A 143,862-nucleotide genomic window follows, 5' to 3' on the forward strand; every position below is an offset into this window, starting at 1 on the left:
TTCTAATAGTATCAAAGATTAATTCAAAATTAGTAAAGCTACATATATTCTTCTCTAGCTTTAGATGAGCTGTACAATATGAAATATTTCCCATTTAATACTCTGGGTACATTTTACCTCAAAAAACTTCCACATCAAATAGAAATGTTGTCAATTTGCAGCCTACAAAATCAGATTCATAGCATAGATATTTTAAAATCTTTTATATGTCAAAAAAGAATTTCCACTAGGTATGAAAAAATTTCTATTGTAATTAACCAGATATGCCAAGTTAAAAATGTGAATTCCATAAATCTTAAAGAGCTTGATGTCTCCCTAATTGATTTGCTCCACAGTATGAAAAGTATGATGGTTTAGTAGTACATACATGTAAATATTTTGAATCATTTTCACTTTATGGAACTATTGAAAGAAACAGAAAACAATGAATTTATTTATCTTATGTTCTTTGCCAGTGCTCATTAGTTGAAATGGTTGAAGAGTTTTACAGATCTTTTGCAAAGATTTACTGTATTTTGAACCCCAAGGCATGCTTAAAAAAAAAAAAAACTTGGCAAATATTTCATAATCAAAACTCCCAAAATGACAGTGTGATTTGTTTTCTCACCAGTATCACACTACATATAAACAAACGAAATCTGGAATGCCAAGGAAAGGAAAAGCTGTTGTTGTGACCTAGCCAAAAGGGTAGGAATATTTCTTGAAACTGATACTTTTCGTAAGTTAAAAATAATTTACTTATTTTCCTATCATGAATCAATATATGAAAGATTTTCACTGGAATCAAAAGCACTGTCAAAATATACAATGAAGAAAAGGAAATCTTAATAAAGAAATAGAAACTATAAAAAAAAGCACTACATGAAGATAGTAGAACTGAAACATGCAATATCTCAAATCAAACATTTGATAAGCTTAACAGAGTAATTGAAATGACAAGGAAAAGAGTCAGTAAATTTGAAGACAGAACAATAGAAATTATCCAATCTGAAAAAGAGAAAAAAGGTTGGAGATAACAGAGCCGGTGACTGTGGGACAATATCAAAAGATTTAACATGAGTACTTGGAATCCAGAAGGAGAAGCAAGGGCAGAAAAAAAATACCTGAATATGGACAAATTTGGGGAAAGGCATAAGTGCACAGATTTCAGAGGCTCAGAGAACCTCAAACAGGAGTAACATAAAACTACACTTACACCAGCATACTCAAATAGATGAAAACCAAAGGTAATGAAAAATCTTGAAAGCATGCAGAGAGAAATGACACATACAGAGGAAAAATAATTCAAATGACTTCTCATAACCTATGGAGGACAGAAGTCAGTGTCTATCTTTTGAAAAATACACACAAACCCCAGAATTCTATAGCAAGAAAAGCAATCCTTCAAGAACAAAGGCATTTGGTTAAAAAAACTGAAAATTCACCACCAGCAGATGTGCACTCCAAGAAATGCTAAATTAAGTTCTTCAAGCTGAAGGAAAATGATACCAGTTGGAAATTCAGACAATTGGGAATTGGGAATTGGGAAATAAGGAAGAGCATAAGAAAGGGTAAACATATGGGTAATTATAAGATATGAGGGTTTGGGGAGGTCTTAATTTCTTTAAAATAATAGCCTGCTTAAATTTCTGAGTGGAGTGCCAATATGACTTTACATGGATTACTAGTTGCAAAGAAAAAAAATGTACCAATACAATGGAGAGAACTGGTGGTCAATACATGAATCAAGAGATCAAACATAGGGGTGCCTGGGTGGCACAGCGGTTAAGCATCTGCCTTCAGCTCAGGGCGTGATCCCGGCGTTATGGGATTGAGCCCCACATCAGGCTCTTCCGCTATGAGCCTGCTTCTTCCTCTCCCACTCCCCTTGCTTGTGTTCCCTCTCTCACTGGCTGTCTCTATCTCTGTCAAATAAATAAATAAAATCTTTAAAAAAAAAAGATCAAACATAGTTTCACTTGTATGCCACCTGATATTTTACATTAAATACACTATTATCTATGAAGTAGTCTTATAAAAAATGTTTAATCTGAAACTTAAGCCTCTAGACATAAACTTCAGTTCACAGTAAATACAAAGGATAGAAGAACAAGTTAAGCCCACCTTGAGAAAAAGCAGGACAAGTATGGAATTACATTATATAGGTTACTTCCTCTGAGTCTTCAAAAAATGAAAGGAAGTGGAGGGTAAATTCTAGACCAATTCTTATTAGACCCAATAAGCTGAAGTCATATAAAATATATGAGCTTAGTTTGGTTTTTGGATTTTAAAGAAGCCAGCACTTTTAGAAGATATTCTTTAACCAATCAGAGAAATTTGTAAATGGGCTGAATATCGTAGAACAATATAGGGTTCTTATTAGTGTTTTTTAGGTAATAGTGGTTTAATAGTCATCTAGAAGATTATCCTTAATTCTAAGAGTTGTATGTTGACTTTTTAGAGGTGAAGTGATATCTAAAACATTCACTGAAAAACTCAGCAAAATGATATATGTAAAATATATTCAATATGTAATAAGAATGATATATGGTATATATGCATCTGTATATATACATGTTCATATTTATGAGAGAGAAATATTAGATATATTGAATCTAGGTGAAGGGCAAACAAACTTCATTGTAACACTGTTACCTGTAACAATTTACCTTTCATGTAAATTTGAAAATTTTCAAAAACTCAAGGAAAACCTTTCTAAGTCAACCAAGGTCTTTGGCTACCAAATTGTTAATTTATTTCAATTGTAGGGCATGTGGATTGTATGTTATCAGTATAACAGAATTTATTGTAAGAAAGTTTCTTCAAACGACTCTCCACAACAGCTGAACTCTCAATATTTAATAAAGGCACAGGGTTTCTTAATATTATTATTAATCTTCAGGGGGTTGAGCTTTGAATAAAAGCTCAATAAATGGTCTTGTTTAGTATATTCTATGGGATTTTGTCCAGAATTAATTATCTGAAGAAAATATGAATGAGCACTGATCATTTTAAAAATATGCTTATAGGGTCTTCCTTCCACATGAATTTATGTATAGTAATAATAGTGATTATCATTAAAAAACCACAATATTTAGTAAGCAAATACTATGTGCCAGATGCCCCTTTAAGCATTTAAATTTTACATTAAATAATTTAATCTTGACCATAACATCATTAGGTGGTAGAATAGTGATAATGGTAAAGGATGTGCCAAAGCTAAATGCTTTCTGACTCTCATTACATCAGGAGTTTCTCACCACTATGAAATCTTTGATGTTGAGTAAGTTGATAGCAACGAGTAAAGGCCTTTCCACATTCCTTACATTTGTGTGGTTTCACACCAGTATGAATTCTCTGATGTTGAGTAAGTCTATCACTACGATTAAAGGCCTTACCACATTCTTTACATTCATAGGGTTTTTCACCAGTATGAATTCTCTTATGTTGAGAAAGACCTGAGATAGAACGAAAGGCCTTCTTACATTCTTTACATATATATGGTTTCAAACCAGTATGAATTGTCTGATGATAAATTAGTTGAGAATTAAGTCTAAAGGTTTTTCCACATTCCTTACATTCAAAGGGTTTCTCCCCTGCATGAATTGACTGATGTGTTTTAAGGTCTCCAACACGACTGAAGGCTTTCCCACATTGTTTACATTCATATGGTTTCAAATCAGTATGAATTATCTGATGTTGAATAAGGTATGAATGAAGCTTAAATGTCTTCCCACATTCTTTGCATTCATGTGGCTTCTCACCAGTATGAATTCTTTGATGTTGTGTCAGTTGAGAGCCTCTACAGAAGGCCTTCCCGCAGTCCTTACAGTCATAGAGTTTCTCACTACTATGAATTCTCTTATGTTTAAGAAGGCTTGAGCCCCTACTAAAGGCCTTCCCACATTCCTTACATTCATGAGGCTTCTCACCAGTATGACTTCTCTGATGTTCAATAAGTAGATAGCTGCGAACAAAGGCCTTTCCACATTGTTTACATTTATATGGTTTCTCACCAGAATGAATTTTCTTGTGTTGATAAAGACTTGAACGATGACCAAAGGCCTTCCCACATTCCTTGCATATATAGGGTTTCACACCATGATGAATTTTCTGATGTAGGCACATATGTCGGTACAATCTAAAAGTTTCCCCACATTCCTTACATTCATAGGGTTTCAAACCAATATGAATTTTTTGATGTTCGGTGAGGTGAGAATAACGTCTGAAAGACTTCCCACATTGCTTACATTCGTAGGGTTTTACACCAGTATGAATGATCTGATGTTGAATAAGCTGTGAATAAAATCTAAAGGCCTTTTCACATCCATTACATTCATAGGGTTTCAAATCAGTGTGAATTTTTTTATGTCTAATAAAATGCTGGAGAACTATAAAGGCTTTTCCACATTCCATACATTCATAGGGTCTCACACCATTATGGTCTCTCAAATGTTCAGTAAGGTGTGAATATTTTCTAAAGCCCCTCCTACATTCCTTACATTCATAGGATTTCTCTCTAGTGTGAATTCTCTGGTGTAGAGGAAGAGATATATGTTTTATAAATGTCATTTGATTAAAACACCCCATGTTAGGACCCTGTTCTCTCCCAAATTCAATTCTGCATTGTGGGTCATTTCTGAAAATAAACCTCGTAGGGTTGAAGATTTTACTTCTTTTCATTGTCTCCTGATGGTATGAATTTACTTCATAACTGCTTTTTTCTGAAGATAACTTGTTGGTCTCAGTTGTAAAATCAAAGTCTGAAAGAAAACAAGAAAAGAAAAAAAATGCTATTTTCCTGTACTGGGGATGAGGAGGGGCCTCCTAGAGTAAAAACAGTGATAAATTGAGAAGTATATTCACTAGAAGTAAAAGGGTCATAAAATCCTAAAATACTGTCATGAAATTTCTAAAAGACAAAAAGGCCTCAGAAAATTATGAAAGTTCATATTGAAAACTGTAAAGTTTGTGAGTAGGCAAAGAGAAAAAGTCAGTATTTCTCATATTTAGTGTGGACCAAAATTATAGCGGGAACTTCTTATATACACTACCTTTTAGATTTCCACTGAGACTGAGTGAATCAGAATCTAGAGAAGTAGATCTACATTTCTAATATTATCTATCAGATGGCTCTATGTAATTTTTTCAATGGTTTGTCTTTATTTTAGAGTAAAACCCTAAACACATAATCATGAATAAAAAGGATCTGTCTTATTTACACAAATTCATCCCAACCCCTTGGCATCTTTTGTTCCCTATATACTATCCCCATGCATCCCTTCAGCTACTAAAACATACCATAACCTTTCCCATTTCCTGGGGCTTCACACAGGTGCTCCACCTTTCAGAAATCCTTTTACCTAGCACCTTTAAATTACTATCTTCGGGTGTTGCAGATTAGAAATCACTTCTTCAGAAAGGCTGCCTCTGCTAACTCTAAGTAAATTCATATCCTTTATACTCCAACACCTAATTTTTGTCTTCAAAATCCTTTTCTCTATTACATATTTATTTTCTCACTTGTTTTACTACTTATTTTCTTACTCTAAACCTCAAAACTCCTAACTATTACTGCAAAGCAAGTCCTTACCACAAGGTAAATATTAACTGTAGGATAAAATACTGAATTTTAAAAATTAACTTGGATGAAAGTAAAGGTAAATAAGAATGAAAATTAAGGTTACTGGGGAAGGCAGCTGAGTAAAATATCCATTTAGTTTCTGAAAATTATGCAACAGTTATCAACCATCTCTTCCTGGCTAATCTCTCATACCTTATTACAGTAAAATATGTTTTCCTCTATCATTTACCTTACAGGTGAGAAATATACACATCCAAACTAGCTCAGTCAAAAATATAAATGGAAACAGGTGACACCTGATCATTTTCCAATTGCTTATCACCTTAAATTGTTATACATGTCTCTACCACCATTGTTCCATCTTCCCTGTGCCTACTCATGATTGCTTTATCTCAATTAAGACAATCAGATGGTGTATTACCTTCATCAGCAGAGTTTTAATATTATTCATCCATCCTACTGATGCTATGTTTTGTTTCTCTAATGACATTCCCAAATTCTCCCTTCCATTCTTTTAAGCCAAGGCCAATCATTCTTGAATTTCACAGAAATGTATTTCAGGAATTGCATAGTTAATATTATTTTAAAAGGCTTATGAAAATCTAAGAAACTTGAGTATGTTGGGAAAAAATAAATAACTAAGTGCTATGGGAACAGACTTTGGGAAACCAAATGCCTGGGACTCTACAACAAAGGATAATGTTGAATATAGATTAAAAATTGGCTATCTGGACAGTGGATCAGCCTTAAGAACTCTAATTTGCTAAATGGGTTAAGTATGAGTTGAAGGCAAGTGGGATTCTCCTATGAATGAAGTACAGTATGTTCAAAAAGTTGAAGTAAAGCAAACAATATTCTCTGAACTAATGAGAAATGAGTAGCAATCTCAAAAAGCCAAAACACTTTCTACTGATAGATAAAAATCAACAACTACTGTTAGAGAATGATAAATACAAACTGAAACCACAGAACTTCTTGAAAACAATGATAATAAAAATACAATACATCAAAATCTATGGCCTTTAACTATAGTGCTGCAAACTCATAGACTAAAAGGCTTACATCTAATGAAAAATTAAAGAATTAAGATGAATGAATTAAATACTAAATCCAAAATTAGGAAAAGAAAAAAATTAGAAAGAGAATGATAAAGTCTACTGAAGGAATACGGAAAAGGGAAATCAATATAATAAAAACAAATTTTTAAATAAAATTTTACAATTAACACATGCAAACAAACCGCTAGCCTCCCTATTTAAGGAACAAAAGCTAGGAGGAACATCCATTAAAGGCAACTATGCAAATAAATTTGAGATGTACATGAAATGATGATTTTTTAAAAAAATATAATTTATAAAAACTGACCCCAGTTAAATTTACTGACTTGCTTCTAACAAGATATGAAAATAAAAAAAATAATAACCTTTCAATGAAGAAAACTGGCAGACACCAATTTATATAAGTTTTTAAGGTTAGCACCCCAGTGATAAATCATGTTGATATCATGTACCCCTAACATACAATGAAAAAGGTATTCTCTGGTATTCTTCCCCCAAATCCATAATCTCAGTTTAATCATAAGAAAACACCAAACACACCAACATTTGGAGGTGCTCTACTAAGTACCTGACCAAACAGTATCTTCAAAAGTATCAATGTCAAGAAAGAGAAGGAAAAACATAAACTGTCACATTTGGAGGAAACTAAGGACACAGGCTGACTAAAAGTAATGTGGTATCCTGAACTGGATCCTGAAACAGAAAAAAGACATTAGTGCAAAAACTGGTGAAATCTAAATTAAATATTTAGCTTATAGTATTATAAAATGTTAATTTGATAGCTTTCACAAATCTACCATTGTTATGTAAGATGTTATCATTATGGGAATGATATATGGAACTCTTTGTACCACATTTATAACTCTTCTGTGAATCTAAAATTATTTCAAAATAAAAGTAAGGCCATAACAGAAACAGATTCCAGAAGAGATGGAAAATCTAAACAAACCAATTTCCACAGAATAATTTAAAAATTGTATATATTTTTTCCTTTTTATTATTTTTTAATAAAATTTTTTTATTATGTTAGTCACCATACAGTACATCCCAAGTTTTTGATGTAAAGTTCCATGATTCATTACTTGCATATAACACCCAGTGCTCCATGCAATACGTGCCCTCCTTGTATATTTATCCCACAAAAATGTGATTACAATTAGCTTCCTTGTTGTCCAGGTTTCAGTCTCTCTAAAATATTTCCCACTGATGTTAATGAGGGTGCCTTGGAGAAATATCTAATTCCTAGTCCAGGTCAGGGAAGATACAAGGTGAATCTAAGACCTCTTGTACTAAAGTGCAAAGAAGCTTTCAAAGACAGAGTTAATAATTTGTGCTTTTGGTCATGTAACATTAGGAGGGATCAAAGTTGCCCTCCTAACTTAAATAACTAGAAAACCAAACAAAATATATGCAACAACATCTTTCAAATATTGGAAAATCGATAGTACAGGATAGAACTCTCCCAAGGGAAGGGAAACAAATGAAGTGGGCCCCACAAGTACCACAGCTGACTGTCTAAAGAGAATTTCCAGAACAAAGCACACAGAGGGGAAACTAAAATAGTGCAGCTGTATCCCTGAGTTGAGAAGACAGAGTAGAGAATTAAGGGAAAGAAAGAAGTGCAGAACTTGCAAGGCAGAGTACTAGAAAGGAGGGAACTGCACAGAGAGATCTCTAGAGATCTGTAGAGGAATCCCCTTGAAACTGTGGCTGAACGTGAATCTGGACACCCGTGTGAGAAAACCAATGAGAACAAATAATGTACTACTAGATAGGAGTAGGCAGAACATCCCCTGGAAGTCCCAAAGGGCAGGGGATAGTTCTTGTTTCCCCCAACCAGAGTGGAAAGGCCCCATAGCACTCAAGGCATCAAACATAGTCCCCAGAAGAATATTGCCTCAGTAGTGAGGCCAAGTTAGCCCTAGACTAAAAGCTGTTCTGGACCCACTCTAACAAAGCTTCAAAGCAAATATGAAAGGATCAACAGATTCCAAATTACATAACTACATCCCAGAACAAAGTCCCAAAATATGTATAAGAATATTAGAAATCCAGCATCCTAACACAGTAAATGTCACAATGTCTGGCACCTAATAAAAAATTATCAGACATGTAAAAGAGCAGGAAAATATGACCCTTACTAGGAGAAAATTAATCAAAAGAAACACATCAAGGAACGATACAGATAATATAATTAGTAGATAAGGATACTGAAAGAGCTATCATAAATATATTTCATGTTTTTATTTTTATTTTTTAAAGATTTTATATATTTGAGAGGGAGAGGGAGACAGAGCATGGGGGGAGCGAGACAGTTGGAGAGGGAGAGGCAGACTTCCCCACTGAGCAGGAAGCCCAGTGTGGGGCTCAATCCCAGGACCCTGGGATCATGACCTGAGCTGAAGACAAACGCTTAACCAACTGAGCCACCCAGGTGCCCTGTTTTTTTGTTTTTTTAGTTTTCTTGAGTGGAATTTTTTTGTAGATTAAAAATTTCTAATATTTTATTTCATTTGATTTCTCAAAGTTTTTGGCAAAATGTTTTTCAAAATATCATATTTTCAAGGCTTCATGGTTTGTAATGTGGTGCCTTTTTTCCTTACATAGATTTTTTTCTTGATTCATGTTGATAGAGTTGCACTACTTTTATTCATTCTTTGAGATAACCAAATTTATAGTTGTGACTTGCTCTTTTGTATGTTTGGTTTTTATTTCATTAATTTCTGTTCTTTCCTTTATTATTTCCTTTCCTCTACTTCCTTTAAGTGTGTTGTGCTCTTCTTTTCCTGGCATATTAAATGGATGATCAGCTTATTAATTTCAACATTTCTTCTGGAATCAAAAGACCCTTTGGGAGAGGAAGCTTGAAATCAAAACAAATAAACAGTAAGAGCCACGAAGAAGTGTTGAATTGGCCCTGAGGATCTACCACTTTTCCCCTGCAGAAACTTACTAATTCTGAGTAAAGCTAGCAGTAAAGGCAAAGTGATTTAAAAAAAAAAGTAGCTGAGAATTACCAAAACTGAAAACCAGCACTGACCTAGTTCAATCCCTGATTATATTATAGTGATCAGCCTGCCATGCTATCAATTAATAGAGGAAAATGTAAATATTCTGGTGGAAGACACCATCATCTGGAAACCATTCAATTCTTTTTTTTTAAGATTTAATTTATTTATTTGAGAGAGAGAGAAAGCAGGGGGAGGAAAAGGGGGAGAGGGCCAAGCACAGAGCCCAATTGAGCAGTGCTCAATCCCACAACCCTGAGATCATGACCTGAGCTGAAACTAAGAGTCGGATGCCCAACGGACTGGGCCACCCAAGTGCTTCTGTTCAGTTCTTCTGTATTCAATATCCAGCATACAATCACAATTACTAGTAACTTGAAGAGGTATTACCATATGATGAATAACAAGAGAAAAGAAGAAATATAAGCATGCCCATAGATGAAAAACAGATGAAAAAACAGTAATGAAAAGAAGTAAATAAAGAATGAAGAATTTTAAAAGATAGATGTTATAAGGCAAATTGAATTTCTAGAACTGAAAAAGACAACATATGATATGAAAAACCCATTTTTAGGAGCAGACTCATGATAGCAGAATACAGGATAAGTGAGCTGAAATACAGGTCAACAGAAAATAATAGAGATAAAAGGAGATATATACATGATAGAACTGTGAGATACACACAAAAGATCTAACATAGGTATAATTGGAGTCCCAGAAGAAAGGAAAGAATGGTCAAATATTTTCCAAAAACTGAACAAAGACTTTAATTTCTCAGTAGAAACTAAGATACCACTGCAAGCCAACATTTCCACTGCTATAAGTATAAAAATAATACTAAAAAGATAATGTTCTTGATTCATTCTACACTAAAAATTACCAAGGTTCTTTGTAGAAAAGAGAAAACCAGGACCCCATGTTACCTGTTTTCCATATAGCTGGACCAGCAATTAAAATGGAATATTTGTAGATATTCCGAACATACACATAATATAAAATTTGTGGGGTTTTTTTTTTTTTTTTGCCATTGGTTATGCAGAAAAAGTCCTAGAATTCAAACCTTTATTTTAGAAAAAGAAGGAATTGCAGGATAGGGCAGAGGGAAGTAGGAAGAAGGTAAATGAAAGAAGAGATCCAGGTGCTGAATGGAGATGCCCATTTCCATCTAACAAAGGTCAAATTAGGCCTTTGAGAATAAGGAGAATATGAATATGAAGAAATTTATCTGGTTTCTCGGCTTACAGCATAAAATATACAGTGGAGAAAGTAGCTATTCCAGATGGCAGATTCTATATCCCTTCAGGCAGATGTCCTTACCCAGTGAGACTAAGTTAGTATAATTCTCCAACATCACATCTCTGTACAAATCCTTCTGATCGGAATTTAGGCATTCCCACTCCTCCTGAGAGAAGTCTATGGCAACATCACTGAATGTCAATGGCACCTGAAAAGACAAACCCAGGTATTATTCATAACAGTAAAGAAAAAATGTTCAAGATGGAATGACTCAATTGCAATAAGGGGGCAATATAGAAAAACAAATAAGCTGAAGTTACAAGATCATGACGAGAATAAATACAGTAGCTTCTGAAGTAGGGTGCCAACACAGTCTTGAAGAATCCTGTTGGAGTGCACAAAATTTCTTTAAAAATAAAGGAAAACTTAAATACCTAAATGTATGAAAATGAATAAAGTAAACAGACTTTCCCAATTAAATGAAACAGTATATATAAGAATATTACCTACTATGTACCTGAATCACATACTATTAGTAAATACAAGTCCCTATATCTTTTCTCTTCAAGGAATCTGTAAAAATAATTGTTCATTTTTTTCCCCAAAATGGATTATAAAATCTCTTATAGCTAAGATGGAGTAACATGGGTTGGATTTACCCTCCCATGTGAAATAACAAAAAACATGGACAAATTGTATGAAACGATGGTTTTTAAGACAGAAAATATTGGGCAGTGATCCCTGAGAGACAAGTAATGTATGAAGTGAGCCTTATGATTGCCATGGCTTACTGCAAGGATACAGTATCACTACACAATTATTAGAATGGCTAAAATTTAACAGACTGACCATTTTAAGTGTTGCTGGGGATGTGAAAAAAAATGGCACTCTCACATACCGACGGTGGGAATGTAAAACAGTAAATCCTTTGAAAAATAGTTTATTGATCTCTTAAAAAGTTAAACATCCATATTCCTCAGCCATTCCACTCCTAGTGTTTACCCAAGAGACATGAAAGCATATGTCCACCCAAAGATTTGTGCATGAAGCAGCTTCACTTTTAACAGCCAAAAAGTGGAAAGAACTAAAAAATCCATCAACAGAGGAGTGGATAGACAAATTTTTGTATATACTGAGAATAGAATACTAATCAGCAATTAAATGGAATGCACTACTAATATATGCAACAATATGGATGAATCTCAAAATAAATATGCTGAGTGAAATAAGATTTAAAAAGAATACATGATGTATGATTCCATTTATATAAAATCTAGAAAGTGGGAATTAACCTATAGCAGTAGAAAGCAAACAGCAGTTGCCTGGGCATGAAGGGCAAGTTTGGGGGCAGGTAGGAAGGGGCAATTATAAAGGGGCATGAGAAAAATTTTGGAATGACGGATATGTTCATTATCTTGGCTGTGGTAATAGTTTCACAGGTATATACATAAGTCAAAATTTACCAAATTCTACACTTTAAATATGAGCAATTTATTGTCAATTATATTTCAATAAATCTGCTTTAAAAAGACAAAATACATACACTTAATTATTTGTCAATTATACTTCAAAAAGCTGATAAAGTTTCTATCTCAGGAAATGGAGTTTGTGTAAAATTAAGTAATTTTATCAAGATGTTAATATGTGTCAGATAATGCATCATAAGCACTTCCTTTATTCTCACAAGTTAATGTTTTTATTTATTCCCTGTTAAAGACATCAGATTTAATCTTCCTTAAAGTATTAAGGTATCATTAATAATATTATTAAAATAATATTAAATTTAAAGTATTATACTATTATGATATGTAGGTTGGACACAAATCCTAACCTCTTCTCCACTGCTCGGTATCATCTACCATTTGCTGTTCTAGATGATCTTTCTTACTACAATCCCTTACTGAACTCATGCTCCTAGTTAGAACACACTAATGTAGGATGATCAGAACAACACTGATTTATTCAAGACCAGCAATTTCTCTTTCAATACAAAAGTCTCAGTGATTTCCATAGCCAGGGCCCTGTTGTCTGTCTGTCTGTCTGTCTCTCTCTCTCTCAGCATACACCAATACGATTTCTACCCAAACTTAAAAGCTTTTCAAAGCTGAGTTCTCATCTCACACCTGAGTCTGAGACCATTCGTAACCCAATTCTCCCTTATCTCCCTGGAAAACTAAGGAGAAAGTTTTCTCTCCTGTGATCAAATAAGGCCATCATTTATTTTTCTTTCTTTCTTTTTTGAGGGGGGAGGCAGAGGGAGAGGGAGAGAAAGAATCTTAAGCAGGCTTCATGCCCAGCATGGAGCCCAACATGGGGCTCGATCTCATGACCCTGAGATCATTACCTGAGTCAAAATCAAGAGTTAGATGCTTAACCAACTGAGCCACCCAGGTGCCCCAGGACCATCATTTCTATATCATAAAACCACAAACCTGACAAGGGAAGCTCAAATATTTCCTTCAAGATACTTCACTCTTGCACTGCTCCAACACTGCTCTTGAGAAAAGACTAAACACATAGAAGATAAATAATTGAAAATCAGTTAGAAAAAAAGGGAACAAATGAGGAGGACACCATCCTTCTCTGTAAGGGGAGAAATCATGAAATAGGGTCAGAGATACATCCTTCCTAGGTAGGAGATGTGGGGATAAAGAATGAAAGTTTTACGAGAGTTAAAAATCATAGTATTCCAGGTAGGAGATAGATATCCACTTACCTGGGCCATGGTTTTCAAACTGCTGATCTTCCTTGGGTTTCCTTTGTTAGAGAAGCCAATTGCAGAGAAGCCAGAGCTGGGAGAGGAAAAAGAGGCCTTGAGATCTGGTGTATCTTAGAACTCCAAAAGTTATTTAAGGTAATATAGCCTTTCTTCTTTCCTCTTTATTCCTGCTTCCCACTGTCCTTGCCCACTCTCCATCTTCCCAAATACATGAACACGTGTCAGGGGATATGGGAAGTCCAGACAAACCCAAGCCCTTCCCCATACCTATAGATACAAGCCACACACAAGAGTAGATACAGAACAGAGGCACTCTTGCACCAAAGCTGGGTCCAGACACCCACATTGCCTTATTTCTCATACTTATCAAGCCAACTGAACCCAGCCTTGGTTGTTCAGTGATACTGAATAGATCCTCATCCAGACCTATCTTCCAGAGTAAAGACCAAGCCACACAACACAAACTGCAACAACCTTCATGTCTTTGGGATGGACCTGGGCATGAAGTCTTTGCACCAGATAGAAGACAGAAAGCAGTAGAGACCAACCTGGAAATCTTGACCACTGTAAAACCACCTACCCATGTGAAGCCTTTCCCCTAAGCCAGAACTATGACTCTTGAGATCCTCTGGGATAACTAACCTGGGTTTCCCTAACAGGATCTACTTTGCTGCCATGAGCCATTCCCTGTGCCTCAGCAACCAACCCACCCAGTACCCACTAGAGAGGAGTGAATTCCTTCTTACTGAAGCCATACAGCAACACATAGATTTTTTTGCAACCTTCTATGTGATAGGAAGTCTAGACACATTGACATTTAATTCCACAATGTAGTTATTATCTCAGTTCAACAGATGAAAAAATGAAAGTTCAAAGAATTAAAGACATTTCCCCATAACACAAACAATAAGTAGAAGTGATGTGTTTTGAATCACATTTCTGTAGTTATAAGGCCAACTTATTTTTTACATATACTGCCTTTAAAACCCAGATTTTTTTGTTCCCTTGTGTGAAACCTAAGAACAGGTAATTAAGACATTATCTATCAAAAGATTTACTAAAGAGATGTTTTTAAGCAACAAGGTACTATCATTTATAGGTATCCAATTTTCAGACTTTAAAGGTTGATGATGCACCACATATAATAAGGTTGTAGAAAGGAGCACTGTTATGGTGTCCTGTAGACTTGTGAAAACTTAGGGCAGTCGAGACATGTAAGCAGAATTATGCATAAGAATTTAACCATGAAAGGTCATTTCTTTTTTTTTTTTTTAAAGATTTTATTTATTTATTCAACAGAGATGGAGACAGCCAGCGAGAGAGGGAACACAAGCAGGGGGAGTGGGAGAGGAAGAAGCAGGCTCATAGCAGAAGAGCCTGATGTGGGGCTCGATCCCAGATCGCCGGGATCACGCCCTGAGCCGAAGGCAGACGCTTAACCGCTGTGCCACCCAGGCGCCCCGAAAGGTCATTTCTGAATCTCCATCCAAAGGAAGTAACTGTAAAATGTGCCTAGAGATGTAGAAAGGAGTATGATAGAAGCTAGTTAAAATTTTTAAAAAACTGGAGAGAAATCTAAAGGTACTAAATCTAAAGGTACTTAGATGGGTGGCTAATTAAATAAACTATAGTGCATTCACACAATGGAAAATGAAGTAGACTTTGAAAATGATTCTATAGACCACTGGTTCTCAATAGGGGAACATTCAGCAATGTCTGAAGACATATTTCATTGTCAAAATGTGGGAAGGGGTGCCATTGTTTCTATTACATAGAGAACCAGGGATGCTGCTAAATACCCTAAAATGCACAGGAAAGCCCCCCACAACAAAGAATTACCTAGCCAAAAACATCAACAGCACTAAGGTTGAAAAAACCCTGAAGTAAATTCTTAAAGAAAGATAACATAATCCAGAGTCTGTATAATAAATTATCCACCATGCCACCTAACAATAACAATTATTAAACATGCAGAGAAACAGGAAAAAGTTTACTGATAATCAAGAGAAAAAATCTCAGTAGAAACAGACCCAGAAATGACCTACATAGTTGAGTTAGCAGACAAGGACTTGAAAACATTACGATTAAGATGCTAAAAAAAACTAGAGGAAAATATGGGCAAAATGGAATGCAGAATGGGCTCAGTTGATAGAGCATGGTACTACTGATCTCAGGGTTGTACGTTAAAGCCCCATGTTGGGTATAGAGCTTACTTAAAAAGCAGGGGGGCACACCTGGCTGGCTCAGTCAGAATACAAAATGAAGCATATCAATAGAGATTTAGAATCTTAAAGATTCACATGAACACTTTATAATTTAAAAATATAATATTGAAAATTAAGAATGCATCAGGTAGTGTAAAACCAAATTAACAATAATCTTATGCAGAGAGAAAAAAAATGAAAGAACAGAGCAAAACATAAAAGAAGTACAGGAGACAGCCAAACCATGAAATTGAACACCTAAAAAAATAGGACAGAAAATTTACTTGAAGAAATAATGGACAAAAACATCACAAATCTCATGAAATGTTTTGATACATAAATTAAAAAACTCATCAAACCAACCAGATAAAATAAGGAGATCCATACCTAGGCACAGCATGGCCAAACTGTTGAAAAACAAAGTTTACAGATATATCATAATAGTATGTAGTTTTAAAAAAGGATATCAGTTATAAGAAAACAACAATAAGAAAAAGTTCATTTCTCAGTAGAACCTATGGTGGCCGGAAGAATGGAATTCTATCTTCGAAGTATTGAAAGAAAAAAAAATGACAACTGTGAATTTTATACCTGGAGAAAATATCTTTCCTAAATGAAAGTGAAAGAAAGATCTTTTCTAACAAAAGCTTAGAGAATTTCTTATTAACAGACCTACAATACTAGAAATACTAAAGGAGAGCAGGCAGGCTAAAGGCAAATAATCCCAGGTGGAAGCATGTGCGAAAAGCTATGACATAGTAAATATATGACTAATATGACTAAACAAATGGACTGTTTAAAGCAACAAAAATAATAATGCTTGTGGGGCTTGTAATATAGGAGGAAGAAATGACAATACTAGCATAAATGGAATTAAACTATTAAAATGTTCTTACATTATTTGATATGTAGTAAAAGTCCTAATTTAAGGGAGACTGTCTTAAAGATGCATTCTATAATAGCTCAGTTAACCACTAAAAGAACTATACAAAGATGTACAACCAGAAAAACCTAATAGAAGAGATAAAATGAAATAATAAAAATACCTGACTAACACAAAAGAAGACAGGGAAAGAGGAATAAAGAATTAAAGAATGAACAGTACAAACAAAATATATTGCAAGATGACAGATTTAAATCAAATTGTATTAGTAATTGTAGTAAAATGTAAATATACTAAATATTGCAAATAAATCTAAGATTGTCAGATTAGATTAAAAAGAAAAACAGGATCAGTTATGATGCTTATAAGAAATATAGTTTAAACACAAAGACAAATATATTAGACAGTAATACGAAAAATGCTAGTATTAGTGTATTAATAACAGATACAATAGGCTTCAGTGCAAGAAGTATTAAAAGTAATAGAGACATGTCATACAATTCAAGAAGAATATAATGGTAGTCCTACATTTCTTATGTATCTAATAACATAGCTTTAAAATATATAAAGCAAAAGTCAACAGAATCAAAGGACAAAGTTATAATTGAAATTTGAGAGTTCAGTACCCTCCATTGGTAACCAATAATAGGAAGAGGAGGGGCGCCTGGGTGGCACAGCGGTTAAGCGTCTGCCTTCGGCTCAGGGCGTGATCCCGGCGTTATGGGATTGAGCCCCACATCAGGCTCCTCCGCTATGAGCCTGCTTCTTCCTCTCCCACTCCCCCTGCTTGTGTTCCCTCTCTCGCTGGCTGTCTCTATCTCTGTCAAATAAATAAATAAAATATTAAAAAAAAAAGCTTTAAAAAAAATAATAGGAAGAGGAAAAAAAAATCAGCAGGGCCATAGAAGTTTGAACACGATTAATCAAATTGACCTAATTGAACATTATACTCCCAAACTATAGACTATACATTATTTTCAAATGTTCACAATATATTTATCAGAATATTCTGGGCCCTAAAACGAGCATCTATAAATTTCAAATGATTAATATAAAAAAGAATGCATATATTCTGAAGCCCTTGGAACTTAGAACTTAAAAACAGGTATTTCTCAAATGTTTCCAAAAATAAAAAGTTCACTTCTGAATAAGTATAGGTCAAAAACCAAATCATAATATGGAAACCAGAAAATATTTTGAGCTGAATGATCATGAAAGTATGACATAACAAATCTTGTGAGATGCCATCCAACCAATGCTTACAAAGACATTTTTAGCTTTAAATATGTTTTTGTTTTGTTTTTTATAAATGCTGCAGATAAATGCCACTCATTGTTTAATCTCCATCACAGTTGTTAGGTGTACTATAGATATATTGACATAGCAAGTAAATCAGTAGTGAAATTATGATAGAAATCCTTTGTCAAATTATGTCCCTGCTAAGTAAATCTGGAATTTATTTTCTCCCAGTGGATAGCATGAGCATTTGTAATAATTGTCCTCTTATTTCCTTCTTTCTTTTAAATATTTTTTTACCTACTTCATCCAAACATAAATGTATGTATTATCAAAGTAGAAAGGTTAAAAATCAATGATCCACCTTTGAAAGCTAGAAAAAGAAAAGCAAGTTTAACCTGTAGAAAGCAGAGCATACTAAAAGAAGTGACATTAAAAACCCAGATATACAACAAAGAAAAATCAATAAATCCAAAAACTATTTCATTGAAGAGATAAAATTGATAAATCTCTAGCTATAATAATCAAGAAAATAAATGCAAATATCAGGAATATGAAAGGAGCTATCACTACATATATTACAGACATTAAATTGGTAACAGAATTTCATGAGCTTTATGACAATGAACTTGAAAATATAGATGAAATTTAAAAATTCCTTGAAAACACAATTTAACTAAACTGATAGGAGAAATGGAAAATCTGAATACTGTTATTTTTAACTAAAGAAATAAAATCTTTATTAAGGACTTTCTCATAAAATGTCAGGCCTAGAGGCTTCAGTGGAAAATTCTCCCAAACATTTAAGGAATTAAAAATACAAGTCAAATTCAGTATCTTCTAGAAAACAGAAATAAATGGACCATGTCATGAAGCGTAACTGTGGTATCAAAACCTGACAGGGACATTAATTACAAGAAAAGAAAATTACAGTACATCTCTCATGAACATAGATGTAAGCACATTAAACCAAATACTAGCAAGGATATTAAACCATATGCTACAGGTGATATATAGAGGGCAAGAGAAATTTAGTCTAGAAATATAAAGGTCATTTAATTTTCAAAAAAATCAATCAACATAATCTTCCAACCTTAAATAAAAAAGGAGAAAGCCATTCATACATTTCATTAGATGCAGAAATTTTGATAATATTCAACCACAGTTCATGACAAAAATTCTCAGCAAACTAGGAAGAGAAGGAATTTCTTTAATTTGATAAAGGGGATCTCCAGAATAAAACTACAGCTATGATTACATGAGAGGTGAAATATGGATCACTGTCCTTCTGCATTCAGGAACAAGGCAAGGTTGTCCATTCTCACCACTTCTACTAAATTTTGTACTGTAAGATCTATCCAATACCATAAGGGAAAAACGTGAAATGAAAGGTACAAAGGTTGGAAAAAAAGAAGTAAAACGATCTTTATTTGCAGATAACATGATTTTGTACATTGAAAGAAATATCAGTTCTACAAACTATTAGAAAAAATGAATTTATTAGCAAGATTGTTGAATAAGAGGTCAAAGTATAAAACAACTACTTGTATTAAAGCAAAGTTATTAGAAAATTAAATTTTAAAATCCCAACAGTTTATTAAGAAATCTAAAAAGTATAACACTTTGGGATAAATCTAACAAAAGAGGCACAAGACTTTTAGACTGAAAACATCGAAACATTAAGGGACTAAAGAAGGATTAAATAAATGGAAACATAGTCTATGTTCATGAATTGGAAGACTCAGTTTTAACTATCAATTCTCTCTAAATTGATTTATTGATTTGATGCATCTCCAACAACATCAGCGGAGCTTTTTTGGGGGGGGATAATTAAAAATAACTTGCTCTGTAATTATATGGAAATGCAAGGAACCCAGAAAAGTCAGGGCAATTCTGAAGAACAAAGTTGTCAAAATCACATTAGATATTGAGACATGATATAAAACTACTGTAATTAAAACAGTGATACTGACACAGGATTAACAAATAGACCAATAGAATAGAGAGTCCAGAAAGAGACTTGCACATATATAGCCAGTTTTCACCAAAAAAAGTCTGACTGCAATTTAGAGCAGAAAGGATAGTCAGTCTTTTTCAACAAAAGGTACCCGAGCAATTGGGTATCTGTGTGCAAAAACTGAGTTTGACTCTGATCCCACTACATACACAGATATAAATCCAAGATGGATCATACACCTACATTTGAAAACTGAAACAATAAACCTGGAAGAAGAAATAGGAAAACATCTTCATGATCATGGATATATAAAATTTTCCTTTTTTTTTTTGGTTTCATTTTTATTTTCACTTATTTTAGACTTAGAGAAAAGTTACAAGAGGAGTACAGACAGTTCTTTTTACCCGTCACCCTAATGTTAATATCTTACCTAGGACAATGATCAAAACCAGGAAATTAACATTGGTACAATACTATGGATGGCATATCTTATTCAAATATCACCAGTTTTTCACGCTAATGTCCTTTTCTTTTCCAGGATCCTATACATGATCCCACACTGCATTTAGCTGTTATTTCTCCTTAGTCTCTTCCAATCTCCGCAGTCTTCTTATGGTAATAGTTTTCAACTGCTGCCATAACAAACTACCACAAATTTAGCTTAAACCACACATATTTATCATCTCACAATTTCTGTGGACCCAGAATCTGCACACAGTTTAGCTGGATGCTCTCCTTAGGCTGATCTCATAAACTCTCAAACAAGGTGTTGGCTGGGCTGTGTTTTCACTCAGAGGTTCAACTGGGGAAGAATCCACTTCAGAGTTCATTCAGATTGTTGGCAGAATTCATTTCTTTGCAGCTATGGGACTGAGGGCCCCTTTTTGCTGGCTGTCCACTGGTGGACACCCTCAGGTCCTAGAGGCCACTTGCAGTTCCTGGCAACATGGGCTTGTCCAGCATTGCCTCTTACTTCCTCAAGCCCCCAAAGAGAGCCTCTAGCTCTAGTCTACTATAATGGGGTCCTACATGACATAACATAACCACAGCAGTGACATACCATTTCATTAACCGTATCAAGTAACCTGATCATGGGAGTGACATCCCCCTCATCTTTGCCATTTTCTATTGGCTAAAAGCAAGTAACAGGTTCTGCTTGCACTCCAGGGGTGGGGATTATACAATGGCACAGACAACAGCAGGCAGCAATCAGGTGGTCACCATAAAGTCTGTCCACCACACCTACCTTCATGACCTTTTCACTTTGGAGGAGTACCAATCATTTATTTTGTCAATTATCCTCCCGCTTGGTTTTTCTAATATTTTTGTAACTGGAATGTGGTTGTACAATTTTGGCAGTACCGCAGCGGTGTTGTGTCCTTCTCTTTGCATGATAAGAAAGGGCTCATGACACTGATGTCTTATTATGGTGATGTTAACCTTGATGGCTTGATTAAACTTCTTTCTGCTGGGTTTCTCTACTGTAAAGTTACTGCCTTTCCCTTTGTAGTTAATAAGCATCTTGGGTAGTTGGAAATATTTGACACTATGCAAATCCTTTTTCTTCTCAAATTTTCACCCACTACTTTTAGCATCTATCAGTTGATTGTGTTTGAAACCACTATTACTGTGGTGTTTGCCTAAATGGCCACTTTCTATGTTCCTCTTTCCTTCTACCTTTTACAATTGGAATTCTACCATAAGGAAGAGCTGTCCCTTCTTGCCCAGGAAAAGATGTTTTAAACAGAACGAATATGCAATAACCATAAAAGAAAAAGTTTGGTAAATAGCTCCATTAAAATTAAGAACTTCTCTTCATTATACCATTAAGAAAGTAAGAAGCTGTAGGCTAGTAAAAAAATATTCTTTCTCTGTTTCTCTCTTTACACACACACGCACACACAGAGGCATATATATGTTTATATACACTCACAAAGGACTTGTCTTCAAAATATACATAAAATGCCTACAAATCAATATGAAAATGACAAAAAAACAGACTAAAAAATGGACCAAAGATTTGAATAGACACTTTGTAAGAGTATATCAAAATGGGCAGTATCATATGAAGAGATGCTTATATCATTACTTAACAGAAAAATGCAAATTAAAATCACATTAAAATCAGATACTACTACACACACATCAGAATGACTAAAATTAAAATGATTAACAATAGCAAGTGATGGCCAGTTTGAGAAGTAACCATACTTGCAGGGGAGTGCAAATTAAGTCAACCACTTCCACCCCTAAGTATATATCCAGGAAAAACAAGAACATATGTCCACCAAAAAAAAACTTGTACAGGAGTGTTCATAGAAGGTTTATTCATAATAGTCAAATACGGGAAACAACCCATCATCATGGGAATGAATAAACAAAGTGTGGTATGGTCACACAAGGGAGTTTTCACAGTGTGACAATATTCTGGCAGGACTGTTAGAGACAGAATGATGTCTCTTCCTATGAACTCCCAAAGCAGGTCACCTGGATTTCTCTAGGACATCTCACATCTTCCATCTTACTTATTCCTATTCTGATTTCATTTCCTTAGTGGATAACAAGTCGTCTGAGGAGAGCAACTATGTCTTTTAGTCATTGTATTCCAATGAGTATAAGCATATTGATATATTATAAATATCTGGTCTCTGACTTAAATTTCAAAACTAGAAATTTATCCTTAGGGAATGACTGTAAAAGGACATAAAGATCTATGCATAATGATGTTCATTATAGACTAATTTAGTTGGTAGTCAAAAATTAGAAACATAATAGCTAACAGTAGGCAACAGGTTAAATAAATTATGGAGAAAACGGCTTGGGGACCCTGAGAAGGGTGATCCATCTGGATGGCCTCACACACAGTTCACAGATACGTCACTATTAGGCAAGACATTTCAGCAGAAGGAAAAGAAAGAGTCTCATATCTTTAAAATTCAAGTGCATTTAATGAATAACGAGGAAACACAAACTCACCTGAACTTTAACTTTTAGATGTGTAACAAAAAGTCTTTTTTTCTCTCAGTATCTTTTTTTTTTTTTAAGAGACAGGCAGCACTGGGAAAAGAGAAGGCAATCATGAAACATCAGGATTTTCTTGGATAGCACAGTAACTTGGAAAACACCCTCCATGACCACACGCTCTCACCCAGTGCCCCACACACAACCAGAATAGGAGTAGAAAGGATACTGGAATAGTGTTGTCCTTCCCAGTATGAGAGGCCAGGATCACTGATGTCCAAGGAGAAATCGGTCTCTAATTCACAGCAGGGTCCTGGGGCCAGAGTTCTGGAAATGCTGTGGTTATGAAACATGTAGCGGACCTTTAGGAGCTTCCAAGGGGGAACCTCCCAGGAGGGAATCCTACTCCTGGAAGCTAATCAGGTCTTCCCAGAAAGCATGCCTTGGGGCTGATTGCAGCTTCAAAATATCTCATCTCAAGATCAAGTCTGTGTCATCATGCTGTGATTCTCCATTCTTCCATTCTAAGGCTCACAATCTGACTTCCCTCTTTTATCCGCGGCAGACCCCAAGTGGCTGTGAAGGGACAGGGTGGAGGATCCGCGGAGCCTAGAGCCATGAGTTCCAATGACAACCCACATGGCCACACAACTGTCGCTCACCCATAAGCCACGAAGTTAAATAAGCACAATCAAGTATCTGACACACAAGCGCAGACGCCGTCACGAAGACACGCTGTCACAGTGTCACACACACACACACACACACACACACACACACACACACACACACACACACACACGTCTCTCATAGACAGACACATCTCTGCTGTTCACGCAGACACAGGCCTGAGACTCCGGGCTCCACACGCCCTGTCAGTTCCCAGATTGTCCTCGCCGGGAGAGCCTCTCACCCCCTCCAAGGATTCCCGTCCGGCTCTGGTTGGAAACTGTGGATGCCGCCGCTGATTTTTATCTTTGGGTAGGTCCTACTCACCGTGTAGGGACCACAGCTGCTCAGACACCGGAAAAGGACCCAGGAATCGAGGGTGATGCGAGCCCGGTGTCTTCTGGGAAATGCAGTCCGGCCCGCTGGGAGCCGGAGGTGCGGTCGCCTGTGCTCGGAGTGCGCAGGCGTAAGCGTTTGCCGGCGCGCGGCTGATGAGCGGACCTGTGGAAGAGCTTAACCTCAGGTAGTCCTGCGCCAGTGAGGGAGGCGAGCGGAATGTGAGTCCAGGCTGTAGAAAACCGAGCAAGGGCAGCGGACTCCAGAGCCTCGACCCGGCTTGCGGGAAGTGGAGGCAGCGGACTCCTGGGTACGGTGGTTCCGTAGGTCTGCGAGATCTGTGAGGTGACCAGGATTTTTGCACCCCGGGGTAGTACCAGCGGCTGGGGTAGAGCCAGGAGCACAGCAGGTGTTAGGTATGCATTTGTTTATTTCTTAAAATATTTTATTTATTTATTTGAGAGTGAGAGAGAGAGAGTGTGAGCATGAGCAGGGGGAGGGGCAGAGGGAGAGAGAGAGAAGCAGACTCCTCGCTGAGCAGGAAGCCTCATGCGGGGCTAGATCCCAGGTCCCTAGGATCAAGACCTGACCCGAGGGCAGACGCTCCACCGACTGAGCCACCCACGTGCCCCTTATGCATTTGTTTTAAAGAAACAATGGGCAGGTGTAGGTGTGTTTGGGTTTTCATTCTGTGACACTGGAATCCATTGTGTGTCTGTAACTGTGTGTGTGTGGTTGTGTCTCTGGTCGTGATTTGTTTCAGAGTTCTTTGGATGTCATAATGGCTTGTATTTCAGATTTTGAGGTTATATAAAATTTATTAAGCCCCGTTCCTCCTCACACCTACATTCCCACCCCGAAATTCCTCGTGCCCGGGAGGTTCTTTTCCATTAACACTGAGTCTCGGTGACTTTTGTCCAAGACACATCCTAGAAGGGCTGACTCATTCATGAGGCACAGTGGCAAAATGCCTAGGGCCCACAGTACTTTTGGAGGCACACAAAAAGTCTTGTATTTATTTATTTATTTATTTATTTATTTATTTATTTATTTATTTATTGTTATTTTTTATTTTAGTCTTTTAAAGACCGAATTAAAAATGAACTTTTATCAAAATCATTAGCCATCAAGGAAATTCAAATCAAAACCACACTGAGATACCACCTTACGCCAGTTAGAATGGCAAAAATAGACAAGGCAAGAAACAACAATTGTTGGAGAGGATGTGGAGAAAGGGGATCCCTCCTACATTGTTGGTGGGAATGCAAGTTGGTACAGCCACTCTGGAAAACCGTGTGGAGGTCCCTTAAAAAGTTAAAAATTGAGCTACCCTATGATCCAGCCATTGCGCTACTGGGTGTTTACCCCAAAGATACAGACGTAGTGAAGAGAAGGGCCATATGCACCCCAATGTTCATAGCAGCAATGTCCACAATAGCTAAATCGTGGAAGGAGCCGAGATGCCCTGCAACAGATGACTGGATTAAGAAGTTGTGGTCCATATATACAATGGAATATTACTCAGCAATCAGAAAGAATGAGTTCTCAACATTTGCTACAACATGGACGGCACTGGAGGAGATAATGCTTAGTGAAATAAGTCAAGCAGAGAAAGACAACTATCATATGATTTCTCTCATCTATGGAACATAAGAACTAGAATGATCAGTAGGGGAAGAAAGGGATAAAGGAAGGGGGGGTAATCAGAAGGGGGAATGAAACATGAAAGACTATGGACTATGAGAAACAAACTGAGGGCTACAGAGGGGAGGGGGGTGGGGGAATGGGATAGACCGGTGATGGGTAGTAAGGAGGGCACATATTGCATGGTGCACTGGGTGTTATACACAACTAATGAATCATCGAGCCTTACATCGAAAACCGGGGATGTACTGTATGGTGACTAACATAATATAATAAAAAATCATTATTAATTAAAAAAAAAAAAATAAAAAAATAAAAATGAACTTTTAGGTCAAAGCAAATGTTTGTCAAAGAAACGTAATGTATTTATTATTACTATACCTAAACAGTCATAAAATATAATTTTTATTCTTTTTTAATGGACGAAGGGGCCCATGAAAGTCATAATGCAGCCCAGCATCTTAGCCAAATCATACCAGATTTCCATCCATCGTAGTACGTCTTCCAGCTACCCACTGGGTCTTGGGAATACAGCACCGTGCCCTCCGACTTAGGAACAACAGCCTGTGAACTCTGAGCTTCTCTCATGAGAGGCCCCCATGGCCCCAGTGCAACATTTCCTTACCCAGCTGTCTGAGGGGTATAAATTTATAGTTTGAACATGTGTTTCAGTCTCCTAAAATTTTTTTCTTTCCCAGACTCTTTGAGAATATGCAATAAAAAGTTTGAGTGCCCTTGTGACTGTGTATGGAATTATAGAATATGATGTATTTTTTATGCCTATGAGATTGTGACTTTAGCTATGAGGTTGTATGTTTTTATCTGTATGACTTAAAATTTATGTGGTATTTTGAAAGATGCTTTTCTTATGTGTGCATTCTGTAGATACTGTGAATGTGAATCCCTGTGTGAACAGACTTGTGTGAGAAGCTGCATGACTTTGAGCCGGATATGTGTGATTTTGATTATATGAATATAAAATCCTGTGATATTAAGATTGTGTATATTTGTGAATGACCATAAACATTCTTACTCTTCTCAACAATGAAATAAAGAGAGGAATATTACATCTTTTTGGAACAATAACTTTAAGATTTGGGTAAAAGAGGATTTGTCATTTTTCTGTCAAATCATTTAGATATTTTATGTTCAGATAGATTTTTTTCAAGGGGAAGAATGAAAATCAGCATATCCATCACAAAAGAAGGAATTCATAGTCACATGCTCTGTATGCAAAAGGTTGCAGCTTTTGTGTCTGTCTCCTGTCCCAGAGGTAAGCTTCCATTCTCTTAGGGTGTGAAGGAATTTTTATAGATGTTTAGAAGTTTGAAAAGCCCTGGACTAAAGACATAATTTAAACATAGAGAGGCAGTTTGGCTTAGAGTAGATAACTAGGAGTAGGACTAGGACTAGAACTAGGGAGACATGTCCTGGATTCTGTGTCAAGCATCATAGTTATTTCTATTTGCTGAAGAGAAAACTGATTGAGAGAAGACGACCTGTTTAAGAGCATTCAATTTGTCAACAGAGAACAACTTGCCATACTTTGAATTATAGGTAGTTAATACATTGTTACCAGTAATCCAGTGAAATGCAAAATTTTTAGTTCCTATGTAAGGCCTTATCACAATTAAAATATGGTAACTTTGAATGGTTAAGTGGTCATTGTCAATGATAATAGTTTTATTTTGGTGTTCTCATTCTTTTTTTTTTTTAAGATTTTATTTATTTATTCAACAGAGATAGAGACAGCCAGCGAGAGAGGGAACACAAGCAGGGGGAGTGGGAGAGGAAGAAGCAGGCTCATAGCGGAGGAGTCTGATGTGGGGCTCGATCCCATAACACCGGGATCACACCCTGAGCTGAAGGCAGACGCTTAACCGCTATGCCACCCAGGCGCCCCCGGTGTTCTCATTCTTTACATTGACTTTTGAAGTTATATTTCCTTCCATTTTTAATAAAATACTAAATACTTCAGTATGCATTTCCTGTAGGCTGTAGTTCCTATAGTGCCTATAACTGTCTGCTGTGAGTTGGGTTCTCTCAGACCCACTAAGTCATAATCGCCCATTGTAGATAAAAGTGGTACATCTGGAATCAAGCATTATCAGGACCAGAGTGCACAAGCAGGTCACATGAATATATAACTCAGGCTCCATTTCATTCACCATGGTTGCATCAGCACCTCTCCCTCAGCTTATATATGTATGTATGGCTTCGTGGGGGATCATTTATGACCAGCTGATAGAGGAGGAAAAATCCTGAGTTTGACTTACGTATGTATCCATTCAGTATACAAGCCAGAAATGGATGTACAGTACACTATAGCTGCATTCAGGAGTGGCCCTGAAAATTCTCCCAGCGGAGTAAGAATTTTATCAGTATATCTGGTAATCTACTTTATGTGAAAGGAAAAGTTACCTAAAGTTAGAATATATGTGGCCTCATGTGCAGTGGAGCATGGATTGTCAATTAGTAAGATATCTGAGAAGAACAAGATTGGAAGATCAAGGAAAAGGAGGTCTGGGGTGGAGGGATGTGGAGAGACATGGTGGTAGGCATGAAGTGCATGTAAGCAACTTTGTATTTTACATTAATACCCACAGAGAGCATTACTGTGAATGAGACAGTACATCAGGTAGACAAAATGATGTGGTCAGTTAATATCATCCAGTCTTTGTCATTGTTTTCCTAATTGTGGCACGATGGTGGCAGGGAGAGAAGTGACCTATGGACCAAACAGCACAGGCTTTCATTTACCAAAGGTGATGTAGCTATCAGTGCCACAACATATTCAGCTTGCTAGCAATAGAGACAAATTCAGAGTCCTAGATATGGCACAGTCCCTCAAGGAGACCAACCAATCATTTAATGGCAAGGCAGAACTACTTCCACACTGGACAGGAATTAACACATATTCTGATTATGGATTTACCTTTGCTGTCCACAGGGCTTCAGCTAGTACTAGCATATGAAGGCTTACGGAGCTTTTGACCATTGTCATGGATCCCAATAACATTCCATCCAACCAGGAACCTACTTTGCTGCAAAGGAGATGCAGGAGTTGGCCCAGGACCATAGGTTCCATTGGGTTACATATTGTACCAACAAAAAGCTGCCAACCTAATAAAGCATCAGAAGGCCTTTTGAGGACACAGCTAAAATGCCAGGTTGGAGGATATACTTTACAAGAATGGAGCGCCATCCTCCAGGATATAGTACATCCTTGGAATAAACATTTGGTGAAGAGTATAAATTTATAGATTCAAGAAGTTCAGTGAACTCTAAGAAGGATAAATAACAATGCAAACTACAGGGAGATACAACATAATAAAACTGTCTTAAAGCAAATATAAAGAGAATTCTGAAAGAAGCTATATAAATTGGACACATTATATAAGGGGGGAATGATACAAATGATTGCTGACTTGTCATTAAGAATTTGAAAGATGAAGACAATGGAGTAACATAATTAAAGGGCCCAAAGCAAGAAATAAGAAAGAATAACCCCAATAACCTCTTCATCTGGTAAAAATATCCTTCAACAATGAAAGCAAAATGAAGATACTTATAGATTTAAAAAAAAAGGTTAAGAGAATTTATCATCAGAAGACCTTAACTACAGAGAATGCTAAAGGAATTTCTGCAGACTGAAGGGAAGATATCAAATGAAAACATAGATTGTCGTGATGAGCACTGGGTGTTATATGCAACTAATGAATCATTGAACACTACATCACAAACTAATGGTGTACTATATGCTGGCCAACTGAATATAATAATAAAAAAAAAACCTAGATTGTTAGGAAGAAAAGAAGTGTGCACAAAATAGTAAATATGTGGGCTACCTTTTTTTTCCTCAGTGTCTTTAAAACACATGACTTAAAACTATAACTTTTTTTTGTGTGATTTAAAGCATATATAAATGTAACATATGTAATAAGTTCAATATAAAGCATAACAGTAAATGGAACATTACAGGCACAGCTGAGATGGACTAAACCCACTACAGCTGATCTCCCCCATGGATTACAACCAAAACTCTGGATGAAATACAAAGAGCAACTACCCGAGGACTTTGAAAAGCAAATAATAGCAGGCAGATTAAGGAGAGAAATCAAAACTTGAAGATCAATTCGTATGGCATGGTGATTTCCTTTTATTTACTTACTTATTTTACCCCTTCTTTTATCTCCTGGCTTTGAACAGTTGGCCAAACTGGGAAACAGTCTGGGAACAGAGAGGCAAAAATCCTGAGAGAAACTTATCTTCTGACCAGAGCACTAGAAAAGAGGGCCCCTGTGACCCTGAGAGTATTGGGGGGGGAATCCTCCTCTTCTTCTATTCCACCCCACCCCCATTCTTGGTGCCTGCCCAAGGCTAGCACCAGTGATGGAACCACTGATGTCAGTACACATGAAATCCTGAGTTAAAACCCATTTCTCTAGATACAGGAACTGAGAAAAGAGCTTTAGTTATGTAGAGTGTAGGGAGGAATGGTCATTATATATCTAACTTTCTTTCACCACTGTAACCCAAGGGTGGCCCGGTAGTACAGAAGTATGTGCTAAGGTGGGAGGCTAAAACTCTGAGAGAATCTCATCTTTTGGGTCAAAGAAACTTGGAAGGAGGGCCCTTAGGATCAAAAGTGTGAGAGGAGATTCAGAAGAGGACATTGCTAAAGAAGGAGATACTCTCGTTCTGTGGATGAACTGATACAATTTTCAGGCTCACCCCTAAGCTGCACATTCACAGCATACTCAAAGAAGTGTAGAAAAGACATTGCTCAGAACTCAACTAATTTCTGGGGTGCATGGGTAGCTTAGTCAGTTAAGCATCTGATTACAGCTCATAGTCATAATCTCAGGGTCCTGGGATGGAGCCTGGCATTGGGCTCCAGGTTCAGCAGGGAGTCTGCTTATTCCTCTCCCGGTCCCTCAGCCCCTCCCCCTGCTTGTGCTCTCTCTCAAATAAATAAATAAATAAATAAATAAATAAATAAATAAATAAAATCTTAAAAAAAAAGAAGAACTCTAATTTCTGAATGGCTCAATGGATGACAGACCCAAACAATATATCCAAGGTTTTGGAACCAACACATACAGAAAGTGAGGCATAATTTATGATTTGAACCTAACCCAGTTGATTGCCCACTAAAACAAAAAATCAATATGCTCCAGAGATTTTAATAGGAGCCACAGTCTCAAAATGTTATATTAAAAATGTCCAGGATACAGTCCACAATTACTTGATACACAGGACCCAGAAATAACTAACCAACTTCAAGGGAAAAGACAACCCTGGGATGTCAACCCCTAAATATTTCAGAAGTTTGAATTACAAGGCAAAAATTATTTTGTTACAATATAAAGCAGATATTGTAACCATTCTCCATGAAGTATAGGTAAACACTCTTGAAATGAATGGAAATATAAAAGTTCTCTGGAGGGAAATAGAAACTATAAAAACAACCAAATTGAAATTTTAGAACTTTAAAATACAATAACTAAAATTTAAAAATTCAACAAAGGGGCATAAAAGCAGAGTAGAGATGGTAAAGGCAGCTCAGTAAACTTTAAAAGTGATCAGTAGAGGGGCGCCTGGGTGGCACAGTGGTTGGGCGTCTGCCTTCGGCTCAGGGCGTGATCCTGGCGATCTGGGATCGAGCCCCACATCAGGCTCTTCTGCTATGAGCCTGCTTCTTCCTCTCCCACTCCCCCTGCTTGTGTTCCCTCTCTCGCTGGCTGTCTCTATCTCTGTCGAATAAATAAATAAAATCTTTGAAAAAAAAAGTGATCAGTAGAAAGTATCCAGTCTGAAGTAGGGAAAGAAAAATTAGAAAAACTCTGCTGAGCCTCAGTGACCTCTGAGCCAATATCAAAAAGCCTAATATTTATGTCATGTCATTGGAATTCCAGAAAGAGAGTAGAAAGAGGAATAAGAAATTCTGGAGAAATAATAGTTGAAAACTCCAATTTGGTAAAAGACATTTTTCAGATTCAAAAAGCTCAATAAAACCCAAACATGTTAAAATCAAAATTATCAGACTTATCATAGTTAAACTATAAAAGGACAAAGGTTAATTTTTAAAATGCTTTAAAGCATGTAGAAAAAATTATACATTGTAAATAGGAGAACAATGTTTCACATCACTGCATATTTCGGATTAGAAACCATGTATGTGAGAAGACAGTGGAACAACATCTTAAATGTGCTGAAAGAAATGAATTGTCAATCCAGGAAAAAAACTCAAAAGTGAAGACAAAATAGACATTTTCAGATGAAGGAAAACTAAGAGAATTCATCACCAGCAGACCTACTCTTAAGGAAATGTTGAGAAATGATACCAAATGAAAAATCTCAGGAAGCAACAGAAATGGTAAATATTTAAGTAAATATAATACAGTATTTCCCCCTTTAAGTTCTTTAACATATGCATGATGGTTGAATAAAAAAATCATAATGTTGTCTGTTGTGGTTTTTCAATGTATGTACATATAATATATATGACCACTATAACATAAAGGGGGATGACAAAAGGACTTGGATAGTTGTAAGGCTTCCAGGTTTTTGTTCTTGTTGTTTGTTTTTGTATTGTTTTAGTGCCAGGAATTTAAGCAGAGACCTGAAGTGGAACCAATTGACTCACACGGTAGTAAATACAAAGTAAAGCAGTGATCATGGCTTGAGCTATCTGGTTCAGTGGTCTGGCAGAATGTCATACACAAGCTTGGTTACTGCAAACAATCATTTTCTGGCTGTCACTTGTAGCATGCTAGAATCATGTTAGGGGAAATGGAAAAAGTGAGCACCATTTCTTACCATATTCTCTCTTATCCTTCTGGTCTCCCTTGGCCCCTGTGATTTAAACTGCAGAGATCACTCACCAGTCAGCCCAGAGCAGACCCAACAGGGAGGGGACAATCACTCTGTCCTCCAACTACAGCCAGACTTACCTCCACAGCAGTACCTGTGGCTATAGCCTGGACTCCTGTGCAGGGATCTGGCTCTGCCAGTGGCAGCTGGAGAGGGTAATAGGACCTCCTGCTGAATGAAGGCAATTGAGTGAATGAATGGGTGAGCTGCAGGGGTCACTTGCAAAGGGACCAGAAATGATAAGTTAACAAAAACTCATTCAGGCAGACGCTTTTGACTTCTGACTCCCATAACTGCCTGCTGCATGAGGGGAAGACATCTCCCATGGGCAAGAAGTCAGTGGGGGTGGGAGCCAGGGCTTCAAGGTACAAGGCTCCTGGTTCTTCCTTCTCTCAACCACCCCCTCTACTCTCACTCCCACTCCTTGTGTACCTCCTCCCCCTCCCACTCCCCTCCTCCTCCTCTTTCCCTCCTCCTCCTTCTCCGATGCCTTGCTGTCTTTTGATGTGTATCTTTCCCTCTTGCCTGTGTCAATCTCATAGTCTGAGCTGTCAGGGTCAGATGACTTCCTGTCTCCGTGTTTCTTTTTCTTCTTTTCCTTCTTTTTTTTAGAGGAGTTCCTCATGGGGTCAGACTTCTCAAACTCTGTTGACTTTGCCTCTTCCTTCTCCTCTTCCTCATAAGGTATCAGAGAATATTTGGTGTCTCCCTGTTGCATAAAGTAATCCTTTGCAAAGTGGCCTTTACAGCCACACTTCTTGCAGGTAGTGTTCAGGACAGCCTCGAGGGTGATCTTATGTCCAGTGTAATCCTGGAAGGACTGCCTCCACGTCTCTTCTTCTTCTTCTTTTTAAAGATATTGTGTATGTATGTATGTATGTATGTATGTATTTGTCAGAGAGAGAGAGCACAAGCAGGATGAGTAGCAGGCAGAGTGAGAAGCAGGCTCCCTGCTGAGCAAGGAACCTGATGTGGGACTCGATCCTAGGACTCTGGGATCATGAGCTGAGCTGAAGGCAGACATTTAACTGACTGAGCCATCCAAGCATCCCTCCACCTCTCTTCTTGCTCAGTGATAACATTGTTGGAGTCAAGGTCTTTCCTAGCCCCTATAACATTGTTGGGGTGAGGTCTTTCCTAGTCCCTTGGTTGATGACTTTCACAGAGAGGGATACTTTTATCCTATCATTTTTCATTGCTCAGCCAATAAGCTTCACCCACACTTTGTCTCTGACATCTATTTCAGAGGGCTTTTCCATGTGACAGGATGACATGTGAGTTTAATGGCCCAGAGCTTGCTTCTGGCAGCACGGGATTTTGATAAAACCTCCATAGTCTGTCACCATAGCAACCTCTCCTTGGAAAATAGTGTCGAGAGCAGGCAAGTTCTCAATGGTCTTGGGTCTTCCTGAATTCATCCTTAATGTTCTATGGCTCCTCCATTTCTCTTCTGCTAAAGCTAATTCAAGTGCCTCTGTGGCAACTCTGGGTCTCCCAAGGCTTTTGTGTTTTATGTTAAGTCATAAAGTATTAACTCAAAATGGTCCACAAAAAGTTACATATATGTATATATATATATATAAATATATACATATAAAGTTTCCCAGATCAACACTAAAACAAGCAAACAGAGAACAAAAAGACCAAACCAAAATAATAAAGCTTAAAAGACAATATATAAATTTATAAGGAATACTCAAAAACATACAAACAATCCAAAAGAAGGCAGAAAATGTGAAACATAGGAACAGAAAAAGACAAACAGAAAGTGACAAAATGGTAACCTAAATCAAACCATATCAGTAATTAAATATAAAGTCTAAACACACTGAGTAAAGACAATGTCATATTGTTTATAAAAACATGATCCAACTATATGCTGTCTTCAGGAAAATCACTTTAAAGATAATGATATAGAGAAACTGAAAATAAAATGATAAAAAATGTGCACATGGTGACATGAATCAGAAGATAGCTGATAAAAGTGTTGGCATGAGTGTGGAAAATTGGAACTCTTGTGCATGTTGGAATGTAAAATGGTACTGCTTCTGTGGAAAACAGTATGGCAATTCCTCAAAAAATTAAACATAGATTAATGAATTCCACTTCTAGGTATATAAATAAAAGACTTGAAAGCAGAGACTCAAACAGATATTTGTACACCAATGTTCATAGCAGCATTATTCACAGTAGCCCATAAAGGTGGAAATAACCCAAATGTCCATCAGTGGATGAATGGATAAACAAATTGTGATAAATACATACAATAGAATATTATTCAGCCTTAAAAAGGAATGAAATTCTGACATATGCTAAAATATGGATGAATCTTGAAGTCATTATGCTAAATGAAATAAGCCAGACACAAAAGGGCAAATGTTGCATGAGTCCACTTATATGAGGTACTTAAAATAGTCAAAGAGGTACAGAATGTACAGTGCTTACCACAGCCTGGGGGGAGGAAGGATGGGAAGTTATTGTTTAATGGGTACAGATTTTAGTATGAGAAGATGAAAAATTTGAAGATCAATAGTAGTGCTGATTGCACAACAGCATGAATATACTTAATGCTACTGAATTTTGCACTTAAAAATGGGTAAATAGTAGGGACGCCTGGGTGGTTCAGTTGGTTAAGTGTCCCACTCTTGATTTAGGTTCAGGTCATGATCTCAGGGTCATGAGATTGAGCCCCGCATTGGGTTCTGGACTGAGTGTGGAGTCTGTTTAACATTCTCTTTCTCCCTCTCCTTCTGCCCCTACCCCCTGCTCTCTCTCTCTCTCAAAAATTAAAAAATGGGTAAATAGTAAATTTTATGTTACATATATCTTACCACAATAAAAAATATAAATGATATGCTTACAATCTAGAATGAGGAAAATTAGTAGGGATAAAGTTGAATATTACACACTTATAGAGGATCAATTCACTAAGAAGACCTAATGATGCCAAATGTGTTTTATTTAACAACATAGCTACAAGATATATGAAACAAAACAGATCAAAATTGAAAGGAGAAATAGATAAGTACAAAATTAGAAACTGAAAGTAAAAAACAAGACTAAACTAGCACTAAAAAAATGAAGTATTCCTAAAAGTCTCTTCAACAAATGGTGTTGGGAAAATTGGACAGCCACATTCAAAAGGATGAAACTGGACCACTTTCTTACACCATCACAAAAATAAATTCAAAATGGTTGAAAGACCTAAATGTGAGACAAGAATCTATCAAAATCCTAGAGGAGATCACAGGCAGCAGCCTCTTTGTGGCTGCAGCAATTTCTTGCTAGACATGTCTCCAGAGGCAAGAGAAACAAAGCAAAAATGAACTACTGGGACTTTATCAGGATAAAAAGCTTTTGCACAACAAACCTAAACTAAAAGGTAAACCACAGAATGGGAGAAGATATTTGCAAATGACATATCAGATAAAGGGTTAGTATCTATAAAGAACTTACCAAACTCAACACCCAAAATACAAATAATCGACTCATGAAATGGGCAGAAGACACGAACAGACATTTCTTCAAAGAAGACATACAAATTGCTAACAGACACATGAAAAAATGCTCAACATCACTCATCATCAGGGAAATACAAATCAAAACTACAGTGAGATGCCACCTCACACATGTCAGAATGGCTAAAATTAACAACACAGGAAACAATAGCCGTTGGAGAGGATGCAGAGAAAGGGGAACCCTCTTACACTGTTGGTGGGAATGCAAACTGCTGCAGCCACTCTGGGAAAAAGTATGGAGCATCCTCAGAAAGTGAAAAATAGAACTACTGTATGACCCAGCAATTGTGCTACTATTTATCCAAAGCATAAAAAAATAGTGATTTGAAGGGGCACATGCACCCCAATGTTTATAGCAGCAATGTCCACAATAGCCAAAATATGGAAAGAGTTGAGATGTCCATCGACAGATGAATGGATAAAGAAGATGTGGTATACATATACAATGGAATATTACTCAGCTATCAAAAAGAATGAACTCTTGCCATTTGCCATTATGTGGATGGAACTAGAGGGTATTATGCTAAGCGAAATAAGTCAGTCAGAGAAAAAAAATACCACATGATTTTACTCATGTGGAATTTAAGAAACAAAACAGATGAACATAAGGGAAGGGAAGGAAAAAATAAGATAAAAACAGAGAGGCAAACCATAAGAGACTCTTAACTATAGGAAACAAACTGAGGGTTGCTGGAGGGGAGGTCGATGGGGGATGGAATAAGTGGGTGATGGACATCAAGGAGGGCACTTGATGTAATGAGCAGTGGGTGTTATATGCAACTGATGAATCCTAAATTCTACCCCTGAAACTAATAATACACTCTATGTTAACTAAGTTGAATTTAAATAATCAATTTTTAAAAACTGAAATATTCACAAAAAAATTATGTAGCTACTCTGCCCACAGGGGGTGAGCATAACTCCCCCTTTTCTCAGTTTGGGGTGCACAGTGACTTCCCTTCCAAAGAGTACAATATGGAAAGGGGAAAGAAGAGAAACTTAAAATGGAGAAACCTGACAAACCCTACCTCATCTGGATGATCAAGGTCAACATTAATAATCATAAATCGTGTTTATTGTGCATCCTTGCTATGAAGGGATAAAGAAGCATTTTACTTCTGTGATAGGCTGAAAGAAAAACCCTGCCAACCAAGAATACTTTATCTGACAAGGATATCCTTCAGAATGAAAGTGAAATAAAGACTTTTCCAGACAAACAGACTGAAGGAATTCATCACCACTAGACCTGCCTTACAAAATGCTAAAAAGAGTTCTTCAAGCTGAAATAAAATGATGCTACTAGTAACATATGAAAATATACAACATACTGGCAAAAGTAAATGTATAGTCAAATTCAGAATCCTCTAATATCTTAGCATGGTGGTGCGTTAACCCCTTAACTATAGTATAAAGGTTAAAGGACAAGAGCATAAAACAACTGTAGCTACTATAATTTGTTAATGAATACAAAATATAAGAGGTAAATTGTGACATTAAAATGTCAAAGTTAAGTTGTTATCAGCTTAAGATAAACTGTTCTAAGATGTTTTATGTAAGCCTAATAGTAACCACAAAGCAAAAGTCTATAGCTGATTGGCAAAAGATAATGAGAAAGGAATCAGAACATAGCACTACAGAAGATCACCAATTCTTGAAAGAAGGTAGCAAGAGAGGAAGAAAGGAATAGCCTACTACAAAATAGCCAGAAAAAATAAAATGGCGTAAGTCCTTATCCTATCAACAATTACTCTAAATGTAAATGGATTGAATTATCCAATCAGAAGGCCTAGCGAGGCCAGACGGATTTTTTTTTTTAAATCACCAAACAACATGCTGTGTAGGAGACTCACTTCAGCTTTAAGGATACACATAGGATCAAAATGAATGGCTGGAAAAAGGTATTCCATGCAAGTGGAAACCGAAAGAGCAGGGGTAGCTATACTTATATCAGACGAAATGGACTTTAAGCCAAAATGGGAACAAGAGATAAATACAGTCATTATATAATGAAAAGGGAGTCAATTCATCAAGAAGACATCATAATCATAAATATACACACACCAAATATTGGAGCACCTAACTGTATTAGGCAAATACAAATCTGGAGAGAGATATAGGTAACAATGCAATAATAGTAGGGGATATCCATATTCCACTTTCAACAATGGATAGATTATCCCGACAAAATATCAACAAGGAAATGTTGGATTTGAATCATATTTTAGACCAAATGGACTTAGCAGTTATAAATAGAACATTCCATCCAACTTTAGCAGAATACACATTCTTCTTAGGCACATGCAGAACATCCTCCAAAATAGTTCATATGATAGACCACAAAATAAGTCTTAGTAAGTTTAATAAAAGTGAAATCATATCAAGTATCTCTTCTGACCACAATAGTATGAAACTAGAAAACAGTAAAAGGTGGAAAGCTGGAAGACCTACAAATATGCGGAAATTAAACATACTCTTGAACAACCAGTGGGTCAAAGAAGAAATCAAAAGGGAAATCAAAATATATCTTGAAACAAGTGAAAATAGAAACACAACATACCAAAACCTATGGGATGCTACAAAAGCAGTGTAAAGAGAGAAGCTTATAGCAACAAACCTCTAGATTAAGAAAATAAAAAGATCTCACACAACCTAACTTCACACCTGAAGGACCTAGAAAAGGAAGAACAAATTAAGTCCAAAGTTGAAAAAAGGAGAAAACAAAGATTAGCAACATGGGGGGAGCATCAGAGGGGGAGGGAGAATCAGACGCCCGGCTGAGTAGGGAACCTGAGGTGGGGCTTGATCCTAGGATCCTGAGAGCATGGCCTAAGCTGAAGGCAGATGCTTAACTGACTGAGCCACCCAGGTGCCCCTCACGATTTTTAAAAAAGATATTGTATAGGGTGGACCCTATTCTATACTACATTTTCTCCAATTCCCTGCCAATGCAAAAAAAAAAAAAAAAATCCTAAAGTGAAGGAAAAGCAGAGAATTTTTCTCCTTCTGTTTTATATCCTGCTGGATGGTTGCATCTCCTCCCTTTTGTTAATATTTTTAAAATTTTTTTAGAGAGAGTGCGTGAGCAGGGGAAGAGGGAGAGGGAGAGGAAGAGAGCCTTAAGCATACTCCACGCTGAGCTCAAGGCCTGATACCAAGACCCTGAGACCATGACCTGAGTCCTAACCAAGAGTCGGTCGCTCAGCCGACTGAGCCACCCAGGCGTCCCTGGTTGCATCTCCTTTTGAATGGGTTCTTGGTCACAGGTGAATCCAGGCCCATGTAATAGAGGCAGCTTGTTCAGTGCAGCTCAGCGTGGTCCTCTTATGATCTCTATTGTTACCTAACACATAACAGCCTTTCTAATTTTTCCTTTTGTTTTTCCTACTTCCAACTATGTCATGTGTGAAAGGGAGCGAGAAAAAAAGGTAAGCCCAGTTCCACAGCACCCGAGGGCTTATTTGGACTCCACCTGCTAATTCAAAAGAGAAATTTCAGGTAGGCGGGAAGCTCAGTCCTTCAGAGGATTCTGGGATGTGTAGTCCAGACGCTTTCTGGGATTGGGACACTTCCGCTCCCGGAAAGCGCAAAACTATTTGCTCCGCTGGAGAAATGGGAGAGTATAATACAGTGCTCTGCGTGTTCGGAGGCATTTCGGCTACCGGAGGGCCAGAATGCGAAGCCCTCTCCTTTCGTGGACTCCGAGAAATTGGATTCAGGCCGTAGGTGTCCGAGCCGGCTTTCCGCCTCACGCGGGGGCGGGATAGTGGCTCGGATTCCTCTCGGGAATGCTGGGAAATGTAGTCCAGGAGCTCCGCGTAGTGGGAGGTATTTCCGCTGCGGGAGGTGAAGATCGCGGCCTTCGTTTCTCTCCGGGAGGTGAGTGATCTCCGGGACCTCGCGACCTCTTTTAAGTTTTTGGCCTGGTCGTGGGATCAGCCGGGCTCTGGGTCACAGGGAGGAAAAGGCTCGGCCAGTGGCAGAGAGCGACGTTAAGGGACGGGGGTGGCTGCTTGCCTTCCCCTCGCCCGAGCCTCTGCGTTTGGAGCGGTTCGCGGGTCTCTGGCTTGGAGGCGGACCAGGCTCCGCAGGGTTCGAGGGTCTCCGGGCTCCCCGCTGCCCAGCTCGCTTTCCCCTGACTTTCCACACGCTCTGTCACTTCCTAGAACTTAGTCTTTCTATGCGTCCGTTTCCTTTTCTGGAAACGGGGATATTACCTACCTTACACATTTCTCTTGAGAATTCATGGTATATAGTACAAGTGAAATGTTGGGAGCAGTTCGGACGTGTGGCAGGGTGTTAGCTGTGACTATGAACACCATAATAATAATCAGAAAAGTTACCTTCCTGGAAGCTTCCAAGTGCCACTGGCTCCTCTTATCCAGGAAGGAAAGGAGGCTGTGCCCGGACTACTTCTGACTCGTTTTTTAGAAAGGGAGCGCCATCCACAAATATCTTCTGGGGTTTTTCCAGGGCCACAGACCAGACTGTAGTATCTCAGCCGCCTTTCTTGCCTTTCTTTCCGCTGTCCTAACTTCTGAAAGAGGGCTCCTCGCAGCAGAGCCCCACTGTGACCGTACTTAGCTTTCCTCTTCCTTTTCTGCCGTGGTAGAAGGTATTTCATTCATTAGCAACTGTTAAATAATTGGGAGAATACGTAGAACACGTACAGGACATGAGTGATAGTCATAGTGGTTACACCTTGAGTGCTAAGCGTCGTCCTGAGGGCTTAATAAAAATTAACATATGTAGTCTTCACAAAGCCCTATGAGGTGAATACTGTTACTGTCTCTATTTCACAGAGGAGCCTAAGTTAACTTATCCTGTGTCACACTGCTAGTGGGTGAAGTGGATTTGAATCCAGGGTGTGTGTTCCTTATGTATGTGGATATCCTTGGTCCCAAAGTTTGAAGTCCCAAATTGGAATTAGGAAACAAAATAGAAAAATAAGCTATATAAATATTTAACCATAGGAAACTGGCTGCCGGGGAGTCATTTGGGATCAAGTTATGGAGGTAGGCTGGAATTTTATTGTACCGTATTTTGAAAGCAGAATTCGTGAGTCTGGACTTCTTTATAAAATTTTGGAAGCATTCTCATTTAATTTTATTTCAGGCAATATTTATAATGCATGTTCTCATTATGGAAGATATGCACACTCATTGTAGAGAATTCAGAAAATATAAAAATATATAAAGAAAAGCATTAAGAATAACTCCTAATATGAGTGTAGACAATTTTTTCAATGTTTTAGTGCATTTCTGCTTAGCGGTTTTTAAATGTGTGTTTATTTATTTTATGAAATTGTTATCCCAGTATTCGTAATTACTCCCTTAACTCTGCTATGGAAGTTTCCAAGCATACCCAAAGTATAATGTAATGAACTCCTATGTAACAATCACCTTGAGTCAATCCTTGCTAATTTTGTTGCTTCTCTGCTCTCCACACACATATTTTTTTCCTCCTTGAGTATTTTTAAATATTTTATTTATTTATTTTAGAGAGAGAAAGAGAGAGAACAAGGGGAGGAGCAGAGGGAGAGAGAGAATCTCCAGCAGACACTGGCTAAGTGCAGAGTCTGACACGGGAATCGATCCCAGGACCCTGAGATCATGACCTGAGCAGAAACCAAGAGTCGGACACTTAACTGACTGAGCCACCCAGGCGCCACTCTCCTTGAGTATTTTAAAGCAAAACCAGATGTTGAGTCAGTGGGACTGAAAAACTATCACAAATTATTTATATATGAAGACCAATGGAAGGGAGATTGTATTAATACGTCAAGTCTGGTATAACAAAATACCTTAGACTGGGTGGCTTAAACAACAGAAATTTATTTTGTCACAGTTCTGGAGCTAAAAGTCAAAGATCAGGGTGTTGGCAGGTTTGGTTTCTTCTGAGGCCTCCCTCCTTGTCTTACAGATGGCTGTGTCCTCACATGGCCTTTCCTCTAAGTGCCTGCTTCTCCTGTCCTTCTATGTGTCTAGATTTCCTCTTACTAGGACCTCAGTCAGATTGGTTTAGGGCCCACCCTAAAGAACTCATTTTAAGTTAATCACCTCTTTAAATGCCCTATCTTCAAAGATAATCACATTCTGAGGAGCTGGCGTTTAAAACTTCAACGTAAGAGTTTTAGGGGGGCATAAGTCAGTCCATCACAGAGATATTGACAGCAACTCTAAGGTTTTCACTCTTGGCAATGAGGAGAATGTTACTCATAGGAGAAAGTTAGAAAGAGTGGCAGTTAGGGAAGAAGATGGATTGTCTGCTCCTTTCGAGTTGCTCTTGCCACTGGCACGTAACTTTGATTTTTTTCCTCTCTCTTGTTGGCTGCAGGGACCACTGTCTCCTGGACCTCATCATATTCTTTTCAGAGTGCCTAGCAGCAAGCTAGAGGTTGGCAGAGAAGAGTTACTCAGTGAGTAAGTGGACTCATGTAGCGATCCAAAGGGGAACCCAGCCTGGCATTAGGAAACAAAATAGAAGGATAATCTATATTCACATTCCTTGTCTCAGATCTCACTTGTGGTGGGCTGCATGAAATACACCAACTTTTTCAGAGTATTCGGAAGTTGATGTACCATTATGCATAATATGTCATGGTCTAAAACAAATTTCCTTAGAAACAAGGTGATGCTAATGTTTCATTTTTTGCTTACTGCACAGAGAGCATAATGGGGATGATTAGAATAGCTAACTTGTTGGGCACCTCTAACAACTTGGAGAAGTTCCAATGCTTTGCGTGTACTAACTCACTTATTTTTCATAACAATGCTATTATTATTCACCTTTTATTTTTTATTTATTTTTTTTAAAGATTTTTTATTTATTTATTTGACAGAGAGAGAGACAGCCAGCGAGAGAGGGAACACAAGCAGGGGGAGTGGGAGAGGAAGAAGCAGGCTCCCAGCGGAGGAGCCTGATGTGGGGCTCGATCCCTGAACTCTGGGATCACGCCTTGAGCCGAAGGCAGACACTTAACGACTGAGCCACGCAGGCGCCCCTATTATTCACCTTTTAAAAATGAAGAGACAGGCAGAGACCATGGAATAAATGACCCGGTGGCATAGTCAGCAGGGGGCAGAACAGGATCGAACTTGAGCGGCTAGGTTTGACACCTAGCTCTAGCACTGACTGCATAACCTTGGCAAAGTATTTAACTTCTCTGTGCCTCAGTTTTCTTCACCGTCCAAATAGGGCTCTCAGTACCCACCTCCTAAAGTTTTTCGTGTAGGTTAAAAGAGATATACTGTGTAAAGTGCTTGCAATAGTGGCTGGCACGTTGTAAATCCTCCATGTATTACAGACTAAAGTCGTCTTTTTCCTATGATAGGTGGCTATGCAACATGAAAAATGCAACACGTTATCGAAAGGGGAAAAGGGGATTTTAAGGTGTTCTCTTTTTCATCTGCCTGCTGTTTTCACTACTTCAATTCTGTCATTCGGTTGAACAAAAATGAATAGTTTCTGTAATAGCCATTGGTTAAGCTTATAACTAACACTAATTTGCTGTCTTTTGAACCTAGAGAGTCCCTGGAGGATGGTTATTTGGTCTCTGTTGCGTTAAAAAGGTTCAAGTCGTCACTGTCCAATATGGTAGCCATCAGGTACATGTGACGATTGAGCACGTATATGGCTAGTGCTCATTGGGATGTGCTGTAAGTGTTAAGACACACAATGGATTTCAAAGACTAGTATGAAAATAGGGAATGTAAACTGTCTCAGTAATTCTTATGTTGGTTTCAGGTTGAGTTGGTAATATTTTGGATATATTGGGTTAAATAAAATATATTGTGAAGATTGAGGTCGTTTGTTGCTGCTTCTAATTTTTAATGTGGCTACTAGAAACGTTTAAATTACATTATGAAACTTGCATTATTTCTGTTGAATGGAACTGGTCTTAATGGAAGCTCTGTTTTCACTCTGGGGATTTGCCTCCAGGGGCATTTACAAGTCGCTCTTGCTCCTGAGGCCTCCAAGGGCATCTTATAATGGAGAGAAGCAGGAAGTCGGGAATCAGGAGGCCTGAGTGCCAGGTCCAACCCTGTGCTTGACTTTTTGGGTGTCCTTCAGCACTTCAGATAACTCCTTGAGAGGCAGACTAGAATAACACGGTGGTTCTCAAACTTTGGTCATCCCAAACTCACTTTAGGGAACTTGATAAAAAATAGAGGGACTGTAAAGACCTAGGAGTTTTACTATATCAATGAGTCTGGGCTTTTGTGTTCTTTATTAGCTTTCCAGGTGATTCTGAGGCTGTTCTGATCACCTCTGTTCACCCTGTGTAGGAAGGAGAATCCTTGCTCTTAAGTGGTGTGAGATGGCTGAACGCATGACACGTGACACTGGGCAGGTGTGATTGGCAGCATCTTACCCACACCCCGAGGGAGGAGGACACTACGTGCTATGCAGGGCCATGTGGGGGTTGCACCCAGGAATAGAGTAAACTAGCAGGGGCTATGGCAGGTGGGTTTTGTAGGGACAAGAAAGGGCAGTGACCCTTGGTTCCCGAAGGAAGATGTGATTAGCTTGTCTGAATAATTTCATAGGCTGGCAGGGAGGTAAAGCCTGTTAGGTTGAAGACAGTAGGGTGCAACTGGTCCATGTGGTAGGGCGAATTTTGTCAGGTCTTAAGTTATAAAGGTGGTCAACTGGCAACATGGAGAGGTTCACACCACTGAGAAAGAAGGTTTTTAACACTTATGGTTCCCCTGAAACGAGAGGCATAGCCTGCTACACAGGACCGCAAGAAGCCTGTCACAGGCAGGGTCAGGAAGCAGAGAGAGGAACTGGGATATGCCTTTATGACTAGAGTGGCAGGAAGTAACTAGGTGGAGACACCCGTATTGGGTACTAGTGAAAAGAGGCAGGTTGGGTTCATTGGTCAGGGGAATTATGACTCTCGAGTGCTCTCAGAAACCTGGCTTTGTTGACAGACTGGCTTTGTGATTCAGGAGACTCACAGAGAGGTTGGAATAACAGATGTCAAATAGTGTTGAATCTAAAATCCTGGTTCATATGTAGAGGAAGTAGCTGGGTGGGGAGCCTTTCCCCCAGGGTTGGAGCAGAGGAACTCATGGCTAGGCCTTTGGGCCCTGTGGGACTCAAAGATGTCTAGGCAGCCCATGAAATTTCAGGCCTTACAATACAGATGTGCACAAGTGTTGACAACCACTGCATATAGGACAAGGGCTCGGGCCTGGGCGCCATATTGCCTGGGCTCATTAGTGCCTCGTGCAGTGTCCTGACTGGACAATGAGATTGTGGCCTGGGGTAGCAGGAGGGGTGTAGAAATGCACAGGTCAGCCGCCCACCTCCACAGACCTGATTCGATTAGTTGTGGATGAGGCCTGAACCTTTTTTTTCCCCCCTAAAGTTCCCTTGTGAGTCTAATGTGCCATCCAAGTTGAGAACCACGATCCTAGTACCTAAGGCTCTGGGTGAAAATCTGTTGGCCACAAATTCTGTTGGCCACAAATTCTGTTGGCCACTGGTTGATCATGAACCGAGCTACTTCTCTGTTTTCCGTTTCCTTTACCTGTAAAGTGGGAATGATTATTGTCTCAATCTCTAGACTTGTGAAGATCAAATAAGACAGTGCATGTACAGCATTCATGGAAATGATGCCATGGTAGGTTCTAAGTCAGTTGCTAGAACTTTCAGGTGCTGGAACTATTATTGAGAGTATTTTCTGAATAGCCTGGGTTTCCTTGTGGGTAAAATTAGATGCTTAGAGTTGCTCTTGGTATTCTTTCTGATCCCAACAAATCTTGATTCTAATCCCATTTTTAGAACCAGAGAGAAAGAGAAGATTGCAGTGTATTTACTTTCATCAATGTTTTTGCTCTCGGGCAATAGGGCAGTCTGTTGCGGTTACAAGAATATCTGAGAATATCCGTCTGAGAATATCTGGAGGGTCGTTTTGACTGATGCGACTCACATAGTGACCCAGGAACCAACAGCATCACCATCATCTGGGATATTGTTAAAAATGTAGGTTCTTAGTCTCCATCGTTGATCTTCTGATTTAGAATTTCTAGGCATGAGACACAGGTATCTGTACCTTTTCCGGGTCCCCGGTTGATTCATAGAACATTTAAAATTTGGGAAGCACTTGTAGAACAGACTTGTGGCTTTTTAACAGGAAATATTTTCTGTTTCTCTCTGGCTGAATTTCACATCCTTCCAATACCAGATACCTGCATGACGGTTTCTCCCTTGGTTCAGGTCTCTCTGTTCAAATATGAAAGAAGCCTCCATGACCAAAACTTATTCTGCAACAGCCCCTCCTTCCATTTCTTCTAATCTCTTTACCCTGCTTATTGTTATTTTTTTATTTTATTTAATTTTTTTGAGAGAGAGAGTGCAGGAGTGGAGGGGCAGAGGGAAAGGGAGAGAGAGAATCCCAAGCAGGCTGTACACCCAGCCCAACATGGGCCTTGGTCTCATGACCCTGAGATCATGACCTGAACTGAAATCAAGTTGGATGCTTAACCGACTGAGCCATGCAGGCGCCCTGACCCTGCCTTATTGTTCTTAAAAGTACCTCTTACTGTATTATCAGTTTGCTATTATCCTTCTCCCCCATTATAATATCAGCCGCACGAGATCACGGTCCTTGCCTGCTTCATTCACTGCTGTGTCTCTCATGTCTCGGATCCTTGGCTGCCATCGAGTAGGCTCCTGATAATTACATGTTGAATGAATGGTTCAGGAGATAAATAACAAGGCCCCGGTCTACATGATGAATCTGTTAGCTCTTCATTACAGCACTCATTCCGCAAGTCCTTGTTCCTACCAAGTGCTTACAGAAACTGTCTTCTTTAGTCTTGCTGCTTAAAAAAAAATTTTTTTTCGTTACGTTTTTGACATTTTAATTACAATATGTCTTGGTATGGATCTGCTTTTGTTGATTTTGTTGGGGGCTCTCTGTGCTTCCTAGATCTGGAGGTCTGTTTCCTTCCCAGATTAGGGAAGTTTTCAGCTATTATTTCTTCAGATAACTTTTCTGCCCCCCTTTCTCTCTTCTTCTTCTGGGATCCCTACATATGAATGTAATTATGTTTGATGGAGTCACTGAGTTCCCTAAGTCTATTCTTGGTTTGCAGAATTCTTTTTTCTCTCTCTCGTTCGGCTTGATTACTTTCTATTACTGTGTCTTCCAGGTCATTAATTTGTTCCCCTGCTTCTTCCAGCCTGCTATTCATTCCATTGGGTGTGTTTCTCATTTCTTTTATTGAGCCCTTTATCTCTGTTATTCTTTTATCTCTGTGTTAATGGTCTTACTGATGTCCTCCACTCTTTTCTCAGCTCGAGTATCTTTGTGGCCATTACTCTAAGTTCTCTATCAGGCATGTTAGATCTGTTTCACTGAGATCTCTGGCCGTGACCTTGTCCTTTTCTTTCATTTGGGACAGATTCCTCTGTCTTCTCATTTTGCCTGCTTCTCTTGTGTTCGGAAAGTCAGCGACATCTCCTTTTCTGGAGGGTAAAGCCTTGTGAAGAAGAGGTCCTGTCGTGTCCTGCCATGTCGTGTCCTCTGTTCCTCAGCACCTGGGGCTTTAGGGAGTGTCTCCTGTGTGTGCAGCATGTGCTCTGCTCGGTGTAAGCAGTATCAGTGCTGCGCGGGTTCCTGCAGGTGGCTCTGTGTTTATGCTGAGGGGCGGGGGAGGGCAGTGGCACCTGCCGGTTCTTTGTTCCAGGAGGGTCTCCATAAATGCTGCCTCTCTGGAACACACTCCCAAGATGAGCAGATAACTGTGTGCCCCGGGCGCACTTCACATCGCTGCTTCCACGCTCAGTGTCCACAGGCGGTTTGCCCTGCCTTTTCTCCAAGAAAAGCCCCAGTGTCTCCAGACTCCGCCTGAGCCAGGCCCACTGACCTTTAAAACTAAAGGCTTTCAGCCCTGTTGGTTGCAAGAACTCACGAAATGTGGCCCCTCTTGCTTTCCGAGCCCGTGGCTATGGGGATTCGTTTTCCCCCTGTGCTCCCTGTGTGTTAATCTGTCTCTCATACTTCTCCACAACCCCAGCTCCCTCTTCACCACTGAGGCCACGATCTGTTTCTCTCCCAAACCAAAGCTCCACACTTCCTGACTTCTTCAGTGGGGCCTCTTCTCTACCTTTACTTGTGGAGTTGGTTCTGTCCCGATTTCTGTCTGTTCAGGTCGTATTCAGGTCGATTTCTGGGGTAGTTAGGATGATTGCATAGTTATCCAGTTGTATTCGTGGGCGGAGGCAAGCTCAGGGTCCTCCTACTCTTGCCACCATCTTCCCCATTCTCCAAGAAGGAAGTGATTCTTGATGTCACCCTCTTAACAGTCCTGTCTGACCCCAGCCACTTCCCTCTCAAATCTCTGCTGAGAGAGTCATCTGTTTCCAAGACAAGAGGTGTCTTTTTGGCCAGAAAAGGGCTTTTTTATTTATTTATTTATTTATTTATTTATTTATTTATTTATTTTTCATTATGTTATGTTAGTCACCATACAGTACATCATTAGTTTTTGACGTAGTGTTCCATGATTCATTGTTTGCGTATAACAGCCAGTGCTCCATGCAATACTTGCCAATCACCAGGGTAACCCATCCCCCCCAACCCTCAATTTGTTTCCCTGAGTCCATAGTCTCTCATGGTTCATCTCCCCACTCTGATTTCCCCCCCTTCATTTTTCCTTCCGTCTCCTAATGTCCTCCACTCTATTCCTTATGTTCCACATGTAAGTGAAACCACATGATAATTGTCTTTCTCTGCTTGACTTATTTCACTTAGCATAATCCCTTCCGGTTCCATCCAGGTCACTGCAAATGGTCGGTATTCATCCTTTCTGATGGCTGAGTAATATTCCATGGTGTATATGGACCACATCGTCTTCATCCATTCGTCTGCTGAAGGGCATCTTGGCCCCTTCCACACCAGTGAGAATGGCAGAAATTAACAAGACAGGAAACAAAAGGGATCTTCTCACTCTCCCTTCCTCAAGGCCCTTGTGGCTTTCCTGCTGACTTGCAGATAAAACTGGGACTCAGACGTCACCATAGGTTGAATCCCGCCCACCTGCTTATCTGTTCCTGCCTCTTGTTTGTATTCACTCCCCTGAGAGCATTCATTCTCTTGAGGTTTTCCAGTGATTCTGCTTCTCTTGGGCTAGTAGAACTCAGTCATCCCCCACAGCTCAGCTAAAGCCACGTTTCCGTAGAAGCTGCCCTGTGGGCCTTGGGGGACCCAGAGGACCCCATGCCCTACTTGGGCACGTAGCAGCTTGTAATCACCAGACTGTGAGCAAGTTGGGCCTGGGTAATTGTATCTCTTTCTCTCTTTAAAAAAATCTTTTTTTATTTATTTGAGAGAGAGCGAGAGCTCGAGAGAGCATGAACAGGGTGAGGGGCAGAGGGAGAGGGAGAAGCAGACTCCTCATTGAGCAGAGAGCCCAGTGTGGGGCTCGATCCTGGGACTCCCGGGATCATGACCTGAGTCGAAGACAGGTGGTTAACCCACTGAGCCACCCAGGCGCCCCAATTGGATCTCTTTTAATGAGATTTCCATAAGTATTCAATGAATTAATAAACTCATGTATTTAATGAAGAATTTATAAGTTAGCCTGCTATTGCTAATTATGTAGACAGTGAGCAGTTGTTGTTCTGAATATTTTGATGGACACGTTGTGTGGATTTCGTAACAGGAGTCCACGTAGGCACTGACTTAGAAAAGCAAAAATCACCTTCCTGAGATGGTAGTTTTAAAAATCCAGAGGCTCTTCTCTCTTTCCCCCTCCCCCGGCCCGTCTCCCCAGGGGAGAGTACTTGCGCTGTCTCTCTCTCTCTCTCTCTCAAATAAATAAATCTTTAAAAAAGAAAAGGGGGCACCTGGGTGGCTTAGTCGGTTAAGTGTCCAACTCTTGATTTTGGCTCAGGGTCCTGGGATTGAGCCCCACTTTGCGCTTCGTGTGGAGTCCGCTTGGGATTCTCTCTCTCCCTCTCCCTCTCTGCCTCCTCCCACCTGTGCTCTGTATCTCTCTCAAAAATAAATAAATAAAATCTTAGGTAAAAAAAAATCCAGAGGCTCTTTTCCTTCCAAAGATGACCTTGATCTTGCAAATATTGTGAAAGACTTGGAGGAAAAGCTTGGAAATAAAACCCCTGCTCTCCAAATCCTCCCACCTGGGATCAGCCTCAAAATTTTACAGCTCAGGGGTGCCTGGTGGCTCAGTCGCTTAAGTGTCCAACTCTAGATTTCGGCTCAGGTCATGATCTCAGGGTTGTGAGATGGAGCCCTGGGTCAGGCTCCGTGCTTTGAGTAGAGCCTGCTTAAGATTCTCTCCCTTTCCAAACTCTGCCCCTCCACCCTCCTCTCCCTCCCTCTCTAAAAAAAATTTTTTTTTACAACTCAAAGAAATCGACCCACTAGTCTGCTCTTCCCACATGCCTCTGCCTGGTGGTAGGTTCATTCATCAAGACACTGCCACTTACTGCTGAGGGTCTCTTGAGCAGTTTCCATCACAAGCACTGTTTCAGATGCTTGAGATGTAAAGCTGAGTATGTGTTCCTTACAAGATCGATTTACCAATTATCCCCCTCCCCCTGAAGGTGAGTGAGAGCTCCCCCTGCAGAACACTCTTACTGAGCTGAAGTTGTTGGACAAATAGAGTCAGAACAAAATGAATCCCAGATCCCAAAAGTGTATTTCTGCCAAGATTGGGAAGTTTTCCATTGCCCTTTTCTATACTAGAGTTCTTGTATCTAAAGACGGAGAAATAACTAGTAGTCATTAACTAATAAGTAATAAATTAACCAACAATTAACCAATAATAACCTCTTAACCTGAGTATTGTATGTTCAGTTTCCACTCTCCGCAGAATCAGAATCCTACCCTGAGAGTGACAAGGAGAACTTGTTCTCAGGCCACCAGTGGGGTTGGGCGGGTCGTTCGCTGCCCAGGGGCGCTCGGCTGGAAGGGGCCTGGTCTCTGGAATCTAGCCCACGCTCTGCTTGTCAGGCAGTGCACAGCTGCAGCCTTCCTGAGGAAGGGGTTCCTTGGCTGTCCATGTAAGGCAGCCATATGAGTAACTTGTATTGAACATTTAAGCTGCCAGACGCTGTTCCAGACATCTGACGTATAGTCACTTAGACCTCCTGCCCTCCCCCGAGGTTGGTAATGTTATTGTTGTCATTATTATTATCTCCAGTTTTAGCTTGGGCTTTGAGATGCGAAGGATTAGCAAGTTGGGGATGCCAGTATTCACACTGGTGGTCCGATTCCAGAGCCTGCGCCCTTCACAGCGCTGTTCTCTTCTCCCTCCAGCAGATCCTTTGGCTTCAGAGCCCTGTCCGTGTTTTCGTGTCTGTCACCCCTAGCTCTCAGCCCTCGTTTCTCTCTCTGTGAGACCCTCGAGTCCCATTTGTGTACTTTGGTCTTCAGAAGCAGCAGAGAAGCAAGATCTAGAATATCGGTTCTGGTGTGAGAGCTGGATTCCAGTTCTGCCCGTGAGTCGTGACCTCATCAAGCCTCAGCTTCTTCATCGGTTAAATAGGAGCCACAGTCCTCATCGTCATTGATTGAGAACTTCCTAAAATGCCAGGTATGGTGCCAGGGGCATTGCATGGATTAGCTCATTTATTCCCCCCACAATAATCCTCGGACTGCAATTCCGTTTTTATCTCCCTTGTTACCGCAGAGGATGGGCACAGAGGTGTAGGCGATTGGACCGAAGTCACACGACCTGTGGGACAGTAGCTTCGTCCCAGGTACGTGGGCGGTACCTTCATGAAACAAGTGTGTGCTGGGTGCTTCGCAAGGTCCCTGACACGTACTCGGTGCTCAGTTAATGCCACCCGCTGGTGTTTTTGTTGTTCTTAGTCATTTGCTATGATTGCTGTGGCTTGTTAGTTTGAATGACATAACGACAGTAATTACCTCATCTACGGGTTAAATAAATCTTCCAGGGTCACAGGTTTTCATTAATTTTTCTTCATCTTCATGAAGAGTCTTTTCGAGGCCCTGCTGTTAACAGAGTAGGTTTGGCAAGGTCTCATATCTTTTAAAAAACAGTCATCTGTAAAGAAACCAGAAAAGCCCCCAGTTGTCCGTAGAGTCAAATTCACAGAGAGAGAAAGTAGAGTAGTGGTTACTGGGGGCTGAGGGGAGGGGTGATGGGAAGCTGTTGTTTTATGGGTATAGAGTTTTAGTTGGAGATGGTGAAAAAGTTCTGGAGATGGATGGTGGTGATGATTGCACAGCAATAGGAATGGACTTAATAAACTGTACGCTTAAAAATGGTTAAAAGGGTAAATTTTATTTTATGTTCATTTTACACAGGAAAACAGGTCATCCATGTAATCTTAAATGTATTGCAAAGACATCCCATTAAGTATGACAGACGAGAGACTATATTTCAAGGGTTAAAGGTGATTTTCATACGACAGAGCGACAACCTCTAAAAGCTCCATTGATAGAAACTAGTAATGAGGACAGTTTTCATGTTAGTGAATATTATCTACTTTTCTACAGCTACGAAGAAATAAGATACCCTGGGGCGCCTGGGTGGCACAGCGGTTAAGCGTCCACCTTCGGCTCAGGGCGTGATCCCGGCGTTATGGGATCGAGCCCCACATCAGGCTCCTCCGCTATGAGCCTGCTTCTTCCTCTCCCACTCCCCCTGCTTGTGTTCCCTCTCTCGCTGGCTGTCTCTATCTCTGTCGAATAAATAAATAAAATCTTTAAAAAAAAAAAGAAATAAGATACCCTGAAAGGGTTCCGTATGCTTTGCGCCTGCTGATTTAATTCTTAAAACAGTCCTGTGAAATAGGGCATTGTGAATCCCTCCATTTTTGCGGGTGAAAGAATTGAGGCACGGAGACATTAATAACTTGTCAAAGATTTCACAGCTGATAAGTAGCAGTACCACAGACCTAAAACATTTGGCCCCAGCAATTACTCCCTCAGCCTGGTACTTTACTCTCGACGTCCACGTTCCCTAGAACCAGATTCATACCCTGAAAGCAACGAGGAGAACTGTGTCAGGGGCACCATGTATGGCTGGGCAGGTTGTTCACTGTGCTGGGGCTCTCGGCTGAAGGGATCAGTGGTCTCAGGAATCCAGCCCACGCTGTGCTCATCAAACCCCCTGAAGAAAGGGCACCATTGCTATTTGGTGTAAAACATGAAATATGGTTAGCGACTCAACGTTAGCCGTATCAGTTAAGCACAGTCTTGGCCAGACTCTGATGGCTTTTTTTTTTTTTTCTCCTTCCCCTTTTGTGCCTTCTCAGGACTCAGCCCTTCCCTAGAAGGACGAGGACAAAATGACCAAGTTCAAGGTGAGTTGGGCTTCCTTTCTAGATTTTAAACCATTGTCTCATTTCTCAATGATTAGATGCATTCTTGAAAACAATGAAACAGGGGCGCCTGGGTGGCATAGCGGTTAAGCGTCTGCCTTCGGCTCAGGGCGTGATCCTGGCGATCTGGGATCGAGCCCCACATCAGGCTCTTCTGCTATGAGCCTGCTTCTTCCTCTCCCACTCCCCCTGCTTGTGTTCCCTCTCTCGCTGGCTGTCTCTATCTCTGTCAAATAAATAAATAAAATATTAAAAAAAAAACCACAACAATGAAACAGAATAACAGGCCTTTCAAAACCTCTTCTGTGCCAGAGGACCGCTGCTTTGTATTTTAGTGTAGATTGAGGTCGCATGTGCTTGGTGTTGTAGGAGGCGGTGACATTCAAGGACGTGGCGGTGGTCTTCACGGAGGAGGAGCTGGGGCTGCTGGACCCCGCCCAGAGGAAGCTGTACGGAGACGTGATGCTGGAGAACTTCAGGAACCTGATTTCTGTGGGTGAGGACAGGCGCCCTGTGGACTTGAGCCCCCTGCGGTGTTTATTGTATCCTTGGTTGTGGGGGGCTTTGGAGCTCTTGCACTGGATGGCTGGCATTTTTCTGGTCTTTCTCCTCTTGTCAAAGTATGTTTTTGTAAACGAGCCATAAATTGACACAATGACTGCTGTGTAGACATTTTTGGCCAAGTTGTGGTCATCTCTGATGAGTGGGTCATGACACACATTTAGGGCATCATACCAGCATTTTTTTCTTTTTTTTCAGAGAGAGAGTGAGAGCGCATGTGTGCACGCGCAAATGAGGAAAGGAGCAGAGGGAGAGGGAGAGAGAGAAACCCAAGCAGGCTCCACACCCAGCCCAGAGCCCAATGCAGGGCTCAATCTCATGACCCTGAGATCATGACCTGAGCTGAAATCAAGAGTCGAATGCTTAATTGATTGAGCCACCCTGGCGCCCCTGGTACCGGCATTTTTAATGAAATAAAACAGGGTAGAAACTAATCAGAGCCCTTGGCAATAACTGCACATTGCCGCAAAAACTACAGCCTGTTGCTGAAAATTGTGTGAGAAATGGTGGAAAGAGTCTGAAGAAAGCAGACCTTTTTTTTCCAGTAATTTACACTTAATGCCTACATAGCCTGGATTTTTGCATCAAATGTAGTCCTCTGATGGGTCATAATTAGCAGTTTGGAAATCACTAATTTTGATGTCCTAAAGATGATATGGTGAGAACCACATTTTTAATAGTTTAGTAATTTTAGTAATTTTTAGTAATTCTGAATGTTTATCCTTGCCTTTTGACAGGGCGTCAGCCCTTGACCCCGGATGTAATACTCCAGTTTGAGAGGGGAGAAAAGTTTCGGATGATAAAGACAGCAACCCAGGGCCACAGCCCCTCAGGTGAGAGCCGTGCGGCTGAGTCGGCCATGCTTCCTGTCGCCTCCACAACAGCGCCTGGCCTGTGAATTCTACAGCAGTTTTTCCCGCTCTCCCTCCCCTCCTTTGCTCTTTTACAGTCATTCTCTACTCCACGTGGTTCTTCTGTATGTTTATCAGATCTTGTCCTCTGCTTGAATCTCTGGTAGCTTCTTAATCTGATTCAGAGTCAAAGCCGAGTGCTTAAAGTGGCTTCTGATGTCCCAGCTGCCTGCTCCTCACTCTTCCCCCATCCCTCCACACATGTGACCCGTCACTTGCCCCCATGTCAGTCTCTTCTATCCAGTTTTGCCGTTCTGCTCTGCCACCCATGGCCCTGCCTCATCACCCTCTCTCTACTTGTTCTTCCTTCTGTCAGGAGTGCCCTTTCTCTCTGTCATCCTCTTGACCCCTCCTCACTTCACTGAGGTCTCCTCTCACATGAAAATACCATAAGAAAGACCTCCCGTGACCACTCTGTCCATGACCCCTTCCTCCCCCATTCTCCTTTCCCTTACCCTGTCCAATTTGGTGTCTAGGCATTCATCACCACTCACCATATTAACATATATTTTTGTTTATCTCCCTATATTCCCACTAGAATATAATTATCAGGAGGGAAGAAAGTCTGTTTTCTTTATTGCTATATCTTCAGTGTATAGAACAGACTTGGTCGAGGACAGACGTGCTATAAATACTTGTTGGATGAATAAACGAGATAATAATGGTTTACATGGACTTTTTTTCATTCATTGTGGACATACTAAATGGGTGGTAAGCAGAAACGTGTGATGAAGGCATAGTCTAGAACTGCACCCTGTCCCCATGATTATCTAATCTAATCCTAATGTATTAGGTGCTTTTGGATAAATGCAGATATGTATATGTAAATCACATCTAGAGGCGCCGGGTGGCTCAGTTGGTTAAGCATCCGACTCTTGATTTCTGCTCAGGTCGTGATCTCAGGGTTGTGAGATCGAGCCCCATGTCACGCTCCTCACTGAACATGGAGCCTGCTTAAGATTCTTCCTCTCCCTCTGCCCCCCCCCCCACTGGCTCTCTCACACATTCTCTCTCTCTCTCTCAAAAAAACAATCCCCCACATCTAATGACAGGTTAATTTTGCACTTGTAACCAAGTTGCATATCCTTTTCCCTCTGTGGCTTTTCTGCAGTCTTTGGCGAATCATACTGTCAACTTCTTAGAATGAAGATTCTGATAGCCGCTTTTTTAGGCAGGTCTCCTATTAAAGAAAATAAATACACTTTGTCAAGAAAGAAGAATTCTCAGGTAATAAGTAGCTTTCAAGTTAGTCTTTCCCTTCGAAGATTTTCCTCACGGCAGCCACCCACCTCTTCCAAAGACTGTCTTCCAAACAGTATCATCTACCATCATCTCTCTGTGTGTATAGTTCCAGCAGGCATTTTATCCAAAGTGCCTCTAATGTTGTCCTGTTCTGTTAATGCTTGTCATGAGCCACTAAACTTATTTCAGACTCAGTGGAGTCCCAGCCTGTAACTTGGAACACTGGTGCTGTCCATACAAGAACATGTTTCTGTATCCATCACTTTGGCAGCCTGCTTTCAGAGACATTATTTCTGAGGCTCTAAATATTGACTCCTATGTGAAAAAGGAAAAATTGTATACACAGAGTACAAAAATTTCAGAGGTAGTCAATCCATAGGCCCCATGGCCACTTTTATGCCTTACGCTTTTTTCCCCCCTTTTTCCCTTTCAAGTGATTCTTGCCAGGATTTTGTGATCAGCATAATTTTCATATCAGCAACATCCACCAAGGTTAGCCCAGCCTCTGGTGGAGCCTTTCAACTTCCCAGCAGAATTGCTGTTTCCAGTCCCCAGTACTGTTCTGGATAACTTACTTGAAAAAGCTCTTTTACTTTTGTACCAAAACTCTTAACAAAGCCGTCAAACGGACTTATGTATCTGTTCAGCATGTATTTATTGAACACTGTCAGATAGTGTTCTGGGAGCGGTGAGAAAGCAGGGAACGATATAAATGCTTGTCCTTGTGGGTACTGCATTCAGGTGGGAGAAGACATAAAACAAAAAGATAAAGGGCATGTATGTATATAGTACGTCAGATGTGATACGTGCTGTGTAAAAACAAAACAGGGTAAGGCGAATGCCAGGCAGATGGTCAGGAGTGTCAAGGGGTAGGAGAATTCACTGCTGGATATTGGATGGGAAAAGAGGCCTCCTGATAAAGTGTTATTTGAAGAGAGATCTGAAAAGAAGCAGGGAGCAAGCTGTATATCTCATTGGTGGAACAGCGTTCCAAGGAGAACATAACTCTTCCTGACCAGTATTAACTTGGAGAATCTGTACCCTGCCCTGTTCGTTTCCTCCTTACGAGTTCTTGCTGTGGTATAAAAGATTAGCTCTGGGGCGCCTGGGTGGCTCAGTCGTTAAGCGTCTTCCTTCGGCTCAGGGCGTGATCCCAGGGTCCTGGGATCAAGCCCCGCATCGAGCTCCTCTGCTGGGAGCCTGCTTCTTCCTCTCCCACTCCCCCCGCTTATGTTCCCTCTCTCAATGCTGTCTCTCTGTCAAATTAAAAAAAAAAAAATTAGCTTCTGATTTTTCACTCTTCTTTTTCCCGCAGAGGTGATAGGAACTTTATTGCTATAAGGTTTTGGAATAATGTATTGTACTGTAAACCTCTTCCTCCATTGCCATCCTGAAGCATGTTTCCCAGCAGGAGGTGAAAGACCACTCTCTGCTTATATTCTGAACTTTAAGCCATTAGGAGATATGTTCTCCCAAACATGTGTCTTTCCAACCAACCTAGTGCTTCAAGGCTTCTAACATGGAATAAACTTCCAGTGAAATAATTTCAAGCAGAGGTTTTCACCATTGCCTGGGGACATCTTCTGATAATCTGTCTTTAAGGGTCTTAACTAGACATTCTGAGCATTTGGTCTGATGTGCGTGCAATAGGCAGAATTATGTGGAAACTATTTATCAGACGCGTGCTGTAGCAAAGAAGACAAGGCTTTTTTTTTTTTTTTAAGATTTTATTTATTTGACAGAGAGACACAGCAAGAGAGGGAACACAAGCAGGGGGAGTGGGAGAGGAAGAAGCAGGCTCCCAGCAGAGGAGCCGATGTGGGGCTCGATCCCAGAACGTTGGAATCACGCCCTGAGCCAAAGGCAGACGCTTAACGACTGCGCCACCCAGGCGCCCCAGAAGACAAGGCTTTTAGTAAGGTGCAGCTTCATCTTTGTAAAGACTCCCTAGGAAGTATTTTTCCTGATCTGTAGCCACCAAATTTCTAACCTGTTTCTCACATGTAAAACTTAATACGATTTTAAATAGATCTCATTCATGTTTAGTGAATGGGAAGCTTGATGGACTGCCTCTTGGTTTTTGATGATTAAAAAAAAATGGAACCTTCACCTGGTTCAAGATAAGCCTTAGGGCGTGGGCCTAAGTTTATAGCCTTGACATCTCCGAACAAAGTGTTTACATGCCTCATCTCTAAATTCTCTTTATTCTTTTAGGAGACAAGAATCTAAATGACCTGGAGACTCTTCAGGAAATTGGATTAAAGTACCTGCCACATGAAGAACTGTTCTGTTCGCAAATCTGGCAACAGGTTACAAAGGAGTTAACCCAGTGCCAAGATTCCATGGTCAGTATTCAAGGAACTGGCTCTCAGTTGGAAAAACGAGGTGATGCCCTCTATAAAGGTGAAGAGCTTGGTAAAGGCTTTAATCAGAGTTCACATCTTCAAGTTCACCACAGAGACCACACGGGAGGAAAACCCTACCTGGGGGAGGAGCGTGAGAAAGGTTTCATTCAGCGCTGTCGTCTTCAGACTAACCAGACAGCCCATGTAGGAGAGAAGCCCTATAAATGTGAAAAATGTGAAAACACCTTCCGTCGGCTTTCAAGCCTTCAAGCCCATCAGAGGGTCCATAGCAGAGAGAAATCAGCCAAGTATGATACATCATGTAAGGGTTTCAGACAGAGGTCATGTCTTCGCCATCATCAGAGAGTTCCCACTGGAGAGAATCCACGCAAATACGAGTGTGGGAAGAACATCAGGAAAAGCTCACATTGTCAAGCTCCTCTAATAGCCCACACAGTAGAGAAACCTTATAAATGTGAGGAGTGTGGGCTGAGCTTCAGTCAGAGCTCATATCTTCAAGTCCACCAGAGAGTCCACATGGGAAAGAAACCTTATAGATGTGAAGAGTGTGGGAAGGGCTTCAGTTGGCGTTCGCGACTACAGGCTCATCAGCGAATCCACACTGGAGAGAAACCATACAAATGTGAGGCATGTGGCAAGGGCTTTAGTTACAGCTCACACCTTAACATTCATTGTAGAATCCACACAGGAGAGAAACCCTATAAATGTGAAGAGTGTGGGAAAGGCTTCAGTGTAGGTTCACACCTTCAGGCCCATCAGGTAAGCCACACTGGAGAGAAACCTTACAAATGTGAGGAGTGTGGGAAGGGCTTCTGTCGGGCCTCAAATCTTCTGGACCATCAGAGAGGCCACACTGGTGAGAAACCATATCAGTGTGATGCATGTGGAAAGGGCTTCAGTCGTAGCTCAGATTTTAACATTCATTTTAGAGTCCATACAGGAGAGAAACCCTATAAATGTGAGGAATGTGGGAAAGGCTTCAGTCAGGCCTCAAATCTTCTGGCTCATCAAAGAGGCCACACTGGAGAAAAACCATACAAATGTGGAACGTGTGGGAAGGGCTTCAGCCGGAGTTCAGATCTTAACGTTCATTGTAGAATCCACACTGGAGAGAAACCGTATAAATGCGAGAAGTGTGGTAAGGCCTTCAGTCAGTTCTCCAGTCTCCAAGTGCATCAAAGAGTCCACACGGGAGAGAAACCATATCAGTGTGCAGAGTGTGGGAAGGGCTTCAGTGTGGGTTCACAGCTTCAAGCCCACCAGAGGTGCCATACTGGGGAGAAACCATACCAATGTGAGGAGTGTGGGAAAGGATTCTGTCGGGCGTCAAATTTTCTGGCTCATCGTGGAGTCCACACAGGAGAGAAACCGTACCGGTGTGATGTGTGTGGTAAGCGCTTCAGACAGAGATCCTATCTTCAAGCCCACCAGAGGGTCCACACTGGAGAGAAACCGTACAAATGTGAGGAGTGTGGGAAGGTCTTCAGTTGGAGCTCATACCTTCAAGCCCATCAGAGGGTCCACACTGGAGAAAAACCATATAAATGTGAGGAGTGTGGGAAGGGCTTCAGTTGGAGCTCAAGTCTTATAATTCATCAGCGAGTGCATGCTGATGATGAGGGTGATAAAGACTTGCCCTCCCCGGAGAATTCACACAGGAAAGAAGCTCCATAAAATTATGTTTTAATACCTCAAGTGGGTGCTGAAATAGTCCAATTATCAGACCTGTCCTAGAAGACAAAGCATGTGTTTATAAATAAAGAGTCAGTATTTAGCCAGGGTTTGACATGTCACAGTGGTTGGGTGACCACACAGCAGAGAAGTCTCATGAGGGTGGTGACGTAAGACTTCATTCAGAACCTTGACATTTAGCAGATATTACACAGAAGAGAGGCTTAGGAAGGGTGAATCTGATCTGAAATTACCCGAAGGGCTGAATTGGAAGTGCCAGAATCTCTTCCACGAGAATATAAGCTCCAAGAGAGTAGGGATTTGTTGACTGCCAAATCTATTCAGTCTTTTCAGTGCCTAACATGTGGTAGGTGTTCAGTAATGTTAAATGAGTGAAAAGGAGAATGTTCATATATGAAATTTTTATTCAGTTCTTCTCTAAAAATTTCTATGAAATGTATTTAGAAGAGGAATTTTTTTTAATTTTTTTATTATGTTAGTGACCATGCAGTACATCATTAGTTTTTGATGTCGTGTTCCACGATTCATTACTTGCGTATAACACCCAGTGCTCCATGCAATACGTGCCCTCCTTAATACCCATCACCAGCCTATCCCATTCCCCCACCCCCCTCCCCTCTGAAGCCCTCAGTTTGTTTCCCAGAGTCCATAGTCTCTCATGCTTCATTCCCCTTCTGTTTACTCCCCCCCCCCCATTCTTCCCTTCCTTCTCCTACCGGTCTCCATGCTATCTTTATGTTCCATAAATGAGTGAAACCATCTGATAATTGTCTTTCTCTGCTTGACTTATTTCACTTAGCATAATCTCCTCCAGTCCCGTCCATGTTGCTGCAAATGTTGGGTAATCGTTCTTTCTGATGGCTGAGTAATATTCCATTGTATATATGGACCACATTAGAAGAGGAATTCTGCAAGGCTTGGAGGACATTTAAGTTAGATATATGGGCTCATTTTTCCAACCCCACAGGTCCTGTGAACTAGTGTTTATCAACCTGCCAGTGGGTTCAAAAATCACTTCAGTGGGTTGTGACCAGCACTTTTATATGCTAATACGTTATTGAGGTATAATTTGCATGCAGTAACATGCATAAATCTCAAGTTCACAGCTTCCTGAATTTTGACAAATGTATACACTTATGTAATCATCAAGATCAATGTATACAGTATTTCTATTAAACCAGAATGTTTCCTTGCGTGCATTTCTAGTCATTCCCACCTCTAGTGGCAACAAGTATGATTGCTATACCTCCCATTAGTTAAATCTGTTCTTTGGTTCAGTGTGTGTACTCTTTTATGTCTGGGTTCTCTTGATCAAATATATGATCCTCTTAGTAGATTGAGAGAAAATAAGATTGACAAAATTCAGTGTCCATTCATGATAAAAATTTCTCAGTGAGGTAAAAGGCATCTTTGGAAATTCTACAAGCTAACATTCTTTGTAAAATTATCGTGAAGGAATAGTTTGTACACAGTAAAATCAACTCTTCGGTGTATCATTCTGTGTTTTGGCAAATACTTATTGTATTACCACCATTGCAATCAAGACGTTTAACACTTCCAAGACCCTCTGCCTTTGTACCTTTTAATCAACCCCCTCCCTGTCACCTCTCCCTGCCTTTGGCAGCCATCTACCTGTTTTCTGTCTGCATAGTTTACTTTTTCTGGAATGTCCTAAAATGGAATCATACAGTCTGTAATCTTTGGAGTCTGGCTTTTTTCACTTTATGCTTCTGAGATTCATCAGTCTTCATGTGTGAATTGGTAGTCATTCCTTCCATTGCTGAGTGGTATTCTAGTGTATGGATGTTTGGTTTATCCATTTATGAATTCAAGGTGTGGGCTCAAGGGCCTTTTATTTATTTATTTTGGGGGGCCTGTGAACATCCAATTAACTATCCTTTTAACATCAAATTTCTGTTGGCGCTTGTGGAAAATCTGTTGATCGTACATGTATGGGTCTTTTTCTGGCCTCTGCTTGGTTCCATCAACCTATGTGTCTATTATTTTGCCAACATGTAGCCTTTATAATAAGTCTTGAAATGAGATGGTATGAGTCTTCCAACTCCATCCTTCTTTTTCAAAATATTTTGGCTATTTTAATTTACTTCTCCATAACTTTTAGAATAAGTTTTGTGATTTTTGAAAATAAACTCATTGCTGGAAATTTTGTTGGGATTGCATTGAATATATATATAGATGACTTTAGGGAGACTTAGCATCTTAGCAATATTGAATATTCTAAGCCACAGACACAGAATATCTGCCAAATTGTTTAGGACCCCTCTAATTTCTTTTATCAGTAATTCATACTGTCTAGCACATACATTCTGCACATATTTTATTAGATTTATACCTAAGGACTCTGTGGTTTTTGGTGCCAAATTAAATGGTACTATTTTTAAATTTCAGTTTCCAGTTTATTGCTAGTATATAAAAAATGCAGTTGATTGTTTTATGTATCTTATAATCTTGCCAAACTTGCATATTAGTTAAAGTAGCCATTCTGTATAGATTCCTTGGGATTTTCTGTGTAGATAATTATGTCATCTGCAAAAAGTTTTATTCTTTTGCCAGTTGATGTACATGTTACAGCAACTTCATTGTGATGTAAGGAAGCACCCCCACCAACATTAGGTTTGGGTGACAAAACTCATGATGGTAGTCCTTTGGGATGATCAAAGGTAGAGGGGATAGGTCCAGGAGAAGGTCCAGAACAGAAAGAACAGTCGGTGTTCAGGTGTTTTATACAGTGGAAGTCCTCCCTAAACAAGTTTAAAAAATGGTGGGAGGTTGCACTTTGGGAGTGGTAGGTAAACCTTATCAGCGTCGTGAAGAAGTCAGCGGACATGGGCAGGAGATGAAGCTTATAAGTTGCTGACACTAAATCATATGTCTAAGTTTCTTTCCTATGGTCTTCACAATTCACTCCTGACATTTGGGCTAGCATGGCAATCTGCCAGGTATCCCTGTAAATAAACTGGTATTTGAGAGGGCACCTTTGCAAAGTTGACCCAAAATAATTAGGTCAACAGTTATTATGATAGCTCTGTGAAAGATAATATGGGGCCAGATAATAAAAATCCAGGTAGGAGAAGGATCCAAGAGAAGAAGTCAATGGGGATTCAAGAAATCTCTTGGAATATTATAGTAACTTAGCAAAATCATTTACTATTTTGATTTTTGTTTTATTTTTTGAACTATTTTAGAGACTTTTCCTGTATTATTAACCTACATACAGCCAGAGGTTCCCTTCAAGGATCTACCTTGAGATGCCAATGCAATGTTATCAGCTCCTATAGCAGCTACAGAACTTTCTCTCTTATTAAAGCCTTCTAAATCTTGGGCTTTTTGATATACGTGGTGTGCCACGAGTCACGACATTGTTTGGCTGCCCTCTAGGTGCTAAGTCTGTGTTACAGAACTGAAAAGACCTAGACTTGTACCTATTATACCAAAAATTGTGGTATACATAAAATGTATATAAAAAATGAGGCATAATTTATAATAGATTTAGAAGATAGTCTGTGTGTACCCTGTTGGGGGTACATTAATATATACATATGGGGCCATATACTTTCAATAGCTGTATGTAACAGCAATTGTTGGTAGAGGCTAGGAAGGGCATAGGATTTGTGAAGGGAAAGATAATGAAGAAGAGCCTGGTGAAGTTGAGGAAGTCCTGGGGGAAGTAAAGTAACTGGAGGGTGACCAAAGAGGATAGTGAGTGGTTAATATGGATAGCAAAGACCTCCAAGAGGGTGGGAATTAGTTGTATAAGTGGTTACCCAAACTGGGGTGCCTGGTCCAGTATTGGAGTTTTATCTTTTGGGTAGCATGTTAACTGTTTTATAGAAATTATTCAACAAGTGGAGGAAAGTAGGAAGTGGTGTGGTGATGTGGGAATAGTGGAGAGTGTAGCATGGATTGTTGAACAAAAGGATTGGAGCTGATGTGGTTGTGGGGTCATAGTGGGGAGTGGTGTGGGGGCAGTTACCATATCCAGGTCCCAACTCAAGCATGGAAGGAAGTGGAGTTTTAGACTTGTGTAGGGCTAATTTCACCTAAAGGTGAAATTAAGTGGTGAGGCACCAGTGTATATAAATTGGCTAATTTGCAGGGTGCTAGCTTGCAACAAAAGGGCAGCACCAGAAGGAGGAAAAGAATGGTTCAAGCACAAATTTAAATTATTTTTGTGTTCCTTGATGCATTGGAATACGTAATAGGCAATAGTAGGTCCCTATGTACTTCATTAGGACCTGGGTATGTTTAGGTGAGTAAAGGTTTAGTTTCTTGCAGTGTGCCTACATTGTATAAGGGAGGAGAATATGGAGGTTGCAGGGATACACATAAGCACAGAAATTGGGAGCTTCAGTTAAGTTGCCTATGATAATATTGGCATTGGCTAGGTCAGGAACAAAGTGTAAGCAAGACCACATAGATTGAAACTTTGGAGATAAGGCAGAAGGTGAGTGGTTTTAAAAAGGGGAAGTTGGGAAGTTATAGTGGCCAGAAAAGGGGGTACAAGCTGGTTGGGGAAAACTGTTTGTTGAACTTGGAGCAGAGGGTGGTGTCAGAATTTTATTTGATGGGCTGTGGCATGAAATTGTGATAGAATATCTTGAGTCAGCATCAAGGTTGGAACTGTTGGTTGTGCTAAAGTTATCATTTAGGATGCTTTGGTCTCTGGGGCTGAGATCCTCATCCCTGAGCTGGTGGTGGTGGTTTGCACTGTCATCTGTGATTGACTTGTGGATAGTAAGGACCCTTGTGTGGTAGATGATGGAAACTCCTAATATGAGTCCTGGGCTAACACCCAAGACCGGAAGGCAAAGTTCTGCATTTGGGAAATTATTGCAAGAGTGACTGAAGCCCAAGGGATGCTCTGGGGCACACTGGCTGTATCAGGTGACCACATAAGTATCAGATGTAGAATACAAGTAGCCTTAAGAGCACTACCTATGCAGATACACATTTTGTCTTCTGTCACGTTTGCCTCCGTTTGTTATCAAGTAAAGCTGTGAAGTAACTGAATGGAGTTGAGCATTGAGCTGGATGAAGTGGGAGAATTCCAGGCCCAGATAATGAGCCAAATGAGACAAGGTCAGGCCAAGTAGGGCCACAATGTCCCATGATGACATATTTTTGCCTTTGATGTGTAGGCCACAGCATGCTGGGGGTGCCTGTTTATTATGATGGGAGTCATGGGCATTGTCATGCCAGATCCTGTAGTGGCTCCCCCATTAGGTATTTACATAATGGGCTGAAGCCAGAGCTGGTGTCCTATTTAAGGGCATCTGGGTGGATCAGTATGTTAAGTGTCCGATTCTTTATTTTGGCTTAGGTCATGATCTCAGGGTCATGAGATTAAGCCCCATGTCGGGCTCCATGCTGAGCGTGGAACCTGCTTGGAATTCTCTCTCTCCCTCTCCCTCATCCCCCACCCCCTTGCTCACACGCATGTGTATGCTAACATGCATTCTCTCTCTCTCTCTCAAAAAAAAATGTTGGTGCTGGGAAGTAATTTAAGATTTTCCCCTTGTTTGAAGATCCACACAATTACAGGTGTGGGACTAGGTACCAAGACATATTTCCTGTAAAGGGAGACCTCCCATTAGCCAGCCATTATACTATTGGGGAAGGGTAGCAGGTTTGGCAGAGACCTTTCTTGTGGCCTATAGAATAATCTTGTCAGGGGTCATGGGCCCTCAGTTCTCAGTGGATCCCATTCTATTATCTGCCATAGAACTGGATGCCAGTCCAGCACACATTGTGCCAAAATTGAAAAGAAGCGGGAGATTGGGGGAGTGTTGTTAAGTGAAAAAGTGAGTTCTCTCTGGGTCTTGTAGATACTGGGAAGAAGAGGGATGGTCCCCTGATGGCATTTTGGCAGCGAGTCTTGGGACCTAAAAATTGAAAGTTCAGGGCGGCTAAAGCAGTGTGCAAAAGAGAGAGCCATTTGGAAGCCGTTATCCATTTTGCGATTTTAATAGGGCGTCCTTCAGTAGACCATTATTTCTCTATCTGTAGATGATAGGACAATGAATTGTTCCAAGTGATGCTTTTTTGTAAGGTCCGTGCCTGTACTGAATGAGCACTAGAGTGTTTATCCTGATCAGAGTCTATGATATCTGGGGGCCCAAAGGAAATTAACCAAGTTTTAATGAGGCCTATTAAGGTGATGTTGGCAGAAGCACACCAGGAAGAATAATTCAGGAAATCAGTTTACTTAGTATTACAGGATATTATAAAGGGCACAAGTCAGGAAGAGCCAAATGGAAAAGATGCATAAAGTATGGATGGAAGGGCTTGGAGCTTCCATGCCCTCTCCAGGTGCACCACACTCCCACTGCTTTGATGTGTTCACCAAGTCAGAAGCTCTCCAAACCCCACCCTTTCAGGAGTTTTATGGAGGTTTCATTATGTGGGCATGATTGATTAAATCATTGATCATTAGTGATTGTACTCAATCTCCATCCCCTTCCCCCTCCCCAGACATTGGGGTTATTGGACTGAAAGTTCCAACCCCTGAATCATACCTTGGTCTTTCTGGTGCCCCCATCCTGAAGCTATTAAGGGGCACATCAAGAGTTGCCTCATTAGAACAAAAAAGGCTCCTATCACACTGGATATTCCAACAAATTTAGGAATTCTATGCCAGGAACTGGGGATGAAGACCAAATATATATATTTCTTATTATATCACAATATCACAGGACTTAAATTAATATAAATGTCCATTAGTTAAAACATCTAACCCAATATGGAGTTGGGTAATTTCATTGGGGCCACAAGTTTATTAGTGCCTATGATGAGAGAGAAGTTTTTGAATTCCATGGACTTGGTGTCCAGTGACATTCCTAGTAGTGAGGGATTTTCCCTTTTTAAACTCTGAAGGGTCACCAGGCACCAGGGTAACCCAGTATTCAAGACCAATAAAATACTTAATAAAATTGAATATTTTATTTGGACCAAAATACCACCCACCAATGAAGTATATCAGCATGTATTTCCAGGAGGTGACCAGACTACAGAGGACCTCTAGTCCCTAACCAGGGCAAGAGGCAAAGAATTGCCATTGATGGAGGTTGGTAAAGGGGTTCATTTTGGTTAAAAGGTTCATTGAGGCTATGGGAGGAGGCCTTGTGTATGTCAATGGGTGGCATGGTAGCTGGGACATCTGTAAGGATATTAGGAGCAGTGGAAGGACTGAGGTTTATGCTTAGTAATTAAATGGCCTGTTGGGAATAAGGCTTGCATTTTTAAGTTGGACTTTTCTGTGATTCAGGTGACTGGGGAGTCTAAGTGTGTGAATCTCCAGTAAACAACAGTAAAAATAAATAAGTACACCCCCCCACACACACAAGTTCTGAATTAGTCTTGATGAGGAAGCATTGTTTGGTGGATTCCATTTTTTTTGTAACCACCACAATAATTTAGAGTTTTATTTGAGCCACTCTAGGATTAATATGGTACATGGTGGCATCCAACACAGATTCATTTGTTGCTATTAGTTCTAATTAATTAAGGGCTTCCCTAGTGTTGGTCTAGCCTATTAATGACAGTAATGAGGCTTGTTAATTGAGAGGAGCTTCCTTGTCCTTTTCGTATCTTTGGAACCTGTAGTGATGTTCCTTCTTTCATTCCTGCTGTTGGTGATATTGTATCTCTTCTTTTTTCTTGGTTACTGTTTGAGGTTTATCAATTTTATTGGTCTTCTTAAAGAACTAGCTCTTAGTTTTGTTGATTTTCCTCTACTCTTTTGTTTATTTTATTGATTTTTAAATTCTTACTATGTTCTGCTTGCCTTTCTTTTTTTACTTCACTCTTCTACTTTCTTAAGGCAGAAGCTTAGTTCAATGATTGGAGACCTTTTCTTTTCTTTTTTTTTTTTTTAAGATTTTATTTATTCATTTGACAGAGAGAGACAGCCAGTGAGGGAGGGAACACAAGCAGGGGGAGTGGGAGAGGGAGAAGCAGGCTCCCAGTGGAGCAGGGATCCCAATGCGGGGCTCGATCCCAGGAGCCTGGGATCATGCCCTGAGCTGAAGGCAGACGCTTAACGACTGAGCCACCCAGGCGCCCCTGGAGACCTTTTCTGATACAATCATTTAATTGTATTTATTTTTCTCTTTAGCTGTATGGTGCAAATTTTATGTTGTGCTTTCACTTCCATAAAATACAAGTATGTTTTAATTTTTCTTGTGATTTCTTCTTTGACTCATGGGTTTTTAAAAAAAGATTTTATTTATTTGAGAGTGAGAGAGAGAGAGAGAGAGAGAGCACAAGTTGGGGGAGGGGCAGAGGGAGAAGCAGATTCACTGCTCAGCAGGGAACCCAATGTGGGGCTGGATCCCAGGACCCCGGGATCATGACCTGAGCCGAAGGCAGATGCTTACTGACTGAGCCACCCAGGTGTCCTCATGGATTGTTTAGAATTGTGATTTTAAATTTCCATATATTTGGGCATTATCCAGGTAACGTGATCCCAATTTCTATTTTAATTTCATTGTGATCAGAGCAAATATTTTATGATTTGTTTTTTTTCAATTTGTTGAGGTTTTTCTTACCACCCAGAATATGGTTTCTTTTAGTAAATATTCCATGTGTACTTGAAAAAATATATATATTCTGCTGTTGGATAAAGTAGTCTATATATGTCAGCTCAATTAGATCAAGCTTATTGATAATGTTGTTCAGGTCTTCTATAGCTTTACTAATTTTTTATTCTATCAATTGCCGAGAGAGGAATATTTAAGTTACTAGATGTCATTGTGAATTTGTCTATTTCTCTTTTCATTTCTGTCAGTTTTTGCTTTGAGTACTTTGAAGCTCTATTAAATCTATAAACTTTAAGATAGTTAAGTTTTTTAAGGTTTTATTTATTTGAGAGAGAAGGAACTGGGGGAGGGGCAGAGGGAGAGGTAAAAGCAGACTCTCTGCTGAGTGGGGAGCTCGATGCAGGGCTTGATCCCAGGACCCCCAAGATCATGACCTGAGCCAAAGGCAGACATTTAACTGACTGAGCCACCCAGGCACCTCAGAGTAGTTCTATTTTTAACTTTTTGAGGCACCTATAGTTATTTTTAATGCTTTTTTTTCTTTTAACCTTTATACTAGAGTTAAGGAATTGATACACCACTAGGAGAATTTGACAGTATACTTCCTTTTCTTTACTGGTGAGGTTTATACTTACATGTTCAATTTACTATTTAGCATCCTTTCATTTCAGCTTGAATAATGCCCTTTAGCATTTCTTATAAAGCAGGTCTGTGGCTGATGAACTCCCTCAGCTTTTGTTTGTCTTGGAAAGTCTTTATTTCTGAAGGACAGCTTTGCTGGGTAGTATCAGTTGCCAGTTATTTTTTCTTTCAGCACTTTGAATATATCATCTCTCTCCTAACCTTCAAGGTTTCTGATGAAATATCCGATGGTGGTGAGTTTCTTTTCCTGTGCTGCTTTCAAAATTCTCTCTTTAATTTTTTTATAATAATTTTTTATTATGTTATGTTAGTCACCATACAGTACATCCCTAGTTTTTGATGTAAAGTTCCATGATTCATTACTTGTGCATAACACCCAGTATTTTTTAACAGATGTATTATAATGTGTGTCAGTGAAGTCCTCTTTCAGTGGATAGTGTTTCAGGACCTATGAGCTTCATGTACCTGAATCTGCATATCTCTCTCCAGATTTGGGGGTCTTTCAGTCATTATATATATTTTTAAATAAGCTTTCTTCCCCTTTATTTCTTCTTCTGGGACTCCCATAATATGTGTATTGTTTTCCTTTGTTATAGCCCATAATTCACATGGGCTTTCTTCACTCTTTTTCATTTTCTTCTCCTCTGACTGAAAATTTCTAATGACTCATCTTTGAACTAACAGATTTTTTATTTTTTATTTTTTTTTTAAGATTTTATTTATTTATTTGACAGAGATAGAGACAGCCAGCGAGAGAGGGAACACAAGCAGGGGGAGTGGGAGAGGAAGAAGCAGGCTCATAGCGGAGGAGCCTGATGTGGGGCTCGATCCCAGAACGCCGGGATCACGCCCTGAGCCGAAGGCAGACGCTTAACCACTGTGCCACCCAGGCGCCCCTGAACTAACAGATTTTTTAATTCTGCTTGAACAAGTCTGATGTTCATGCTCTCTATTGCACTTTTCATTTCATTCATTGTATTTTGGGGCTCCAGAATTTCAGTTCGGTTCTTTTTTTCTAACTTTTATCTTTCCATTGAGCGTCCTGTTTTATTGATGTATTGTTTCCCTAATTTTTTGTTGTCTATCAGTGTTCTCCTCATTAAACTTCCTTAAAAGTTATTTTGAATTCTTTGTCAGGCAATTCTTTACTCTCCATTTCTTTGAGGTTACTTACTGAAAAATTATTGTGTTCCTTTGGTGGTGTCATGTTTCTTGATTTTTCATATTCTTGAAGTCTTGTGTTACTGTCTTTTCATTTGAAGAAGCAGTCACCTCCTCCAGTCTCTACCGACTGGCTTCAGTAGAGAAATACTATCATTAGTCAACTGGCTAGGGATTCTGAGACTTTCTCAGGACTTTTCTATGGATGCCTCCACTCCACACTTTGTCTTCCCTCTTGATGGGGGACATTTATAAGATTTCATGCCTTTTCTCTATGCCACAAAGCTAGGCTTGGTGTTGAGAGCCTCCCATTTTTCCCCTTATGGTGTTTCCTTGAAGTGCTTATATTTGTATTCCTTTTCCAAATTCAGCAGAATTGGGCTGGCTTTTTATGTGTGTTTGCTAGAGGTCTGCAAAGGCTCAAGCTTCTCATCTGCTGGGGTGGGTGCAGATGGCTAGTCACAAGGTAGAGGAAATGAGGCACCTGGAGGGTTGGAGGTGCCAACGGGCAGTTTGCAGAGACTGCAGGAGAGGCATCCCCAGCAGCAGCTTGTGGGCAGGCTTCCTGACAGTCTGTGAAGCATTTGGTAGAATCTGTGTACCTTGGATGAGTTCCAAGCCCTGGTTGCTGTGCTCGCAGCCTCTCACAACCCTTCAGCCATGGAGATCACCTCAGCATTCTGGGTAGAGCAGGAAAGAAGTGAGCCTCTTGAGCAGCATCACACAGCTGGGGAAGCCGAGTACTCACTCACATGATCATCCTCTTCCACATGGGAGAAATTGCAGGTCAGTGGATCTCTCTTGGCACTGAGCTCTGCTGTCTTGGAAGAGAGGTGACACAAGTAACATGAAACTGTTCTTATCCTTGTCTATACATCTGTTCTCAGATTTATTGCTCCAACAATGCTGGAACTTTTCTCTTGAAATACGGGATACCTACAAATGTACCTTGTCCATGAGTGATTGCTCTCAAACCCCTGAATCTTGCAAAGTTGTCCTTGCCACTAGAAGCAGTCATTCCACTACTGCCTGAGGAAATTGACCCTTTTATGTCTGAAGAACATGCAGTGGTTTCCTCTGTGATAGATACCTTGAAAGACACTGCCGATTCTCCTCAGGACCAAATCCTGCTACACTTCTTTGCTTCCACACCTATCCTTAGATTCAAGTCATACCTGGTACCAAAGACTTAGGTACAAATATAACACCAAGGTGGTACTCCACACATCAAAAGAATTTCAAGATTTTTCAATTTATATAGACAAATCTGGGAACATGTTTGGGACTAGATCTTAGGGATATGGGATCATGGTACAAAGAGTATAAAATTGGGTGAGATGAATAAATTGAAATAGGCTCACTAAGCAGAGATTCTGGATTCAATATTTTAGCTCCATAAGTTGGAAAGAGGTTTTTTGTTGTCGGTGGTGGTGGGGGTTGGTTGGTAGGTTGAAAGAATGGAAGGAGATGTAGCTACAGTAAGTTGAGTTGAAATTCAAGAATTTCTTTGGTACAATGTAGAGGAAAGTGATCAAAGTCATAGGGAGATTTGAATGTTAGAGCAGATTTATGTTAGACATGCTCACCCACCCTGAAGCAATAGAGAAACCATAATTCACCATGAGAAATAATTGATGAGAGGAATCTCAGCATCTTTGAAGAGCTCCAGGTTTGTTCTTTTTTGTAGATGTGGTATTGCAGTGGGAACTCCATTGAACTGGGATCCCTAAATGAAATTAAGTGACGGGATCCTAGTGTGGTTATCAGCCAAGTGATGGCATTTAATCCCAAGACAAGTTGGGCAGGAATACTCCAATGGACAGCAGAGCCAACATAGTGTTCAGAATAGCCTGATATATGACATTGGCTATTGACCTTAATGTCCCTAAAACAAATAGTTGTGAAGAGAAAGTCCATTGACTGATGAATGGATAAAGAAGATATGGTATATATAAACAATGGAATATTACTCAGCCATCAAAAAGAATGGAATCTTACCATTTGCAATGACATGGATGGAGCTAGAGTACATTATGCTAAGTGAAATGAGTCAGAGAAAGACAAATACCATATGATTTCATTCATATGTGGAATTTAAGAAACAAAATAGATGAACATATGGGAGGGGGGAAAAGAGAGAGGAAAATAAACCATAAAAGACTCTTTTTTTTAAAAAAAGATTTTATTTATTTGACAGAGCCAGCGAGAGAGGGAATACAAGCAGGGGGAGTGGGAGAGGAAGAAGCAGGCTCCCAGGAGAGAAGCCTGATGTGGGGCTCGATCCCAGAACGCTGGGATCACGCCCTGAGGCGAAGGCAGACGCTTAACGACTGTGCCACCCAGGCGCCCCCCATAAAAGACTCTTAATGATAGAGAACAAACTGAGGGGGGATGGAGGGAGGTGGGTGGGGGATGGGCTGGATGGGTGATGGGTATTAAGGAGGGCACTCATTAGGATGTATGTAAGTGATGAATCACTGAATTCTCCTGAAACCACTATTACACTGTATGTTAACTAACTAGAAATTAAATAAAAATAAAAGACTATGTGTGTTGAAAGAGGTGAGATTGTCAGAATAAAGGAGACCATACGGCTCTTAGATCCAAGTAGACAGGGTCAGGCCCTGTGCCTCAGGAGGGCCCACACTATACAATGTCAAATTTTTTATGTTGCCCTCTGCTGCCTGAGTTTGGTCATTACTGGTAGTGCGTGCTGTCCAGTTGGGTTGCCTAGAGACTGGATCTGGATCCGTGTGTGTCCAATCTTGTTTCTCCTGGGGTTGTCTCTGGTCTTTATCTCATCAGAGTGGTCTACCAAATATCCCAGGAAACTCCAAGACTTATGCCCCTGAAGTTCTGTCGAGGTGCCTTGGCTATTCCCGTTAATGGTGCTTCTCTGTGGCACAGTATTTCTTTAGGCCATCACATGATAGTGTACTGACAGAATGGAGGTGACTCATGGATTTGGGGTGATTCAGACTCATGTGGGAGAGATAATAAAGAATCAGCCAAATTACCATACCTCTCTTGGGCCTATGAATTTTGTAATACAGTTTTAAATTAAACTGTTTTTCTCAACAGTTCTCCTGTGTAGGTTTCCAAATGTACAGCTTCTTAAGGCTTCACCCTGTGTATCCTTCTGAGGATCTTAAGTTCATCACTGAAATTTGAACAAAACCTTCCAATGATGTATTAGCTAGGTTTGCTGTTATTGTAGAGACAAAACTAATAATAGTTTAAATAACACAGAATATTTTCTGATGCCGGATTCCGAAGAGGTGAACTCTAGCCGCGTGTGGGAACGCAGGTTACCGCACAAGAACTGGACAACAAGAACTCAGTAACCATGACCGTTCTGGGAACTACAGTGCCGCATCTCCCAGGAGTCGCAAGCACTTCCGGCCAAGGAGGGTGGGAACGGGGCCGGTGTTCTCCGGCTTTCTGGGAAGTGTAGTCCGCCAGTTAGGGAGAGACTCATACTTCCGCAAGGCTGCCGGGAGAGAGGAATTCTGGGTAGTCGATGCCCAGCGCAGCCTGGGGCGGGGCGGTCTCAGGCACTTCCGCTCAGGTGGCCAGGTTGGAGCGGCCACCGCTGCGGACTGTGTCGCTGTGGTGAGTAGGTTCTGGGTTCGGGACCCTCTTGAACTTCCCTGGGTGCCAGTACCACTGGCCATTGATTTGGGGGAAAGAGCTGCGCTCGAGAGAGGTGGCTTGAGGGCTGGAGTGGCGTTCGCCTCCAGGGACCCTCTTGGCGTCTGGGGAAGTTGAGCAGCGTATGGCCTGGTGAGGGTCTCCCGGACTCTTCTTCGCCGGGGGTCCTGCCTTCCCAGGCCGCCCACCTTTCTCTCGCTCTGCCCTTGTAGCGCGGTTGGTCATTGGGACACTTACTTACATTTTTGTCTCCAGTGTTGTACTTTTTTTTTTTTTTTTTTTTTTTTTTTGTAAAATTGGGATGACATTCCTACCTTCCTCTAATCCAGTGGTTTGAGAATCAAGCGAGATGGTGTAAATAAAAGTCGTAAGGACAATTCCTGCGCCGTGGTGAATGGTGGTCTCTTAGTATTAGACTTTAATTTCGTTAAGTGCTTAGTAACCGGACAGCCACGAATATCGTGGCTGCAGTGACTCCTGGCACTTCTTTTTGATCCCTGTGGGAAGCTTGATAGTCCCGAACCCCTTCTGAGGAGTTACTCCTGTGAAAATTAATAAAAGGAAAAGGCTGGCAGGGGGAAAGCCCTCATACCCTACCGTAACTCTTGTCAATTGCAGACACACTTGGAAGAGACCACCTGATACTATTTTAGCTATTAGTTACTATCTCAGAGGAAGGAAGAGTGACTTTCCTCCCCCTGAGTCAGCCCAGCCAATGAGAGATTGTCAAAACTTAGCCGATGAAAGCCGCTGTACTTCCAAGCCCCAGTTTATTCCAGTGGACTTTTTGTTTATGACAGCATTCCCAATTTCTCCCTTTTCCGTGTACGAGTATTCCTCTCCTTTGTTCTGTGGGTTTGCCTATGGTTTTGCCATATCTTGCTTGTCCTGGATTGCAGTTCTCTGCTATTCCAGTAAAATAACTGGCAGTTTTATTTTTAAGGTGAACACTCCCAAACCGTTTCTGGCTGGAAAGGAGGAGGGACAGGGCGGGGGCAGAATATCCCCTGATTTCTCAAGGACAAAGACATAATTGTATTTCAGAGCCTCCTTTTCTTTCCTTGGCCTTTGTCTCAAAAAAGACTGCATTTCTTGTTGCACCATTGTCACTAAGTAATTATGTCTGAAAATTGCTGATACTCTTGAAATTATTTATGATGAGCTGAAAACTTCAAGGCCTAGCTGCTGCCAGCTCTCAACTGCCCTTGCCCTTTTTTTCCTTCACGCATCTCTTTCTTTTCCCCCAAAGAATCTGAGATTATGCTGTAGACCATACCTCTTTGTCCCTAAATATCTGTATGGTTAACAGAAAGTCAGCTGAGTAAATTTGAGGGCTTAATTGGCTTTATTAAATGATGTGTAAACTGGGCAGCATCCCATAAAGCAAGCAGAAGGCAGCTCCCAGGAGTTGTACAAAATGCAAGGTTTTTGTAGGAAGGAGGCTGGGGCAAGGAAGTTATTAGCAAGAGGAAAGAAAGGATTGTTTCAGGCAAGGTCACTTTCCCTTGGAGGGAAGAGCAGAGGGGCTTATGCAGATTACTGCATCTTGAAGGGATGGAGAGGGCCTGTGTGTCAGAGTAACTTCATGGGTGCTTATCAGAAAATTCCTGAGTGACTAGTTAAGACTGTGTTTCTGGGGGAGGTTGAAACAGCAATTAGGTTAGGCATTAGGACCCAGTTGGGTGACTTGGCCTAAATGATGCCATTTTAGGCCTGTGTTTTTCCTTTAAATAGTGTTTATTTTCTAGGAACCAGGATATTCTCTTCTATAATCACAGTATCTTGATCAAAATCAGAAAATTACATTGTTAATATGCTATTATGTGACCCACAGTCCATATTTAAATTTGTTCTGTTTTTCATTTAAAATCCTTGTAACTGTTTTCCCCTGATTAAATCCAATTTTGTGGGCTGCCTTTTGCTGTCATGTTTTCTGTTGTCTCCTTTAATCCAGAATGATTCCTCATCCTTCATTATTTTGTTCGTGACGTTTTTGTTCATGATGTGTAGGCAAGTCGGATCAGAAAAGTCCATCTTTTGAATTTTATGTGATGTATTTCACAGTTTGATTCGGATTATGCGTTGTTGGTAGCAATAGCACAGAAGTGGTGAGGTGGCCTTTTCGGTCAGCATAACAGGAGCTGAAGGACGTATTTTGGTTTCTATATTGGTGATGTCAGTTTTGTTCACTTGGTGAATCGGATGTCTGTGCCATTTTACCACTGAAGTCACTGTTTTTCTTTTTGTAATTAAAGTTTCACATTATTAGTGGGCTTTCTGTTGTAAAGATCAGCATCCCTTTTCCTCCTGCTGCTTTTTTCATTCAGTCAAATATAAATTCTATATGGACTCTGAGTCCAGGTTTATTAATTTAAATGAGATGTTGCTTATCAGACGATTCTTAAAAACAACTTAGTTGATCTCTGTTTTACATGTCAGAATTTTCCCTTTGCGTGTATACAGTTCAGTGATTTTTGTAACATTGAGTGGTGCAGCTATCGCCATCATTCAATTTTAGAACATTTTCATTCCTCCAGTAAGACCCCTTGTTACCATTTATTTGTTAATCCCTGTTCTCAACAACCCCAGACAACCACTAACTTCTTTTCTGTCTCTGTATTGTGAACCCTTTATTTATTTATTTATTTATTTATTTATTTATTTATTTATTTTTAAAGATTTTATTTATTTATTTAACAGAGATAGAGAGACAGCCAGCGAGAGAGGGAACACAAGCAGGGGGAGTGGGAGAGGAAGAAGCAGGCTCATAGCAGAGGAGCCTGATGTGGGGCTCGAACCCAGAACGCTGGGATCACGCCCTGAGCCGAAGGCAGATGCCCAACTGCTGTGCCACCCAGGCGCCCCGTGAACCCTTTATTTAAATGGGATCATACAAGATGTGGGCTTTCATGACTGTCTTCTTTCACATGTGTGATTTCCAAGGTTCATCCATCTTGTATACATCATAATTTTATTCCTTTTTATTGCCCATTAATATTTCATTGTGGACGTACCACACTTTGTCCATTCATCCATGGGTGGACATCTTCGTTGTTTCCAGTTTGGGGTTCTTACAGATAACAGTTTTATAAGTATGTAAGTACATGTTTTTGTTTGGAGATAAGTTTTCATTTCTCTTGGGTAGATACCAAGGAGTAGAATTGCTTGGCTGACTGGTAGCTTTTGGTTTAACTTTTTGACAAACTGCCAAAACGGTTTTCCAGACTGGCTTCATCATACTGTCCCCACCCCCCAGCATCGTATGTTTCTTAATAGATACTGGAAACCAATGTTGTTATTGTTTGGGGAAACAGTTGTCCACAACAATTGAAAAATTATCACTAAGGTAACACAATAGTAGGGAAGACAATGAGGCAGAGTTAATGGATTTTTCAGAGGTTACAAGTGACCTTCACACAACAGAACAATCAACGTCAGAGGTTCATTCCTGTGTCCTACAGTGTCTTTTGGTAGAAATCACATGTATAAGAGCAATTTCATCCTGCAGAGTGTCTTTTTTTTTTTTTTACTAGAGCTACAAAAATAAGAAACCCTGAGTGTATTTGAAGTGTTGTCCAGCTCTCAACAGTTCCATGAGTTGGAAATATTGTTGCCCCAGTTGTACAGATGACAAAATTGGGGAAAAGAGATGTTAGTACTGTGCCCGAGATGATACAATTATTGAGAAGCTGAGGTAGGATTTGAACCCAGATAGTGTTGCCCAGAGATGATCTTGCTTGATGCATTATGTTGTCTCAGTTTCCATCATATCGGAATCTGAACTGCTACCTCGGGAGCCACAAGATAGCACAAGGCAACACACAATAACCAGCGTGTGTGTTGTGCAGGAGTGGAGTAGCCATGCCATGATCTGCTCTTCGCTCTGTGGACAGCAGCAGCCACCCCAAGGAAGGGGCTCCTTGGCTGTGTTCCCAGTGAGCATTCATGTAGGCGAGCAGCATCCCCGGGCACCCTTTCATGTCCTTCTCTGCCTTTCCAGACACGACCAGGCAGAGGGCTGCCTTGCCAGGACTCCGTATCCAGGAATCTGTACCTCTTCAGACGTAGGAAGAAAGAAATGACCACATTCAAGGTGCATATGGCTTGCCTTTCTTGCTGTTAAAATTCCATTTCACTACTCAGAATGTTACATGTTGAGGACACCTGGGTGACTCAGTCGGTTAAGCGTCCGATTCTTGATTTTGGCTGAGGGATCCTGAGATCGAGCTCGCTTTGGCTCTGTGCTCAGCATGGAGCCTCCTTGGGATTCCCTCTCTCCCTCTCTGCCCCTGCCTCCAGCTCACACTCTCTCATGTGCTCTCCCCCTCCCAAAAAAAGTTACATGTTTTTTTCTTTTCTTGGGGTGACTCAAGGAGAACATGAGGCTAAGTGACCTATTTGCTCTGTGTTTGTTTTTAACATTTGTTTTGTCATTATTCATTTTATTTCAAAAATAAATTCATTTTATTTCAAAAAATAAATACATTTCTTTCAAAAATTTCAAAAATAAATTTATTTCAAAAAATAGACCATTGAATAGGAATGACCAGTTCTCCTGCTTCCTTCACTGCTGACACATTAACTTTTTATTTTCTCATACTCTTTCTCATGTACATTCATAAATTTATTAATACTCATGGTCTTTATCTGTTACTGACTTGTGCTTTGTTTAACATTATAGAACGTTCATTATTTATGGTTATATCATATCCCTATTAAATTATTTTTTTAAAGATTTTATCTATCTCTTTGACAGAGAGACAGCCAGCAAGAGAGGGGACACAAGCAGGGGGAGTGGGAGAGGAAGAAACAGCCTCCCAGCGGAGGAGCCCGATGCGGGGCTTGATCCCAGGGTCCTGGGATCACGCCCTGAGCTGAAGGCAGATGCTTAACGACCGAGCCACCTAGGCGCCCCCATATCTCTATTAAATTAATTAAGTTTTTAAAAATTAAATTTTTAATTTTTTTTTCAAGATTTTATTTATTTATTCGACAGAGATAGAGACAGCCAGCGAGAGAGGGAACACAAGCAGGGGGAGTGGGAGAGGAAGAAGCGGGCTTCCCAGTGGATCAGGGAACCCGATGCAGGGCTCGATCCCAGGACCCTGGGATCACGCCCTGAGCCGAAGGCAGACGCCTAACTGCTGTGCCACCCAGACGCCCCTAATTTTTTTTTTTTTTAAAGATTTTATTTATTTATTTTGACAGAGAGAGACAGCCAGCGAGAGAGGGAACACAGCAGGGGGAGTGGGAGAGGAAGAAGCAGGCTTCCAGCAGAGAAGCCTGATGTGGGGCTCGATCCCAGAATGCCGGGATCACGCCCTGAGCCGAAGGCAGACGCTTAACGACTGTGCCACCCAGGCGCCCCCAGGCGCCCCTAAGTTTTAACTACCTACTGCTCCTACACATTAAGGTGGCTTAGGAGTTTGTGTGAAGCAGGACTGCAGTGATCATTTTCCTGCCTACAGTCTTCTTCTGCAAAAAATCTCTTCTCCAAATAAGCTGCCTATTTTTTCTCCTCAGTGTACTAGGAGCTCAGTAATGAAAAAGTACATTTGATACGTGCCACGTTAGAGTTTTGTAGATAGAATATTCCAACACGGCACAGCGCAGTAGGCTCTCTCTAACTGCTGCCTTATGCAAATCTCGTTGGAGGTTTTCACGCGGGAAGAGCTAGATTCTGTCTTTCTTATGTCTGAGTCATACCCTGCCTGTCACTTACTGGTCTCCTTTTATTCCGTCATGTATTAGTTTTTTTCCAAGTAATGTATAACCTCAGGTTTGTGTATATGTGAATATACATAGACTTCATTTTGGGGAGCAGTTTAACATTCCCAGTAAAATCCAGCAGAAAGTACCGAGATTTCCCACCCTGCCCCCACACACCCACAGACTCTCCCATTATCAACATCCGCCACCAGAGTCATACACTTGTTACAGTGGATGAACCGGTATCAGCACGTCGTTATCACCGAGAGTCCATAGATTACTTTAGGATTCACCCTTGATGTTGTTCTTTCCGTTGGTTTGGACAAATTTGTAATGATGTGGCCCCACCATTATAGTATCCTACATAGTACTTTCAGTGCCCTAAAAATCCTCTGTGTTCTACCTATTTATCCCTCCCTTCCCCTAACTCCTGCCAATTACTGATCTTTTTATAGTCTCCATAGTTTTACCTTTTGCAGAGTATCGTGTGGTTGGATTCATACAGTAGGTAGCCTTCCCGATGGACTTCTTTAACTTAGTCATATGAATTTAAGGTAACTCCATGTCTTTTCATGGCTTGATAGCTCTTTTTTTTTAATCCTTAAATTCTACTCTGGTCCCTTTTTTTTTTTTTTTTTTAACCCATTTACCACCTAAGGGACATCTTGGTTGCCTCCAGTTATAAATTGAGGTATAACTTTAGTTTAAAACATCCAGTCTTGGGGCGCCTGGGTAGCGCAGTCGTTAAAGCGTCTGCCTTCGGCTCAGGGCGTGATCCCGGCGTACCGGGATCGAGTCCCACATCGGGCTCCTCTGCTAGGAGCCTGCTTCTTCCTCTCCCACTCCCCCTGCTGTGTTCCCTCTCTCGCTGGCTGTCTCTCTGTCACATAAATAAATAAAATCTTTAAAAAAAAAAACAAAAAAAAAAAAAAAAAAAAAAAACATCCAGTCTTGCTGGGTTTGCCAGGCACTTAGTTTTGTCTCTGCATTAACTCCTTAGAGCTGCTGTTTAAGAGGGTTCCTCATCTTATTTTCCACTTACATATGTAAAATGTAAGAAACCCGCTCAGGTTCACACAGGAAACCAAGGGTCAGGAATGTTAGCCATTCTGTTGAGTAAAAGTGATAAGAAGATACATCTCTTGGGGCGCCTGGGTGGCTCAGTTGGGAAGTGTTTGCCTTCAGCCCAGGGCGTGATCCCAGGGTCCTGGGATCGAGCCCCGCATCGGGCTCCCTGCTCCACTGGGAAGCCTGCTTCTTCCTCTCCCACTCCCCCTGCTTGTGTTCCCTCTCTCGCTGGCTGTGTCTCTGTCTGTCAAATAAATAAATAAAATCTTAAAAAAAAAAAAAAAGAAAAGAAGATACATGTCTTGGCTCTGTTGCTCTCAGTGAAGGTTGGTTGTGAGATTGAGACGACATGTGCTTGGTGTTGTAGGAGGCGCTGACGTTCAAGGACGTGGCAGTGGTCTTCACGGAGGAGGAGCTGGGGCTGCTGGACCCCGCCCAGAGGGAGCTGTACCGAGACGTGATGCTGGAGAACTTCGGGAACCTGGTCTCCGTGGGTGAGGACATGAGCCTTCTGTAACTGAATGTTATTCTCCAGGAGCGGCTTCATATTGTTGGGTTTTTGAGGCTTTGGGGCCCTTGAACTGGTTCTGAGTTTGGGGATCTGACTTTCCTAATATACGTGGGACTCAGAGAGCGCATTATTTGTTTTTTTATCAACAGGCAAATCTTTGTTTTGTTGAAGAAATGTAAATGGAGCTCTACCTTATGTATGTCTGACCCTATAATGAATTATAAAACCGGTACAATGAGTCCTGTTATCAACTTTTAATGAAATAAACCAATTAGATCATAGCAATGCTTTTCTCACTCTTGCAAAAAAATCAAAGACGAGTAAGTACTTCCTAACTCATTCTATGTATGTGTAGGAGACTTGGCAAATTATATTTCTTCAAATGGGTCATGAAAAAAAAATTTGAAAAACATTGCTCCTGATTGCTTGAAGAATATGTAGTGGGAACCTCATTTTCTGGTGAATTTTACCGAGAACGTGTTGACTTTAAGCATATGATTCTGTGTGCTCCCAGGGCATCAACCATTCAGACGAGATGTGGGCCACTTGGTAAGGGAAGAAAAGTTTTGGATGGTGAAGTTAACAACCCAAAGAAAAGGCAATTCGGGTAAGAACCAAGTAACCATGAGTCTTGGAGGGAACTCTCCCGTCCGTTTGACATTCCTCCGTGCTTCTTTCCATCGCCTTGTTATAAATTGCCAAACGTCTTTCCTGGATTCTTACAACAGCCTTTGTATGAGCTGTCCCGCTCCCACCCTTCTCATCCTATATCTGTTCTCCACCGAGCAGCCAAAGTGACCCTTAGGCAATGTAATTGAGATCGCCATTCCTCTGGGCAAAATCCACTGTGCCTGGGCGCCTGGGTGGCTCAGTCGGTTAAGCGTCTGACTTCGGCTCAGGTTGTGATGTTGAGTCCCACATCAGGCTCCCTGCTCCGCGGGGAGTCTGTTTGTCCCTCTCCCCTTAACACCCCCACCCCCCACCACTCGTGCTCCCTCTCTCTCAAATAAATAAATAAAATCTTTTAAAAAAATCCATCATGGAGGGGCGCCTGGGTGGCGCAGTCGTTAAGCGTCTGCCTTTGGCTCAGGGCGTGGTCCCGGCGTTCTGGGATCGAGCCCCGCATCAGGCTCCTCTGCTAGGAGCTTGCTTCTTCCTCTCCCACTCCCCCCGCTTGTGTTCTCTCTCTCGCTGGCTGTCTCTCTCTGTCAAATAAATAAATAAAATATTTTAAAAAAAAAAATCCATCATGGCTTCTTTTTTTTTTCCCTGCCTTAAAGTTAAAACTACTTAAAGTGGCTCCTGGAGTCCCCCCCGCCATGGTCTGCTCTGCATCCCCAATCCCTTTCCTTTGAATACATCTTCTGTCCTCTCTCTCTTGTTCCATTTTCCCCCCCAAGGTTTTGGGGTTTTTTTTTCATTTTTAAGTAATCTCTACACCCAACATGGGGCTTGAACTTCTGATCTCGAGATCGAGAGTCGTATGCTCTACTGAGGGAGCCATCCAGGTGCCTCTCTCGCTCCATTTTTCCACCCACGTTGTGCTCTCTGCTGTTACTCAGACCTGCCAAGGATACTGTACGTCGCCTGTTGCTGCCTTATCAAATTACTGTGAATATAACAGACTAAACAATAAACTTCTGTTGTGTTTTTGTCCTTCAGGTGTGAACCCTGACACATCCCACTGGGATAATATCAAGGTGTCTACAAGGCTGCATTCCTTTCTGTCTGCTGCCTTTTAGGACCCGTCTGATGACATTGCTCCCTCCCAGATAATCCAGAATGAGTTTCCTGTTTTTCTGATCAGCTGATTAGCACCTTGCATTCGATCTGCAACCCAATTAATATCACATGTTCACAGGCTCTGGAGATTGGACATGGACATCTTTCAGGAACCATTATTAAGTCTGTTACAAGAAGCTTCTCCCTTGGGATCCATTCCTTCTTCATTGTGCCTGGAATGTTCTTTCACCGAAAATCCTACTGGTTCTTCTCTTCTTCTTCTCTCAGGTTCTCTGTTCTAATACCACGACACAGGCCTTCCGACCATTCTGTGTAAAATACAGTGCTGTCTTTACTCCTCTTGCCTTCTGTTGTGTCTCAGACGTTTTTGTTTACCCCTCACTTCTCTCTCCCCGGTGGGTAGAGTCTGCAGCAGGAGAATTTTCATTGTTTTGGTTATTGATGTGTCCTCGCTGCCTCGACAGTGGAAGGATGTGGTAGATATCTGTAAATATTTACTGACTTTGCAAATGAAGTAATGGATAGGAGAATTTAACTGTATTTCTTGCTGTTGGTGATGCAGGATAGTTTATTTTTCTGAATGCTTATTACAGGCTTTTATGTTTATTTCACAGCTCACTAAAGGTCTTTAGTTTGCAACTTAAAAAACAGATGCAAAAGACCAGTTTATCTATATCCAAAGTTTTTCCACTCTGTTCTCAAATAGCCCAGAAGCCTTGTAAGAAGCCAGGGCATAAGCTTCCTTTCACCAGTCACTCCGTGACTCACGGCAACAGCTAATAAGTGACCATAAACCAGAGTGCATTGAGGATATTGAGGAATATGACTTGTCTTCAGATGGCTGCCTATCCAATTTCTACCTGTTGAGATGACTTGGAGTGTGATTGTGTGTTTCTTTTTTTTTTCTTTTTTAAAGATTTTATTTATTTATTTGACAGAGACAGTGAGAGAGGCAACACAAGCAAGGGGAGTGTGAGAGGGAGAAGCAGGCTTCCCGCTGAGCAGGGACTTCATTCCAGGACCCTGAGATCACGACCCGAGCCGAAGGCAGACGCTTGACGGCTGAGCCACCCAGGCGCCCCTGATTGTGTGTTTCTGTGTGAGCACTTGATCCAGATCCCAGGGAAACCTCCAAGCATTGTGGTTGTGACCACACCAGGGAATGTGCTTTCCCTGTGGCTTTCCTTTTGTAGAGGGGGCATAGTCATTTCTGGGAAGAAAAACTTTTTTTTTTTTTTTAATTTTAATTCCAGTTAATATAACACACAGTGTCCAAGCTCCCCTCTGGTCACCATAAGTTGTCTATAGTTTCTTGGTTTGTCTCTTTTTCTTTTTTTTCCTCCTTTGCTCATTTGTCTTCTTTCTTAAATTCCCTGTATGAGCAAAATCGTATGGTATGTGTCTTTCTCTGACTTACTTTACTTAACATTATACTCTCTGGATCCATTCATGTCATTGCAAATGGCAAGATTTCATTCTTTTTGATGGCAGAATAATATTCCATTTGTGTGTGTGTGAATACACACACCCACACACACCACATCTTCTTTATCTGTTCATCAGTCTGGACACTCGGGCTGCTTCCATCATTTGGCTGTTGTGAACAACGCTGCTGTAAACTTGGGATGCATGTACCCCTTCGCATTAGTGTTTAAGTATTCTTTGCGTACATACCCAATAGTGCAATTGCTGGGTTGTAGGGTAGCTCTATTTTTAACTTTTTCAGGAACCTCCATCCTGTTTTCCACAGTGACTGCACCAGCTTGCATCCCCACCAACAGTGCACGAGGGTTTCTTTTTCTCCACATCCTCCCCAACACTTGTTTCTTGTGTTTTTGATTTTAGCCATTCTGACAGGTGTTTTGATCGGGATTGCAGTAAATGTGTAGATTGCTTTGGGCAGTATAGACATTTTAACAATATTTGTTCTTCCAGTCCGTGAGCGTGGAATGTCGTTCCATTTCTTTGTGTCCTCTTCAGTTTCTTTTATCAGTGTTTCATAGTTTCAGGGTACAGGTCTTTCACCTCTTTGGTTAGCTTTATTCCTAGGTATCTCATTATTTTTGGTGCAATGTAAATGGGATTGATTCCTTAATTTCTAGTTCTGTTTCATTATTGGTGTGTAGAAACGCAACATTTCTGTACATTGTTTTCGTATCCTGTGACTTTACTGAATTAATTTATTAGTTCTAGCAGCTTTTTGGTGGAGTGTTCGGGTTTTCTATATATAGTATCACGTCATCTGCAAATAGTAAAAGTTTAACTTCTTCCTTACCAGTTTGGATGCCTTTTATTTCTTTTTGTTACTTGCTGAGCCCAGGACTTCCAGGATTATGTTAAATAACAGTGCTGGGAGTGGACATCCCTGTCTTATTTCTGACTGTAGAGAAAAAGTTCTCAGTCTTTTCCCTTTGAGGATGATGTTACCTGGGGGATTTTCATATATGGCCTTTATGTTCCCTTTAAACCTACTTTGTCGAGGGGTTTTACCATGAGTGGGTGTTGTACTTTGTCAACTGCTTTTTCCACATCTATTCAAATGATCAGATGGTTCTTATCCTTTCTCTTATTGATGTGATGTATCACATTGATTGATCTGCAAATGTCGAACCACCCTTGTAAGCCAGGAATAAACCCCCTTGATTGTGGTGAATGATCTATTTAATATATTGTTGGATTCAGTTTGCTAGTAATTTGTTGAGGATTTTTGTGTCTGTGTTCTTCAAAGATACTGGCCTGTTCTCTTTTTTTGTGGTGTCTTTCTGGTTTTGGTGTCTGGGTAATACTGTCCTCATAGAATGAATTTGGAAGTTTTCCTTTCTTTTCTATTTTTGGGATAGTTTGGCTTGGCATAATTTCCTCGTGAAGCCATCTGGTGCTAGACATGTGTTTGTTGGGACTTTTTAGATTACTGATTCAATTTCTTTGCGATAATTGGTGTGTTCAAGTGTTCTATTTCTTTCTGTTCCAGTTTGGGTAGGTTATATGTTTCTAGGGATTTACCCATTTCTTCTAGGTTATCCAGTTTGTTGGCATATAGTTTTTCATAGTATTCTTTTATAATTATTTGTATTTCTGTGGCTGGTTATTTCTCTTCTCTCATTTGTGATTATATTTGCTTGAGTCCTTTCTCTTTTTCTCTTGATGAGTCTGGTTAGAGATTTATCAATTTTACTGATTTTTTTCAAAGAATCAGTTCCTAATTTCATTATTGTTTCTATATCATTTATTTCTGCTCTGATCTTTATTACTTCCTTCCTCCTGCTGATTTTAGGTTTTGTTTGTTCCTTTTCTAGCTCCTTTAGGTGTAAAGTTAGGTTGTTTGAGATTTTTCTTGCTTCTTGAGGTCAGCCTGGAATGATATAAACTTCCCTCTTAGAACTGCTTTTTCTGGGCGCCGGGGTGGCTCAGTCAGTTAAGCATCTGCCTTTGGCTCAGGTGGTGATCCCAGGGTCCTGGGACTGAGTCCCACATGGAGCTCCCTGCTAAGTTGCGAGTCTGCTTGTCCCTCACCCTCTGCTCCTCTCCCCAGCTTGTGCTTGCTCTCTCTCAAATAAATAAATAAATAAATAAATAAATAAAATCTTTTTAAAAAATGAACTGTGTTTTCTACATCCCAAAGGTTTTGGACTGTTATATTTTCATTTATTTCCATGTACTTTTTATTTCTTCTTTTATTTCTTGGTTGACCCATTCCTTGTTTACTAACATGTTATTTAACTTGCATGTATTTGTGGTCTTTCCAGATCTTTTCTTGTGGTTGACTTCTAGTTTCATGGCACTGTGGTTGGAAAAGATGCCTGGTACGACTTTGATCTTGAATTTGTTCATACTTGTTTTGTGGCCTAATATGTGATTTGTTCTGGAGAACGTCCCATGTGCACTTGAAAAGAATGTGTATTCTGCTGTCGTGGGATGGAATGTTCTTTTTTTTTTTTTTCTTTTTAGATTTTTTTTTTTTTTATTTATTCATTCGACAGAGATAGAGACAGCCAGGGAGAGAGGGAACACAAGCAGGGGGAGTGGGAGAGGAAGAAGCAGGCTCATAGCAGAGGAGCCTGATGTGGGGCTCGATCCCATAACGCCGGGATCACGCCCTGAGCTGAAGGCAGACGCTTAACCGCTGTGCCACCCAGGCGCCCCTGGAATGTTCTTAATATGTCTGTTAAATCCATCTGTTCCAGTGAGTCATTCGAAGCCATTGTTTCCTTGTTGATTTTCTGTTTAGATGATCTGTCCGTTGATGTAAGTGAGGTGTTAAAAGTCTCCTATTATTATTATTTTTTAAAAGATTTGTGTTTATTTATTTGAGAGAGAGAGCACATGAGCAGCAGAGGGACAGAGGAGAAGGAGAAACAAACTTCCTGCTGAATAGGGAGCCTGATGCGGGGCTCCAGCCCAGGACCCCGGGATCATGACCTGAGCTGAAGGCAGATGTTTAACTGACTGAGCCACCCAGGTGCCCCAAAGAAAACTGTTTTAAAGGGACGGTTTATTAAATATAACCATAAACTAGTATCTACCAAGAGGTACACACTCACCTATTAATAATTTTCTAAGTTTTCACCCTTAGGACTTACCTTTCCATTTGAACACTTTGTTTAATGAAAGACTTGCTGAGTTCCTGAACTAAGTTTTCTGATTTTTTAGAACACAAATCCTACTAGGAAATGTGTCTTTCAGTGTATCCAAAAGAAATATTTCATGTGTGTGTAGATTTATACGTATGACTTTATAAGACAGTTCATGCAATCACCCCACTCCTATGAGTAATTATGTTCTGATAGTTTCCCTTTTTCCTAAATGCTTTTGCATGATTTTAAATTTATTTTACAGCTGACTAAAAGGCTGTAGTTCTCAATCAGAAAAACTGATGTGAAAGCCCAGTTTATCTGCATTCAAAGATTTTCTGTTTTGAATGAGGCAGTCCAGAAGCCTCAGAAGAAACCAGTGCATAAACCTTCCTGTAGTCTTTTCACCCCTAGTGGTTCTTGCCACCTTTGATTCTTTTATCAGGAACACCACCCTTCTTGTGGGTATTCTGACTTCACACCAAAACTACAATTTCCTCTCCCTTTTTAATTTCAGGTATCTCAATTCGGTTACTATGTGTATTAACACAGGAAAATAAGATGAACTACACACATTGTGTAGAATTTGCAGGAATACTTAGAATATAGAGCTATAATCAGTTCTGGGTGCTTGATATGTAGGATTGCAAATTGTTTAACCAGCTACAAAGTTTAGAGGGACAGTTTACACAGACCTCCTGCACTTAACATCAACTACAGATTTGGGAGGTTCCCAGAATTGCCTTAGATTGAATCATTTCCTTCCTTCCTTCCTTCCTTCCTTCCTTCCTTCCTTCCTTCCTTCTTTCCTCCCTTCCTCCCTTCCTCCCTTCCTCCCTTCCTCCCTTCCTCCCTTGATTTTATGTATTTATTTGACAGAGAGAGAGACAGCCAGCGAGAGAGGGAACACAAGCAGGGGGAGTGGGAGAGGGAGAAGCAGGCTCCCAGCAGAGGAGCCTGACGTGGGGCTCGATCCCAGAATGCCAGGATCACACCCTGAGCCGAAGGCAGACGCTTAACGACTGCGCCACCCAGGCGCCCGCAGATTGAATCATTTTCTAAAAGAACTGGTAGAATTCACTGAATGCTGTTATACTTATTAGTGTTTATTACATGGAAGGATATGCCTTACCATCAAACAAGAGGAAAAAGTACATGCAAGGGATTTTAGGGAAGTACCAGATGCAGAGTTACCATTGTTTTCTCTCCGTGGAGTCAGGGATGTGTTATTGTGTTACTTTCCAAAATGAAGGTGTACAGTTACAGAATATTACCAATTAGGGAAACTCACCTGATCCTGTGTCCAGAGAAATTATTGGAGCTCTGTCATATGGCCAGTGTAGACAATGGTTTCATATGGTTACTTTCAGTCTCTTGGTCCACACCAGCAGGTGACTAAAAGCCCCACCTAAAATCATATTCTTGGTCTTTCTGGTGTGGTCGACCTCATCCCTAAATCACATTGTTAAACTCTCTAATGTGACTGAAGACCCCACGGCACTCCTTTGAGGCATGACATTCCAGGGGCTTAGAACTATCTCTCAGATCCTGAGGACAGAGGCCTCATTGTGTATATAATTTATTTGCTGCGTTATTTACTATTTAAGATTTTACTGGAGGCAGTTGTGTAGCTCAGTCAGTTGTGTCTGACTTGATCTCAGCTCAGGTCTTGATCTCAGGTTTATGAGCCCTGTGTTGGGCTCCATGCTGGGTATGGAGCTTTTTTTTTTTTTTTTTAATAAGAATTTACACTGATTTATGAAATTCAGTAGAAACAGCAAAATTAACCTGTATTCATTTTTGTTATTAAGTCTTTGATTTCTAACTTGTATATCACGTATGAGGCTTGGAGTGATTCTAAATTTGTTTCATTGATGCTTAGCGGATAAGAGCCTACTAGACTCTCTTGGTTTGTGTAGGCATTTAAACCAGAGACAATGATACACACTAGAAGATGTAGGGAATAGTCCCTGGATTGATTAAAGTCCCATGCTCTTTCCTAATTGTTAAATCTTGAAGACAGTGAAGAAAGCCTTCATTTGTCCACATGTGCATTCTCTGTCATTTTAGGAGACAAAGTCCAACATGAGAGGGAGACTATCCCTAAAGCGGAACCACATGAAGAACTTTCCTGCTGGCAAATCTGGCAACACATTGCTAATGATTTAACCTGGTGTCAAGACTCCATGATAAAGAGTTCTCAATTCTACAAACAATGTGATTTACCTGGCCAGGTTGGGGCAGGACTATCTAAAACTCACACAGCCCAGAAAACTTACCAGGGAAATGGGTGTAAAAAATTCTTCAGTGATACCTCCAACTGTGATCTTCAACAGTTAAACTCAGGGGAGAAGTCTCATACATGTCGTGAGTGTGGGAAATGCTTCTTTTATAGCTCAGCACTCCGTATTCATCAGAGAGTTCACCTAGGAGAGAAACGGTATAGGTGTGATGAATGTGGTAAGGAATTTAGTCAGAGCTCACTTCTGCAAACTCATCAGAAAGTCCACACTATAGGGAAGCCATTCAGATGTGAAGAATGTGGGAAAGGCTTCAGTCGTAGATCAGAACTTAGTAATCATCGCAGGTTACACTCAGGAGAGAAACTTTATAAGTGTAAGGGATGTGGGAAGGCCTTCATTAATGCTTGCCATCTTCAGGACCATCAGAGAGTCCACACTGGGGAGAAGCCGTTCAAGTGTGATATCTGTGGTAAGAGCTTTCGTCGTCGATCGGCACTTAATAGTCATTGCATAGTCCACACAGGAGAGAAACCATACAAATGTGAGGAGTGTGGGAAGTCTTATACTTGGCGTTCACGTCTTCGTATCCATCAGAAAGTCCACATGGGACAGAAACCACACAAATGTGAGGAATGTGGAAAGAGCTTCTTTTCTAAGACACATCTGTATTACCACCGGAGGTTCCACACAGAGGAGAAACCCTATAATTGTAAGGAATGTGGGAAGAGCTTCAGGTGGGTCTCACCTCTTTTGACACATCAGCGAGTCCACAGCGGAGAAAAACCATTCAAATGTGAAGAGTGTGGGAAGGGATTTGGTCAGAAATCATGCCTGCAAGCTCATCAGAACGTCCACACCAGAGAAAAACCTTACAAATGTGAGGAGTGTGGGAAGGGCTATAAGACAAGCTTGGATCTTGATGTGCACCGGAGTGTCCATATGGGAGAGAACCCATACACTTGTAGGGCATGTGGTAAGCACTTTACTAGGACCTCAAATCTTAAAGTTCATCAGAGAGTCCACACTGGAGAGAAACCATACAAGTGTAATGTGTGTGGTAAGGTCTTCAGTCAATCTGGACATCTAAAATCTCATCAGAGAGTTCACACAGGGGAGAAACCTTATAAATGTAAGATATGTGGTAAGCAGTTCAGTTCAAGTTCATATGTTAAAATTCATCACAGAGTCCATGCTGGTGATAAATTTCATCCAGTCTCATAGGAGGGAAAACATTCGTTTCTGTAAAGTTAATGTTTCAGCCATAGCTGAATACATCCCGGTGATCCCAAGATCACACAGACGATGCAGTGAGGGCTTTAGTTAGAACCTTAGCAGTTGTAGTTATCACTCAAGAAACAGGCTGTTGAAATACTCTTTCTTTAGGCACTTATCAGACTCTAATGGTGGATATTAAAGTTGATGTTCCCTGGAATAAGGCAGGGAGTTTACAAGGGCAGGGAGTTTATTTGCTGCTGGATTTATACAATCAACGTTGAGTAGCATCTGTATGTGCACTTAGTACTTGTTTGTTAAATGAAGCAAAGGGAAGAGAGAGAATTAGGGAAGATGGCAGAGTAGGAGGACTCTAAGCTTGCCTCCTCTCATGGATACAGCTAGACAACACTTACATCAGCATAAGTAACCCAGAAATGGACCTGAAGACTGGTATAACAAACTCGTCAACTAAAGGTAGAGAAGAGGCACTGTCAAAGAAGGTAGGAAGGGCAAAGATGCAGTTTGAGAGTGAAACAGGCTTTGGCCGTCTGTGATGGGGACAGAGCCAGTGGTGTTCAGAAGGCAAAAAAAAACAGACTATCATGGGGTGGGGGGGACCACACGGGGAAGACAAATCCCTGTAACATTTGGCTTTGAAAGTGAGAGGTGTCAAACTTCATGAGTTCTTACAACCAGTGGGAATTAAAGCCTGGATTTTCAATTTCTGTGGGCTGGGCTCTGGGAGAGCATGACAATCAACCAGTGGAGATACAGCCAGGAATCAGCAGATTGAAAAACGCGAGGGGCAGACAGGAGAGAGAATGACTTACTCATCTCAGAGCATGGCCTGGAGAGGCAGGGATCACAGGGACACCCCTCCAGGAACAAAGGAGCTGATAGGCACCATTTCCCTCCACAGCCCCCCAGCATAAACACATGGCCACTTGCTGGAACCAGCGCAGCACCAACACTCCTTACCTAACTTGCTTATACTGAGCCCTGCCCCCCTGTGGTCCAATGGATCCGCCTTTCCTAGTCACACTTGCTTCAGTCCTGGCACTGCAAGCCCCCTGCCCCAGGAGATCAAAGCAAATCCCACCAACACCTCATCTCCTGGCCTGCATGTTTTATGGGATATCACGTCCAGAGGTGGCAGTGGCAGCAGGGCTCGTTTCACATGCAGACCAACACACATTAGGATGTGACCCACCAGCTGAGGACCAAACTGCTCACAACAGGCAAAGAGAGCTTCCACAGATGACTGGACTGAAGGGAAAAAAAGGCCAGGACACAACAGCAGGCACAGGCAACACACTTAGGAGATAGTCCCTGAAGTAACAGTTCCCAGGGAACAGGAGACAATGCACTGCAGGGCACTACAGACCCCTTCATGAGGCCATTACCTTCAAGAGCCAAGAGACATAGCTGACTTTAATAATACACAGAAATAGAGACAAAATGAGGAGAGGGGGGGTATCTCCCAAATGAAAGACCAGGACCAAACCACAGCAAGAGACCTAAGCAAAAGAGATGTTAGTAATATGCCAGATAGAGAGTTTAATGATTATAAAGATACTCACTGGACTTGAGCAGAGGACATCAGTGAGACCCTTACCACAGAGATTAAAAAGAACTACTCAGAGATGAAGAACACAATAAATTAAAACACTTGATGGAATAAACAGGCTAGATGACACAGAGGAATGAATTAATGACCTGGAAGACAGAGTAATGGAAAGTAATCACCCTGAGCAAATAAGAGGGGAAAAAAATTATACAAGTTGAGGATAGTCTTAGGGCACTCTGACTCCATCAAGCATAATAACATTTGCATTAAAGGGGTCCCAGAAGAAGAATGAAAAGGGGGCAAAAAGTTTATTCGAAGAAGCAGCTGAAAACTTCATTTTTGTGGGGAAGGAAACATAGCCAGATCCAGGAGGCACAGAGAGCACTCCAAAAATCAGCCCAAGAAGGTCCACACCAAGACACACATTCTTAAAATGGCAGAAAGTAGTGATAAAAGAATTTAAATTATTCAAAGAAAATGTGCAATATTTAAAAATTGTATCTGGAAAAGGAAACCAGCAAAAACCAGAGAAACAAATAGGAATTGGAATGTGGAGATACACAGTAGTGCATTCCACAGCATTATTTTGGTAGTACCCTATTGCAGTTGGCTCCTGGCGCACCCTCAGCCTCTATTCTGTGGTTGGGTTATTTTTTGGGTCTTGATCTCATGTTCATTGGTTTATACTATAGAAGTTCAACTCTATTTTGTGATTTTTCTCACATTGCAGACAAACAATTCTAACATTGCAATAACTGTACCTTAATTGAATTTTCTCGACAATGTTAAGGCAAGGGTTCAAAGTAACATTAAAAGTCAGTTATTAAATTTTTCTTAATGTCGAGTTCATTGATTTTTAAATTTCTGCATTTCTGTGTAATCTTCTGTATGCCTTCTAATTGTAGCATTTTTTTTAAAAAAAATCAAACTTCTCTGGTAGAAGCTATGCCAGATTTGAAGGGCATTTGGCTTGTCAGCTTCCCATATTCTTACCTCATCCCTATGAAATAAATAATAGAAAATTTGGGGAGTTGGTGGTTTCATCAAATATATTAATCACTGGTGCAGAAATGACAGTTAAGTGTTTTTCTTTCTTGGTGACAATACATGTCTTGAAAAGCAGTATGTAGCAGAATGTGTAACATGCCACTGTGATCTGGAAATCCTACTGTAGGAATATATGATTATGAGATTCAAACAATGGGAAGATGAAAAGCACATCAATAATGTCACAGTTTTTAAAATGGAAATAATGAATGTTCACCAATAAGAACTTGTTTAAATTTCACATGGTCCCATAATAACATGGGGCCATTAAAGTAACGTCAAGGACGTGTAATATCAGGAGAACATACTACGGGCTTTGTGAAATAAGACCATAGCCTTCCTAGTAGAATTAAATTCATAACTCTCTTGTGTATATGTGTGTGTTCTGTGTCTATCCATACATAATGTAGAAGTGGATACTCCAGTAATATTCTTTGGCAAGGATCATCTCCAACAGACCCCACATTAGAGCACAGAGCCAAATTCAGAGCTTGGTCACACGACCCTGAGATCATGACCTGAACTGAAACCCAGAGTTGAACACTTAACCGACTGAGCCACCCAGGCGCTCCTCTATTGTGTTTTTATTTCTCAATGATCATCAGTTTGGTCAAACTGGTAAATTATGGGGGCGCCTGGGTGGCACAGCGGTTAAGCGTCTGCCTTCGGCTCAGGGCGTGATCCCGGCGTTCCGGGATCGAGCCCCACATCAGGCTCCTCCGCTATGAGCCTGCTTCTTCCTCTCCCACTCCCCTGCTTGTGTTCCCTCTCTCGCTGGCTGTCTCTCTCTGTCAAATAAATAAATAAAATCTTTAAAAAAAAAACTGGTAAATTATGTACCATGGAATTTGAAAAATTATATGAGTCCCTTAACGGTTTAGTCCCCTAATTAAGATGACTCTACATTATCCTATGACAGATAAGATCAAAAGGAATAGGACTCACTGTGTATTCAAAAGCAAAAATTTTTTAAACTAATGAGTATGATCAACCATCTTTGTAGTCGACGTACAACATGCGTCTTGAGGCATAAGCCAGGGAGCAAATACTGGAGACAGCAGTAAAGTGGTTACGTAGTGGAGGTTAAAAGAAATGCTTTGAAGAAAAAAATGCATGGGTGGGGATCATAGCATTATAGCAGTCAAGCCTCTAAGGAGGAAGAGCAGCTTTGGATGCCTTTCCACACGTCTTGGACACCATGGTGATATTTTAAGTGTATTGACTGAAGGGCTTTACTTACAAAGTATATCTAATAGACTCATTTTCATAATCAGTCTTCTGGGCTATATCTTCACAGGATGCCAGATACTGAGATCCATGCTGTCTCCATGTGTGTATCGGTTTGGGGGTTCCCTAACATCAACCTTGAGGTTCTTTGATTTGCTCAGAGGACTCCGAATATAGTTGAATTCAGGACTATATTTCAGTGAAAGAATACAGAGCAAAATCAGTAAAGGGAAAAGGTACGTAGATGTCCTTTTTGTCCTTTTTTAAGTTTAAATTCAATTAGCCAACATATAGTACATGATTAGTTTTTGATGTAGTGTTCAAGGATTCATTAGTTGCGTATAACATCCAGTGCTCATCACATCATATGCCCCCCTTAATGCCCATCACGCAGTTACCCCATCCCTCCACCCACGTCCCTTTCCACAACCCTCAGTTTGTTTCCCAGAGTCAAGAGTCTCATGGTTTTTCTCCCTCTCTGATTTCTTCCCATTCAGTTTTCCCTCCCTTCCCCTATGATCCTCTGTGCTATTCCTTATATTCTACATATGAGTGAAAGGAAACCAGGCGTGATCTTCTAAGAGTCCTCTTCCCACGGTATCAGGACTCGCTCAACTCCAGCATTGAATTGTGGCCACACGTGTGAAATGCCTACAATAGGACTTCATCAGAGACCGGTACCCAGGGTTCTTAGTAAGGGCTGGTCATGTAGGCACCATCTACTTAGCATGTGGCAAAATCCAAGTCTTCAATAGGAAGAGCGGGTGTTCAGAATGAATCACATTGTACAGTGTAGGCACAGTGAACAGCTCTTACCACTAATGTAATGGAGTAAATTCTTCTCAAATCCATGTTCCCTGACACCAGCCAAGTCCAGGCTTGCAAGCAGGCCTTTCTAAGGACCACAGTCTCACAACTGCTATATTAACTTTCCTGCATACTTGATGTACAGAAATCTAGGGCCTATAATTTTTTTTCTCCTTTTAAACTGTCATCAAATACTGGATAAGTCATTGCCAAGGTAATTATTTGTAACAATTCTCACCAGATTAAGCCAAACTTACTCAACTCCTAAAACTGAAAAGACTACAGGTAGGGCTTACACCTGACCTGCATAGCAGGGGTCCTCAAGGTGGTCACAGGTAGTGACAACACCTGAGACTGGCTGGCGTGTGTTCATGGTCATGTCTCCCAAAGTGGGAGGCCTAGATTCTCAACCACACTCAGTAGTAAATTCTTAGATCTGGATCGAGTTCCAGAGCTTTTGTGAGATCATCCAGTTTCAGCTCCCATTTGTCACCACGGACTGCACTTTTCTTACGTGGTCCCTTTGGAGTTCCTTATCTTAGCTTTGAACTTACCTACATTTGATGGGGATTGTTCGAGGTCATCATCCTTTCCCTGTGTTTGAAAAGGAGAGGCTTCCCAAGTTATTGACATCTACCCATATTGGTAGGATAGCCACTTAAGGATCGGAGTCCAGAACCACAATATCTCCTGTTTATTTGACACACTGTGACTGATTCTAAAGTAATCAGTCTCAGAACCTCTGCCTTATCCCTCTGGAGATTGACATTTTGTTACATATGCCATGTCTTACTAAAAACATTTGATTCTCGAGAGATTTGTTTAAAGTATAAATACTTTCATATCTTTTTTTTACTGACAAGAATAATGCCTGGACATTGAAAAGAAGCAGAGCAATACAGGAAAGTCAAGAAAGTGGGAGGTAGTAGGAACTCACCACTATTAATATTTTGATGAGCATGCTTCAGTGTATCTCTGCATACAAGTAAGACTTGTATAGAGTTTTATAAACTAAGAACCTAATGCATACTATTTTCTAATTAGAGTTTTTCACTAAACTGAAACAATTCTAGAAGGTCACTTCAACAAATGGACTTACAACCTCATTTCTAGTGCCTATACAGTATTCTGGTGTACCAACTATCATTTTTTCCTTAACCAGTTTCCTGCTGACAAAGATTTGTGTGGTGGTCAATTTTATGTGGCAACTCACCTTGACTACAGTCCCCAGTTATTCTATCTGTCACAGACCTAGGTTTTAGGAAGGTACTTTGTAGATGTGATTAAAGTCCTGAATCAACTGACTTTGAGCAGGGTGTAGTATCCTAGATGATTTGGGTTGGCCTGATTTAACAAGTTGAAAGTCCTTAAGAGCAGAGCTGAAACTTCCCTGTAAGAGACCATTATTCTGCCTGTTGGTAGCATCTTTGGTTTGTGGCCGAGAGGTCCGTTTTGGCCTTCTTGATGTCCTGTCCTAGGGATTTTGACTTTGCCAAGCCAGCCCCACAATCTAGTAAGCCAGTTTCTTGGAATAAATCTCTTATATTATTTCCTAATACTTCTTTTTCTTTGGTTGAATCTTTATGAAAAAAGGATTTTTGTTCCAAGAGTGGTTCTAGAGGAACAGAATTTTTTTTAAAGATTTTATTTCATTTATTTGACAGAGAGAGAGCACAAGCAGACAGAGCAGCAGGCAGAGGGAGAGGGAAAAGCAGGCTCCCCGCTGAGCAGAGAGCCCGACATGGGACTCGTTCCCAGGACCCTGGGATCACGACCTGAGCTGAAGGCAGACTTAACCGACTGAGCCACCCAGGCGCCCCTAGAGGAACAAAATATTTTGAATAAATTTTCTGAATTGTGCTTTCTAGAATTGGTTCTTGAATCTTATTAGATTTAAAGGCACTAATAACTCTATTTCCCATGGAAAATAGGGCACTTGCCATGGTGTGACATGGCAAACATATGAAATACACATTTGACACGCCTAAGGAAATAACTATTGAAGACTTTAGAACATATTGGTCAAACTAACTATGTTGGAGAAAGTGGGGGGAAAAAGAGCACATGGCTTCAAATTCCAGCTCAAGTATTAATGACTTGAAAATTTCAGGTCATTATGCACTGGCTCCTTGACCTTTCCTGTAGTTGTGCATTGAAATAAAGTTGTCACACACCAATTTGAGCAGCCCTGCAGGGCTGCCTCTGCAAGGGAGAGCAGCAGCAGCTGATTCCTGCACATAGCTTTCATGTTTTGTTTGTTTTGTTTTTATCAGAAAAGCAAGGACAGATGCCTGGAAGCGTGGGAAAGAAGTACAAAGGGATGGCAAATATCTTGAAACCATAAAGCAGGCTTGCGTTCTCCCCTACGCATAGGCACGCAGGGAGTCAGTCACGGGATAAGGGAGGAACAGGGTGTTTGGTTTGGCAATTGCCAGGCGCAGGAAGGGGAGACCAAGGGTTACACTCTTTCCTAGCTCCTAACTTACGCCCTGCCCCTGGGGATCATGGGATCCTGCTCCTGCCAGGCCATTGCGTTCAACAGCCTGAGAACAGGAACGCTGCTGATGTTTCGGCTGCTGCCACGGTCACCCCTTAGGGCTTACAATGTATTTTCTAAGAATAACTCTACATTTCCTTGTTGATCTTGGTGTCCCTAGTGAATAAAAAGATGGAAAGTCTACTAAATTATTATTTTATGTACATAGGTGGCAGAGTTTTAGGTCAAGTAAACATAAGTATAACTTGAATCATCAAAACAGAGAGTCAGAGGTCCTAAATCAATTTTAAGACATGGCCAGTTTACAAACCCAGAATCCTTTGGGTGAAGGAGAGGCCAGGTCCTCTTGATGATGGAAGCTTCTGTACTGCAAAAGTGTGGGCTGTTAATCTTTTCTCCAGAGTCCCCCAAGGGGGTCTATGACTATTGTACCAGTGTAACTATGCACTGAGAGGAAATAATCAGACTTTTTTTTTTTTTTTTTTGCAGTGACCGAATCCTTGCTCTACTCAATTGGCACATTGATGATATTGTGCTGATTGGATCTGGTGAGCACGAAGTAGGAATTACCTTAGATGTATTAGCTTGCGTGTCAGAGGGCGGGAATAAATCCCAGAAATATTCAGGGACCTTGCACCTCAAGTAAAATTTCCAGGCATTCAGTGGTGTGGGTGTGTTGAGCTGTCCTTCTAGGTGAAGAATATGTTGCACCTTCCAAGAAAAATGAGTCACAATATCTAGCGGGCCTCTTTGGATTTTAGAGGTCATATATTCCTAATTGGAATGTGCCACTTTGCCTTTTATGAATGACCTGAACACTCTTTGGGCCCAGAACAAGAGAAGGTCCTGCAATAGGTCTTGGCTGCCATGTAAGCTGCCCAGCCCCTTTGCACTTTCCCTATCATCCTGAAGTAATTGGCTTCGGGGTATGGTGAAATGCCATTCGAAGCCTCAGTGATATGGCCAATTAGGTGGCAGTAACTTGTGGCGCTGCACACCGTCCTCCCAGGTGCTGTATGTGCTCTAAATCAGAGTCCAGTATGTAATACTGTTTTACCAGATGTCGGGGGATGTTTCGTTTTTCATTCTCAATCCACTCAATGCAATATCATTCAGCCATCATTTGGAAGGAGGTAGATTTTCAGTGACTGATACTAGAAAATGTTTAGCTTATACTGACTTTAGAGAAAATGGATAGAGAACATGAGACTTCATTTTTATTTTTTTTAAAGATTTTATTTATTTATTTATTTATTTATTTATTTATTTATTTATTTGACAGAGAGACAGCCAGCGAGAGAGGGAACACAAGCAGGGGGAGTGGGAGAGGAAGAAGCAGGCTCATAGCAGAAGAGCCTGATGCGGGGCGATCCCAGAACGCCGGGATCACGCCCTGAGCCGAAGGCAGACGCTTAACCGCTGTGCCACCCAGGCGCCCCCAGACTTCATTTTTAAAAATCAAATATGTATGTTGATAGGTATATGTAAGTTTATGTGGATACAAACATTTGAGACAAACATTTTTTATCTTCAGGGGGAAGGATTCTCGGTGCATTTTTTCTTATTTATTTCATACTATTCTTAGTTTTCAGTAACAGAGGTGTTTTTAAATTGCTAATTATAATAAAGCTATTTTAACCAGCAAATATAAAAGGAAAAAACTCTTAAGGCTAGAACATGCTCCCTCACCTACAGAATCCTCCTCAGTGCTTTGCCATTAAATCATAGGCTTTGGGAATCATAGTAACTCCAGTGTCAAGCTCTGCAGCCGTTCTACTTGCTTTGAGATGGTGGACAATTTTGTAACTTCACTGAAACTTAACGTTTTCACCTCCGAAATAGGGATAATAATTTTCATGAAAAGTTTAAGTGAGGGAAGAGCGGTTTTCCATGAGGACAAGCTTCCACTTTGGCCCTCTTCTGTTGTTTTTCCTACTAAACTTGTGGCACATCAGGGTCGGGCGGGGGCGGGGGGGGGAGCGGCGTAACTTCCTCGCTCCTCACCGCCTCTCCCAGATAATTCTACCCCACGATTATACTAACCACCATCCTCCTTTCAATCATCTAGTGTCGCCTAAGGCATCATTTCCCGTTAATTTCCTGAAGATCGTATCTCCTCACCGGTTCCCTTTGGAGAAAGGGAGGCGTTTCGAATTGCGAAGTTGTAATCATGGAATAATTCCGTTGAGGACTCAGGCAGAGGTAACGCAGACTCTTAATGTAGAAACCCGTATGACCACCAAGAAGTCGGGACTATGTGATTCTTTCCATTCTGGCATTTCTGGAAGTATAGATAAGGAGCTCCCAATTAGCCACAACACTTGTTTTGGAGCGTGAGACTAAGAATGTTTTGCCTTCAGCATTCTGGGAGGTGTAGTCCAGACGCTCTGTGTGGTGGCGTGCACTTCCGCTCCGGAAGGCAGGTCTAGTGCATTCTGGGAGGTGCAGTCCAGACCATCTGTGTGGTGGCGTGCACTTCCGCTCAGGAAGGTGCGTCTTGTGCGTTCTGGGAAGTGTAGTCCAGGAGTTCCGTGGTCTCACTGGCACTTCCGTTGGGAGAGTGTGAGGTTGCTCCTGAATTTTCTTTGGGAGGTGCGTCAGTTCCGCCTCTCCTGGCGCTTCCAAACTTCCTGGATCTGTGCTTGGAACCTGCGGCGACCGGGCGATTTAGGGGAAAAGAAGCCTGGGCCGAGTACGCAGGTACGGAGGGGGTAGGGCATTGGTGTCCATCTCTGGGGGAGTCTCTGTGTTCAGGGTGGTTTGCGAGTCCTCGAGTGGGGAGGGGTGGGGTCACCTATCTCCTGGTTTGAGAGTTTCTGCGTGTCTCAGCTCGCCCAGTGTCTGCCTCCCGACACCCACGGGTGCTTCTGCTTCCTGGTGTTGGGGAATTGAAAGAAGTGGTGAAAACTGCCTCCATTTTGACCCCAAACTTTCTAGTTGGCTTCTTTCCAGCTTGTGTCTTGGCTCGGGTGGAAGGCCCCCCGAGGGCAAAGCATCCCCTGGTGGGAACCAAAACTACTATAAGGACTGTTCTGAGCCAGGAAGGCCCCACCCGTGATTGAGACAGTGATCATTTGACCTTCACTGCCCACCTGCCATTACCCCACATTTTCCTTGTATAAACTTGGAAGTATTTTCAGTACTTCGAAGACAGTCTTTGAGCTGTTTGTCTGCAGTCTTTTTGGTGTTGGCCTCACTGAAATAAATTCCTTTCTTATTTCGCCACCACTCGTTTCTCTGTGGATTTTGTCGGGGGCAAGAGGCCGAGTCTGATCTGTTTGGGAATCCCAGAGCCAGGTGCGCCCCACACCCCTGCCTGCCAGCTATAGTGATAGAAATAAAAATCTCAAAACTCTTTCTGGCACCTGGTGAATGGTGACCTTTCTTCGTATTAATTTCCGGAGGAGCAATCAGGCCCCTGGGTTAGGGTCGGATATCCCACTGCAGAACCTTTACTCTTCTCTGATTCCTGCATGATGCTGGATAATCCCAGGCCCCTTATAATCTGTCTTTTAGGAAGGTGAGGGTGTAACAGAACCAACGTGAGTTCCCTCCTTGGTGAGTCAGAAACTGTACCAGGTTGAATCGTTGCACAAAGAAAGCTTATTTGCAGCAAATAAGGAGATCACAGGGAATGGCTTCCAAAGCTGTGACTCCCACAAAAGAGGGTGAATGGGTTCCTTTTATTTAGGATTAGGAGGGATATTTAGATAGGGAAGTTTTGTCATCCTACGTAGAGGCGGGCATAAGGCGGAGGGTGTGCCTTAAGGAAACATGCCTATACATACACTGTATGTTACGTAAATTAGGCTGAACCCCCCCCCCCCCGGCCTTGGGCAGAGATTTTGGTATTATAATGAGGTAAAGGAAATAGATCATTCCAGAAGTCACACATGGTCCTTCTGTGCAAGCATGAGTCGGGCTCAAAAGGTCTGGGTGGTCTGGGCCTGTGGCAGGTCTTGGCAGTTGTCATCACCCAAGGCGTGGTTTTGGGTTTCACTTGCCTGAGTTAAGAGGTAAGCTAGAAGGGGCACCTGGGTGGCTCAGTTGTTAAGCGTCTGCCTTCGGCTCAGGGCATGATCCCAGAGTCCTGGGATCGAGCCCCACATCAGGCTCCTCCGCTATGAGCCTGCTTCTTCCTCTCCCACTCCCCCTGCCTGTGTTCCCTCTCTCGGTGGCTGTCTCTCTGTCAAATAAATAAACAAAATCTTAAAAAAAAAAAGAGGTAAGCTAGAAAGAAGAGCTTAAGGAAAAATGTAAGACAAAGATTAATGAGTACAAGCAGGTGGGCGGTAAACGTCAGGTCTTGGGGTCTAGTTGGCGACAAGGGTTGCTTCCGGACTGCATGGAGGGGAGGGGAGGTTTTAACTTTTATTGAGGATGGTGACACGATCATGGCATTTCATAACATCTTTTCTTTCCCCCGCCTGACTTCTCATAAAGGGCTGCACAGAGGTGGAAGGCGCGACTCCTTGGCTGCTGACAGCAAGGTTCCACGTGAGTGGGATTTGGCGGTTCTCTTTTACAGCAATGTTCATGTCAATCGGATGATGTATAAGATGTGTAACCGGGTATGGACATTAATGATCATTAGTCCTTAATTGTTGGCCTCAGTGATAGCGGTTTTACACAAATAAATACATTTTGCCACACCATAGCTCCGTGAAGAAATTCTGCTCTCTTTTTCTATTCTATAAAATGAGATTGAGACCCACGGAGCATAAATTATTTGCCCATCGTCCCCACCAGGTAAGAGCTTGAGCTGGGTTTGGGATGAAGGGAGTCTGAGTCCAGACTCCGGTTCCTAATCTCTTGGATATGTTCTCCTTAAACCATAGGAACTAGTGGGAATCAGACCCCAGGTAGTTAGCGCTTGATTCTGGAGGACCTGAAAAGCAAGGCTAATGGGCTTCGACTTTTCTGAGTTTTTTCAAACATCGTCAACTATTTTGTTTCACTTATTATTGATAATATGTTTTGTTCTTCTGGAACCATGGGGGAAAATTCAGAAAATACAGAAATATGAGGGGAAAATTTTTTTAAATTACCCATTAATCCACAGTGTAAAGAGCAACCGTGAAGCTTTCAGTGCATTTCTGTTTGGTGGTTCTTTGTGTATATTTGTATGTTTGTTTATAAACATTTTACAAAATTATCATATATTTATTTGTGTTTTTCCCCTGGTGTATTTTAACTATGGACAATTTTTTTAAGATTTTATTTTATTCTTTATTATTTTTTATTATAATTTCTTTTTTTTTAATTTCTTTTTTTTTATATTCAGTTAGCCAGCTTATAGTACGTCATAAGTTTTTGCGGTGGCGTTCAATGATTCATTAGTTGCGTATAACACCCAGTGCTCATGCCAACGCGTGCCCTCCTTAATACCCATCACCCTGTTACCCCATCCCCCCACCCTCTTTATTTTTTTTTTAAGAAGATTTATTTATTTATTTATTTGAGAGGGGGGAGAGAGCATGTGGACGTGCATGCTCATGCAGGGGATGGGGCAGAGGGAAGAGTGAGTCTTTAGCAGACGTCCTGCTGAGCACGGAGCCTCATGCAGGGCTTGATCCCAGGACCCTGAGATCATGACCTGAGCCGAAATCAAGAGTCTGTCACTTACCCGACTGAGCCACCCAGGCACCCCTTAAGATTTTATTTTTAAGTAATCTCTACCCGATGTGGGGCTCGAACTTAAAACCCCAAAATGAAGAGTTGCATGCAGGTGCCCCATAACTATGGAAGTTTTGTTTTGTTTTGTTTTGTTTTTTAAAGATTTTTTATTTATTTATTCGACAGAGATAGAGACAGCCAGCGAGAGAGGGAACACAAGCAGGGGGAGTGGGAGAGGAAGAAGCAGGCTCATAGCGGAAGAGCCTGATGTGGGGCTCGATCCCATAACGCCGGATATGCCGGGATCACGCCCTGAGCCGAAGGCAGACGCTTAACTGCTATGCCACCCAGGCGCCCCATATGGAAGTTTTTAAGCACTACCAAGAAAGAATAAACTAATGAACTTCCATATCATTTCCTGATCATCTTTATCATTCCATTATTACTGTTATTCCTACGATTGTTTCCTGATATTTTAAGACTTTATATAATTAAAAATTTTTCCATTGAAAAGTTACAAAAATAGTATAAGGAATTCTCATATACTGTTTACCCAAATTCCCTCATTGTTTACATTTTGCCTGTTTTGTGGCTCCGTCAGCCGCATAACACCAGGAATATACCTGTGATTCAGTGACAGCTTATTTTAGCTTTCTGAAGGAAGAAAGCCCCACATATGGATATCAGGAAGTATCTTTGGAAGAGGGCTTTAGGAGAGGCTGATTATAGAATGTTAGCACCACTTAGTTGGTAGTATTAGATATTATACTACGTGATAGTGTTATCTATTAAATATTAGATATCTAGCGAGTTACTACTAATAGTCGTTAATACTGTTTCCTATTAGATAATGCTGGAAAACATTATATAACGTCCTGTTATGTAACCCACAGTCTTGTAGTTAATGTTGTACTGTTTTTCATTTAAAGGCCTTGTAACCAGTCTCTTCTCCCCTGTCCCAGTTCAAAGTCCCAATTTTATGCATTGCCTTAAGCTGTATATTTGTTTATAAACATTTTACAAAAAGTTTATCATACTTGATGTTCCTTAATGTGGCATGCATTATCATACTTGATGTTCCTTAATGTGGCATGCATTCCACAACCTTTGTCTTTTTCATTGATGATTTTCTTTTTTAACATTTTGTTTTTCCATGCCCAGTGTGGGGCCTCGAACTTGTGACCTCAAGATCAAGAGCATGCTGTACTCACCAAGCCACGTGCCCCTGTTCCGGAAGCTTTTCTATTTATTTATTTATTTATTTATTTATTTATTTATTTATTTAGATTTTATTTCTTTATTTAGAGAGAGGGAGAATGCGGGTAGGGGGAAGGAGCAGAGGGAGAGAGAGACTCTCTAGCAGACTCCGTGCTCAGTGTGGAGCCCGACAAGGGGCTCAGTCCCATGACCCTGTGGTCGTGACCTGAACCGAAATCAACAGTCGGATGCCCAACGGACTGAGCCATCCAGGCACTGGTTCTTGATGCTTTTATAGAGTGTAGAGGGAAGTGATTTTGGAGAAAGTTCTTCATTTGGGGTGTGTCTGACATGTTTAGGTTTTGTTACGCGTCGTCGGCAGGGGCTCCACGGAAGCATTGAGGCCTCCTTGTCGTTGCAGCATAACAGGGGCCAAAGGATGTTGGTTTGTCCGTGTTTTGGTGAACTCAACTTTGTTGACTAGCTAAGGTGATTTCTATTAGGTTTCTCTCCATTGTAAAGTTACAATTTTTTTAAAAATCAGAATTAATAAAAGTATTCTTATGGGAAGATACACTTCTTAGCGGACATTCTGCTGTGAGGACAAGCTGCCCCTTCTCCCCTATGTTTTCACTCATTCATTCAAATGTAAATATTGTATCAACATGGACTTAGAATCCATAAATTTGTTTTGCTAATTTAAATGACCTGTAGATGGACAAACATTTATGTTTACCAACTTGAGGTATGGAGTAGATATCCTAGAATTCGCCCATTTTAGTTACACAAATCAATGATTTTTTAAAAAGATGTTTTATTCATTTGAGAGAGAGGATTTTTATTTATTGATTTGAGAGAGCGAGCGAGCGAGCAGGGGGTGTGGGGCAGAGGGAGAGGGAGAAGCAGATACCAGGACCCTGGGATCAAGACCTGAGCTGAAGGCAGACGCTTAGCTGACTGAGCCACCCAGGCGCCCCATGAATCACTGATTTTGGTAATCTTGCTGAGTGATGCAGCCATTGCTATAATTCAGTTTAGACTAATTTGGTTTTCCCAGTTGGATTTCTCATGCCCATTTTCTCCCCTAACACCCTGGCGACCTGCTTTCTGTCTCCACAGATTTCTGTCTTCTTTTTTTTTTTTTTAAAGATTTTATTTATTTATTTGACAGAGATAGAGACAGCCAGCGAGAGAGGGAACACAAGCAGGGGGAGTGGGAGAGGAAGAAGCAGGCTCATAGTGGAGGAGCCTGATGTGGGGCCCGATCCCATAACGCTGGGATCACGCCCTGAGCCAAAGGCAGACGCTTAACCGCTGTGCCACCCAGGCGCCCCTAGATTTTTGTCTTCTGGACATTTCACAGAAATAGGATCCGACGGTACTTGACCTTTTGTGACTGGCGTCTTTCACTTTCAGCAGTGTTTACAAGGTTCATCCATGCTGTAGCGTGATCAGTACTCCTCCCTTTTAATTGGCCAGTAGTATTCCATTGTATGGTTTGGCGCATTTGTTCATTCCTGCATAGGTCATAGGTCGACATTTCGGTGGTTTCCATTTTGAGGGCTATTAATGAATAATGCTGCTGTGAGCATGCGTGTGTGGGTTCACAGTCATTCATCCCTGTAAGGGAGCAGCATTCCAGGCCACTTTAATGTCTTTTTTCTGCCTTCCTAGGCGCCCTGCGAGGTGCAGCTCTGCCTTTCTGGGATCTGTGCAACTCGGGACTCTGCACACGCCTGGAAGTAAGAGGACACATGACCATGTTCAAGGTGAGTCAGGCTTGCCTCTCTCACTTCCCAAATTCCATCTCATTACTCAGGTCGTCACACATTTTTCTGGGGACGACTCAAGCAAAGCAACAGGCATTTTGAGGACCTGTTTTGCATCAGGGTCTTACTTTGTCCCTTTTGAATTTACTTTGCATGTATTTTTGGGTTTTGTTTTATTATTATTTATCTTAGGGAGTAAGAAAAATGACTAAAATGAGCGATTCCCCCACTTCATTACTTCTGGGTTGACAAATGAGCTGTTTTAATTTTCTCCTACTCTTATCCTTGTGGGCGTTCATAACTGAATTTGTATTCGTAACATACACCTAATTTTAAATTCTGATTTTCTTCCCTTTAGTGTTACGTAATGTTCATTTTTTACGGTTGCATCCCGTTCCCGTTGAATCGATGCACCTTCCTATCTTTAACTCCTTCCCATTCACAGACACGTCCATGGTTTCAGGATTTTACTGTCTTAAGCAACACTGCGGTGACCACTTTCCGACATAAAACCTTGTCCCCCCAGATCAACTCTGAAAACAGTCTGCCAGCTTTTTGTCCTCACGTTTGATTCGTGCCAGGTGGGCTGGCTTTTAGGTGGACTGTCCAACCACAGGCTCAGCAGAGCCGCTGGAAGTGCCGCTTCACACGGACGTGGCTGCAGGTTTGCACACAGCGAGAGCTGGATTCTGCCTTCCCCCTGCCTCGGGCCTCCTACTGGCCAGTGACTTGCATTCTGTGCATTGGCTCCTCAGAGCGGCTGAGGGAGGAGGTGTCCGTCTTATCTTCATCTTAAACATGTGAATATGAGAGACTGGCTCACATTCACACAAGAAACCAAGGGCAGGAATGTGAGGTATTCTGCTTGAGTGAAAGAGGTAGGAAGACAGAAAGAGTTCATTTCCGGCCCTGGGCCCTGTGGCGTGTGCGTCTGGAGTGCTCTCCTTTTTTTTTTTTTTTTTTAAGGTTTTATTTATTTGTCAGAGAGAGAGGCAGAGCACAAGCAGAGGGAGCGGCAGGGAGAGAGAGAAGCACACTCCCCACTGAGCAGGGAGCCCAGTACGGGACTTGATCCCAGGACCCAGGTTCATGACCTGAGCCGAAGGCAGACGCTTCACCCCGTGAGCCACCCAGGCGTCCCTGGAGCGTTCTTCTGAGAGATGATTTCCACAGGTGCCGCTGTTTCCCGACCCCCGTCTCGGGGTGTGTCTCTTCCTCTGGTCGCTCCCCTTCACTGACCTGCTTGACACTGCAGGCACAAAGACAGCAGTTAGCACAGTCGCTGTATAAAATCTTTAAATTCCTCTGTGGCAAAAGACACCTTACATAGAATTACCAGGAACAGTAACGTGGGGTGAAAATATTTACCACAGAGATGTCGAAAAAGAGACAAAGCCCATCATGGGAAACTTACGCATATGGTAAAGGGAAAACACCCAAAGGCATACAAGGAAGGACATGCACAGCCATGTTAAAAATGAAAAATACAGGGGCGCCTGGGTGGCACAGCGGTTGAGCGTCTGCCTTCGGCTCAGGGCGTGATCCCGGCGATCTGGGATCGAGCCCCACATCAGGCCCTTCTGCTATGAGCCTGCTTCTTCCTCTCCCACTCCCCCTGCTTGTGTTCCCTCTCTCGCTGGCTGTCTCTATCTCTGTCGAATAAATAAATAAAATCTTTAAAAAAAAAATGAAAAATACAAGTACACATCTGAAAAGGGTAGTTCTGGTTTTTTTTTTTAAGATTTTGTTTAATTTGAGGGATAGAGAGTGTGAGCACGAGTAGGGGTGGGGAGGGAAGGAGAGGGAGAAGCAGACTCTCTGCTGAGCAGGGAGCCCAATGTGGGGCTTGATCCTAGGACTCCAGGATCATGACCTGAGCCGAAGGCAGATGCTTAACTGACTGAGCCACCCAGGCGCCCCTGAAAAGGTAGTTCTATTAATTTATAATCAAGTAAGTGGGAGTACTAATACAAATTGTTCTTCCAAGTCAGATGACCAAAACCATGAAAAAACGTATAACCGGCTCTTGGCCATCGTATGGAGAACCTGGGTTGTCGTATTCTCTTGAAAGATTAGGGAAGTAGGAAAAAGATTGGGAAGAAAAGCTGCCATCCTATGATCGTAATTTTAAATGTGCCTATTGTTGACCTTTTAATTTTCTCCTGCAACTGTTTTCAAGTCATCAGACAGGGCAACAAGATCTACATAGACTGATGTTCTTTGCAGGATGGGTTGTAATGAGAAAAATACATAAAATTCAATACCGTTTGTTCAGAACAGGTAAGGATAGAGGAGCTGTTCCCTGGGAGAACACACGGCCACAAAATGAAACGAAAAAGGTACTGATGCTGGCTGCATGAAGAAATAATACGAATGATAGCAGGTGTTCGTTGGGCAGGCACTTACTGTGCGCCACGCGCTGTTCCAAAGGCTGTAGGTATTCCCTTGTTTAATCCTTGAAAGAACTCCAGCAGGGAAGGACCACACACAGAGAGGCAGCTCAGGCACGCAGGCAGACTTGTGCGAAGGCACACAGCTCATAAAGCCCAGACCCTTGGGAACCACACTGAGGCCTGCTTTTCCAGAACATGATGCCGAATGTTACATGGGGCGAACCACACCGCTGTCCCACAGGGCTACCTGAAGCTTGTGAGTTTGGCACATGTTAAAGCAAAGGGACAGGGTTCGTGGGTGAGACAGGAAGAAGGTAAGTACAAGCAAATATGTTTGGATTGAATCGCAAAATGCTTCTGGGACAATCGGCAGCAGGCACCGAAAAGCAAAACGTGGGTTGTTCGGGATGTGTATTCAGAGCTCTTGGTGGTCACTTGTAAGTAGACTCCATGGAGACACAAAATAAAAATATTAAGGACATCGTCATTGCCACACTTTCTGGTGAAGCTGAGGACAGTCAATGGGTGGCATTGGCAGGGTAGAAGGAGAAGGGCCTGGAAGCCTATGGATGGACTTGAGTCCCTCAGACTCTGAAGCCACTTCCCACCATCCTCTCCTTCTCCTCAGTGCTGTCCCGCTCCCAGTGGCCACTGGCTGCGAGATTGAGGTCGCGTGTGCTTGGTGTTGTAGGAGACGGTGACGTTCAAGGACGTGGCGGTGGTCTTCACGGAGGAGGAGCTGGGGCTGCTGGACCCCGCCCAGAGGAAGCTGTACCGGGACGTGATGCTGGAGAACTTCAGGAACCTGATTTCTGTGGGTGAGCACAGGCGCTCTGGGCCTCAGTGTCAGTTTCCTGGATTGGCTCTGTGTCCTCGTGTGTTCAGGGCTTCCTGGGTCTTGAAATGCTCACCTGCGTTGATGGGGTCCCAGTAGTTTTAATGAAATAAAGTTGAAAATCTCAGTTTGCTGTAACAGCAAAAATCTCCCGCCGATTGTGTGATAGACGTTGGTTAGAAATAGGTTTCTGTCATGCGTATATGTCTGGGTCTTGAAATAGGTCATATTTTTTTAAATGTTTCAAAAACGCTGATAGTGATTAATTGACCAGTATGTGTAGGCATCCAAAGAGCCAGTTATACCTTTCGTGTGTTCATTTTTTAAAAATTTTTTAAAAAAGATTTTTATTTTTTTATTTATTTATTGGGGGGGTGGCAGGAGTGGGGAGGAGGGGCAGAGGGAGAAGCAGACTCCGCTGAGTGGTGAGTCCCGATGCGGGACTCGATCCCAGGACCCCAGGATCATGACCTGAGCCAAAGGGAGATGCTTAACCGACTGAGGCAGCCAGGCGCCCTTGTGTGTTCATTTTAAATATGTGACTTTGCATGTCCACAATGCCCCACCCCTTCAGACATGATATATGCTGCTTAGAGAAAGCAAAAAAGCTTTGGATGATGCTAGGAGCCCACAGAGAAGAGAAATCGGGTTAAGATCCAAGCAGATGGGAGTCCTTGCAGGTGTCTTCCACGTGTCTTACTTCTTTCTGCCCCCTTTGCTGTCACCTGGTCCAAATTGCCAGCCCCCGTCTTGGACCGTTTCAGCCGTCTTTGTACGGCTCGCCTGTTGCCACCCCTCCCCCCTGTATTGTCTGTTCTCCACGTAGCAGCCAGCGTGATCCTTAGGAAGTGTAAGTCAGGGTGCCATTCCTCTGCTTAAAACCCTTTACAGCTTATTTTTCTTTGAGTTAAAGCCTCTTTTTTTTATTTTTTAAAGATTTTATTTATTTGAGAGAGAGAGTGAGAGCACATGCACAAGCAGTAGGGAGAGGGAGAAGCAGACTCCCCTCGGATCAGGGAGCCCCGTTCGGGACTCGATCCCAGGACCCTGAGATCGTGACGTGAGTGGAAGGCAGACGCTTAACCGACTGAGTCACTCTTTAAGAGTTAAAACCTCTAGAAAGAGTCTTCCATGGTGTGCTCCTCTCTCCCACTTCCTCTCTGAACACATCCCCTCTCCGCTTCCTCTTGCTCTGCCCCCTCCACTCGCCCTGCCCCCCCCCCGCCCCCGCCATGTTTCTCAGCCCTGCCAGGGACACGGTAGTGCCCGCCGCCACCGTAACAAATTGCCACACACCTCACGGCTTAGAGCGACACAGACAGACTGCCGTACAGTTCTCTGGGTCAGAGGTGTGGCCTGGTTCTTACTGGCTTCATAGTGTCTGCACAGATGCATTTCTTTTCGGAGGCTCTAGGGGGAATCTGTGTCTTTGCTTTTTCAGCTTCTAGAAGTTACCCCAGGTTTTTAAACTGTGGCACCTTTCCTCCATCCTCACCACCAGCAGCATTGCTTCTCCCTGACCATTCTGCACTCACGTTGCCTTCCTGTGCTCTTCTTCCACCTTGAAGGATCCTCTCGATTGCCATGAGCCCACCCGGATAACAGAGGATAGTCTTAATTCTGTCTGCAACCTTAATTCCCTTTCGCTGTGTAATGTAAAGTATTCTAGGCTCCAAAAATCAGGACATGGATTCTTCAGGAGCCAGTTAATCTGCCTACTACATGTCCTTCTGCCTCAGAGCCCTTACTCTCTGGCCAACATACTCTTTTACCCGAAATCCTTCTGTCCCCTCCCTCTCCTCCCTTTTCCCCTCTCTTCCCCTCTCTTCCTTCCCCTCCCACCTGCCTTCCTTCCTTCCTTCCTTCCTTCCTCCCTTCCTCCCTTCGCTCAGTTTCAGTGTCACAAGAAAGACCTTTTCTGACCAACCTAACTAAAACATCACCCCCTCTTTACTCTCCTTGTTCCTCTTTATATTGTGCCTCATATGTTTTTGTTTGCTTGCTCATCTCTTCTCTGGACCCCTGGAGCGTGATCCCCATGCGTGAGGGATTGTGTCCGTTTTGTTCATTGCTCTATCCTCAGTGCCTAGAATCACTGGGGGTGTGGCAGGTGTCTGGAAATACGTGTTGACTTGGTGAATGTGTTAATGGATGGGAGACCCCCATGTCTCCATGGGTCAGGGAGATAACTGTACGTCCTGTGCAAACCAGAGTGAATGAAGGATGTCGCAGAACATTTTTTGTCTTCTGATGAATGCCTACCCAGTTACTTTCTAGTTTACTTACTTTCTTGGGGTGCCCTTGGCATGAATATGTGTTTGGGTGTGTGCACTTGACCTGTGTCCCAGAGAAACTTATAAGCGTTGTAGTTGTGACCATACTGAGTAACACCCTTTGCCTGCGGCTTTCCTGGAATCTTCCATTGGGGTGCATTTTCATTTCTGGGAAGAGTACTTTTGGAACGAGATTTCTGACTCTGATTCTCAGATCTCCCAACAGAGGAGAATGCTCTGTTTCCTACAGCGTCCGACAGTTTCAACCAGGTTGCAGGCTGCCTTCCTCTTGAAGATTTGCCATCTGAAGCCCATTTGCCTCTTTCAGAGCCCCCCCCCCCCCGCCATGTTACTGCCCCTGGGTTTCCCCTTCCTTGTCCTTGAGGGGGAACATGTAAGGTGAGCGTAATAGGAGACACATACCTGAATGCTGCCCGTGTTTCTGGTTCAAAAATATATCATGCTTTTATTTCCTACAAATTTAGTCATTAAACAGATGTTAAAGAATATAGATGTCATACAGTTTTTCCTTGATTTTTTATGAATATTGGGTGTTTTTCAACTAGTGAACATTCTAACCTAGAATCAGGAAACTAATTGTCACATACTCAGAGATGCTCCCTGCTCCCCTCACACAACTACTCTCACTCTTCTTTTTTTTTTTTTTTAAAGATTTATTTATTTGAGCAAGAGAGAGCATGTTTGTGAGCGGTGGGAGGGGCAGAGGGAGAGAGAGAGAATCCTCAAGCAGACTCCCTGCCAAGCACAGAACCTGACACGGGGCTCGATCTCTCAACCCTAAGATCATGACCTGAACCAAATCAAGAGCCAGCTGCTTAACTGTCGGAGCCACCCAGGAGCCCCACACAACTACTCTTTTTAAGGGTCAATTTGTTAAATATAACCATGAACTACATTGCCTACCAAAAAGTACATACTCACCTAAGTAATATTTCCCCAAGATTCTGTTCTTGCAGCTTATCTTTCCGTTTGAACGGTTTGTTTAATTAAGGACTGGGTAACTTCTAGAACCAAAGTTTCCAAGTGTTTTTGAGCACGAGCCATTGTAAGAAACACATCTTTCATTGTAATCGGAACAAACGTTTCATGTGTCGGTTTATATCTGTGATTTTCGTAGGCATTTTATGTAACAACTGTCCTGTTGGCTGTGATGCTTTGACAATTTCTGTCCTGGTTCTTTTTTTCTGAAAGCTTATTATAAGCCTTTAAATCTTTTCAGCTCACTGAAGTATGGGAGTTTCTTAGTTTGAATAATTGTTGTGATGCTGTTTTATCTACATGTCGTGCATCCACAGTTTTTCCACACTCTTATCAGAGAGACAGTCCTAAAGCTTCAGAAGGAACCAGCGATGGGCCCTCCTTCCTTTTCATCCCAGGGATTCTTGCTATCGTTGATTTCTTTCTTTCTTTCTTTCTTTCTTTCTTTCTTTCTTTCTTTCTTTCTTTCTTTCTTTCTTTCTTTTCTTCCTTCCTTCCTTCCTTCCTTCCTTCCTTCCTTCCTTCCTTCCTTTCTTTTTTTCTTTCTCTCTCTCTCTCTCTCTTTTTTAAGATTTTTATTTATTTACTTGAGAGAGAGCACAGAGGGAGAGGGAGAAGCAGACTCCCTGCTGAGCAGAGAGAGCCCAACGCGGCTCTTGATTCCAGGACCCTGAGACCATTACTTGAGCCAAAGGCAGATACTTAACCAACTGAGCCACCCAGGTGCCCCCACCTTTGGCTTTTTTACTATCATCCTGCTTCATGTCCCTCTGGCTCAGCTTGATGCCGCCTGTATAGCTTTTCAGCTTCCCAGCAAAACCAGTGTTCTGTGCCTTTCCTATTTCAAATAACTTTCTTGGAAAAGATATTTTCCTTCTAGGACTTGGCTTAAACTCTCACCAAAATAGTCAAACTGGGATTCATTTATTCATTCAACGTGCATTTGTTGAGTACGCACCATGCTCTGGGCATGGTTCTGGACATTGGTTATAAAGTAGGAGAGTGTAAAAGGTGTTGAGCCTACAGGGTGTAACATGCTTCCCTCCTTGATGCTGCATCATGGTGGGAAAGACATGGAGAACAGCAGATGACGTAGCATGTCACATGGTGCGAGGTGTTGCATGGCACATAGACCAAGAGGGATGGGAGTCACTGGAGGTGAACTGGGTGAGGACAGGATTGAGTATTTTACACTGGGTGGTAAAGGGGCTCGTTGCTGGGCCCCTAAAAATCATGAGGAACCATCCATTCATCTGTCTGGGAAGAGTTCCTGGCAGGATTGAACTCCCACTCTAGGGTTGGCTTTCAGAGTTTATACTGTGACCTCATCTTTTCCTTCTCCCAGGCTCCATCTCTGTTGTTTTCACTTTTTTTCTAGAGATCTGAATTACTGTCAGGTTTTAGAGCGATGTATGTTTTCTGTTCAACTTTATTTCCCTTTTGTCCTCCTGAAGGAAACTTGCCTGTAGAAACTAAAGTTCCACTCTCTGCTTTGGCCGTGTTTTAGTCAGTGTGCCCTTGGGTATTTGCTCCCAAACCCCCAAGTCGTTTTAGACGTTCCAGTCACCTCAACACTGAAGTAACTTTCCAATAAAGTGACCCAAGGCTTATATGGTTATATAGAGGCAGTGTACCACATGTCTACTGGGTTGAAAGAGGGGGCAGCTTTTAACGGACTATTCATACAGGTAGGGGAGTGAATTTCTCTCTCTTTTTTTAAAAGATTTTATTTATTTATTTGGCGGGGGGTGAGAGAGAACAAGAAGGGGAGGGGCAGAGGGGGCCCAACGCGGGGCTCAATCCCAGGACCCTGGGATCATGACCTGAGCCAAAGGCAGATGCTTAACTGAGCCACGCAGGTGCCTCGAATTTCTCTTATAAACTTTTTTCAGTAGTGCTTTCAGAGACTTTTTTAGAGCAATTTTAGGTTCATAGCAAAATTGAGAGGAAGGGGTACAGATCTCCCATATATCCCCTGTCCCCAGGCACGCACAGCCTCTTACATTATCAATATCCCCTGCCAGATAAAACCGATGAAGCTGATTGACACATCATTATCACTAACTCTGTACTTTACATTAGGGTTCACTCTTGGTGTTGTACATCGTACGGACTTGGGCAAATGGATAAAGCCATGTGTCCATCATTATTGTATCATAGAGAATGATTACACTGCCCGTTATCCTCTCTTCTCCACCTTTTCATCCCACCCCTCTAGCCCTTGGCAACCACTGATCTTTTTACTGTGTCCATACTTTTGCCTTTTCAAGAATGCTGTGTAGTTGGAATCATACTTTTCACTTTGGCTTCTCTCCCTTATTCATGTACATTTATGTTTTCTTCATATCATTTCATGGCTTAGTAGCTCATTTCTTTTTAGCACCAAATCATATTCTGTCGTGCGGATGTACCACAGTTAATATGTATCCATTCATCTACTGGAGGACATCTTGATTCCTTCCACGTTTTGTCCTTATGAATAAATCTGCTGTGAACATCTGTGTATAGTTTTCTGTGTGGGCTTAAAATTTCAGCTCTTTTTGGTTAATACCAAATTGTGCAATAGCAGGAGAGTATGATAAGAGTATGTTTCGTTTTGTAAAAAACCACCAAACTCTTCCAAGGTGGCTGTACCATTTTGCATTCCCACCAGGAATGAATGAGAGTTCCTGTTGCTCCACATCCTGGCAGCATTTGATGGTGTCGGTGTTCAGGATTTTGGCCATTCTAGTAAGTGTGTAGGGTGTCTCAGTATTTGGATTGCATTTCCCTGATTACACAAGATGCAGAGCATCTTTTCATATGCTTATTGGCCCATCTCCATATTTTCTTCACTAAGATGTATGTTAAGGTCTTTGGTTCATTTTTTAACCAGGTTCTTTTTTTCCTTATTGTTGAGTTTTTAAAAAACTTAAGCTAATTGAAAAGGTTATTGAAAAAATAATCTACAAGTGTTTAGATAACCTTTGAATAAATATAGAGACTTGGGAATACCAATGGGCTAAACCTTTTAGAAAACATATTTCTGAACTTAAATTATTAGAAGTGGTCAAAAATTTGTAATAGTAGCCAACTCATTTAATGTTTGTCAAAACAGAAAGATAAGATTAAGTGAACATGTGCAGAATTTCCAGGAATACTTTGAATACATAAATATAAATATTTCAAGGCATTTGATATTACGATATATAACACAAACCCCAAGTTTGATTGTTATTGCTTCTCCTGAAGTTCTAGTTGATTCATATTTTATTATCTATAGTAACGTGTCTGTTTCCATAATTTATTAACTACATAACTTTACTATTCAAGATTCTACACTGATTTTCAAATTCAGTGGAAATGGCCATAGGTTAACAGTTTGAATCACATTATCAATTTTTTTTTATTTTTTATTTATTTATATTTTTAAAAGATTTTGTTTATTTATTTGACAGAGATAGAGACAGCCAGCGAGAGAGGGAACACAAGCAGGAGGAGTGGGAGAGGAAGAAACAGGCTCATAGCAGAGGAGCCTGATGTGGGGCTCGATCCCATAACGCTGGGATCACGCCCTGAGCCGAAGGCAGACGCTTAACCGCTGTGCCACCCAGGCGCCCCCACATTATCAATTTTTGAATTAAGTCTTTGACATCTAACTTGTACCTCTCTTAGACTTGGTGTGTACTTGCTTAGTGGATAGGAGCCCCCTGGACCCTCTCTTGGGTTCCATACACATGTAAACCAGAGAATAAGATACACACTGGAAAAGACCAACTGAATAGTCTCTGGATTCATTAAAGTCTCACACTCTCTCCTAATTGTGAAATCTTTAAAACACTGAACAAAGCCTTCAGCTGTCCACATCTCTGCATTCTGTCTTTACAGGAGGAAAGATCCAAAGTAAGATGAAGATGATTTTAGAAGCAGAACCGCCTGAAGAGCTTTCCTGCTGGCGGATCTGGCAACAGATTGCAAGTGACTTAACCAGGTGTCAGGGCTCCATGATAAAGAGTTCTAAGCTCCCCAAAGAAGGTGATTCCCCCCGACAGGTTGGGGCAGAACAGTCTATAACTCACACAGGCCAGAAACCTGACCGGCGTAGTGAATTTAAGAAATATTTCAATGATGCCTCCAGCCTTGATCTTCATCAACAAACACACTCAGGAGTGAAGTCTCATACCTGTCGTGAGTGTGGAAAAAGCTTCTGTTACAGCTCAGCACTTCTTATTCATCAGAGAGTTCATCTGGGAGAGAAACGCTACAAGTGTGAGGAGTGTGGTAAGGAATTCAGTCAGAGCTCATGTCTGCAAACTCATCAAAAAGTTCACACAGTGGAGAAGCCATTCAAATGTGAGAAGTGTGGGAATGGCTTCTGTCGTAGATCAGCACTTAATGTTCATTATAAATTGCACATGGAAGAGAAACCCTATAATTGCGACCAATGTGGAAGGGCCTTCATTCATGCTTCACATCTCCAGGAACATCAGAGAATCCACACTGGGGAGAAACCCTTCAAATGTGATAAATGTGGTAAGAATTTCCGACGTAGATCATCACTTAATAGTCATTGTATGGTCCACACAGGAGAAAAACTGTATAAATGTGAGGAGTGCGGTAAGTGTTTCTTTTGTAGCTCGAATCTTCATATCCATCAGAAGGGCCACACACGAGAGAAACCTTATAAATGTGAGGAGTGTGGGAAGGGCTTCATTCAGCCTTCGCATTTTCGGGCCCATCAGAGAATCCATACTGGAGAGAAACCGTATATATGCAAAGTGTGTGGTAAAGGCTTTACTATGAGTTCAAATCTCCAAGCACATCAGAGAGTCCACACAGGAGAGAAACCATACAAATGTGATGAGTGTGGGAAGAACTTCGGGACAAAAACTCGTTATCAAGTTCATCTGGTAGTCCACACGGGGGAGAGACCCTATAAATGTGAGTTATGTGGGAAGGACTTCAGTCAGAGAGCGTATCTTCAGTCCCATCTGAAGACCCACAGTGTAGAGAAACCTTACAAGTGTGAGGAGTGTGGGCAGGGCTTCAATCAGAGTTCCCGACTTCAGATTCACCAGCTGATCCATACGGGTGAGAAACCACACAAATGTGAAGAGTGTGGGAAGGGATTCAATCGTAGAGCAGATCTCAAAATTCATTGCAGAATCCACACAGGAGAGAAACCATTTAATTGCGAGGAGTGTGGGAAAGTATTCAGGCAGGCCGCAAATCTTCTGGCACATCAGAGAATCCACAGTGGAGAGAAACCATTCAAATGTGAGGAGTGTGGGAAGAGTTTCGGTCGCAGTTCACACCTTCAAGCCCATCAGAAAGTCCACACTGGAGAAAAGCCATACAAATGTGAGGAGTGTGGGAAGGGCTTCAAGTGGAGCTTGAATCTTGACATGCATCAGAGGGTCCACACAGGAGAGAAACCCTACAAGTGTGGGGAGTGTGGTAAGCACTTCAGTCAGGCCTCAAGTCTGAAGGTTCATCAGAGTGTCCACAGTGAAGAGAAACCGTACAAATGTGATGTGTGTGGCAAGGTCTTCCGCCACTCTTCACAGCTGCAGTCTCATCAGCGGGTTCACACAGGGGAGACGCCTTACAAGTGTGAGACGTGTGGTCAGAGCTTCCGTTGGCGATCAAAACTTTCACATCATCGCAAAACCCACGGTGGCAGTACCTTTTATGAAAATAACAAGAGTGGTAAGAACATCAAAGAATCATCGGAAAGAAGTTCTCCAAAATGATGCTTTATAAAACCCTGAATTCTTATCCTCATTGAGTTTCATAAGAGAGAAAATACTTGTGTTAGTTTAGTTGGTATTTAAGCAATAATTGAATATATCTCAGTTCTCACCAGAACACACAGTGGAGAAACCTTGTAAGTGGTGTGGTAAGTCTTTGTTCAGAATCACTTAGGAGGTAGTAATACTTAGGAAGAGAGTTTGGTCTGGCCTTTAACACAAGTATAATGATGGGTATACCAGAGTTGATACCCACTGGAATGTAAGCTCCATGAGGGCAGGAACTTTGCTGCTAAATCTACACAGCCCTCACAGCTGGAGGCATCCTAATTCTGGACTTCCAAGTTCTATTACAAAGCTGTGGTAAAGAATGCTGTATGGTACTGGCACGAAAATAGACATATCGGTCAATAAAACAGAATAGAAAACCCAGAGATGAACCCATAATTATATGGTCAGTTAATCTATAACAAAGCAGGAAAGAATATCCAATGGGAAAAAGAGATTTTTTTTTTCAACAAACGGTGTTGGGAGAACTGGACAGGCACATGCAAAAGAATGAAATTGGACCGCTGTCTTACACCATATGCAAAAATAAATTCAAAATGGATGAAAGACCTAAGTGTGAGACCTGAAACCATAAAAGTCCTTGAAAAAGCACAGGCAGTAATTTCTCTGACATCAGCTGTAGCAGCTTCTTTCTAGGTAGGTCTCCTGAGGCAAACAAAAACAAAAGCAAAAATAAATTATTGGGACTACATCAAACCAAAAAACTTCTGTACAGCAAAGGAAACAATCAAAGGCAACCGACTGAATGGGAGAAGATATTTGCCAATGACATATCTGATAAGGAGTTAGTATCCAAAATATATAAAGAATTTATAAAACTCAACACTCAAAAAATGAATAATCCAATTAAAAAGTAGGCACAAGACATGAATAGACGTTTCTCCCAGAAGAAATCCAGATGGCCAACAGACACATGAAAAGATGCTCAACATCACTTATTATCAGGGAAATACAAATCAAAAGTACAATGAGATAGCACCTCACACCTGTCAGAATGGCTGAAATCAACAACACAAGAAACAACAGGCTTTGGCAAGGATGTGGAGAAAGGGGAACCCTCCTGCACTGTTGATGGGAATGCAAACTGGTGCAGCCACTTGGAAAACAGTATGGAGGTTCCTCAGAAAGTTACAAATAGAACTACCCTATGATCTCTCGATTGTACTACTAGGTATTTACCCAAAGAATACAAAAATACTAATACAAAAGGACACATGCACCCCAGTGTTTATAGCAGCATTACTTACAATAGCCAAACTATGGAAAGAGCCCAACTGTCCATCGTTTGATGAATGGATAAAGAAGATGTGTATATATACAATGGAATATTATTCAGGCATAAAAAAGAATGCAATCTTGCCATTTGCAACAACAGGTGGAGCTAGAGATTATTATGCTGAGTGAAATAAGTCAGTCAAAGACAAATACCATATGATTTCATTCATGTGGAATTTAAGAAGCAAAACAAATGAGCAAAGGGAGAAAAAGAGAGGCAAACCAAGAAACGGACTCTTAAGTATAGAGAACAAACTGATGGTTACCAGAGGGGAGGCGTTTGGGGGGGGCGAATGGGTTACACAGGCGATGGGGATTAAGGAGTGCACTTGTGATGAGCGCTGGGTGATATATGGGATTGTTGAATCACTATATTGTACACCTGAAACTAATACACTGTATGTTAACTAATTGGAATTTAAATAAAAGTTCAAAAAAAATCTACACAACCTTAACATTGACTAGTGCTTGTAGATGTGCTCACTACCTGTATGTTAAATAAACATAGGAAAATTGTACCCAGAGGAAGAAACCCGCAAAATAAAATTAATTCAGGGAAATGAACATTTGTTGAAATGTAGACCACCTGATATTACAATCCACAACGTTAATGTTATTACTGTAGTACAATTGGTTCCTCTCCTCGCACAGCCTCTGTTCTCAAGTTCGGTTCTTACCTGGGCCCCTGTCTGGTTTTCCAAGGATTGTATACAGTGTACACTGTGTAATTTTTGTAATTTTTCTGACAGTACAGACTGAAAAGTTGTTTTTTCTTTTCAACTTTGCAAGGACTGGACTGCATTTCACACAACTAATCTTTTAAATCTATCAGTGTGAAGGCAGGAATTTACTATAACACTTTGAAAGTGTCATAAGTAGTTACCAATAAGAGTTTCCTTAACCTTGAATTGGTGATTTCTAACTGCATTTCCATCCCAACTCAAAATGTTTGCTTTTAATTCCTGTAGTATTTATTAAAACATCTCACATAGGGTCTATACCTTATCCTCCACACCCATGAAAGGAATACCCCCCAAATTTTTTTATCAAATGTATTTGATATCAGTGTTATCAAACGTATTTCTGAGGCGAGATTGATACTTAAATTATGCTTTTCCCCTAGCGGCAGCACTGAAGCATGGTCCTGGGAATGGAGTATGTGTCAGTACAGGTTATACATTGATTTGATTTGGAAATCAGATAATCAAAAGTTAAGATGATGAGATTCAAACACCAAAAAGATGAGCACCATATTGATGATGTCAGAGTTTTTGTAAATGGGAATAAGTGTGCGTATGTAGGAATTTGAGTTTTGGTATATTCCTGTAATAACTTGAAGCCTTTAAGATTATGGCAGATACCTGTAATGACAGGAGAAATACATAATACAGGCTTTGAAAAATCATAGACTGTAGCCTTCATAGCCTAATCAAACATAAATGTTTGTGAGTCTGTGAGTCCGTGTGCATGCATGTGTATATGTATAAGAGAACGTATAAAGGGATGCTCTTCCGTACTGGTTTTCCTTGGCAAGGAGCATATTGTGGTCTTTCCCCATTTTTTATTCCTCTCTCCCCTGCCCCTGGTGTTTTTCCATCTATGTTTCAGTTTTTCATTGAATATGGAACATTACCAAAGCAGTAAATTACTGTAATAGAATTAAGGCGAGTACCAGATAACTATCCCTTGAAGTTAAGCCGTTACGAGTGTTCTATATTATCGTATGGCAAAAAAAGATCAAAATTAAGGAATGAGCTCTGGAAGCCCATTTCAAAACCAAGAACTTCTCTGATTGTTTCACATACACAAATAACTTGATAAGTTTTAACAATTGTATCTTTGTGATTAATGCAGGCTGTGCTTTTAGTATAAATCCATAACAGGGAGGGGGCAAATCCTGGAGCTAGAAGCAAAATACATACATTGTGGAGGCATTTAAAAAAAAAAAAAAAAGGATTCCTTTCTGAAGTGGTGTGCGTGAAGAAAGAACATAAAAAAATAGCAATTCACCCCCTGGATGTGGAGCCAATAAAGGTGAAGAGCGGGTCTGGAGGCTGTTCTATAGTCAGACACAATGGTGACTTTCATTGTAGTTGGTTAAAGGGCTTTACTCAGCAAATTATATCTAGTTGAGACAGGTTCCCACAGTTGATTTTCTGGACCACACATTCATAGGATGCTAGGTATTTACCAAGGCTTGTGTCGTCTCAATTTCGGTGGTGTGTTGGGGGTTGCTAAGGCTACTAACATGTTCTTTCATTCTCTCTGAGTACCGGCAGGACACTGGAACTGATTTGCTAACACTGACAGGATACAAAGTAAAATGAGCAAAGAGGGAAGGTAGGAAGGATGAAGTCTGGAGGAAATCAGGTGTAAGCTTCCCAGAGTTCTCTTCTTATGGAATCACAATGTACTAAGTTCCTTCAGCACTAAATTGTCGCAACACGTGTAACTGTCACCAGAGAGACATATCAGAGACTCAGTGCCCTAGATCTTTTTATTGAGGGCTGGTCCCTTAGGCATTCTCTGCCTGGCATGTACCCAAATTAGAGACCCTCAGAAGGAAAATAGATATTCAGCATAAACCACGTTACTACACAAAGGGCTTAGGCACTGTGAGATACTCTTAGGGAATGCTAGGAATCCTCCAGAGCAATTCAAGTACCCAGACACCGATCAAGAGCCAGCCTTGCAAGCAGGCCTCTCTAAGGATAGCAGTCTCAGCTCTATGTTAAACTTTTCTGCACACATAACATCAAAACCCAGTGCCTTCGTTTTGGTTTGGTTTGGTTATGGTTGTTTTTGTTTTTGTTTTTGCTGTCATAAGATACCGTACTAGGTTGTCAGGGAATTTGTAACAGAAAACTCAGTACATGAAAAAAAAAAAAAGAGTTGTCCTCACAACCCATAAGACTGCAGGTATGGCTTACTGGTTTAAAGTTACTGAGAAATAGGATGGATGCTGCACAACTAAAAATATCCCTCCATACAGTGTTATTAATTATAAAAGGAAATACAGTAGGTGTATTATGGAGAAATCTGGTGACTACCCTCTTAGCCAAGATGTTCATATCATTGGTAATAGAACAAACCAACATTGTAGGTTTCCTGATACGATGTGGCTTCACTATTTTTACTGCCCAAAAAATACACAATCAACTCTAGTCATGAAAGAATATCAGATAAACCCAATTGACAAGACAGTTTTCTGCTTCACAATTACCTGACTGCAGAGAGCATAACTGCCTAAGGCTCCTGCAGCTGTGTTGTAAAACCCGCTACACGTTTGCATGGAGGCCAGTCTTACCATGATTGCTCCCAGTCAACACAATAAGAATCCTAAGATGGGCCCATTCTTGGAGGTTGGAACTTCCCTATCCAATGACTTTTTTTTTCAGGGACTCTGACAGCTTTGAAGAACTTTACTTATATTACAAGGAAGTATAGGATGATCACCAAATCTTTCTTCCAAAATTCCTTCACTCAGGGTCAGACTCGTACCATGATCCGATGGTTCTGACAGCCCCCTCCCCAAGCTCTCACAGATGTTAACCCTAATAAAATATTTGTGCGTTTTTAAAAAAAGATTTTTATTTTTGCTAGAGAGGGGGAGAGAGAGCACGAGCTGGGGTGGGGAGAGGCAGATGGAGAAGGAGACTCCCCACTGAGCAGGGAGCCCGATACAAGGCCCGATCCCAGGACCCTGGGGATCATGACCTGAGCCGAAGTCAGACACTTAACCAACTGAGCCACGCAGGCCCCCCGACTAACAAGATATTTGTTCATTAAAAGTCTTGCTTAGCATCTTGGCGTCCACTTCTTGGAGGACCAGGACAAACCCAGCATCTTAGAAACACCCCTCTTGGCTCATTCCATTTATTTCCTTTTTGCCACTAACTCATAATAGCGTAGATTCATTTAGCCTATTTTGGACTTTATATAAATGGAGTCATACACTATGTACAAAAAACAGTATGTATTCTATGTCTGGCTTCATTCGCTCGACATGATGCCATGATGTTTATCAACATATTGTTGGGAACAGAGAACTTTGTTTTACTTTCATTGGTGGATGTGTTTGCAGTGTGTAAACATACTGTAAACCATTCTATTGTTGATGGATATTGGGTAATTTCCAATTCTGGGGTATCACAGTATTGACACAAACAGTCTAAAATGTGTCTTGTACTTAATGTATGATACATCTATTTGAGGAATATTTATATGGGTGGGACCAAAGCATTACAGGGTATATGTTTATCTTTAGTAGATACTTCCAAACAGTATTTCAAAGTGGTTATACCAATTTACACTCTCACTAGTGATATGCGAGCATTGGCATCTTTTCCCATTTGTTTTTTTCAGTATTGTAAATTTTAGCCTTTCTGATCAGAAGGTGCTGGTACTCATAACACTTTAATTTGAATTTCCCTTATGATATGGAGTTTAGTACTTTTTCATGATTACTGGCTATTTCGACATCCTCTTTCCTGAGTTGTTTACTAAAGTCTTTTGTCCATGTTTTATGTTGGGGTGCCTGTCTTTCTTATTGATTTGAAGACATATTTTACAAAAGAGTCTTTTGTCCCATATATGTTTTGAAAATATCTCTCACTTTTTGCCATTTTGTTTCTATTAGCATGTGTTTTAATTAATAGTATTTCTTAACTTTAAAATAGTACTATTTTTCAATTTTTTCTTTCACATTGTGTGCATTTTTTGGTATTGTTTAAGAAATTCTTCCTACTTAAAAGAAATTCTTCCTACTCCAACATGAAAAAACTGTTCTGTTGTTTTCCCCTACATTATCATTGTTTACTCTTCAAATTTAAATCTGCAGATTTTCTGGAATTTTTATTCTTTTTTTTTTTTGGTCTTCTAAAATATTGAGAGCTTTATTTGTATGTTTACCAATTTCTTTTTTTAATAATAATATTTTTATTATATTATGGAATTTTTATTCTTACATCCTATGAGGTAATGACCAGTGTGTTTTTTTCCCATAGAGGTATCCAGCGGACCAAGAACCATATATAGAAATTACATGTAGCAAGACATCTTTACCCTCTCGGTTGCAGTGTTTATACACATCAAGGTATAATGTCTGTTTTGATATAGATTTTGATCTCTATTCTCTTCACTTGTCTATCCCTGAGCAAACTCCAGACTCTCTTATTTTGTAGATTTTTAATAAGATTTAGTGTCTATTAACATAAATTTCCCCTTTCATTCTTATTCCAGATTGTTCCAACTCTTCTTAGCTCTTTTATTTTCCACATAATGTTTATAATCACCGTAGCAATTTCCAGGGGGAAATGCTGATATTGTTATTAGGGTTTGATTGATACTATAGATCATTTTGGGGAATATTGAGATCTTTGTCCTCCAGTAGGTGAATAGATATATATTAACTGTGGTACATCCACACAATGGAATATTATTTGGTGCTAAAAAGAAATGAGCTATTAAGCCATGAAATGATATGGAGAAGACGTAAATGCATATTACTAAGTGAAAGAAGCCAAACTGAAAAGTATGATTCCAACTATACAACATTCTTGAAAAGGCAAAAGTATGGACACAGTAAAAAGATCAGTGGTTGCCAAGGGTTAGAGGGGCGGGATGAATAGGTGGAGAAGAGAGGATCTGTAGGTCAGTGTAACTACTCTCTATGATACAATAAGGGTGGATCCATGCCTTTATCCATTTGTCCAAGTCCAGAAAATGTACAGAACCAAGAGTGAACCCTAATGTAAAGTACAGACTCAGTGTGTGCCATGTTGTATTAAGCCAGGCATGGTTCTTGGAGGATGATTTCCCAGAAGAACTTGGAACACAAAAACAGAAAAAAGACACAAGAGTCCCGTAATTACTTTTCCATTGAGTTATAGGTTTCAATGTTGCTGGGGCAATTAGCCAAATTAATACAAAGTATTCCAAGTGTAGGGAATAAAACAGCTTTGTCTTTTCCGGTCCCACGGTTGGTGAAGGGTAACAGGGAGGGCGCCGCTGTTGCCTATAGCTCCCCGCCCCAGGCGGTCTGGAACCCGCAGCCCAGAGCTCCTAGTAGTCACAGCCCGCAGCTACCGTGAGGCGGGTCTGTAAACCTTCCCCCCGGCAACCCCGCTGCGGGATTCTGGGAAGTGTAGTCCAGTAGCTCCGTGTAGTCGCAGGTACTTCCATTGAAGACCGTGGTGCACGGGAATTCTGGGAAGTGTAGTCCAGGAGTGCCCGTTAGTGGCCGGCACTTCCGCCCCAGAAGGACGCCGTAGCAGCCATCTTTTCCCTGATTATAGGGTTTGGGGTCCGCTGTCCGCGACCCATTCAAACTTCCCCCGAAGACGGACTTGGGTCCCGCAGCCACCAGCCTTTCGTTTGGGGAGAAAGAGGAAGAGCGGCTAAAAACTGAGGTTTGATGGCCGAGGGTGGCGATTTGCGTCCCCCTGGGCGGAGCTTCTTAGCTCTGGGGACCTGCCCGGGATGGGGCGGGCTCTGGTTGTGCTTCTCCGGGTTTGAGGATCTCCCGGCCTCTCTGCACCCTTGTCCCGACTCCCCACCTGCGAGTTAGTGGTCTTCATATGGTATCGCATTGGGTGGGTTACTTAATTCCTCTGTGTCTTGGTTTGCTGTTCTGTAAAAGGGAAGTAAAAATACCTTCTTAATCCAGCGCTGTGAGGAAAGAAATGAGATAGTACAAGTAAAAGGTTTAGAACTGCCTGGCCGGAGACTATTATTAATACTACTGCAATTATCCGAGAAGCGCCCATTTCTCAGGGAGGTGCTGTGAGTTCAGGAAGCTCAGTTGTCCTGGTCTCCTGACCTTTTTTTGCAAGGAGAGAGTTGCTTCTAGCTGGTACTGGGGAATGTGATTTCTTGGGAATGGAAACACAAACCTGGTATTTCACCACCTCCTTTCCTCCCCAGCCCTGACTTCTCAAAAAAGCACTGCACGGAGGAGGAGGCGTCAGAGCTCCACGTGAGTAGGACTTGGCATTACTAAGATAGTCACATAAATTGGAGAATGTGTGGGACACGCCCTTGAGAAACGATTATAGCTGAGCCTTAGTTGCTAAATTCCATTCTTTTTTTTTATTTATAATATTTGTTTTGTTATATTAGTCACCATACAGTACATCCCCAGTTCTTGATGCAATGTTCCATGGCTAAGTTCCATTCTAAAAGCTTTACACAAATGAACACACTTCCATCACACAGTGGCTCTGTTAAGTGGTACTGCTGCTTTTCCTACTTTATTTTATCTTTTAAAATATTTATTTTATTTAGAGAGCACGAGCTGGGGAGGGGCAGAAGCAGAGGGAGAGGAAGAGAATCTCAAGCAGACTCCCCACTGTGGAGCCCTACACGGGCCTGGATCCCATGACCCGGAAATCATGACCTAAGTGGAAACCAAGAGTCTGATGCTTAACTGACTGAGCCACCCAGGCACCCGTTTTTCCTACTTTAAATTAGCTTTCTGATCTATGTCATTTGTTTCAAATAATATTTATATCTAATGTTTATGGAATATACAGAAATATATAAATAAAAACGTTAATTACCCATAACCTTGGACTGTAACGATAACATTTTAGCCTTTTTGTCTGGTTACTCTGTGTGTGGATTTCTGTTGAGTTGAGGCTGCTTTCTTTGGGCCCGATGGTACCACTGCAGTGCTGCTTAAATTGTGGTCCTCAAGCCAGTGGCATTGGCATCACTCCGATAGAAATGCTCATCCTTGAGTCCCTTCTGAGACATTCTGATTCAGACTTTCTGCTTGTGGGGCCCAGGAATCTGCATTCCAGCAAGATCCTAGGGAGATTCCTGTGAACGTGAAAATTCGAGAGACTCGGGAAGGTCTCTTGTCTGGAAACAGACCTAGAAAATTGACTTTGCTGGGTGTCACAGATAAAACTGAGCTGGATAGATTTTTTTCCCTCAGGGGAATCTCAGGGTCCTGGGATCAAGCCCTGCATCGGGCTCCGCACTCAGTGGGGCATCTGCTTGAGGATTCTCTCTCTCCCTCTGCCCTTCCCCCTGTGCACGCACACTTGCTCTCTTTCTCAAATCTAAAAAAAAAAGGAGTCAGATGCTTAACCAACTGAGCTACCCTAGTGCTCATCAGTTACTTATGTTTGGCCTGTTTTCTCTGTTAGTGACCGTCTGCCAAAGCCCACCGGGAACATACCTGTAATCAAAGAGTTAAGTTTGTTTCAGCTTGCTGAAGCAAAGCCCACACGCCCAGGTGTCTCAGAGGCTTTAGGTGGGGCTGCTTATAGGGTTTTGGCTTGCATTAGCTGAGTTGGGGAGTTTTAAGCAGTGAGGGTTTGTTCTGGTTTGCATGCTGTCCAGAAGCCAGTTGATGACTATTGTAATAGTTTTTATCTAGTAGGTGGGAGAAACAAAATGAGACTTCAGTTGTCACTGTTAATAGTCACTCATGTTGCGGGGGGCAGTTCTTGGCTTTTTAAATTTTTTGGGGGGGTCATTGTGGAATGTCATTGTCTCTGTGTTACGGGGAGTGTCTTGTCCTTTTCTTTTCTTTTCTTTTTTAAGATATTATTTATTTATTTGACAGAGAGACAGCCAGCGAGATAGGGAACACAAACAGGGGGAGTGGGAGAGGAAGAAGCAGGCTTCCCAGCGGGTCAGGGAGCCCGATGTGGGGTTCGATCCCAGGACCCCGGGATCACGCCCTGAGCCGAAGGCAGACACTTAACAACTGAGCCACCCAAGCGCCCCTGTCTTGTCCTTTTCTTCTTCATCGCCATCACTGAGACTGAGTGGCCCTGTCAGATTCTCGCTGCTGAGTGGGAAACACCAAGTTCTAGCTGTTGCTGCTGCTAGCTTCCAGAGCCGTTTTTTGGGGTCTCTTTCACAGCTTTATCATACTTGTATATTGTTTTTGTTTTTTTGCTGAACCATTTGAGAGCAAGCGAGAGACTGACCAAAATGGAATTAATTACAGTGATAACACATTGTTACCTAATCCACAGCCCATATTCAGTTTTTCCATTTTCCCCAATAAAGTCTCTGAGAGCAGTTTTCTTTTTCTAGTTCGGGGTTCAGTCCTGTGATATGCATTGAGCGTAGTTTTTATTTCGTTAATCTCCTTTAATCTAGAATGATTCCGGAGCACTTGGCCGGTCCATTTGGTAGACCATGCGACTCTTGATCTCCGGGTCATGAGTTTGAGCTCCCATTGGATATAAAGATGACTTAAAACAAAACAAAAAAATAGAATGATTCCTCAGACTTTATTTATGTAGCTCATGATTTTGTGAAGAATATTGGCAAATTAGTTTGTAGAATGTCCCTCTTGTTTTGGTTTATCTGATATTTGTTTACGACTAGGTTCAGGCTATGCGTTAGCAGGGACGCTGCAGAAGGAAGTGGTAAGGCCACCTTCTCGGTGCATGATGGGAAGCACGTGTCTGTTTGTGGGTTCCGGTTGCTGGTTTCAACTTTGTTTTCTTGGGTAAGGTGTCTGCTAGGTTCCTGTTTTTCCTTTTGCAGTTAATATTTGAGACTATGTGACTATCTTATTTCTTCCCAAACTTGCGCCTTTTTTTTTTTTTTTTTTTTTTTAGCATCCATTGATGATTTTCTGACTATCTCTCATTCTACATTTTTTTGTTTGCCTTCTGCCATCGGGGGAACTTTCTCTTCTCACCTGTTTCTTATACATTCCTTTATTTATAACAATACGTTTACAACTCGGATGCCTGTCTTTTTTAGTTAACTTAGGTATGGACTGTCAGCGTATTGTTTTGTTGTTGCAGAATCTCGGGTTTGCTTAGTTTTCTTTACCTCCGTGCCTACCTGTCAAAAGTGCACTTCCTGCTTAAAAAGAAACTTCACTTATTTTTAATGCCTTTTTATAAAAAGTTGGCCATGTCAACTTAGATATTGTTGTTGAGGTAACTAATTATCAGGAAGACAACCAGAGATCTTGAGAAGTCACTGAGACCCTCACACGGTAGGGCAACAGCCTGTGAACTCCGTGGATTCTAACAATATTCTCTTGGTAGAAAGCGCGCTTACAGGGATACTTGCAAACTATAGGATATCATTGTGCAGACTATATTTCTGCAGTTGGAAAGAAACAGGAAACTGACAGTGCTCTGATAGCTTCCTGCCTTAACAGCAGTCCCATAAGGTCGATACCATTATTCTCCCCGACTTGCAGATGACAGAACTGAGGCAAAGAGACGCTAATCATCTGCCTGGGATGGCACTGCTAGTGAACAGCCTAGCCAGGATTTCGGCCCACACAGATTGACTCCGAAGCCTTCTCTTAACTGCCGTTGGCTCATTTATACCCTGCTCGAAAGAATTAGTACTGCAGAAGCTACAGGCACACTGGGATGGGGCCATTTATGTTTTCAGGCAGGTTGTTCTTTGAACTCCTACTGAAAGGGGTCTGGGTGGGTATCTGGTATAATGCCGAGTTCTGCTCATCAGGCCATGTTCAAGGGCACCGGCCCACGGGTTAATGACTTACTTGACCAGTTTCCATTGACTTCTTTCTCCTTTCTCAGTCTGTCTTTCTAGGATTCTGTTTGCCCAGAAGGAAAGAGAATATGAGTGTGTTCAAGGTGAGTAAGGCTTGCCTTTCCTACTGTTAAAAATATCATTTTAGGGGCACCTGGGGGGCTCAGTCAGTTAAGCATCTGTTGGCTCGGGTCGTGATCTCTGGGTCCTGATCTCCGGGTCCTGAGGTTGAGCCCCACGTCCCTGCTCAGCAGGGAGTCTGCTTCTCTCTGTCTCTCTCTTCCTCTCTCCCTCCCTGCTTGTTCTCTCTCTCTCTCTTCCAAATAAATGAATAAAATTTTTTAAAAATGTCATTTTAGTCTTCAGAGACTAGACACAAGTCTCCTTCTCTTTTAAGGAGCATGCATCTGAGAACTTGTTGAGTGTGTCAGGTGCTTTTTTCTTTATGCCTTTTAAGTTTAATTGGTTTTGGTGTTAGCCTTTATTTCATCATTTTTTATTTTTTATTTTATTTTTATTTTTTTTAAATTTTATTATGTTGTGTTAGTCACCATACAGTACATCATTAGCTTTTGCTGTAGTGTTCCATGATTCATTGTTTGCACGTAACACCCAGTGCTCCATGCAATTCGTGTTCTCCTTTCATCATTTTTTAATCTCACAAGTAAAAGGAGAAAAATTAATAGAAGTGAAACTGTCTTGCACTTTACCACTTCCCCTCCAAATAGATGCTCTATTTCCATAATCTCTTCATCACATGTATTCATAGCTGCGTATTTGTATTCATAACACAGATACAGCTTTATTTCTTTTAAGATTTTTTAAAAAAATCTTTCATACCTTTATTTTGATTTTCTTATTTTTTATTTTTTAATTTTGTTTTATTTTTTTACGTGGAAGCCTAGTTGACATACTAGTTTTGGGCGTACGGCATCGTGGTTTGACGATTAGATATGTTGCAAAATGCTCACCATGGTAAGTGTGGTTACAGTCTGTCACTGCACGAAGTTACTGTGATATTATTGATCATATTCCCTGTGCTGTACTTTCCCTCCTCGTGATTTATTTTATAACTGGAAGTTTGTACTTTTTTTTCCTTTTCACCTGTTTTGTCGATTCCCCGACCTCATTACATACAACTTAAATCCTTTCTTTTCATTTAATACTATGCAACAATTTTTCTTAAGGTTTTATTTATTTTTTTTATTTTTTATTTTATTTTTTATTTTTATTTTTTTAAAGATTTTATTTATTTATGTGACAGAGAGACAGCCAGTGAGAGAGGGAACACAGCAGGGGAGTGAGAGAGGAAGAAGCAGGCTCCCAGCTCAGGAGCCTGATGTGGGACTCGATCCCGGCACGCCAGGATCACGCCCTGAGCCGAAGGCAGACGCTTAACGACTGCGCTACCCAGGCGCCCTATTTATTTTTTTTAAAAGTAATCTCTACACCCAACATGGGACTCAAACTTACAACCCTGAGATCAAGAGTCACATGTTCAACTGACTGAGCCAGCCAGGTGCCCCATCACTGTGTCACAGTTTTTAATTGCTGTATCATATTCTCTTCAAATTTGTATACCTATTTTTAAAACTGTTCTCTATTCATAGACATTTAGTTTAGGATTTTTACTATTTTAGGAACACTACAGCGAGAGTTTTCCTGATTTAACCTATTTCTGAAAAAACCGTTCTGGAAATTACTGCCCTTTTTTGTCCTCAATGTATTAGGTACTCAACATTGAAGGGGTATGTTTTATATCTGGTGCACTGGATGTTTTTTGGTAGGATATCAAATATGGTACAGTGCGTCAGGATCAGACTTCAGCTTCACAAGAAAAGATATTGTTAGAAGCTTTCTAATTACGAGAGCTAGATTCTGTCTCCTCCATACCTCAGTCACAAACCCTATGTGTGTTTTATTTACTGTTTTTTTTCCTTTGTGCATTTTTAAAATTATTTATTTCTTAAAGATTTTCTTTATTTATTTGCAAGAGAGAGAGAGAAAGCACAAGCAGGGGGAGGGGCAGAGGGAGAGGGAGGCTCCCTGCCAAGCAGGGAGCCCGACACAGGGCTCGATCCCAGGACCCTGAGATCATGACCTGAGCCGAAGGCAGACACTTACCCAACTGAGCCACCCAGGCACCCCTATCTTTATTTTAAATATAAAGACAAGGGGTTGTGAAAAAGACATCTGCTTAAATTCACACAGAAACCGGAGATCTAGAGTCAGAGTATGGTATTCAAGTGAAGACAGATACAGGAGGAGAGAGAGTTTCTCATTCAGTGACCTGCCATGCCCTTTGGTTTATTTCCAGGTAGAATGCTACTCCTGACCTGGTTCCCACTTCAGCAGGAAGGCAGGTGCTATCAAATTCTGCTGGGGCTGAAGTGTTCACTGTTTCTGGGGTAATTGGCAGGGTTAATTAAAAAGTAAAACCTTTTTAGGTTAAGATGCAGCTGTTAGAATTCTAGGGAGTTTGCATATTACAGGGAGGGCCAGGTAGATAGACAAAGCTTTCCTTTCCATAGCAGCACTTTTGATGAGACTGAGGAAAATCAGTACGTGGCATCAGCAGGAGAGAGGAAGGGCTGGGAAATCTACACATTGCTCAGGGGCCAGAGCACCTTCCCACCCATCCTCTTGCCTCTCGCAGTGGACCTTGGGTATAAGATTTTGGTTGTATGTGTTTGTTGTAGGAGGCAGTGACATTCAAGGACGTGGCGGTGGCCTTCACGGAGGAGGAGCTGGGGCTGCTGGACTCCGCCCAGAGGAAGCTGTACCAGGATGTCATGTTAGAAAACTTCAGGAACCTGGTCTCCGTGGGTGAGGACAGCCTCCCTGTGGAGGATCTTTGTCACCTTGGGGTTTTAAGGCGTTAGGGCTCCTGAAATGGTTCCCTGAGTTTGGGGATTGGACTTCGCTAATGCCGGTGGAGCACAGGATGTTTCTGGTCTTTCTGAACAGGATCTTCAGGTCTTTTTCATTTGGGTTTTTGTAAAGGACTATAAATGGACTGTATACTGCTGTACTCTGTCTATTTGAGTTCAGATTTCACTCCTGTCGCATTAGTGAATTATAAAACTGATTGAGTTCTGTGAGTGGTTTGGAATGAAATCAACAGGGGAGAGAATATCAGAGCTGCTTAGGACGCATTGCAGCCAAAACCTGGTTGACTGCGTGAGTACGTGAGGGCCACTGGGAGGAGATTTAGTGAAAACAGACATGGGTTAGAAATAGATCATTGAAACTTTGTTTAGATAATACATATCTCTGTGTATGTAGTTGCGTCATGAAATACATGCTATTTCTTCAATTCGTCATGATTAAAAAAAGGTTTGAAAAAACAGACTTTTGATATCTTGAATATGCAGTTGGAACTCGGGTTTCCGGTAAATTTCAACTCTAACATGTTCATTCTGTTTATTTATTTTTTAACATACCTACTTGCAATTTTAATTAATGGTTGTAATTCAAAAACAGATTTATATACTTGTTGAGGCCCCTGTGAAACTATAAGTACAAATCTTGAGGATACATTTTTTGAAGTTGGCTTCACTTTATAGACTGATAAATCTGTCCAAAAGTCACGGGGTTGTTTTTACTCCTAATCCATCGTATAATTAAATCAACATGGAGGAAACACCTACTTTTTTGGGTGAAAGCGAATGTTCTGTTAACAGTGTGACAAGAATATCATCTTTCATTACATTGGTATAAAAGCTGGTAAGCTCATGTATCCCCAAAGCTTGGTTTCCATCATACGGTTCTTTAGACACTAAACACAGGATGAAGAAACCTCCAACGAGGTCTGTCCATCCGTTCCCCAAAGCTTTACTTACAATGAAAATACAGGAATTGTTTGTATGAAGAACATACAAAGAGAATTGGAGAAGGTTTGGCTGGAGGGAAGACAGCCTCTTCAGAGACTGTTGTTTGCAGTTCGCAGAATAGGATAATCTTCCCAAGGAAGTAGCACATTCATTTTAACTCGTGACTTTGCATGTTCTCAGGACATCAGCCCTTTAAACGAGATAAATGGCACATAGAAAGAGAAGAGAGGCTCTGGTCGATGAAGACAGCAACCCAGATAGAGAGAAATGTGGGTAAGAACGAAGTGACTGTACATTGTCGCAGTTACCTGCCCATCTGTCTTGTTTCTCGCCACCCGCGTGCTGTCGCCTGTGTCCAAGCGCCGAGCCTCTTTCCTGGATTATTGCGACACTCTTCGCAGTGGTGCCCACTCCCACCCTTCTGCAGTCTGTTCTTTAAGTAGCAGCCCAAGGGATCCTTTAAAACGTTAAGTCCGATTATGTTGGTCTTCTGTTCAGAATTCTCTTATGGCTTCTTTTACTTAGAATAAAAACCACGTAAAGCAGCTTCTAGAGAGTCCTCTGTGGTCTGCTGTTCATCCCCCGTGGCCTGTCTGAATACATCTGTCTTTCCTCTTGCTCCATCTTTTCTGCCTACATTGTTCTCAGACCTGCAGAGGAAGCTTCTGCCTCAGAGCCCTTCACCTGTTCTCTGCCTGGAACAGTCTCTTGCCTATAACCCTTCAGGCCCCTTCTTTCCTTCTTTCAGGTCACTCAGTTCTAATCCCATGTGAGGGCTCTGACGACCCTGTTGAAAATGCCATTCTCTCTTGACTGTCTGTGCACTGCCTTATTTTGTGTGATCATCGCCTCACATATTTTTATTTGTTTATTTTATCTTTGTCTCCTCACTGCAGTGTCATCTTCAAGATTGGGGGAATTTTGTCTGTTTCGTTTATTGTTCATTATCCTCAGTGCTTAGAATAGTCCCGGTACGTGGCAGGGGCTCTGTAAATATTTGTTGAAGAAATGAATGAGTTAGGGACGCCTGGGTGGCTCAAGTCAGTTAAGCGTCTGCCTTCAGCTCAGGTCATGATCCACGGGTCCTGGGCCCACGTTGGGCTCCCTGCTCAGTGGGGAGCCCGCTTCTCCCTCTCCCTCTGCTGCTTGTGCTCTTTCTCTCACTCTTCCTGTATCTCAAATAAATAAATAAAATCTTAAAAAAAAAGAGAAAAGAATGACTTAATAGGAAAACCTGCCCTCCACAGAAATAGCTAAGAGGTGGTGAACAGATCCATGTGAAGAAGGGATACTGCAAAATACTTGTTGTCTTTAAGTGAATTCTTAACCTAATTCTGATTTCTCAGCTGCCTGTGGTGTATGTGCGTGCGTTTGCCTTTCTGTACAAGTTGACCCGCACGAGCGCGTACAGACACCTGCACAGAATGTGTAGCCCTGTCGTTACAACCAAATCGAACACCCTTCTTTCCCTGTGACTTTGCCTTAGTAGCAGAGCATATTCATTTGGGGAGGAGATTTTGGTTTTTGATAGAGGATTCTTCTGTCCACTTCTTAGGCAGCTCCCCCAGAGGAGGGAAAACTTCAACTTCCATATCTCTTATATCAGAGAGTGGAAGGTCTCAGAAAATAGCCAGCTTGTGAGTGAGCCTTTCCCTTAAAAGATTTGCCCAGCTGCATCCCATTCGCTTCTTCCAGAATGCACGGATATAATCATAAATGGATCTTCCATCGTTACCTCAGACATAGCGTTTGCATATAGATTTAAATACATGACTTTCGAAGGCATTTCATATAATGACAGCTTTCCTGCTTGTGATGATTCCCTAATAGTTCCTAGTCTGTTTCTTCTAAATATCATAAGCAACGGAATTGATTTCCCAGCTCACTAATAAATTGCATTCTGCACTTTGAACCCGCCATTCTGGTTGAAGGCCAGGATATCTGGATCCAGAAATTTTCCACACTATTTTCAGAGAGACAGCATTCTTCCCTGGCCTCTACATTTGACTCCTTTTGAGGCAGGGGCGGAGGGGAGAGGTGGATTGCATTTAGACAGTACAAAAGCCTCAGAAGGATCTAGTGTATAGGTCCTCATGCTTTTCTTTCTTTAGCACCCTTGATTTTCTCCTCAATACCCCCTTGGTATACTGCTGTCTCTGGTGCAGCCTTTCAGCTTCTTAGCATTTTCCCATCCTTGCCCTATTTCACATACCTTACTTGTAAAAGCCCTTTTGCTACTGTGACTTGTTTACACTTAAACTGGGATTTAGAACTCTCGATAATCTCAGACATCAGATTGGGATCCGTCTGTGCGTGCATTTCTTGAACACCTACTAACTGCTAGGCGCTGTTAAAAGCCGTCAACACTGCAAATGCTTGTCTTTATTGATACTGTACTGTGGTGGGAAAGACATGTAATTTTTGAAAAATGACGTAAATCGTGTGTCAGATGGCAGTGATTTTGTTTTAAGGTGGATTTCATTCATGCTAAGTGGTTGGCTTCAATCCGTATATAAGCCAGAGTATTTCATATATGGTGAAAAAGATAAGCTGAACATCCTGAAGTTCATTCATGTCTGCTACCGTGTCCTAAGTGTGACAGAAATAGACTTGACTCTGCGAACAAAGTTTTCACTTGTCCGCATCTCTGAATTCTGTCCCTGTAGGAGGGAGCAATCAAAGTGAGCTGAGGACCGTTCAAGACAGAGGACCACATGAAGAGCTTTCCTGCTGGCATATCTGGCAACACATTGCAGATGACCTATCCAGGTGTCAGAACTCCATGATAAATAGTTCTCAGCTTCACAAACAAGGTGATTCCCCCTGCCAGCTTGGGGCAGGACTCGCTCTTCAAATTTCTGCAGATGAGAACTGTATACTAAATTGTAAAGTGGGTGGTCCTGGTGGTACTGAAAACTCAGACTTTGCAATTTTGAGAGCCCAGGACTCGTGGAGGAGAACTTCTTTGACTGAGTCACAGACTTATCAGAACAGATACCAGCAAATTTCTGTGAAAAATCACCTGTGTCAGTGTAAACAGGATGTTGATATCATCAGTTGGATTTCACATCACCTAGATCATGGAATACACAGAAGTGACCAGTCTCACAGCGACGATGATCATGAGAAAGACAGCGTGAAGATTTCAACACTTGACCACGAGAGCGTGACTCACTCAGGACAAAAACCTTACCGATGTAATGAATGTGAAAAAACCTTCAGTGATCTCTCCACCTTTGATCTGCATCAGCAGTTACACTCAAAAGCAAAGTCTCATACCTGTAGTGAGTGTGGAAAAGGCTTCCGTTATAGCTCAGTTCTTCGTATTCATCAGAGAGCTCATGTGGGAGGGAAAGGCCATAATTGTGGTGAGTGTGGTAAGGAATTCGGTCAGAGCTCACTTCTGCAAACCCATCAGAAAGTCCACACGGTAGAGAAGCCATTTAAATGTGAGGAGTGTGGGAAAAGCTTTGGTCGTAGGTCAGCACTTACTGTTCACTGCAAAGTCCACACAGGAGAGAAACCTTACCATTGTGAGGAGTGTGGGAGGGCCTTCAGTCAGGCCTCTCATCTCCAGGACCATCAGAGGGTCCACACTGGGGAGAAACCATTCAGATGTGATGCATGTGGTAAAAGCTTCAGTCGGAATTCACATCTTCAATCCCATCAGAGAGTCCACACGGGGGAGAAACCATACAAATGTGAGGAGTGTGGGAAGGGCTTCATTTGTAGCTCAAATCTATACATTCATCAGAGGGTCCACACAGGAGAAAAACCCTACAAATGTGAGGAATGTGGTAAAGGCTTTAGTCGGCCTTCAAGTCTTCAGGCCCATCAGGGTGTTCACACTGGAGAGAAATCCTACATATGTAATGTGTGTGGTAAAGGCTTTACTCTGAGTTCAAATCTCCAAGCACATCAGAGAGTCCACACAGGAGAGAAACCATACAAATGTGATGAGTGTGGGAAGAGCTTCAGGAGGAACTCCCATTATCAAGTTCATCTGGTGGTCCACACAGGGGAAAAACCCTATAAATGTGAGGTATGCGGAAAGGGCTTCAGTCAGAGTTCATATCTTCAAATCCATCTGAAGGCACACAGTGTAGAGAAACCTTACAAGTGTGAGGAGTGTGGGCAGGGCTTCAATCAGAGTTCCCGACTTCAGATTCACCAGCTGATCCATACGGGTGAGAAGCCGTACAAATGTGAAGAGTGTGGGAAGGGATTCAGTCGTAGAGCAGATCTCAAAATTCACTGCAGAATCCACACAGGAGAGAAACCGTATAATTGTGAGGAGTGTGGGAAAGTATTCAGGCAGGCGTCAAATCTTCTGGCACACCAGAGAGTCCACAGTGGAGAGAAACCATTCAAATGTGAGGAGTGTGGGAAGAGTTTCGGTCGCAGTTCACACCTTCAAGCCCATCAGAAAGTCCACACTGGAGAAAAGCCATACAAATGTGAGGAGTGTGGGAAGGGCTTCAAGTGGAGCTTGAATCTTGACATGCATCAGAGGGTCCACACAGGAGAGAAACCCTACAAGTGTGGGGAGTGTGGTAAGCACTTCAGTCAGGCCTCAAGTCTTCAGCTTCATCAGAGTGTCCACACTGGAGAGAAACCGTACAAATGTGATGTGTGTGGCAAGGTCTTCAGTCGCTCTTCACAGCTACAGTCTCATCAGAGAGTTCACACGGGGGAGAAACCATACAAGTGTGAGACGTGTGGTAAGAGCTTCAGCTGGCGATCAAATCTTACCATTCATCACAGAATCCATGCTGGTGATAAATCCTATAAAAGTAGTAGGAGTGAGAAGAACATCAGAGAGTCCAAACAGGAAAAGAGTTGTATAAAATGATTTTTTAAAAGAAAACCCAAGTGTCCTGTGAATTCTTCCAATCATGAAGTTCAAAAGAAAAAAATCATTTGTTTCACGAAAGTCAAATGTTTGAGCCACAGTTTAATATATCCCAATAGTCAGGAGGCCACACAAAAGAGAACGCTTGTAAGTGGCGTAGTAAGGTGCAGTTTGAACTTTGACCTTTGTTAAATACTACTCAGGGGAGAGGCTTTGGAAAGGATGAGTTTTATCAGGCCTTGTATAAAAGTATGACAGACACACTAAAATTAATGCTCATTAGAATGTAAGCTCTGTAAATGCAGAGACTTGTTCTGAATCTACATAGTCTGAACATTGCCAGGTACTCGGGAGGTACTCTAATATTTACTAAATTAAGAAATGGGGGAAATGTATATTTGAAAATTGTGTTGAGATCACCTCCAAATTTTTGTAAAAATATGTATTTAGAACAGGTAACCTAAACGTAGCCTTAATAAAATGAATTCAGGGAGACAGAGTTGAAATGCCAGAAAACTACTCAGTACTGCCATCTGTCCTAGGAATTTGGCATTGCCTTGTGATGAGCTCCTGTCTTTCCCAGCCTCCTAGCAAGTTGGGGCTTACCATCTTGGACTTTGAACTTACATGGCCTAAGATCAGTGGGATACCAGATAGTTACCTTTTGTGACAGCATAGACTGAAAAATTGATTGCTAATCCAACAATAAGCCATTACATTGTTTATTTTTATTCTCAAGAATGTCATGCAGGGGTTTAAGTGTCAAAGTTATGACAAACATTTTTTTTTTAAGATTTTATTTATTTATTTGACAGAGAGACAGCCAGTGAGAGAGAGAACACAAGCAGAGGGAGTGGGAGAGGAAGAAGCAGGCTCCCAGCAGAGGAGACTGATGCGGGGCTCGATCCCAGACGCTGGGATCACGCCCTGAGCCGAAGGCAGACGCTTAACGACTGTGCCACCCAGGCGCCCCCAGATGACAAACATTTCTTAGTAAATGTTGAATTGATCATTGGTTTCTTATTCTCCACATGTCCATCCAGACTTCAATGTGATTGCCTGCTAAATAAGGGTTTTAGCATTACTTTCATCAAAACTTCTTAGGTAGGGATGCCTGGGTGGCTCAGTTGGTTAAGCGTCTGCCTTCGCCTCAGGTCATGATCCCGGGGTCCTGGGATCAAGCCCCGCATCAGGCTCCTTGCTCAGTCTGGAGCCTGCTTCTCCCTCTGCCTGCTGCTCCCCCTGCTTGTGTTCTCTCTCTGACAAGTAAATGAATAAAATCTTAAAAACTTCTTAGGTAGAGAGGCTATTTGAATAGATTACTTTTGTCAAGTTCTCTACCCTATTACTCTTTCCTCTCCCCAGCCTGAGAAAGAAGAAAAAATTATTTGTTGGAATGTGCTAATTTTATCAAACACATCGATTAGTGGGGCAGGACTGACTTCCATGCTTTTTTTCTAGCAGTGGCTTGAATAATGGCTTTTTAGTTTTGTTTGTTTGTTGAGAGAGAGGATCCCAAGCAGGCTCCACCCTCAGTGTGGAGCCCGACACTGGGTTTGATCCCACAACCCTGAGATCATGACCGGAGCCGACATCAAGAGTTGGACGCTTAACTAATCCAGGTGCCCCGAATAATTGCTTTTTGAAGTTGGTCAGTATATATCAAAATAGAGAATGTGGAATCCCTTTGATCTGGAGATGATAGAATAAGCATTTATGATTTTCAAACAGAAAAGAAGAAGAGGTCAGTAGCACATCAGTGCTGTTAACTCAGTTTTGTAGAAGTGGAAGTAAGTGTTCATCCGTAGGAATTTATATAAATATATTTTGATAAATTTATGCAATAACAGATTCATTAAAATGATGGCCAAGACTTAAGATAGAAGAATTTAACAATTTAAAGTAGTTTAGGGACATTAAATGCCTTAAGTATATGTGTGTGAATGAATGTGTTAATGCATCCAGTCATGTGTAGGGATGTCTACCCTATATAAAGTGACAAGATTTTCAGGGATTTTTCAATATTTTACTCAGATTTTTTATTAAACATCAATTTTATAGTAAAATACTGTTATTTTATAGCAACAGTAAACTATAATTTTAAAAATTTATAAGAACACATCCCTTACAGTAAGAAATTCTGTCAACATGGGGTATATGAGACCAAAACTAAGGAATAGAACTCTGGAAATCAGTCGTTAAAAGAATTTCTATGGTCATCCAGAGACAGATATATTAGTGAATGTAACCATATATATGTAATTAATGTATTTGAAGTTTACGCATAAATCCATGTGATCAGAAGATTCTAATGTAATTCCAAGAGTGGAAATTTACACATCCTCATTCTTGTCAGACTTCCCTACTGCGGGCATGGGTATCCCAGGGTGCTCGCGGTCCTTTCCGGTGCTTTTTCTGATCAGGGAAGTAGCTGGGTCTTTCCAGACACCATGGCACAGAGAACGTTGCGCTATGGGAAAAAGGGAATGATGAGAAAATTGTTTACAGAGTAACCAAGTGGGCATATCATGAAGATGGAGAATGAAAGTACATGTTTTGAGGTACAATTTAACAAAGATTCCCTAAGGAAACGATATGCATAGGGGAGTATCTAGCATGGTAGGAACAAGCTGTTGAGTGGGTTTGAATACCATTTCCTCCTCCTGATCATTTCACCTACTGAATATCATTTCACTGATACTTAATGCTTATTTGGTTAAAGGGCTCTACTCAGCAAAGGATATATATAACCTTTATATATATAATGTATATTTTAATACATTAATATAATTATATAATATTAATATATTATATAGAAATATATATAATGTATATATTATAATAATTATATAATGTATATATTATATAATGTGAAAGGCAGGTTTCCAAGGTTGATGCCTTGGACGACACCTCTACATGCTGTGTAAAGTCCATGCTACCTCAAATTGCATTAGATATGAGAAATCCTAGGCCTTCCATGTTTAATTTTGCTTAGTAGATACCAGGATAGCCCATCAACTCTCAAAGTAATTTGTAGTTTAGTGTGTTAAACCAAAGGTTGACAAGCGATGTCCTGTGGGCCAAATGTGGTCCATGCCTTCAAAGCTTTATTGGACCATAGCCACGCCCGTTCATTTATGTATCTATGGCTGTTTTCTCATTGCAGTGACAGAGTTTAGTAGTTGTGACAAACCCTGGCCCACAAAACCCAAAATACTTTACGGCCCTTTACAGGAAACACCTGTTGACCCCTGTGTTAAACCAAAAAGATTTGTCTCCCATAACTGGAAAGACCACAGTAGAGCAGAACTTAAACCTGGTTCAGTCAGGATGTCAGAATGGTTTCCTTCTGATTCTTGTATCTGCCCTTCGGATTGATCCTGTTCTTTAGGTTGGTCCAAAGATGGTGGTAACCATAGGGACTACCTGTTTCTTCACAGCCAGTGGAAGAGAACTGACACCATCGCCTCACACTTTTTTTGGCCTCTGGGGGATTTTCCTATCTTAGTTTTGAGCGTGGCTACATATTAACACTTTGGGGACTTGTTACATAGAGTAAGCATTTCTTTTTTTCCCTCCCTCCATTCCTGCCTCCCTCCCTCCCTCCCTCTCTTTCTTTTTCTTTCTCTCTTTCTTCCTCTTTGTCTCTCTTTTTCTTTCTCTCTCCCTCTTTCTCTCTCTTCTTCTTTTTCTTTCTTCTCTTTCTTTCTTTCAACAAAAAGGGACCCAGAGTCAAATTCAGTCAGCAATTGAAGGATAACACATTGATTGGTTCACAACCTTGTAAATTCTCTTATGTTATAGGGCATCAAAAGGAGGGAAGAGAATCCTGAAAAATTGAGGTGGAAATATATGGGCAGATTCCAACAAAGCTGAGGTCTTTGACCTCTAAACTTAGGTGTCTTCTTTGCTGTTAGGAGGAAGCTTTTTGCTTTGCTCTGACGTAGTCTCCTCTTACCTGAAGAACCTGTAATGATCTCCCCCGAGATGGTTTCCTTTCAGGAAACTAGATCCTCTGGTGAGCTTCTCTTGTTCTGACCTGAGTCAACATGAGAGTTGTGGCCCCTTAACCAATTCCATAACATGAGTCAGTTCCCATTTCCAGAGCATCTTAAAGGTCAGTCTGGGTCCCCTTGAAAGAATCTGCTATACTGCCAGAACTGTATACCATAAATTGTTTTAGACTTCCTCAAAGTGATTGCACCTCTATTTTATGGAGGTTGTATATTAGGTAAGTGGAAATAACCAGAATATGGAGGGACTACTGGACACTAGAGATGACATTAACTCTTGGAACCTCAAATGCATTGGGCCCAGCAATTAATGTTGGGGCTTATAAACAACAA

General features: G+C 41.2%; 5 protein-coding genes and 1 pseudogene across 18 annotated transcripts; 4 read left to right on the forward strand and 2 right to left on the reverse strand.

Annotated features, from left to right (window-relative positions):
• Positions 1-2,823: 2,823 nt before the first annotated feature.
• On the reverse strand, positions 2,824-23,888 carry ZNF404 (zinc finger protein 404). Of its 3 annotated transcripts, none has more exons than XM_087870868.1 (5): positions 23,822-23,888; positions 22,841-22,921; positions 13,582-13,657; positions 10,947-11,073; positions 2,824-4,742 (listed from the first exon to the last, which is right to left on the reverse strand). In XM_087870868.1, the coding sequence occupies exons 3-5, from the start codon at positions 13,588-13,590 to the stop codon at positions 3,220-3,222; spliced, it is 1,659 nt and encodes a 552-aa protein (XP_087726994.1). In that variant the 5' UTR covers positions 13,591-13,657; positions 22,841-22,921; positions 23,822-23,888; the 3' UTR covers positions 2,824-3,219. The 3 variants fall into 3 exon arrangements, with proteins under 3 accessions (XP_087726994.1, XP_087726995.1, XP_045627758.2); XM_087870869.1 differs by adding an exon at positions 13,298-13,373 and having other exon boundaries at positions 22,841-23,848; XM_045771802.2 differs by having other exon boundaries at positions 22,841-23,848.
• An 8,721-nt stretch (positions 23,889-32,609) lies between these two features.
• On the reverse strand, positions 32,610-33,823 carry LOC123797830 (zinc finger CCHC domain-containing protein 17 pseudogene; annotated as a pseudogene).
• A 5,700-nt stretch (positions 33,824-39,523) lies between these two features.
• Positions 39,524-73,739, forward strand: LOC123775629 (uncharacterized). Of its 7 annotated transcripts, none has more exons than XM_087870857.1 (8): positions 39,530-39,744; positions 42,202-42,287; positions 51,164-51,440; positions 51,537-51,606; positions 53,131-53,178; positions 53,566-53,692; positions 54,495-54,590; positions 58,125-73,738. In XM_087870857.1, the coding sequence occupies exons 5-8, from the start codon at positions 53,164-53,166 to the stop codon at positions 59,948-59,950; spliced, it is 2,064 nt and encodes a 687-aa protein (XP_087726983.1). In that variant the 5' UTR covers positions 39,530-39,744; positions 42,202-42,287; positions 51,164-51,440; positions 51,537-51,606; positions 53,131-53,163; the 3' UTR covers positions 59,951-73,738. The 7 variants fall into 7 exon arrangements, with proteins under 7 accessions (XP_087726987.1, XP_087726988.1, XP_087726986.1 ...); XM_087870856.1 differs by having other exon boundaries at positions 51,281-51,440; XM_087870858.1 differs by having other exon boundaries at positions 42,202-42,283; positions 51,281-51,440.
• Positions 73,740-73,829: 90 nt separating this feature from the next.
• LOC123776090 (uncharacterized) lies at positions 73,830-94,440 on the forward strand. The gene is made up of 5 exons (XM_045771911.2): positions 73,830-73,941; positions 77,981-78,073; positions 81,125-81,251; positions 81,783-81,875; positions 89,653-94,440. The coding sequence occupies exons 2-5, from the start codon at positions 78,059-78,061 to the stop codon at positions 91,044-91,046; spliced, it is 1,629 nt and encodes a 542-aa protein (XP_045627867.2). The 5' UTR covers positions 73,830-73,941; positions 77,981-78,058; the 3' UTR covers positions 91,047-94,440.
• Positions 94,441-100,722: 6,282 nt separating this feature from the next.
• On the forward strand, positions 100,723-119,518 carry LOC123804236 (uncharacterized). Of its 6 annotated transcripts, none has more exons than XM_045770652.2 (5): positions 100,723-100,885; positions 102,629-102,682; positions 106,673-106,767; positions 109,852-109,978; positions 117,135-119,518. In XM_045770652.2, exons 3-5 carry the CDS (start codon positions 106,753-106,755, stop codon positions 118,997-118,999), a joined length of 2,007 nt encoding a protein of 668 aa, XP_045626608.2. In that variant the 5' UTR covers positions 100,723-100,885; positions 102,629-102,682; positions 106,673-106,752; the 3' UTR covers positions 119,000-119,518. The 6 variants fall into 6 exon arrangements, with proteins under 6 accessions (XP_045626608.2, XP_045626783.2, XP_045626697.2 ...); XM_045770741.2 differs by having other exon boundaries at positions 100,798-100,885; positions 102,629-102,756; XM_087870849.1 differs by lacking the exon at positions 100,723-100,885 and adding an exon at positions 109,043-109,106 and having other exon boundaries at positions 100,937-102,756.
• A 7,082-nt stretch (positions 119,519-126,600) lies between these two features.
• On the forward strand, positions 126,601-140,324 carry LOC123804133 (uncharacterized). Its single transcript, XM_087870847.1, has 6 exons — positions 126,601-126,750; positions 127,265-127,316; positions 130,879-130,935; positions 133,531-133,657; positions 134,845-134,937; positions 137,331-140,324. The coding sequence occupies exons 3-6, from the start codon at positions 130,921-130,923 to the stop codon at positions 139,514-139,516; spliced, it is 2,421 nt and encodes an 806-aa protein (XP_087726973.1). The 5' UTR covers positions 126,601-126,750; positions 127,265-127,316; positions 130,879-130,920; the 3' UTR covers positions 139,517-140,324.
• Positions 140,325-143,862: the final 3,538 nt, after the last annotated feature.

The sequence above is a fragment of the Ursus americanus genome, chromosome 21 (genome assembly GCF_024610735.1).
Source record: "Ursus americanus isolate L20-20 chromosome 21, mUrsAme1.1.p, whole genome shotgun sequence".
NCBI lineage: Eukaryota > Metazoa > Chordata > Mammalia > Carnivora > Ursidae > Ursus > Ursus americanus.

Bases quoted from the DNA above. Each gene is read 5' to 3' on its own strand.
- ZNF404 (XM_087870868.1), bottom strand. The intron at 4,743-10,946 runs GTAAGGACATCT...GTTTTCTTTCAG, and splicing joins TACTAACTTAGTCTCACTGG to ACTTTGATTTTACAACTGAG.
- LOC123775629 (XM_087870860.1), top strand. The intron at 53,693-54,494 runs GTGAGGACAGGC...GCCTTTTGACAG, and splicing joins CAGGAACCTGATTTCTGTGG to GGCGTCAGCCCTTGACCCCG. The intron at 54,591-58,124 runs GTGAGAGCCGTG...TTATTCTTTTAG, and splicing joins CCAGGGCCACAGCCCCTCAG to GAGACAAGAATCTAAATGAC.
- LOC123776090 (XM_045771911.2), top strand. The intron at 81,252-81,782 runs GTGAGGACATGA...GTGTGCTCCCAG, and splicing joins CGGGAACCTGGTCTCCGTGG to GGCATCAACCATTCAGACGA. The intron at 81,876-89,652 runs GTAAGAACCAAG...CTGTCATTTTAG, and splicing joins CCAAAGAAAAGGCAATTCGG to GAGACAAAGTCCAACATGAG.
- LOC123804236 (XM_045816338.2), top strand. From the start codon at position 102,457: ATGAGTACAAGCAGGTGGGCGGTAAACGTCAGGTCTTGGGGTCTAGTT. The intron at 106,768-109,851 runs GTGAGTCAGGCT...TTGGTGTTGTAG, and splicing joins GACACATGACCATGTTCAAG to GAGACGGTGACGTTCAAGGA. The intron at 109,979-117,134 runs GTGAGCACAGGC...CTGTCTTTACAG, and splicing joins CAGGAACCTGATTTCTGTGG to GAGGAAAGATCCAAAGTAAG.
- LOC123804133 (XM_087870847.1), top strand. The intron at 133,658-134,844 runs GTGAGGACAGCC...GCATGTTCTCAG, and splicing joins CAGGAACCTGGTCTCCGTGG to GACATCAGCCCTTTAAACGA. The intron at 134,938-137,330 runs GTAAGAACGAAG...CTGTCCCTGTAG, and splicing joins CCAGATAGAGAGAAATGTGG to GAGGGAGCAATCAAAGTGAG.